At 42.3% G+C, this 122,841-nt stretch overlaps 7 protein-coding genes across 12 annotated transcripts; 4 read left to right on the top strand and 3 right to left on the bottom strand.

The window, feature by feature from the left end:
• The first annotated feature begins 4,125 nt into the window (after positions 1-4,125).
• On the top strand, positions 4,126-36,794 carry akt1 (v-akt murine thymoma viral oncogene homolog 1). Of its 3 annotated transcripts, none has more exons than XM_084381744.1 (14): positions 4,126-4,304; positions 9,738-9,914; positions 25,151-25,279; positions 26,997-27,108; positions 27,403-27,529; positions 28,735-28,866; positions 28,992-29,057; positions 29,571-29,639; positions 29,770-29,895; positions 31,126-31,254; positions 34,142-34,356; positions 34,533-34,620; positions 34,818-34,920; positions 36,585-36,794. In XM_084381744.1, the coding sequence occupies exons 2-14, from the start codon at positions 9,869-9,871 to the stop codon at positions 36,662-36,664; spliced, it is 1,422 nt and encodes a 473-aa protein (XP_084237870.1). In that variant the 5' UTR covers positions 4,126-4,304; positions 9,738-9,868; the 3' UTR covers positions 36,665-36,794. The 3 variants fall into 3 exon arrangements, with proteins under 3 accessions (XP_084237870.1, XP_084237871.1, XP_084237872.1); XM_084381745.1 differs by having other exon boundaries at positions 4,126-4,361; XM_084381746.1 differs by lacking the exon at positions 4,126-4,304 and adding an exon at positions 6,122-6,221.
• A 6,753-nt stretch (positions 36,795-43,547) lies between these two features.
• Positions 43,548-62,072, top strand: cep170ba (centrosomal protein 170Ba). 3 transcript variants are annotated; one of them, XM_084380540.1, is made up of 19 exons: positions 43,548-43,737; positions 44,448-44,585; positions 46,677-46,766; positions 47,621-47,701; positions 48,364-48,420; positions 49,293-49,446; positions 52,063-52,185; positions 52,962-53,456; positions 53,539-54,449; positions 54,619-54,738; positions 55,437-55,575; positions 55,695-57,335; positions 58,165-58,417; positions 58,567-58,699; positions 58,986-59,120; positions 59,219-59,307; positions 59,779-59,872; positions 59,952-60,003; positions 60,106-62,072. In XM_084380540.1, the coding sequence occupies exons 2-19, from the start codon at positions 44,481-44,483 to the stop codon at positions 60,306-60,308; spliced, it is 4,875 nt and encodes a 1,624-aa protein (XP_084236666.1). In that variant the 5' UTR covers positions 43,548-43,737; positions 44,448-44,480; the 3' UTR covers positions 60,309-62,072. The 3 variants fall into 3 exon arrangements, with proteins under 3 accessions (XP_084236666.1, XP_084236665.1, XP_084236667.1); XM_084380539.1 differs by having other exon boundaries at positions 54,619-54,777; XM_084380541.1 differs by lacking the exon at positions 54,619-54,738.
• A 125-nt stretch (positions 62,073-62,197) lies between these two features.
• On the top strand, positions 62,198-65,947 carry pld4 (phospholipase D family member 4). Of its 2 annotated transcripts, none has more exons than XM_084382104.1 (11): positions 62,198-62,284; positions 62,379-62,450; positions 62,553-62,713; positions 63,649-63,832; positions 63,916-64,036; positions 64,134-64,261; positions 64,349-64,549; positions 64,665-64,804; positions 64,892-65,057; positions 65,153-65,249; positions 65,386-65,947. In XM_084382104.1, the coding sequence occupies exons 2-11, from the start codon at positions 62,400-62,402 to the stop codon at positions 65,586-65,588; spliced, it is 1,452 nt and encodes a 483-aa protein (XP_084238230.1). In that variant the 5' UTR covers positions 62,198-62,284; positions 62,379-62,399; the 3' UTR covers positions 65,589-65,947. The 2 variants fall into 2 exon arrangements, with proteins under 2 accessions (XP_084238230.1, XP_084238229.1); XM_084382103.1 differs by having other exon boundaries at positions 63,913-64,036.
• A 284-nt stretch (positions 65,948-66,231) lies between these two features.
• srp14 (signal recognition particle 14) lies at positions 66,232-68,879 on the top strand. The gene is made up of 5 exons (XM_084381798.1): positions 66,232-66,364; positions 67,227-67,299; positions 67,409-67,521; positions 67,639-67,671; positions 67,809-68,879. Exons 1-5 carry the CDS (start codon positions 66,341-66,343, stop codon positions 67,896-67,898), a joined length of 333 nt encoding a protein of 110 aa, XP_084237924.1. The 5' UTR covers positions 66,232-66,340; the 3' UTR covers positions 67,899-68,879.
• A 93-nt stretch (positions 68,880-68,972) lies between these two features.
• Positions 68,973-76,051, bottom strand: xgb (x globin). Its single transcript, XM_084381797.1, has 5 exons — positions 75,711-76,051; positions 73,638-73,745; positions 70,921-71,041; positions 70,578-70,658; positions 68,973-69,164 (listed from the first exon to the last, which is right to left on the bottom strand). Exons 1-5 carry the CDS (start codon positions 75,884-75,886, stop codon positions 69,045-69,047), a joined length of 606 nt encoding a protein of 201 aa, XP_084237923.1. The 5' UTR covers positions 75,887-76,051; the 3' UTR covers positions 68,973-69,044.
• A 1,175-nt stretch (positions 76,052-77,226) lies between these two features.
• Positions 77,227-110,958, bottom strand: LOC311274018 (pleckstrin homology domain-containing family G member 3-like). The gene is made up of 18 exons (XM_084381413.1): positions 110,774-110,958; positions 103,851-103,918; positions 91,251-91,762; positions 88,495-88,595; positions 86,344-86,413; positions 86,204-86,250; positions 85,962-86,112; positions 85,571-85,702; positions 84,855-85,037; positions 84,565-84,657; positions 84,215-84,301; positions 84,103-84,133; positions 83,780-83,881; positions 83,612-83,648; positions 82,029-82,410; positions 81,185-81,295; positions 78,739-80,197; positions 77,227-78,623 (listed from the first exon to the last, which is right to left on the bottom strand). Exons 2-18 carry the CDS (start codon positions 103,897-103,899, stop codon positions 77,995-77,997), a joined length of 4,176 nt encoding a protein of 1,391 aa, XP_084237539.1. The 5' UTR covers positions 103,900-103,918; positions 110,774-110,958; the 3' UTR covers positions 77,227-77,994.
• Positions 110,959-113,039: 2,081 nt separating this feature from the next.
• Positions 113,040-121,654, bottom strand: spint1a (serine peptidase inhibitor, Kunitz type 1 a). Its single transcript, XM_084380508.1, has 10 exons — positions 120,890-121,654; positions 120,157-120,314; positions 119,851-119,992; positions 117,718-117,885; positions 116,951-116,998; positions 116,214-116,345; positions 116,027-116,077; positions 115,696-115,866; positions 114,484-114,543; positions 113,040-114,117 (listed from the first exon to the last, which is right to left on the bottom strand). Exons 1-10 carry the CDS (start codon positions 121,299-121,301, stop codon positions 113,936-113,938), a joined length of 1,524 nt encoding a protein of 507 aa, XP_084236634.1. The 5' UTR covers positions 121,302-121,654; the 3' UTR covers positions 113,040-113,935.
• Between the last annotated feature and the right edge of the window lie 1,187 nt (positions 121,655-122,841).

The raw sequence follows: 122,841 nt of genomic DNA, 5'->3' as shown, positions 1-122,841 counted from the left end.
GTAAGGTCTGTGTAATTTTTATATGTATTTATTGTTTCATTTATCGCAGTGTCCCTCCTCATTTTATGTTTCCCTCACATTAAGGCTTTTGTTCTCTGAATTAAGGATCTAAAAGGTTAGAGGCCAGCAGATTGAAAAGATTAGGATTATTTAAATAAAATTAACTTATCTTGACTTTTAAGTTGTCTTTAAGTATGGCCAACTTAGTGGACAGCTTGCTGCAAAATCCTTCACACAAAGGAGGGATGCTCTGTGCATCTGACATTAAATCTTTAAATCTTCGTCCCCATAGAGGCAGCGCTACATAACAGGTGGGTAAGACATCCTGGAAAATAATGTGACAGTTGGAGCAACATTGCACTGCAGTTGCCGGGGGAGATGCTGTATTGGTCAGACCCCCCACCTCTTCCTCCCTATTATGGCCCTGCTGCCCTTCTGTGTCTAATTGTTGCTACCACATGTTATCTATTCTCCTTCAACAGCCCATTAAGTTCTGTTCACTTCTGTTATATTCTGAAGAGATACTGCCAGTAGACAAGGGAGGAGATCAGATCAGTCTTTGACAGGCTGAGACATTATTAACTCACTTTGACTCTTTGATCTGGTTAATGTTGCTTTGAACCTGCAAAATAACAGGGTACGCATTCCCGTCACTGGACCAGAGACAGCCAAGGAGGAGGAGGAGGTAGAGGAGGAGGAGGAGGAGGAGGAGGAGGAGGGCAACGCTGAATAACAACAGCAGAAATTATGGGATACCCTCACTCAGCTCTGTTTGTATGACAGGAACAGCTTGGCAAGGCTGACACATAGTAGCAGCGAGGAACACATTACAGTGGAAGTGACAAAGAGGGGAAATGACAACAGAGGAGGCTGAGAGACAGAGGGCAGAGGCCAAGAAGTTTTTCATCACGGAGGGAACGCTGGCAGCTCTCCCCGCTATCCTGCTCCTGAAACATTACTCTTCAGTTATTGTGCAACCTTTCAAGATCATTGTCTTGCATTTTCATATCATACATGCAGCGATGGAAGAAGTATTCAGATCTGTTTTAGTAGAAGTACGAATACCATACTATGATAATATTCCACTACGAGTAAAAGCCCTGCATTCAAAATGCTATTTGAGTAAATGCACTACAGTATTATCAGCAAAATGTAGTATCATAAGTAAATACACATTGTGCAATGAAATGTTTCCTATTAGTGTTTTGCTATTATACCTGATGTTTTTTGGATCAATATTACTGTACAGTAGCATTAATATATTATATACATTACTGAATGTATGAATGGTACTTGATTAAAAGTCCTAAAGTCTTAAAATATCTAATATTAAGTGTGGTTAAGTATCAATAATTGTATTTGAAGTAAAAGTAAATTATACAGTTATATGTTTACTACGGGTCAACTGATTATTGGATCTGATATTCAGCATCACTCTGATTATCAGAATCAATGTTGTAATCTGATTGCAGATAAAGTAAGTTAATTTAAAAATGCTGATGCAGCATGTAATCTGCAAAGTAACTAGTAACTAAAGCTATCACATAAATGTTGTGGGATAAAAAGTACAATATTTGCTTCCAAAATGTAGTGGAATGGAAGTATAAAGTGGCAGAAAATTGAAAAACTCAAGTGAAGTACCTCAAACTTGTACATGACAGTGCTTGACAAAATGTACTTAGTTACGTTACATCATTGGGGACACTTTAGTTTATCACAAACATTCGAAATCACCAGATATAGAGATGCATGGTTTTCACGGGACAGGGCAGGTGTGAAATATTGTAATCTGAAAAGATGAAAGACGCAGTGCAGGATGTTACAAAGTTGCATAAAATGGAAATACTCAAGTATTAGTAGTAGTAAGTACAAGTACCTTGACTTTTAGGTACAATACCTGAGTAAATGTACTACGGTGTAACTCACTGCACTTGTACCTACTGTAGGCTGATACAGACAATTATGTTGTGCCGACAGATAAAAAGATAGTAAATGTAAGTGAGTAATTTAAGCATAAGAAATTCACAAATCTCACTGTAAGGTTTTAGGAATATTATAGAAATGTTATGAAGAGAATTTTTCAAAACATTTCATCTCTAAAAATATATTAGACACTTTGACCAGGAAGACCAAGTCATCTGAGCGTTTCATTTGATGCAGAGGATCCCTGCCTCCTTTAAGTCTGTCTGAGCCGGCCTGTCTGTACCTGTCCTAAACTGGTTTAACTCCTACCTCTCCAGCAGGGCGTTCTTTGTGGCTGTACATGACTGTTACAAGAATCTGGTAAAACAAAAAGGGTTATAATTTGATGTAATCTCACAGATAAATCTCAATGCTTTTGCAGTTTCATGACACACTTGCCATGTCCTCTCATATCCGTCCTGATGTTATGTAAATGTGTGTAGCTACATCTGATGCCATTTTAATAGCGAGTGAGTTCATTCTTGCTCCTAGAAATTATACTTTGACAAAACAATGCCAACTTGAAGTAAACTCTTTTATTTTTTCTTTTCGCTTTATCACACAGTCTTCATCGGTGGATGAAGTTCACTTGTTATCATGGAGATGGATCCAAAGATATGTAAGTTCAGTAGCTGTTATGTTTTCACTCCAATCCACTGATGACCATCATGTGATGCGGTTGAAAGCTCTCAAAAAAACTTGTTTACTTGCCGACCAGGAGGAAACTGATGTACTGAGGTGTCTAAAACTAGATTGTAAAAGTGCATTTAATAGGATTTACCAGTACCCACAAAGTAAGAAATCTAAAGGTTATGTTTGATTCTTAACTTTACTTCATGGCTCTTGTGCCTTTTATTGGAAATGTCAAAGGCCCATTTCCACCTCACAGCAACACAGAGAGAAATAATATATTTTTTTAGCATCGGCAGACTTGACTTCTGTAATGTTCTCCAATAAGATATAAATCAACTATGAGACGCTTGAAGGCTGACAAGCAACAGACGGACAGCATTATTACTGCTATCACTGCTTACAATAGTTACCTGTTAGTTTTTCCAATTGATTTTAATATGATTTCTGCAGCAGTGCACATTTAAGACAAAAACCTTTGCTCATGACCTTCTGCAACCCTCCTCTTTAAATCTGCCTGGTGTTTGTCTGTTACTTTCTATTTTCAATTGTTTCATCCTTTAAATTGAGTTTTAATCTTTATTTTTTTGTGATTTTTGGTCATTTATCTTTGAACAAACATTAGGTTTGAAGGCAGAGGACGCCAACATGACATTAAACAGTCTAGCCACAATTTATGTTGTAGCTTTCGGCAAATCTCTGGTGAATATCTGTATTTGTTGGTATTTAAATTAGTCATTCACTTATGAGTTTTAGACTGAAATCTGTAGGTTTTGGTACATTTTTGAGCTGTAATTTTTCACTGCCTGGTGTATTTCTACAGTGCTACTTATACATAGCTTAATTAAATTACATTTAAATGTTTTTTTGAAGTATTTTGTTGTGATATAATCTTAAGGAGTATCAAATATACAACTGTTTTCAGCCAAGAGCAGAATTGATCATTCCTATAATCAATTAGTCGTACAGCTATTAATTAAACTGTTAATATTTCCTTGTTTTCTGTCTTCTCTGATGGTAAACTGAAGTTGTTGCAGCCAATACAAATAGCAACTTGGGCCCAGGAAATTCAATTTGTCACCGTTTTCTTTCATTTAAAAAAAAATAAAAATCAGATTAATCAAGAAAGTGAATGAAATGAAAATAATGATTGGCTGCAACCACATTACATGCGTCTCACTGTACAGCATGTGGCAGGGTTGCCAAATGACATCACTTATCGTTGTGCACAGCTGTAACAAAAACATCAGTCTTGCACATTATCTCACGTGATTGCCAGGAAGTGGAAAACAGAGATACCCCTCATTGTACTGAGGGTCCCCCTGGAAAGCTTGCGGGGGCCTCTGCAGGTCCCAGGACCTCATATTGAAACCCACCGGCACAGATAAAACAACGGAGAGTTCAACAAGGCCACGCAGCCCCTAATAAGCCCCTATAGCAACACTGCGGGATTTTTTCAATGGGACGGCTGACGGCCTACTACCCCTCCTATGAGTGCGACTCATAAAAGCGGGTCGGCTTTAGGACCCGGGAGAGCAGGCTGCCACAGAGGCATTGCAGACAGCGCGTTTGGGAGGTGTAGTGGAAGAAAGGCAAAGAAACGGAGTAAATGAGAGCACTTTTGTCCAGATTGTTGAAGGACTTATCAACTTAATATACCGCCGAAACAGCTCACTATAATGAGACGGACACATTGTTGAATTCCTGCCCAGGTAAATGTCCGCGTTTCCTTCGCATGGTTAACTACAAGAGGTCGACAGCTAGACAGGGTAGGTCCCCATTGTACTTACATGGGATGCGGTTATTCTCACCCAAGCTGCCCTGCTAGGCCCCATATCCTTTCTATCGCTAAATGCAAACCTGAAAAGAGGTACTTTCCTGACTCCACTTCGCTGTAGAAGTTGTTTAGCGGCGAAGCCGAGGCGCTTATGAACGTCCCGTCGTGAATTATAACGCGTTGTTGCTTTTTCTTTTTCCAACAAAACAAGCGAGCCTCTCTTCAGATGTTAACCATTCATTTTTGACAATGACCACTTTTGAGACAGCCCTCGGGCCAAAATATCTGCAGTCATGCTACTTTGAACGCTTCACCTCCACGAGAAAGTTGTTTTCGCTCGCACTTTATGGCCCAGCAGGCAAATGAAAACAAATGAGCTCAACGAGAGAGCGGCTCATTCATTGTTATGAACTACCACTGCGTTTGTTTACTTGTTCGAGTGAGAAATGTATCGCCAGACTGTAATTTGACGGTAGCTTTGTCGCTGCTGCAGCACTGGTGCGTTCAAATGTAATCATACAAAAAAGTACAACATCTTTGTTGTTGACTTGCTGCCACCATGTAGTGCTTCTCAAAATGAGGCCCAGGGACCTTTTTATGTGTAAAGTTTAGACACCAGGGAAGTCATAAAGTAAAGGTATAATAGAGTTATATTCTTATTTTCCTCCCCTGTAATCAGTGTAATTGCAAAATGCATGTGTGTGACTGTTTTAGTTACTGTCCTCACTCATCCCACCTACAGTGTTGACAGCTATGCATTTCTGTACTAAGTCATAACTACAGGAATCTTGTCAAGAAGATTTATTGTTGAGTCAAAATGAAAAGGTTTCATTAACAGACATGCAAGATGCAAAGCTGAAGTGCCCTACTTGAGATAAACCTTGCTTTCTGTTTACGCATGCATGTGCAGCCTGCAAAGAGAACATTGTCCCTGGGCATGTTGCAACGCCTTTAGTGTCAAAATGTTTTTTTATCAGTCATGAGACTACGTCTGTCCAGTGTGTGTACGCAGGGAGACTTGCCATGTGACCCGGGGAAGACGCAACAAGCTGGCATAATGATGCAGCCGGTGACTGCTTGGCTCTCCCTGTTCTATTTAGAAAAAAACATTCCAGTCACCTCCCACCCAATCCCTTCACAGCCCCTTTGACGCAAATGTGCCACCAGTTGCACAGAATCTGAGGAATGTTGTTTGAAATTGTTGTCCCTGTACACAGGCGCACTTATTGTGCCCGTCCCCCATGCTTGTGCCACAGGAGTTTAGATGTATTATCACGGGGAGGATATGCTCTTAATGATGGTTAGCCCACCATCAGCATCACATGACGGCGCTCTTCTCGATCCGTGTCACGAAACTGAGAACACCACAGCCAAAAATACTTGTTTCATTCATCTTGTTTACTAGTCGTTAACAGCAGAGTCATTTGATTAGCAACAAACCAAACCGACGAACACTTTGAGCTCTTGTTCTGTGGAGGTTTTTTAAAGGACAGAATGAGTTTGACATGAGTGGTGTATAGTTGACTCCCACTTTGTGATCCATCTTTAATTTAGTGTATGGCTTGTCTGAACAGCATGAAAGTGAATATATTAATATGATTCATAAAGGGGTAGCTGTTCATGTCATCACATGATTAAAGCAGCAGTGAGTTTACTTGGCTTTGAAGGTTACTGTAGCTCTGGTTTCAGTATTGAGCTACACCTACCCCACAATATTCTTATCATTGGCGGTGTGTTTTCAGGGAACTTGAAAGAGGAACTTGGCACTGTGTAGTAGTTCACCCTCGTACTGCTTCCATTGTGGCATTTGAACAAAACAAGTGTCACATAAGGGACTGTTTTCCAGCACCAGGTGAGCGTATTTGATCATTCGCTTAATCATTCTAAATATTTGAGTGTAATGTTTTTGTAACCGTAACCCGGCTGCTGACGCTCTTGTTTACCCAAGAGGCAGCAGAAAATGGAGCAAAAACAGACTTGTATCTATCGATCTGTGATGAAGGAAGTAGTGTGGTGATGTCGGCCTGATTTTCTGCTTCCTGCTGTAAACACATGGGACTGTCCTCTGTGTCCCAGTGACAGGCTCGGTGTGTGGCATCTCTGCTGCTGCATGACACTGATTTGCATTGAATGGAGAGGCCCCCAGTGCTGGAGCCAGAAAGATGAATGATTGAAAGCTCCGCTGACAGCAGGGCAGGCAGGCAGGCAGGCAGGCAGGCAGGCAGGCAGGCGGTGGCCCAGAGGCCTGAGGACCATGTGACCGACTGTCAGGGTACTGGGTTCATTCAGTGGCTGCTGGCTGCAGCGCTGGCAGCAGCCCAGCTTTTCCACACAGGCCGCAGTAGCAACAGGTCGCTCCCATTAAAACAGCAGCGCTCTGTTGTGGCTCCAGAGCCGCTCTTGTGCATGTGTTGCTTTCTTGGCTGTGGTGTGTGTGTGTGAGTCGCTCAAGTTTGTTTGTGTGATGTATCCCAAATGTGTATATAATGTGTGCGTGCCTGTGTCGCAGAGTACACACTAAGATGCAGAAGGGATCCAACGGTTTGTGTGATCCTGAGTTTGAATAGCACTCAGTGTGCTTTTTCAAATCCCTCTCCGAGATCCCTTCCAACGTCGACTGTGTGACACAAGCACCACAACCCCAAGTGCAATAAACAAAAACAGGGAGCAAAAATAAACTGCTCTCATACACTCACTTTTGCTCATTGATGGAAGTGAGCAGCAAAAGGCGTGTTGATGGCGCGTTCAGTGACAGATGCATTAGAGCCTGGGGCTGTACTGATATGACTCGTAGTCTGTCAATAGTCACATCCACTTCCTGTTGTTGTCCCCGCCAGTGAGCTGGATGAGGCCACTCAGACAGAGCTCTCTTTTGATGGCCTTACTCTGACGGAGCAGCAGCAGGAAAATTGATTTCAGTCGATGGTCAGAGATTGCCTGGTGCAATATGTGACATTTGTGTGAACAAGTATGCCGATTGATCGTTCTTTTGCTTTTGCCCTGCATTCAAAGCTGTCTTTATATCATAAAGAAGTGCTGAATGACTCAAAAGGTCAAGTGTTTTAGTTATGATAGCCTGCAGGTTTTTCATAAGTGCCATTGACGATTAAGTCTATGGTGGAATTTAGCCCCATGTTGGTCTATCAGATGACTGTCAGCACTGTCTTCTTTAATATGTTTTGACTTGAGTTTGAACAGGTAAGACTATTGTTCACCCCTGTTTATCCGTCTTGATTGTTTTGGCATGACGTGCAGAGTTTTGCGAGCTTGGGGTGCTTAAACCATCAAAAAAATACATTTGAAAAACTGAACAGCGACATTCGTTTGTTGGGCGTAGTTTTCATGTTGGAGCTATTTTCTTTGTAACAAACTACACCTGTGAATCGTATCACCATGCAAAAGAAATTGTGTGTCTAATCGTGGACAAAGGGGCTCATGACAGCGTGGGATGTAAACATTAACGCCATACTCCGAACTAAGCTGTAACTCTGGCTAGCTTAGTTAACTAGCCTCTCTTCCATGCATGTTTCCTTCTGCACGGTGAATCGGAAAGAAAATAGTTCCTACATGAAACTGCTCACAACAAGGTCTGTGGATTATCGTGTATAACCAGATGATGATTTCTTGAAAGAGACATTGCTGTTGAGTTTTTCATATATATTGTTGGTGCTTTGAGCACCACAAGCCGAGTGTCATCTACTTACATTATTTTCAAGTTAATGCAGATATCTGCAAAACTCTGCAACTCACACCAAAACAATCTAGATGAATAAATAACAATACGGGTAAGAGGAAAAAAACGGTCCCTTTAACCCACATTCAATTTTTATGTGGCACTTAACTGACCCTTTCACACATTTACTATGTGACAGCGTTTTTTTTCATCTGTGTTTCATGTGTGAATAGGTTGTTGTTGAATTGTTCTGTAAACCTCATGCAGGCAGTGTGCCATAATACTTCCACCCCGAGTCAGGTGTGAATAAAAACAGCAACACTCACAGATGGAGAACAAATGTTGTCTATGTTCTCTGAAGCTTTTTAATCTATCCATCCTCACAGAGAACAAAGTGCCTTCACCCCACAACCTATTTATTTTGTCAACAGAAAAATGTCACCCCGAGGCCCATTTAGTGGCTGTTCTGGAGCTTTCAGTCATATCACATGATCTTCATCAGCAGATGAAGTTTGTGTAGTTGTCATGGAAATGTGGACAACAAAATATTTTTTTCAGGAGCCACTAAATATTTCTTACTCATGTGAAATTATATTTGAATCTCATCTGTAGTTAATCTGTATTGCAAGACAGCAAATCTATAATTGATTATACAAGTTACTATTTCTTACTCACAAGAAAATGAAAATGTAATCAGTCTTGATTACTGTCGTAACAAAATAATGTAAATGAATAACTTTCAAGCAATTGGAGACACAGAAACATTTATAGAACATTTTCTCTGCAGTGTTCATTGGCTGTGGTTGATTACCTTGACGTGTGTAGTTCCTAGGCTCGACATGTTCACTCTTAGGTAAAAGTTTAAAATGTATAATATATAAGCGTATGATTTTGTGAATTTAATTATTATTGCCTAATATTTTTTCAACGCATTTCAAAGTGCCTTCCACGTTCATGTTGAACTTCACAGTGGTATGCAATGGATCATGTGAGGGAAGGTTCTGTTCATAACAGAGCAATTGGAAAATCATTTTGTTTTCAGGCCCTATTTAGTCATCCAGTCCAAGTTTTAGCCAAAACGCAAATCTCCAAGTGGGATAATAGTCCCTGCTACCCCCCCCTCAGAAACTCACATCCTACAGTGTACTTCATGTGCAAACAAAAACAAGATCTCTTAAATTTTAAAGTCTGTTGTTACCTGCTAACAGGATAAAAACACAGTTAAAGGACAAGATTACAAAATCATATGTTTATGACACGGCAAAATAGGATCCAAAAACAAACCATCAGGATAAGCAGCCATGCAACTGCAAAATAAGTTTTAAAATCCCTCATTTAGACAGCCTGTTTTGTGCTACTACTTTCTAAGTCACTGCTATTCTGGTTATGTTTAGAAAAAACTATCAGGAATGGTTGTGTCGTGTGTGAACAGCATGGAATTTTCCAATATGGGGAGACTTCATTGTGAATGCCAAAAAACCACAGCCTTTCACAGATATTTGAACCTTGCAGTGTTGCAGGTTCCACATGTGAAAGGGACTAAATTGTGGTTTGAACATATCCTCCACTAACAGGGCCATAACAATTCCACTGCCTCTCTTCTGCTATGTTGACCTGAGGGTTAATATTCAGACAAGTGGAAAAAAATCTTTCACCTCAATATGGGGCTAATTTTTACTCCTTTTCGACTAATAGGTAACCACAATTGAGAAGGCGGCTGTAAACCCCAGGACCCCGTCTCCAGGCTCCTGCACAGGGCTGAGTGAAGGAAACAAAGCTGTGTCTCTCCCCGTGGGAAACCTGGATCCTCCACCCTGCCCACCAACATGACCAATGTGGTGATTGTCAAGGAGGGATGGCTGCATAAAAGAGGTAAATGCACTGTTAAAGTTTGCGCTGTATAGTTTGATTTCATACCAGTTGTAAAGAGTTAAATGTTTGATTGTTTCAACAGGAACTGCACTTTGCTGTGCCTGAAACCAAAGTCAAAAAAAGATTGATGTTTTTTTAAATCAAGATGTAGTATACTCATCATCACCTAATGTACTAGAAACCCCAACTGTGCAAACTGTGCAGCTTGACTTAGCAGGGTAAGAACACAAAATATGCAAAGACCCTAAAATATCTTTGTCATGCAAATATTTCAAAATCCCTTGTTGATACATCGGGGAGAAATGCATTTAAACTGCAAAGCAGGTACTACATGCACATGGCAGATTTTTATGAACTAAAAATGTACGTTTTTACTTGAATGGCTCAAATATTTGACAAATCTACCTCGCTGGGGTAATAAAAAAAAGTTTACTGCAGTTTGCGGTTCACAGATTTGTTTTCTAAATACTGCAGATAAGCCTGAACCGGATGACACGTGTGAGTTGATTGATCACCATATTTAAACAGGCTGTACAGCAGATCTAATGTTCAGAGCCATCCAGCTGCAGAGTCCCCAGTGGGCCCCATTTAGCTGCTCTGACAGCGCTGTGTGGCGTGGCGTGGCTCTGTGTCGGGCGTGAGTCCTGTTGTTTGGATGAAGAGGCATTCCTCACATACCTGCTGGCTTTGAGCAGCTTTATGTGTGCATACTAACTCTGCCTTCAAACTGCGGCTGCCTCACGGAGCCCACTCCACCACCACTGCCTCCTCCACTACCACCACTACCACCAGGGGCAAAATAGGATAAGGAACCTCTCCAAAACCAATGAAGGCTCCCGGGCCCAGTGCCAAGGAACCAGGCTTTTACTGGAAAAGGGGAAACCGAGACTCTGACTCAGGGTATAAGGTGATGGGAGCAGGTCACTAGGAGGGTTCCTGGGACTCTAGGGGGAACAGTGTGCCGCTGTGGTGCGTTAGCCCTCGCTCCCCCTCCTCAAGGCTTGGGCTAAGAGCATAACAGGCTGCTGTTGTAGGAAAGGGTCAGCCTGGTTCGGCTCAGTTGGTCTCAGGCGGACACACCCTGGTCCTTCCAGTGAGGTCCCTCCTATTAGTTTTGCATTTGCACAAGCCCTGTTGACTACAGAAGAATGCTGCAGAGTTAAAATATAGAGGTTTATCTAATCTACAATCTTTAATTTCCTACAGCTGTTCATTGAAATCTAAAAGCAAAATTTATGTAACTAATTAGATTACTGTCATGTGTCAGAGGCCTTAGAGGCGAACTGTGTTATTGTGTGGAGACGAGAATAGGAACATCCTTTCTTTTATAAGGGGACACATTAAATTGCATTTGTTAGGCTGACTTGTCATTCATTCTACATCTGTTTATAAGGGCTGCGACTAATGACTATTTTCATTGACCATCATTTTTCCTATTCATCATTTAGTCTATAAAATGTCAAAACGTTGTGACCAAATGCTCATCACAAATTCTTGGAGCCCAAAGTGAGCCTTCAAATTGCTTCTTTTGTCCAAACACAGTCCAAAGCTCAGAGACTCATTTACTTTCATAAATGACAAAGAAAAGCAGCAAATCCTGACATTTTAGAAACTGGAACCAGGAAACATTTGGCATTTCTACTTTAAAAATTACTTCAACGATTCATCAGTTTAATTGTCTTTTAATTGACTAATAATGGCATCTCTACTGTATAGTTGAATCCTTACAGTTCTTTCTGGTGTTTTCTTCTTTGTCTGTGTGTTTTTTTGCGCTACAAAACTGCGACGGGTCTATTTTTCCACACCTTCGGCAGTGCCGATAAGAATGGAAGATTCTGATAGGGAGCCAGTGTAAAATATAACTACAAGAGTAGTCAAATAGTGACTGGAAGAAAAACAGTCAAAGTAGTGTGGCAGTAGTGTACACACACACATGCACTCGCACACACACACAGTTCCAGCAGTGACACCCTTCTAGTTGTGACACACACTCATGCACACACTAAACAAACAACCCTTCAGGAATAGTGAGTTGGCATGCTGTCGCAGCCCAGCAGCTGTGCCCTGTGAAATGTCACCCAGAGTCTCTGTGTTTTGATTGGAGGGCGTCCACCTGCCTCCTTGACAGGAAGGCTTTTAGTGTCGCGTCACTGTCATGCAGTCTTTGCCCCAGAGCCACTGCACAGAAGGTGAACCTGCAGTAGCCCTGTCTCGCTGTCCATCACCTCAGCCAGGTAGCCCCCACGCAGCTATCATCCCATGTTGCACCTTTTAGTGGAGCTTTTTTGCGCGGTGGCGCCACCCAAGTGACTCACATCTCCGTGTGGGCGTAATAATAAATGGCTTATACCGCTTCCAAGTGTGTTCAGCATGCTCATTACTCCCATGTGTGCACTCAAAACACTAATTTAATGTTTTCAAAAGATAGCCCTCCATATTCCCATCAACATTTTGTGTGTGTTCCATGGACATGATCTAAAACCAAACTGCATTCGTATGGGAGTTAACAAAAGCGGGTACAGTCCTCCAGTAATACTCATTTAATGGTGGTACATGATGAATAGATGTCATGGTACAGCAGCTCTGGAACGTCAGCTGAAACTAACCCTGCCACTCACTCTCGCTCTTTGATTCCTGTCTGATTAGTCATGTTCAGTATGCACTGTGTGGAGGCTCCTGGAAGAAAGTAGAGCAAGCATTGTGCCTTAGTACCCTGTAACCCTCCAGTAGAGCTAATCTGTCATTAGGGCTGCAGATTCTCGGCCTTGGAGTGCTCCGTGCATTTGTTCCAGACAGGCTGCGCTCAGTGAAATGATCTCATTCTGAAGGACACACCTTCATACTTTCTCCTTAAGCCTCGTGCTGCAGTAATGTGTCTGGATTGTGGACACTGCCTTGGATGTGTTGTTGTGACTGTTATCTTGGTTGTCTGTTTTTGGAAGGACAGTTTTGGAATGCAAGACAAAGCAGCCGAGTAGGACGGGCGTTAGCGTGTGTGTACTTCTGGACATGCATATGCAAATGTGTAAGTGTATGGACAGTGTGAAGCATATTTATTCAGAAGTTACACTGCCAGCAGGACATTACCGAGTGCCCTTATGCACCGACCACATTGCAAGTACAGGCTTGCAAAAACACTGTAACTTTGTTGTTACTATCATAACCAGTTGTTATGCGTCCACAGATGATACTTCCCTTTTAGATCCTTCACAGAGCGCACCCACACACTTTGAATGTGCCTGCGGCCTCTAGTGGCCGCAGAGACCGAGCAGCATGTTATTTCTTTTTGCAAGTGTGTTTTTCCAAAGTTTCCATCAAAGCCAGAGCATCATCAGACATCAAAGAGGCAGATTGTGGGTTCCCTAGTTTCCAGGGAAGTGCCGCGGCCAAGAACCCAGTGAAGCTCAACAGAACAGCGCTCGCTTGTCCTCCCCTCTTCCCTGGCCCTTGTTTGTTTGACTCATTTGCTCCCTGACAAGTATAAAGAGCCGGCCCCTTCGTTAGGCTAACGAAGGCCGCAACAACTGTTGGATTTGGGTAGCACGCTCAGCTGGCTCCGACTCATGAGAGGAGGGGGTGGGGTGAGAGAGGGAGGGAGGGAGGGAGGGAAAGCAGAGGGCACACTAGTAGAGATAGCGAGGGAAAGATGAAGGGGCAGGCAGAGAGGGAGACAGAAGTTGAGCAGCGTCTTTGTGATGTTCCCAGAACATTGCTCAGTGACCCAGTCGGCCTCAGGAGAGCAGATGGATGTTATGTGCGACATGCCACAGAGACCCTCTCACGGTTCGGTTTGGAGCTCATCAGCTGATTGGCTCCTTTGCTGGTCATGCGGCTGAAGGACACCCATGAGCTGCTCCTCCAAGCAAGACCTTGTTGGTGGTCCAGGAAAGTGCATGAGACACACTGGGAATGGGGAGGGGAGAGAAGCATGCATGGGTTCTGGGACACAGTAGTCAATGTAGATGCAACTTTTTCTTAATCTTTTGAATATTTGTGCCTTCTGCATCTGGTGAACAGGCTTCCAATAATTCAGCCAGCATTCGTATTTGTTTTCGCTCTGTATTAGTGATCTCAGCATGGGGACGTTGTGTTTTCTGCACAGTTAAATGCTCTTCAAAGGAGCAGGCCCACCTGATTAAGAATGTCTCATGATGCTGCAATGCTGTCTCAGGATTTCAGGACTTTGACTGGCTGCCAGCTCTGCTGCAGGGCTCACCCAGGCTCCTACACATCCCCTCATTATGGCCGTCATGGGCCACACAATGCTGCAGCACACACATTGTGTAGTGCAGAACTGTTGCATCTACATTTAAGGCTGCAAATAACAATTATTTTCATTATCGATTAATCTCGCTTTTATTATCCGGATTAATCTTTTAGTCTATAAAATGACAAAAAAATGTAGAAAACGGTCATCACAATTTCCCAGAAGTGATGTCTTCAAATTGCTCAAATTGAACAGTCAAAAATCCAAAGTCTCTCCATTTCCAATCATAAATGAAAAAAGAAAAGCAGCAAATGTTTTTTCAATTAATTTTCTTTTGATTGGCTAGTTGATTAATAGTTGCAGCTCTTACTTTATTTTCAGGCTTTTTTACTCATAACAAGTAAGTCTCAAATTCACATAAAATGACTAAATCCAGTTGAGTGGATCCCAAAATGATTGTTGTCCTGAGGTGCATGGAGATGTCATAGTGATACAGTTACTTTAATCAGAAAACAAATAGATAGATGGCCACCATAACTGATGTCCAATTAGTGTCCAAAAGTAACAAACACAACTTAGGAAACTCTATTCAGCCAATTTGATGTCATTTTAAATATATATTTCAATGTAAAATAAAAGGAAGGAGACTTGCATCTTATATTTTCTATCGAGGCCATATTCTACATATGCATGAGCCCTTCACAAGATAAGTACAGCAGTGGAACAATTTGATGATCGATACAGTAATTCTCAATTTATAAACATAAGTTGTCATTAAAAGATATAGAATCAAGAACACATATTAATGTATTTTCATCTAAATATTCAGTTAACATCAGTTTGAGTCCAACAATAGCCAAATCAATTAATTGAAGAGATCAGGTTGAGGCATGTTGCAGATTTTTCATCGAATTTAGGAGTAGAGAAGTTGAAGCCTGAGTTTTCCTACAACATTTATTATAACCACCAGTGAACATCATGAGAGATTAAAGGGATTTTTGTGGAGGGAAATCTGTGAATAAACCGGAGGATATAATTATGTGATGATGGGTAATTTAGTAGTTTGCAAAAACTATATAAAAAGTTTCAGGCAAATAACTTCACAACAGATAATTCAAACTTTGATGATTAAATACCCAGACTCTACCCAGTTGATCACCAGCAGTGGAAGTTGAAGTGCCAGGCTGATCTGGGAAAGGAGCCCCTGTAGGCTGGGTCCAGCAGCAGAGGGTGTCACACCGGGATGCCAGCGCTCTGGCCGGGTGTCTGGCCGTCAGCGTGGACCCCCTGCCCTGGGTAATGGGAAGCAGTCTTCCTGTTAAATGTGGTGGAGAGAAGTAAATTACTGGGGTGCAGCTGTCGGCAGGCAGGCTGGCTGGCATGGGGGGGGGGAGAGACCAGGAGGCTGAGGGAGGTGGCACCTCCACCGCTCGCCTCCTCTCACGGCAAGCCTGCTGTGTGCTTACTTTGCTGTGCAGAGTCCGCCTGCTCACTGCAACTGTGGCGCTCGGCAGCGCTCTCCGTCTCTGTTCCTCTTTCTCTTTTTGTCTCTGTCGTTTCCTCTTGTTCTCTTCCATTCTTACTCCCACATTCTTCCTCTCCTCCTCGTCTCTATTAACTCCCCTCTTTCCTCTCTGCCTGCCCCCAACAACTCACCCCCCTTTCCCTCGGTCCTCCCCCCACTTCCAGCACACACTCCTCACCCACAGCCCCACCACCCTGTTGCTAGGATAATGACCCTGCTGACAACTCAGACCCATGGCGGAAGCGGCTATGGACCAGCGAAAAGCTCCCAGTCTCCGACATCAATCACATCACTGGCACCTCTCTCTAGTTTAGGAAGGGTAGGGGAGACAGAGAGATGGAGGGGATGCTCAGCTGTCTGCAGACTAAGAGTTGACTGTATGCTCCGATATGCTATGTCCTCCACATCAGCTTTTTGTCTTAATCAGAACATATTTCACAAGTTATTCAGAGGCCATACGCAGGGTATTGTCACACTTTTAGAGGGAAGCAACAGCTGGAGATGACTTGTCTCCAGGACCTGTCTCCTTGCTTGTTTGATGGGGTTGGATCTTACGCTGGTCATTGAGAGTTCATTGGCACTAATTTGCTCTAAATAATGTGTGTTTATTTGTTTGCCATGCAGTAACCCAGTTAACTAATCCATGGACTGCTTGTTTACCCAGGGAGAGGGGGCAAATCTCAGCCCCAGTGTGGCAGGGGGGAACTTCCCACAGTGTCTCTATGGTAATCAGCAGGTGTCACTCACCACGGAGAAGAAGTGAGGGCTTTCTTACAAGCGTGAGAAAGAGGGGCAGCCTCCATTGCACCCCCACCTCCCCCTTGCTTTTTTTTTTTCCTGTTGGGGTAGCAGCGGCAACCGCAGTGACAGAGAGAAAGAGCGAGGGATAAGGGGAAGAGACAGAGAGGGCTACATTGGAGGCCAGGGTGGCCCTTCCCCGCAACCTGTTGATGCTGCTGCCAAAGCCCTGGCAATGGAGTCCCCCCATCCAGCTGCATGGGAGAGAGAGGGGCCAACAAAAGAGGTTTGGTGAGGAGGGGGATGTCAGGAAGACATAAAGAGAGGAGGAATAAAATGAAGGAGCCCAAATTCCTGGACAGTTCAGGATGGCATGTGAGCCCGGTGTTGCCTTATATGGTCAAAGCGGAGAGGGGCAAATGGGTAGATGGGTGTCCGGGCAGCAAAAGAAGCCCAGCTTAGAGCTCTGTGGCTCAGAGCAAGGGATGGTGTGGGGCGGAGTTTGTGGTTGCTGGGGCTCAGTGGTGACCCCTGCATCAGGGAGCCCCCTCTCCTCTGGAGCGGGCGGCCCGTGGCTCATTGAGATGCAGGGCACAGGGTGGCAGGCCGCAGCTGCAGCCTACAGGCAGAACCCGGCAGAAAAGGGCCGAAGAGATGGCGGGGGCGGCTGAGGAAAAACCAACAAAAGACGCAGCCCGCTCCCCCCCTCCTCCCTCGCTTTGGAGTTCTAATTCCCTAATCCTCAACCTCCGCCTACCCCCCCTTGCCCCTTCTCATCCGATTCTCACCACTCAAACACACACACACACACACACACGCACAGTTCGTGCAGTTACCACTGGCTCCCTTCCTCTCATCCCCAAGCCATGAATGGCCAGACGGGGACAAAACCCAACAGCAGCCCCCTCAGGAAGTCCAACCACTGGGTGTGGGCACTGAGAGGCGCATTTTGTCTGACCCTCTCTTGGTTCCTCTCTCTCTCTCTCTCTCTCTCTCTGTGATTGTGTCGTGTGACTGTGTGTATGTGTGTTTGTAGCTTATCTAGTGCCAGATGACTAAGGTGGTCCTCTCTGTTTAATTTCTTGTTCCTGAAATTTTATTAAAATCCTTCAAAGTAAAAAGAGACGGGTGAGAAAGGGATGACGTGCAACAGAGCTGTTAGTTTGGACACATTGTTAGGCACTCTCCTTTTGGGGGCCCACGATGAATGCCGCATGATGTGTCTTATTAAAAGCCAACAAGCCACAGCAGCTGGGACCTCAACATTCCTGTCGTTGTCACGTAGAGACGGACAGAACAGGACGCTCCTCGGAAACAGCAACTAACCTCTGTCACTCTCTCTCTCCCCCTTCTGTCTAAAACCTTCCATTTTTTTCCTTTTATTTATTGACCCCTCAATGAGCCTGCCTGGCCGGTCCTTACTGTTGAGGCCTCTTAAGCCAAGTTGACTTGCAAATAGCTTCAGTGTTGAAAGAGAACATGAATGCTTATTTTAATCTCGCAAGTCCTGGAGGAATGTGGTGAAACCTTTTAGAACTTTAAACTTTCAGCATCTGAAATATAAGATGTCACTTTGATTCACTTTTAAAAAATGTTTGTGTTGTGTTCGTGTTCTCGTTGATAAAAATTCACCTGCGTTTAAAGGCTTTCAGATCACAAACCAGTAGACCTAGACATAAACTGTGTATGTTACACACGTGCATAAGCAAACAAGACGATGCTCCACCACGTACAGCTGTGTCCGAACCTGTTCTCTCCTCCTGTACCTTGTGTGTGTGCGTGTGTTTGTTTGGGGTATAGAGGGCGTGGTGGTGGCAGGCTGGAGCTGTCCGCAACACACAGACATGCAGCAGTTGGCAAATAAAGATGAATTCTGTTGTGTTTGGCAGCGGTTCTCCGTTCATTATTTTCCACTTTGCCCAGCGCGCATCCCAGACCTCAGCAGCTGCTTGTCATGTAAAGACACTCTATCAGGCCCTGACAGCTCCTCCCATGCACACACACACAGTATGCATGGCTCATACACACTCCACTTGCCCTCACACCCCCCACTCCCAGTCCTACATATGTGGGGAACATATGTAGTGATCTGTCTCACTACCACTCCACTCCTTGCACACTGCGTGGCTTTCTCATCCCCTCTAGTTCTCTCATCTCTCATCTGGTGTCACATCAGTCTCCCTATTCTTTTGTCCTTCCTCTAATTTGGTTGAGTTCAGCCACATGTCTGCTGTCACACTTGACTTTTATTAGAAAAGCTTTGATTCCGGGACGCAGATCCTTGAGTGGATTTCCTCGCAGCGAAGTGTGTCTCGGCAGTTACAGTCAGACCTGACACTTGAAGCAGGCCTCATCTTATCTAGGTTGTGGTCAGTTTGTCTGTTGGCCAGTTTCCTGTTTTGGAGAACACGTTGACATCAAAAGGGTTTAGTTTACATCAGTGATGATGAACTGACTTTAAAGCAGGAGGCTCTGCTGTGTTGTTATGAGGCCTATTGTCCTTTGTCAGCAGTCTGCACGGTGTTTCTTACTGTACACAGGATGTATTTGGGGTCTACTCTGCAAAGCATTAAAGTCAACTCTTATAAATTATTGAAGCAGGGCTAATATTTGTTCTTGATTTATTCTGTGGGTCTATATAACAGCAACTGTATGATGAAATGCACATTTTTCCACATTTTCTCTACTAACTGTATTTAAGTAAATAATTAAGAAAACAAAATGCACAGCTGTCAGTTTCACTTTCTCGTCATGTCAGTGCTCAAGAAAGGCCACAGTGTGGAAAGTAGAACTGAATAAAAGTAGAAGGGGAAATGGGTGCAAATAGGAAGCTGACAAGGGTCATCTTTGTTGTTTGTGCTCTGAGCGCAGACTGTTTGCGGGGGGTTACACTGCATAGACACACATAGACTACCGGATATAGCTGCTTCCACTGTTGTCATGTGACCTGGTTTGTGGTCACAGACGAGGAAGTTGCAGTGTCCTCCTGTCTAGAAAGAGCGTGTACTAAGTTAAGGATGTGCATTGCAGATGTCGAGTTACACAATATTTAGGTGCCGCATCTCTGAGACAGTCTTTGTAAAGGCTGTCTACCTTTTTTTCCCATCCACACGTGGAAAGTGTGACTTTTCCGTTTTTTGCAGTTTTAGTATCACTGTAGTTGTTTCAGTAATCTCAGGAGGAGTTTACACCTCGAGTGTCACATTCCTTGACGTGCTTGTTTACCACCATGTTTGTTTGTCTGGCCTCACCCCAGTGACCATACAGACCTGTCATAATATCCTTAAGTCCCCCTCCAGTCAAAAATGTGTTTTTCTTCTTGTTTCCACATTTGAATGTTTGACACTAGAAGGTTGTTTTCACATTTATCGCTCAAATTGTAAAGTTTCTCTGTGCTTACTGAAAATCGGATTTTAAAAGGTGGGTCTACGAGCATGATTTGTGACATCACAAACAGTTTAGAAGCCAATTCTGGTCAGACACAAGTGTGATGTATCATGCCTAAACACTGAGAATGGACAGTGAAGAAGGAGGCACCTTGTGTCCGGGAGTTAAACATGTGAAATAATAAATATTTACATGTTCTGGAATTTTTTAATGAGGGAGAAGGAGAAGGTGCCATTTTAAGGATTTTACTATGGTAATTATACTTTTTTTTTCTTGCAAAAAAACACGTTAGAAAGAGATGATGTTAATTAAATTTGTCGGTATGCCTTAATACATGTGTAGAGGTGATCTTTAATAACACAGTTTCATAACTCAAGCAAGTGACAGCTGTTTAAACACGTCTAGTGACTGAGAATGGTGAGCTGGCATTGTCATCATCCCCACAACCATGTGACCGAGGCCACCTCAGTGTGGGAGAATGTCGAGCTGATACACGCCATGCCACGCGCTGCTGCGTCACGTATGACCACCCATGCTACTTCTGGTGAGTGCTGTGCGTCAGCGGAGCTGGCAGGAAAAGCCCAGAGCCTTTCAAAGTGGATGTTGTTGTAGTCTGCGACACACAAAAACCTTTCGCTACCCAGAAGGCAGTGTACACACACAAATGTATTTACACACAAGCATACACATGCGTACACATAAACACCTGTCCGGGCTCATCGGAGCATCTGAACACTGTAATGTTCGAGAGGTCTGTACTCAGTCTGGAAGGGATTTGCTGCTTTGCTGCTGCCAAACCAAAACTTTTAAAATTGAAAGTTACAGGATTTCTCCTCTTGAAAGTTTGGAAAGTGCCGAAAGGTTAAGTTCACCCAAAAATAATAATTCAGTCATCATCTACTCATCCCCATCCCGATGGAAAGTCGGATGAAGTTTCATAGTCCTCAAACATTTCTGGAGCTTCACAGCAAAACAGTGTTGCAGCATTCTTCTAAAAAACTGAAGTGGATTGGGACTTGTTTTAAGACAAAAGCAAACCCAGCTGAAAACCAAACATAAAAGGCTCCATACAGCTCTTCTGTCATAATTCAAGTCTCCTGAAGTCTTGAGATCTTGCAATGATTTGAAAAGACGTTAATTTGAACTTTTATGTTTTCAACATTAGGAATATGCTTGAATTCAAACCTAAAAAATGCTTGATTTTCAACATGATTTGGTGTTTCATCTACACAACCACTCATGCAACCACAAATCTTTTAATCTTTTTAAAGCAATGATACAATCATATTTGTATGTTGTCTCCTGGTGCCAAATTTGACAAGTATTGAATGATTAAGATCAAAACAAATAAATAACCTAAGTTAATATGAACAGCTGGTAAAATAAACCAATTGACAGTATACATTGATATACATTTCTGCGTATATAACAGAATTCTTTAAACTTTATTTTTTCCAATTGCATTAATAGTAACAATTTAGATGTGATGATAACACTTCGAGAGCCTCAAAAGTTTCCGCTTTAGGTACCTTGAAAGTGCCTGAAACGAGCTGTACAAACCCTGAAGTTTAGTTTCCACCAGCGTACGTTGAGCCTTCGTCTGGTGTCACGGTGTCAGGTAGGGGGCTCATTATGCTGCCTCTGCATTGTGCACATACTGTCCTCACTGTGGGCTGGCATGAACTATAGCTGGGGGATATGGGTCAGCCAAAACCTGACCACAGAGCGAGGCACCAGCTGGGGCCCAGCTGAGGAAAACAAGGCTCGGTACGGTGGGCCCAGGAGACTTTCTGGCCGCAGTGTGAAAGATTATGGCAACTTATGTTTGTTTTGAACAGGCTTTTGGTTTCACTCTGAGCTCATACTTGTATGGCTACAAGTAATATTAAATAGCACCTCCTCTATGCTTAGATTTTATGCTGAAGTAAGAACGTCCAGTTCTCCTCAAGGCATGTGATAAATAACACTCTGCAGGGGGATTCTCTGGAGACCAGCGTGCATGTGTGGGTGACTGATGTGGATGGGTTGATTGGTGAGGCTTGTAGTTTAAAACAGACAAACGACTCATCAAAGTAATTGTGTTACATTGAAACAGGCATGAGGGAAATGCAGCAAACTGATTCCTGCCGCTGTGTATTTCAATTAGGCCGGCACGTGTCAGACGGCTGAATAAAGTCAAGCTAATTTCTAAATGAGCTATGTTTGGTGTGAAAACACTTACTCTGCAGAAAACGGGATGAAAAATCTCCTCCTGTGCCACAATGAAAAATGTAATAACATATTGGACATCTGCTGTGGATTGAAGACTAAAGTATCTTGTGTTCTGGGCCAGATGTTTCCTCTGGTGTTGTGATTGGTGCCACCACCTTGCCAGTCGCAGTAAATTTTTGCACTTGGGTGTTTGCTTTGGGTTTAATGACCTGATGCTCTGCTGGAAGGTGATGTACAGACAGCGTGTTTGACAAAGCCTTCTTCCTGCTGTATGTGGTCAACTTTATCTTTTAAGTGCTTTTCCCTTTCCTCCTCATCTTTTATCGTGACAGAGTAAAGCCATATGGAAAATATCCTATTATAGTTTGCCGCTCATGTCATTATTTTCTCAAAAAAATGTAGAAAAGAAGCGGGAAGAGGAAGTTCGTAATTTTGAGGTGTCAAAGTGACAAATCTTAAAATCTGACGTTCAGCCAGCGTTGTAAATTCTTGTCCTCTTCTTAAATATTTTAGAAGGATGTACACTGAAAAAAGAGGAGACATTACTGACTGATGAAACCAATAACCGATCAGCCAGTAATGTCTTGTGTGAGTGTGTGTGTGTGTGTGTGTGTTTTGAAGGAGGGTAACAGAAGCTCATATTGACAGATCTCCTACCTCTCCCCTGCAGACACACACACCCTCTCTCCCACACACACACACCACACTTCTGTGTTGGAGGAAATGGGGCAATTAAGGACAGCTTGCTACAGCTCTGCATGGGGTTAATATGCGGCTCCGTAATTAAAAATAAATTACACTTTTCCTGTATAAATATTCAAGTCCCTCTCCACTGTGTGCCACTGCCTTGTTATGGTATGTAAGCTGTTTTTTTCCCCCGTCTGCACAACATCTGGCGCAACATTTCCTGGAGCATCACCGGAATAAATTGAGTTTAGTCTGCCTACGAGAGATTCATTTGTGTGATGCTAGTGTGTCTAAGTGAATGGGATGGATATGCATGGCTTGAGGTTATGGGTGTTGTCTCGAAAATGGGAATTGTGGAAAGTTTTATTTGAAAATTGAATGCAGGCTTTGACAGACAAACGTCAAAGTGTTTTTGCAGTTCTTAGGGAGTGCTGCTGAATATGAAAGAATGGAGTATAAAGCCTTTGTTGGCTCCAGAGATAGCTGCACAAACACATGATAAATTGCCTCAAGTGAGGTACTTTGAGACAGTGTCTGTTTGGGCTGACGAATAGTATGAAAATGAAACAAATCTGTGAAAAAAAGTCCACTTACCTGACCTCTGTAGGACAGAAAACAGGGTTGCAGCAAAAAGTAGAAACGGAATCAACGCAACTCGATGTCACGCTGCAGTGGCCAGTCACACAAGTCGATTTTCAGACCGGCTGGTCTACAGTAGGGGTGTACGATGTGGATTTTTTTCAACCGATACAGATAACCAATAATTAACTGCTTTTCATGGCCGATACCGATAATATAACTGATAATTTCACATGTCTGTATGTTAAAAAGAAGTTCCGAACCTGCGGTTTATGCACGGCCGAAGGTAAAGAATAAGATGTGGTGATGATAAGATCATGATAAGATGAATGATTTAAGATCCCATATCACTACTGAGATTTTTTTAGAAGTCGTAGACTTTATCCCTCCCTTCTGAACCCCTATAGGACATGTTGTGTGTTTATTGGCAGATCACAAACCAACTGAAGTGTGTGTAGATGCTGTGTTTGTCCATGAAAGCATCTTGGTTTCATATTGTCATCTTTATTTATCAGCTATAATTTTATAGATACTGATAAATAGCTTATAATATAATAACAACAACAATAATAATAATAATAATAATAATAAAAATAAAAATAAATAAATAAATAAATAAATAAATAAATAATAATAATATCTTGGTTTTGTATAACGCCTTTCGCAAGATCCATGGACATTAGGGAGAGCACAGAAAAAAATTAATGAATTTCCCAATATCAGGGGGGATAATTTATCAGCCTGATATACTGTAGATTGTGCATCTCCAGTCAACAGTATCGTCATTTAAGCCATTAACTCATACTTCTACTCATCTATAAAATGACCCGATAAATATAGCCTACTACTTTAAAACTTTGAATACAGGAAAACACATGCTTTCATATGGGGCAAAAAATGCACAAACATTAACCAAATTGCTTTGAGTTTCTATTATTTTGCTCGGTGCATTAAAGAACATTGTCCTGTGAGTAGACGACACCAGCAGGGGCAAACACGTTGCAAATAGAAACCTTCTCTGGAATAGTTGTTGTTCCCAGGCACGGATCCAGAAACAATCATACTCTCTCAGTTGTGTCCCCTCACACCAACGCAAAACTGCACTAATCGCCACAACACTTAATTTGGTCTGAATACAGCCGAACGCTACAGAATTCTCCAACCGAACTTTCACAGGATATATACGCACATATTTGATAATGTAGGTGCCCAGTTTTGACATGGGAGAAGGATAAATGACTCTGCTTCTGCTGCATTGATTTTGATACTGTCCATCTTCCCTCCAGCAGTACTATAGAAGTGCAATGCTAAATCGGTGGCGTACTCTTTTTAAGTATACAGCATATTTACTGTAAGTTCGAACTCTTTTGAACTGAGCTTTTTCTTCCCTTCTGGTAGCATTCGTCAATTTGGTGTATTTTAACTAACCGGTTGATAGGAAAGGTAGAAGGATAGAAAAGTTTTTGGACAGTTTTAATGTTCCCTTTGAGTCTACATTTCAAGTGACTGCTGGAAAGAGGACAGACTGGTAGGGGAAAGGGTCCTGACTCCTACTAAAACCACCATTTGTCCTGCAGCTGACCTACACTAAAGGAAAGACGGTGACAAGATGGCCATTTTAGGGTGTATTAGTGAACAGCATAGTAATTAGACTGCAGGAAATGTGCTGCACCTCTGGGAATTAAAACAGAAAGACAAAGGACGACACTGTTTTGCCATTAATCATGAAGCCACAATGTAAACAAAATGGCCATGCGTCGGTCAGCATTTTGTGAATGTGTAAGCATGTGAAGTTTCTCAATTAATGTTTATGTGTGAGCAAAAACCCTCTGAAAATCTCTAAAACTTTAATTTGGTCTCCTATAACTCAGAAGTCCTCTTTCAATCTCTTTCTCATATCAGGAGAATACATCAAGACCTGGAGGCCAAGGTATTTTCTCCTGAAGAGTGATGGTACATTCATTGGCTACAAAGAGCGACCGCAAGATGTTGACCAGCTGGAAACCCCCTTAAATAACTTCTCTGTCGCACGTGAGTATCTGCTTCACAGAAACCACCGCATTTTTTCCCCTCTGTTTCTTGGCAGCTTGTTTCACGCTTTTTTTCTGTTTGCTGCCTTCTTGTTTTCACTTGCATTGTTGTAACAAATATGTTCCCATACTTGTTTTGGTTTTACATGCGTCTCACCTCTCTATACAGCCTGAAAAAGTAGTTTTAACAGGAAAAAACTGTTTATTAAATCATGCCTAGGAGGTAGAGTAAAGCGAGTCGTCTGTAATATTATGCCCAAGTTTCACTTTATCATTGTATGTCACTTTAAATGATCATGAAGAGAAACATTAGCAAATTGGCACTAGTATCGTCTCAACAGCATCACTGCAAGTTTCTTTCAATAGGGGCACTGCTCCAAGGCAAAGCTCTGTCACTGAATGTGCATGCAAGATGTCTGGCTCCCAACATTAATACATCAGCTGTCATTCCTCTTCTCTGTATGTGTCTTCTCCAAACTCTCTGTTTTTATATTGTGACAGAAAATATTAACAACAACAACAAAAAATATGCCCGGAGCAGCTCAGCCCACTCCATCTTCACATCAGAGAAAGTTGCTGTGATAAGCTGTGCAGATGACTGCACAGAGCAATTAGACAGCATACTGTTTGTTTAACAAAATGTTTCCTCTCCGACACTCTTGAGTTATCGTGGCTATTAGCTGCCTGATTTCGAGTATTTATCTGGGCTGCGCTCTAAGGCTCTGCCTCCATCAGCGCTGGCTTCGGTTTTTGTCACCACTGCGACCCCACCGCAGAGGACACATGGTGCGACGCTGCTGACGGGGCTGCTGCAGCTGGATTACATATTCACCCTGATGGAGCCATGTTGGATCTCAGTGGTGGTCCACTCCCCTGTCCTCCATCTATCAGACGCAGGCCGTTTTGTGTCACATTCTGACATATTTGCTGACATGTTTCATTTGGGAACAGATGTTAATGTGAAGGAGGTGCAGATGGAAATCTCTGCTCTCTAAATTCAGTTATTAGACTGTTGTGAGTAATTGTTTTGCGAAGTGCTTATAAGACAATTATTTGCTGCAAAAGTGTAAGAATAGAGAGAAACTGAGGGAAAGGATGTGATGATTTTGTTTTTAATAAATCTTTGATAAGAATAAGTGAAAGTTGTCCATGCCAACATGATAGGCCAAACATGTTCTGGTTTTGGCTTCTGTTTCGCTTTTTTGCTTTAAAATTAGAATCTTTTTTTTGTGAAATCTATAGACCATCGATTAACAGAGAAAGTAATTGGCCAATAAATCAATAATGAAAACGTGTATGCTAGAATGAGCTGTATCCTAGAAAGAAAAAAACCCCAAAAAGCAATATATTTGAAAAAAAACAAACCAAGTGTCAGTTGCAGAATTGCAAACTGGACTGTTCTAAATATATTTATATTTTATTAGGATTTCATTTACTATTTTTATTCACTCTAATGTTCTGTTTTTATGTAATACTGACAGACAGATTCCAAATCATAATCCAAACCCATATTTACCTAAGTTTTAAAGAGGCTGACAAGATCTGAGTTGTTTTCCTCCACCTAAGTGCACCTGTTCTTTTCCAAATTGGCCGACAGTGTCTGTTAGGTTGGCGATAAAGATAAATGGCTATAACTGTGGGTCTGTCTCTCTCCTCTGCTCCCCTACACATCGGCCCCTCTCGCCGTCTCCCTTCCCTTTCTCCCTGGCTGTGGTCAGAGTGCCAGCTGATGAAGACAGAACGGCCCAAGCCCAACACATTTATCATCCGCTGCCTGCAGTGGACCACTGTCATCGAGCGCACCTTCCACGTGGAGACCCCCGAGGAGAGGCAAGCGAGAAGCACACACCTCTCAGCTCGCAGAGCAGTAAAACACAAATCATTTACACGCTAGAAATCAGTTGAACAGTTTAAGACCTCTGTTTTATTAACATGTAGAAGCACGCACAAACATACACATTTAATCATCGTTATGCACTCGCACAAGGTCCACTGGCTATTGGCAGAGCTCACACTTGAAATTGCCTTCCTGTTGATAAGAAGACAATTACGTGATTGGGCTGCTGGGCTTGCATGATGGTAAATGGGCTGATGTAATCTTTCTGCTGCATGTGCCTCCCTCAGGGAAGAATGGACTAAAGCCATCCAAGCAGTGGCTGAAGGCCTGCAGAAACAAGAGGAGGAGATGATGGACTCCTCGCCGGACCCCATGGACATGGAGGTCTACCTGACCAAAATCAAACACAAAGTGGTACGGTCCATTTACACTCTGCTGTCTATCTTATCTCTACTTTCCCCACATTGACACATCTCATTGTCCATTACCATACATTTTTAAAGGTCCAGTTTGTAGTATGGGGGTTTAGGGGCAGAAATGGAATATAATATTCATAATTATGTTTTCATTAGTTTATAATCACCTGAAAGTAAGAATCTTTGTGTGTCTGGAACCTTAAAATGAGCCTTTTATATCTACTGTGGCAGCGGGTCATCTTTGCATTTTCCACATTTTAGCATTTTAACCTTTAACTCAACCACATTTATTCACCCCCACCCTGAGTATATACAAAACCACTTTAAAAAGCCTCTGTGATCAGCTCCCAGTAATTTTGTAGCTTCTTACTGAATCTTTGTGGTTTGAAGTTTAGTTTCTCTCCAGTGTCCCTGTGCATTCTGTCAGATATCTGCTGCTTTTTTACCATTTCATGTTTTGGGAGTCTTGTTAAGTTGCTGCTGGTGGAAAAGCCCAACATTTCCGGATTTTGTTGCTTCATAATAAAAGCTTTTTAAATAGCTAAATAACAAAGGACTTTTATTGTGAGCTTTTGTTAGCAACTATTTTTCAATGGTCTTGCGGGGAAGAAGAGTATTTATAGCCGCTCCGTTAACCACTACACAAGACAGGCACGTCATCAGACATGCCTTAAAGCAGGTAGCCCTGCTGTAACGAAAAAGCAAATCCCTGCCGCACTGTCAAAACCGAGTCAAGCCAGCACATGTGTACATAAAACCCCACTGGTCTTCCAAGTTGACCATTTCTCTTCCCCTCCGCCCTGCCTTACACACTACTTTACCCTATCTTCCTTTGCCTCTCCCCAGCCACTCTCTACTTTCTCAACATCAGCCGTGGGTGGCTTAGCACCAGATAGCATGTCCACCAGGTTTCACAACCCCCGCATGTGTCATGACTTAAAGGTCCAAGGCCACCGGATTGGATGTCCCCCACACAACCATTTTCAACATTCTCTTTAGCGCCAGGGTCAGAGGTTAACTGAGACACAACCACATATAGGCTAAACCATTAGAGGATTGGAAATTGCATGCTGGGTGAAATTGTGCCTTAAATGCTTCTGTGTTGTTGTCAGTGGGTTTGTGTGTCCTTGCTAGTTAGAGCATGCGTTTGTTAATGCTTCTGGTTGTAATCAGATGCCACTTTCCTCTCCTCCTGCTCTCTAGACTATGCACGACTTTGAATACCTCAAACTCCTGGGAAAAGGCACTTTTGGCAAAGTTATCCTGGTAAAGGAGAAGGCCACAGGACGCTACTACGCCATGAAGATCCTAAAGAAGGAGGTGATCGTAGCAAAAGTGAGTAGATGCCAAAGAGTGGGAGAAAGACACTTTGGGGGGAGGGCAGTGGAGCACATGACTGATACCTAAATGGTTAGCCATTGTGAGAGTTTCACAAACACTCTTTATGGCTTTTTTTCCAGGATGAAGTGGCGCACACACTCACAGAGAACAGAGTCCTCCAGAATTCAAAGCATCCCTTCTTGACAGTAAGGAGCCTCTTCGTATACCTAAACCAAACCTTTTTTTAACTCACAGAGATCCTCGGGAACCTCTTCAATCCAGCCCAGCAGCATCCATTCAGAAAAAAAGGGGGAGTTTTACCAGGAATGTTTTGAAGAGTTGTTCTTACAAAAGCTGCAGTCGAGCTGGGCCTTTTTATAGCAACACTGGACGTTCTTTTTTTTTTATCAGTTAACTCTTTCTTTCCATGGATGAGGTGGGCTGTAGTGAAAACCTCCTCCAAAACGTTAAAACTAAGTGGTGGGTGGAGTCAACACATAATGCAATGAATGGAACCAATGTTTGCCACACAACAGTAGTTAAAGAGCACACGGGATACATTATGCTGTTGTTTTTTTTTATTTATATGTTATTCTGTGTTTCAAAAATGTAGTTTAAAGGTCAAAGCAGCAGCTGTTACAATCAACTGTTTAAATGGCAGCTTCCTCTTGTATTAGCGAGAAAGTTCTGCTTTGAGCATTCTCGTTCTCTGTTTACAGGGACTGAAATACTCCTTCCAGACACATGACCGCTTGTGCTTTGTCATGGAGTATGCAAACGGCGGTGAGGTAAACCATTTTAACCACTACTAAATCTGCACCTTTACTTAAACAGAGCTACCGTTCCTGTTTCCTCTGGACTTATCTACTCCATCTTTCATCTGTCCTCTGCCTTCTCATCTCCCCTGTTTCCCCTCAGCTTTTCTTCCATCTGTCAAGGGACCGCGTGTTCTCAGAGGAGCGCGCACGGTTCTACGGTGCGGAGATAGTGTCAGCGCTGGACTACCTGCATGCCGAAAGAAATGTGGTCTATCGAGATCTAAAGGTAGGCGGAGAGACCCGTCCTCACTGTCTCTCATCCTCGCTGTCAGCCTCACTCGTCTGTCTTCTCCTTTCACCCCCCTTCCCTTCATTTCTCCCCTGGCAGGATATAAATAGGGTTTGCCTCCATCCAGAGCAGTGGCAGTGGCCAGCGCTTATTGATCTGCCTCCCCCAGATCAGTCTCCAGACCTCACTGCAGCTGGAGGGAGGCACTGTCCATACGCTTACTGCAGCTAGACAGAAATAACCACCAGTCCGCTTTGAACAGATCGCCACCGCCTCCCGTTATAGCGTTGCATACAGTGTTCTCAGTAGGTGATACTAGTGCTTGATTGACGTCATTTTATAAGCTGGCAGTACAGCACTATTAGTCGACAAACAGAAAAGATTCATCATCATTGTGAAGGTTTCAGCTGCTCCTTTTTTTAATCTTTGCTAAACAAAACCCTAAAGACGGCATCAGAGATGGATGTTGCAGACTGATAAGGACATGTTTCGGTTTAGGAGGACTGTAGGGGGGTTATCAGTGTTGCAGTGGGCATCTGTAGCCCTACTACTTCCAGCTGAGAAAACCAGTCAGGTCAGCACAGCACTCTCTCCCTCCCTCCCTCTCTCCCTTGGGTTTATGAGGCAGGCTCCCAGCCTGCTAGGGTTCTCCTGAAAATGCCAGGGTAGCAGGATTGGAGGATGTGCTGACTCTGGCCGGGCGCTGCTGGCCACGTGTGAGCTACAGCTGCCAGGTGACTTTAACTGAGAGGGAGAGACAGAGAGGGAGGACACAGTGATATTAAAAGGCCATGAAATCTCAGGTCATGATACTGAATGATGCACATCCTTAAGGCCTTTAGGTCAATTTGCCTGTGCATGTAATAACTAGGTTTCCATTCATCTGTGTGCAAGAGAATTTTCTATTTTTCAACCTTTGAAAATGGTTTTCATTCTTGGCTTTGGCAGAAACATATGATCAATTTGGGGGTTAAGTAGCAATCAAAGGTCACTGTCGCTTGAATGATTATGTTATGCCACATCCTCTCAAATGTTCATGATTGTAGCTCATGTAGACAGGCTGATTAAGACTTTATTCACTTGCCCACTAGTTTAATGGGAACATAACTAACACGGATTCCTGTATTTTTTACATTTATGAATGACTATTCACAATCCTCCCAGAATTATTGGCTTGAGTCCTTTTACAATGATGATAACATCTGTCTTCTTTCTGTTTCCCCTCAGCTGGAAAACCTCATGCTGGACAAAGACGGCCACATAAAGATCACAGATTTTGGCCTGTGTAAGGAGGGGATCAAAGATGGAGCCACCATGAAAACTTTCTGTGGGACACCAGAGTACCTAGCACCTGAGGTAAACACAACAGTGATTTAGTCTACCTGCTTCGCCAGCAAAGGCAGATGGATGACAAATGAAAGAAAGCAAACGTGAAGAAACACGTCGTGTGACCCTCTGTGCCCTCCATTCATTATGTTTCTTTACTTCCTTGTTTCCATTACTTAATAAACAAAAACAAAGTAAGATCATTTTTATTGGACTAGATAAAGAGTTAACATCATGTGGATCCCAGATATGAATGTTCGTCCCGTCACGCGTGACATGAGTAGATTCCAAAGAAAAATGCAGCGTGTGTTGTTTGACATCAGTGGATGAGAAGCATGTGGAGGAAAGGGCAGCTGTCCCAAAATGCCTTTCTAATCTCCAGCTGAAGTCTGTGAGTTAATGAGTGTGCTGTGTGCCCAGGGCAGGGCAGCCTGCTCTCATATTTGCTGTATGGGGAGGGGTGTGGCTACTCCGTATTGCGTGCAGGTATGACAAGTGTTGGAGTGGGCCGTGTAACCCGATAGCGCATTGTGAGTGTTAGCCATGGTGTGTGAGTAAGTGTTTGCGCTTGCCCCTCGCCTGTTGCCGTAAAAATGTTTTCCGGGAGAAGGGGCGTCCGTGTTGACACAGTTGCCGTATCGTTGTTTTTAGACTCCATTTGGAATTTTCTGGTAGGGGGAGGAGGAGGAGGGGTGATTGGATGGCAGCTCCTCAGGAAACGTGAGCTTCAGCCACTGGAAAAAAAAAAAAAAAAGACCACATTGGCTACAGCTGTTGTGTGGCACCAGGGGAGACACAGCCCCACTGCTGCCCTGGATGCCTTGCTTAACCTGAGCTGAGCCGGAGCAGTGATGCTATCCAACAGCGCTGCCTCAGCCTAACCTGTACCTGTTTTTTTTTAATCAGTCAGACAAAACCCGCCTCTAACCATCAGCACCAGGAACAACAGCATGGTAATATTTACTCCCTCACACCTGGACAAACGTAAAAAAAAAGTTCCCCACCTGTCCATCCTAAACTCTGTCCAGCCCACTTTGCTCCTCCGCTTTGTAGCACAGTCTATGACAGCTCCAGCCTCGGCAGCGCAGAGCACAGAGACATCAGGGGGCGTTACCATGGCAACAGGGTCGCTGGCGAGCGTCTCTATGGAGTGCGGGCCAGGCAGTGTTACAGGTTGTTCTGCAGTAAACAATGACCTTGTTGTGTGTGCTGCACAGGAATGCTGTAACGTCTGGGAATATTCCACCCAGAGCAGAGGGGGAGAGAGGGAGGGAGGGAGGGAGAGGGAGAGAGAGAGTACAGACCCAATCTGTAAAAGCCTCACCAGTTTGTCTCTGGAGTAAGGAAGGGGACAAATTCACTTTGTCACTTTTATTAAGTAGTTAGAAAGAGTATACCATCATTGGCTGAAGGAATTAGCTTTTAGTGAACATCTACAAAGAAAACTGCGGGCAGGTTTAATCTTATCTGTTGAAATTGATCAAGATTCATGAGTTTGGGAGATAAATGGCTGTCACTGCTGAACTTTGTGAGCAAGAAAGTGCAGTATACAGAGTAGAACTCCAGAGCAGCAGCAGCAAGTGTTTGTGCTTTTATGCGCCCTCTCCTCCCTCTCTCCTCCCCCTGTCTCCGCTCCTTTGGGGCAGTGTAACAGTATTAGTTTGGGGCTGAGGCCCAAGCAGGCAAGCAAGCAAGCAAGCAGTCCTGGTTACGTATATGAGGGATGAGCTTGGCTCCTGCGCTCCTGGCAGCTTCACAGCTGTGGCGCTCTTCTACATATATGGGGCAGCTGCGGGCCCAGCTGTCGCACGGTGTGAATCACACGACAGCAGCGCTGGAAATAGAGACGGCCCAGTAATCCTAGCCCCACACCGGCTTCACGTTACTCCCCCTGCCCTCCCAATCCTCCTCCTCCTCCTCGATGCTCACCACTCACCGCAGCGCCAGGCGGAGTGCCCACAGACACGCGCACGGCTCTGTGCACGTGCGCACACACAAAGTCGTTTTGTTCCTTTTACGGACACATCCGTCCATCCGTTTTCAGGACCCTCTCTTGGTCCGTGCACTGTTGTGTCCATATCTAATTCTGTTAATCCACCCACGTCTTTTTACCTTAGTGTCTATTCTTAGGTCTCCATTGCCGCGCATCTCACTGCTTGAGGTTTGAGAGAACAGACTGTTCTCATTGTCTTGATTTCACCTTCAACATCCGCCTGGCGAGGTAGAATCCAGTACACGTCCCCAGAGACCTTGGAACAACTCTGCTCAGCAGCACATTAGTCATGCAACAGGTTGCAGTGTTTTGTAAGCACAACACTGGAGGAGTTTGTCTCATTAAGAAGAAGTCATCCTATGGAAATAAAAAGACTAAATATTTCCCTCCCTGTGACTCTGGTTGAGTTCATCGAGCGGTTTGTTTGTAAGACTGGTCCATGTTTGTTGCCACACATTTGCTTATTTAAGCGACCCACACCTCTGCTGCTTGTTGATCTGTATGTGTGTTTGTGTGTGTGTGGAAGGCCCTGTGCTGATTAAATATGCAGGGCTCCAGGGGAAACTCTATCCTTGCTCCTAATGTGAGATGTGAGTCAGTGTTGGCTGAGGCGGCCTCAAAGGCCCGGACCAGGGGGGAGAGCAGGTGAAATTTGGTGGGGCTGGGGGTGGGGTGATGGGGATGACCAGTTGCTTTTGGGTTTGTATATTCAGCCTAAAGAGCTGCTGTCTCCACAGCCCTCAAGTTTTCTTTGGCTTGTTGTTTAAATATTCAGTGAAAAAAGGGGATCTCGATATATTTTTAAAATATAAAAATTGAGAGTTGTTGTGTAAAAACCTACACACTAGAATAGCTCAAAATAACTCATGTGCATCCCAACAGCTGCATTAAATAAACTTTTTTCCCCTCCTCCTCATCCCCAAGGTGCTAGAAGACAACGACTATGGCCGTGCTGTGGACTGGTGGGGTCTGGGGGTGGTGATGTACGAGATGATGTGCGGCAGACTGCCTTTCTACAACCAGGACCATGAGAAGCTGTTCGAGCTCATCCTCATGGAGGACATCCGCTTTCCTCGCACACTCGGCCCAGAGGCACGCTCGCTGCTCTCTGGCCTTCTCAAGAAAGACCCAATGCAAAGGTGAGGAGTCTATACTGTTTCCTTAACATTAGCGAATCTCAAAGTGGGACTCATCCCATTATTTATGGCTTACAGAGGTTATCTGATATGAACTTAAAGAAAAGTGGAAATAAAATAATTAGGAGTGGCAGCTTCCAGAAGACATCCTGATTCATCCTTTTGCACTTGTCTTCCAGGTTAGGTGGAGGGCCAGATGACGCCAAGGAAATCATGCAGCACAAGTTCTTCGCAGGAATTGAATGGCAAGATGTTTATGAGAAGAAGGTTGGTTTCTAAAATGCTGAATTTTCTTCTTATCAGATATACGTAATTTTTTTCCGCCCAGGGATCAATATCGTTACATCACTTGAAATGACACCATCTAGAAGCGATGTAGATTGTCATCAGGAAGACTGGTGTTATCGAACGGATTGACAGTGCTGATGTGCTGATATGTTTGTGTCTCTTCTGCCCTCCAACAGCTGGTGCCGCCGTTTAAGCCCCAAGTTACCTCGGAGACGGACACACGATATTTTGACGAGGAGTTCACAGCACAGACCATCACTATTACGCCACCCGGACAAGGTAGCACCAAACCATAAACACACTCACATACTGTATACTTGATATGACTTCAGTTAAGATCTTTATTTTGTGGAGCTATATGCTGTATGAATGTGACAGTAAGATGAGAGAAGATAAATCGCCACCTGACTCAATTATGATGATACATTTCACTCCACCTCCTGTGAGACTTCATTAAGATTGAGAAATTACACTGGAAAGCAGCAATTCAGGACCATGGCATTCGTTTTCATGTGAAAATCCTAAAATGATCATCACTGTTTTCTTTCAGTTTTAATATGATATATTGAATTGCAAGCTATCAGGCTCATAGAGAAACTTTAAAGCAGAACAGAATCCTTTAGTGAAAGTTCATCTTGAGTGTTTTCCTCAGTGCAGCATTCTTGGTATAAGACTTTGATGAGTAAAGGAACTGATCTATAGGCCTGTGAGGCTCCCTTGAGAGTAGTCCTCCCTCTCCTGGAGAGTGGGTGCAATTAAAACGGTATCACGCCACACAAAATCATCAAATGCATGTATATGCAAGGGATGACGCAGAAGAAGAAAAGTAAAATGGTAATAGATTGGTAATGTATTGGATTATTGGCACTGGGTGATATTGACAAAATCTAATAAAATTTGGTTTGATACAGGAAAAACGTGGATATGGTGGCCAGTCTGGTTCAGCGTTATCTGTTTATTTAACTCAGCAAAGTACAGAAGATTGTACCACATACTGTTGCTGTAATCTAACTTTTAAGACAAGGAAAAGTACAGATTTTACTGAATATTATGATAAGCAATCTCTAAGACAATACCTATCTGATATCACAATGCCACATTGTGTTACCCAGCTATAGGATTAATATTTAATATTTAATTAAAAATGAATATGCACTTCAGCTAGGTGTAACTGATATAGGGTCATTCCATGCCAACTTTTGAGTTATTGATTGATTTGATTACTATAAACATTCTGCAACAACTGTTTGAATAAATACATGTTGCAAATTATCCTTAGAGTTTTTGAGTCCCTTTTGAAGCCCTGATGAAGACCTAATGCTTTTTAATGTAGCACTTTTAATTGCCTCTGATTTGAAGTATACTGCAAATTTTTGGGGACTTTCAGGGCAAATTTCAACCCAATCCATCCAGTAAAAAATAAGCGAGAATCCACCTACAGACCACCACAAAATTCAGCTTTCCAGTTAAAAAATTCATCAACTAAAAAAGTATTTGGAGTACAGCTGTAGATCCTGACAGTTTAATGAATTCACATGAACTGAGAGGGCCGGGGTAAGTTGCTGTGGAATGACCCTATAGTTAAAATACTCTATATACTTCCACACTACTCTACTGTGTATGTAATTTCATATCCTATATCCCCAATATCAATATATGCTCTGATTGCAATTGTTCTGGAATATCAATTAGGAAACTGTTAATAGATCAAATAACCAGGCAAGAATTAATGTGTCTAACCCAAGTAAAAAAAAAATTCATTACATTATCCTAAAATTAAACTGAATCATAATTTAGCCATAAAACAATCCTGATCATTGATGTCTAATAAAAGTATGGTAAAATTTCTGTGAGTAGACAAACATACATTATAATGTATATTATCATATCACCCACCCCTAAGCTGTACAAGAGCTAAGCAGTTGTTTGCCCTCTGTCCTCAGATGACAGTATGGAGTCATTCGACAGCGAGCGGAGACCCCACTTCCCCCAGTTCTCCTACTCTGCCAGTGGGACGGCCTAAACGACTCTCATACATTCCCCCCTGGTCCCATCATCTCCCCTCACCCCACCCGACTGCACTCTCAGAAGACCGGGGGCCGCAGCCCCCTTCCTCCCAGCATTGTCTGCAGATGCCGTCGGTGGATGTAACATTTCCAATCTGCAAGTTGTGTTTTCCAGGAAGGAGGAAATTCAAGACAAAGCAAAGATAACTGTGGTTGTTCTGTGAGGCCTTTTGAAGACTGACCATGCAGAGAGAGAGTTAACACTACCCTGCATTTCCTGGTTGTTATGTTGTATACTGAGCAGGCATCCTTACACCATAATGAATGAGGAAATGTAGTTATGCACAAATTAGGCCACTGATATTTAGAAAAGGGCCATATTTGTATTAAAATATACAACTGAATATCAACCATTTCAAATAGAAACAGGCATCCTGTGGACCAAAACCATCATGTGAGCAGAGAGTATGTTGTTTGTTGAGTGGGTAATAAATCCAAGTTTTCCTCTCTTAAGACGTCTGAACAGTTCAAATTCAGACTTCGAAACATTTTTGGCTTCAAAAGTGAATGTACCGTATCAAATAAAGTCGATCTTTCTGCATACTTATGTGCTGACTCTCCTGCAACTGAAAGACCATCTTGTGGACAGGACTTCTATCACTTTTCTACTCCCCTGATGCAAAACTGACACCAATCGGTCTGTTGTATTATCACGCTACGCTGTGATGAGTCTGAATCATTTGTGCAGTACAGTCCGATGTGAGGAACACCAGACATGCAAAGAATGCAGAGTGATTAATCATTAAAAGCTGGCCTGCAATGGATTCCTCTTCACTGTCACTGAGAGACCCCCAGTTTCCTGTTCACGATCATAAATAGCTCCTCCAGCCCCCCTGAAGTAAGTGCTTATAGTTCCCGATGCCTTCTTATCTTGATGCTGTGCTGCCAACACCTCCTGGTTTCCCTCTGATCAGGGTCAGTCAGCGCTGACCCATCAGATCTTCTCTCCTCTGGGTTTTTCCTCCATGTACAGTACAGTATTGGGTGTTTTCCACCCAGTGCATTCACTGCAGCCTCAATGAGGTCACTTTAACATAATACACTTCTTTAGGATTACTTTGCAAACAAACTGGGCTTCAGGGGAAATGCAACACACAAAGTCATCTTTGATTTGCTACATTAGGGGACTTCTGCCCCTTCACGAGCTTCTGAGTTATTTATATGAGACCAGCATTGACTAAATCGAGTTTTACTGTGCCAATGATATGCACTTTGCTGCCCCAAAATGATTGTATTTGGACTCTTATTTGTACTTTATGGTTGGTAATGACTAAATTAGCTCCTTTTTATAATATAAATTCAAATGTTGCGGATACAAATAAAACAAGACTTGCTTGTTTTGAATGATTACTCCCCTTTCACAGACGGCTGAGGCTAAACGGAGACTCTCGGGAACTGAAACTCTTCTTTCAAAAGTGTACTGAGAAGTTTCCAAATAAAGTGCTTCAGAAATTTCGAGGTGACAGATAATCATTGTTCAAAAAAAGTGCATCATACGTTCTTGAATGTAATGGTTTTTATGATGTTTTCATTTCAATCGTTTGCAAACCTTTTTGTTCAGTTTTTGAATCTGATTGTTACTTATTCCTATGCACGCTCGCCCTTTGCTGTCACCTTCTGAAAATAGGGAAATTCATTTTATACTTTTTATTTTTTATTTCAACTTTTGTTTTGTACCTTGCCCTCCCGTATTCCTGAGACTGAGGACACCAGCTTTAGTAAACAAATAATATAAACTTTGTACACTGTTTTTACTTGTTTCTTTCAAAATTGATGAAATAAAAGGTCTTAACAATACGGTGTTTAGACTTGTCTTTTATTGTGAAATCTTAGAGCTCTGCCCTTGAAGACAAACAAATGAACTCAAGAGGTCAGAGCTAAAGAAATGATTAATCTTTGCTAAATGAACCGTATTGTGAAATACCACTGTTCATTTACAGGAATGACGAAGTTGAGAGGAATTTTTCTGAGAAGGAAAATAAAAGTTTACATCCTTTCCTGTCATGGTTATGAATTGTTTTTAACAAACGTCCGGCCCATTCTTGTAATTCACACTTGATCAACTTCCTGAGCTTTCATTTTTACTTTACTTGATGTCTTTAGCTCACACTTTTCACAACTTTTATGCCAAAATTAATGAAACTCTCTTTGCTGATTCATGAGTGAACGAACTAAATAAACAAACTGACCTTAAAGGACAACACAATTTCATACTGTTTTACTTTGTTTATATGTGGCGGACCCTGCCACCTTTCTAGCTTCAAACAGTGTTCTGAGGACTTACTTTCCTCTGAGAACAGCTTTTTTACTCCATTGTGGAAAAGCTTAATATTTCTGAGTTTGTATTATTACCTAATTGATATTATAAATGTTAAAACTCTGAGTTTTAATTTCTTTTCCAAAACTACATAGTGCCCCTCTAAGTTGCTACACCACTAGGCTGCCCCTTCACTCTGCCACTGAATCATAAAAGCTAAATCAATAGGAGCAGGAGGTTTGTTTATCTAAACCTCACAGTGATCACTCCCCACAGATAAAACACAGTTAAAGTGTGTGAGACTAATGTCCCAGCGCTCAGCGGCTCAGACTGTGTCTTGGCCGTGTTCTCTGCCTCTGCAGGACCGCTCAGGTCCACGTCTGGGGCTCTGCAGCTGGTCTGAGACGGCAGAGATGCTCCCCCCGGGGCCCCGGGCAGATGGTACAGTCTCTGGAGCAGATGTTGACAGCCAGGGCTCACAGTCTGTCTTTTGGCCAGCTGCAATACACAGCGCCACACTGCGAGACCGAGGCTTGGCCCAGTGTGGCGCTCACCTGACAACCATCCCTCACCTGACTCCAGCTGCACTGCCCAGAACACGCCGCAGAGCTGGGGCTGCAGCTCTGCCATAGGCCTCCCCTGGGTGATGTAGCACTGTGCTGTGTGGGGAACGTGTCACTCACACAGCCGGCAAGCCAGAGATCCTCTCTTCTTTGTACTAGAGAGGAAAATCTTCCCTGGTATACATATATATAGATAAATACGGGTGTTAAAGCTTTGGGACAGATATGCAAAAGCAGCTACAGCTCAAAATCAAGATAATTTGATGTCTGCTTTCTACTTTCAGTGTAAGACACAGTAGTAAAAAGTATTCTACCAAAACCTATTTTATAATTTACTACTAAAAAGAAATAATTCTTCATTTTTGTCCCTTTTGGTACAAGATCAGCTGCATAAAAACAGGCCTGGAGCTGGCTCGCTGTCTTGTTCGTGGACACTTCAGCAGGACAGGAGGCTGCCTCTCACAGTGCTTGCACTTGCATTCTCCGTACTGACTGCACTACCCTGCTGCCACTGCAGCAAGAGCATGCAACCATAACGAAACACATTTAACAAAAACACAGTGGGAGATAGTGAAAGCAAGAGGAGCACACAGGGCAAGATAAAACATGAACCGTTACCTGTATCCTGAACGCAGTTGGTGAAAATGCAGAGTTTTTCCACCTAAGGGTTGGGAGTTATAGTTTGACAGAGGTCGGGGCCTTTAGAAACCGGTTCAGCCTGTTAGCTACAAGACTCTTGGTGACACTAAAAGCAGGGGGGAAGTGGAGGGTAATCCCACCTGAGCTTAGTATAACGAAAGCCTTCAAATGGTTCAGAATGCTGTAGCTGCGATCTTATCTAAAACTAGAAGATTTGACTATATTACGGCAGTTTTAGCTTCTCTCCATTGGCTTCCTGTCCATGTCAGGTGCTTCTGACCCTTTGGGCCTGTAATACCTGGTCTTTTTACAGCAGACAGTCTATCCCTGCTGAGGCCTTTAAATCCAAACTCAAAAACCTGTCTATGAACTTTTGTTTGTTATTTATCCTTTGTTGACTTCCGGCCTTGCGCTTGTTACCTTCATCAATCAGGCGGGTCTGTCTCAGTCTCAGTCTCAGTCTCAATGAGTCTAATAGATCTAGCACTAAAGTTCATGTTTATCCTTTTTAAACTTTCTAAATACTGCGTCTTGTAGTTTGTATCTCTCCCTCTCTTCCTAGTCTCTTTCTGCTCATCCTCTTTTCACTCAGTCTTGTCTGTGCCTGACCATCAGCCGTCCTGGGACCTCTGTGTCTCTCTCCTGGCTGTCAGTGCCTCATCTCCAGATGTTTTGGATCTGGATCTACGTCCTCCAGGAGATTAAGCCTCTTTTCTTGTCTCACTCTCTCCGTCCCTTGCGAGTGTCGCCCTTGTCTCTTTTCTCACTCTGCATGTTTGTTTCTTTTCGTCTATCCGTGTGAATGGCACGCTTGAGCTTTGCCGCTGGTGTGTTTGTGTAGTTCTCTATGGTGGAGAGGAGTTGGAGTGGCTCAGATCTGTTTGGATTCAGTCTCCATACTGTCTATCCATAGTTTTGTCCCCCTGAGTGTTTACTATGTCTGTTCTGTACACAACACATGTATTCCAATTGTCCATCCCGGGAGAGGGATTTATTTTTGATAAAAGTGACTTGACTTTATCTCTTTATATCTGAAATAAACTGCATATCACTTTTTTTTGTGGCATAGTCAAATATTCATTGTTTACATTCTTTTATGTATAGTAAGAAACAAAAAACACATGTAATATGTGAGAAACACATTGTAGGGATGCTTTTTTCTCATATTGATACTTAATGTGGGTACCAGTGTTTGAAAGTAACTAAGTACATTTAATCAAGTACTGGTCTAAAGTACAATTTTGTGTTTCTCTATACCTTTTTTTTTTTTTTTTAATACTCTACTACATTTATTTGATATTTTGATTTTTGATAACAGTCAAAAGTAACTTTGCTGATCAGATAAATATACAAAATATAATCTAAATAAATTACCTGGCTGTATATATATTTATATATAAAAAATAAGCGCCACGTTTTCCAGCTGCAACATTAAAGTGGTGTACTTATTAATGCATCAATAATCATAATTAAATAATAACTGTTTTTTGTATATTTTAGTGAACTTGCCGCAAACATTCTGAAGTAATCTTCTGACACAAATCCAAGTGTTGAATACCAGCATGGTAGATTGAAGCTACAGCGCCATCTAGCGGGTGTTAGGCTTATGTAAAAAGTACCTTTGAATCGATTTTCCATATCCACACAAAACCACCAGCGGTTTAGTTTGATTAAAGTTGAGAGCAAATGATTATATACACTTAGATGGTACTGCCAAGCTGATTTAACTTGGAGTATGGTCTCCTATAGGTATATAATTACTGCTGTCTCGTGCGCTGCGGTACCTACACACTTTTTAACAACAATAAGTCAACATTATTTGGATCTATAGTCACAGGCAGTTTCAACACTATTTGAGCTCGTCGACGATTAATATAAATAATTTATTAGTAAATTATTAATGAATAATTTATTTCAATGTGATTATTTTCTGTCTCCATTGTCCGCCGGACCGTGCCAACGTGAGCACAGGATCAACAAAGTCCTACCACACCGTGAATACAGGCGAAGATCGTCTACAAAGACGATGAATTACTACATGGTTAGAAAGTCCAATTATCACCATACTTGCAATTGAATTATTGCCACTTTGCCATTAAAGCTGTTTTGTTACCATGTTATATTATTGTAAAATATATGTGTAATGAATGTATAATGTATCGCCATTAATCGTATCTCTATTACTCCTATTACAGTTCTAATTAAGTACATGTAGCCTACTCAATAACTGTATTTAAGACCAGTTTTGATGAACTTGAGCTTTAATTGCCTTAGTATTTACAATTCAGTGTATTCTTACATGCTTTGACATGTATAGTATAGTATAGTATAGCCTAACCAATTCTGGATTTTTGAGGCCAAGACTGATATTGATATATGGTAGTTTAACTCTTTGATAATACCAGCTGATAGTCTTTTGTTGTTGTTGTTGTTGTTGTTGTTGCTTTTTGTTTTGTTTATTTTTTGTTATTTAAGTCTTTATTTAGTTTTTCAATCAACATGAACATTAACACAAATGTACAAATATGGAGAAATTAAAAAGCAACAAAAAACAACAACAAAAAACAGCTGATAGTCATTTTTGAAAACTAATGTCATGTTACTTATCAGCCAACACACATACCAATACAGGTGTATCTGCAATAAGCTAATATTCAGCTGCATATCAGTGTGGCTGATTTATCGGTCAAATTCCACTATAAAGTAGTTAAAATTAGTTCTGATTAGATGATTACATGTTAATGCATCAATAATAACAATCAGGAAAAATGATATTTATAAAATTACACTCTGAAAAGGCCCTTTCTACATAATAAGTATTTATTTACAGTTTGTTTTCCTTTATTTATATTTTGTTGAAAAGACTTAAACTTAAGCAATAAATACGATGAATTGAATACAGTAACAAGGTATTAATGAAAGTTTTTATATTATTCACTGATTGGGATATTTATTATCGATAGTGTATTGCTACTTTTTTTTTACGTAGGTTAATGATATACATACTAATTCCATTACTTTTTACACACATGAAGCATAATTGCCAAAAACATAAGTAAAAGTAGCAAAAAAAACACACAAAAAAAACACAAAAACAACTTTTAAATGTAGTTAAATTGTCAATACACTATAATGCATACGATAAGTCTTACTCATGCGAAACAATACAAACACAATTACATATATTGGTGTTTTAGCTGTGCTACTGGTTTTTGTTCTTTTTGTTTTGTTTTGTTTTTTCCCCCACCTTGAGTTTTTCTGCACCCGGGACACAAACAGAGTGAGAGCTCTTACCTCGCTCCACCTCTCGGCTCAAACCCGTAAAGCGTCTGATGGGACTTGTCGGGCTACGTCACCGTGTCGGCAGGAGCAGAGGCGGTGGAGTGCAGGAGAGTTTCGCCCTGACTATCCGGTTGTCATTCCCTGAGGAAGAAGAAGAGGGTGTGTTCCGAAATTTACCTGTCCAGTGTTACCTGGCGCTGTCGTCGTACATGTCGGCCGTCGAATTTCAACTGGTTTAGGACGTGAAACACTGGCTTCACTTCGGAGTAAAACGGAGAAGGCATTAAAGGTACGTCCTTGTTGGGAGCAAATGGTTGGGAAAAAGCTTGTTGCGGTCCCAGCGGAGGCTCATGACTTTAGTTAAACAACGTCACTGTCACCGACAGACTCAAACAGTCCGCGGTGTAATTTAAAACAACATTAGTGCTGCCGTTACGAGACAATAAATAGATTGTATTAAAGATACAAGCAGCACTTCTGGCTGATATGAGCCAAGGTTACAGGAAGTAACAACACGGGCTGTGGAAGTTTAATGGAAGCAAACATTACTCACAGGCGCTGCTTTGGAACAGGTTTCCCAGCATGTGTCATGAAGAAACTCTTGAAAAAAGGCTTATATCTGCTTTATCTTTTATTAAATGAGGAGCTCTGCATGTATAAGTTGTGTTAGCACACTTAATATCCTCCACTGACTCATGGAAAGCTGTCTGGCGCACAAAATGTGTTCAGGGTGGTTGTTAAATTTCATTATTTCAGCACAGTAGTATCACAGCCGTGCTGTAATAGTTTGGAAAACAGGTCTGACTTAGGTGAGATGATGACTTCCCCTCACTAAGCTCCACACCAAAGCATTCTTTCATAACAGTAGCTTTTTTAAGACACTATTGTTCAGAGACACAGGTATTGAATTTTGATCAACCATTCAGGTGTCTTGAAATGTGGCTCAAATGCCCCCCCTGCTCATCTTGTCTTCTCTTTTTTGTTTTTGCCTCCTCCCAGGATGCTAAGAAGATCCTGACTCGTGGCCCCAACATGAGTGTGACATCATGGTTCCTGGTCAGCAGCTCTGGCACACGCCACCGGTTGCCAAGGGAGATGATCTTTGTTGGCCGGGATGACTGCGAGCTAATGCTGCAGGTGTGTGACCTTGTGTGTTTAAGAGCGAGACCAACGGAGACCAGCGGAGAACGCGTGAGCGCTCGCTTACGTGTCACATGAAACTTCTTCACCATAATGTGTCAAAAATGCTCACACGACAGGACAGCCTGTCACATGAATACGCGAAACACCAGTGGGAGGCTCGTTGCATGCCTTGTGTGTGTGTGTGTGTGTGTGTGTGTGTGTGTGTGTGTGTGTGTGTGTGTGTGTGTGTGTGTGTGTGTGTGTGTAACCTGGTGACGTTGCCACATTCACACAAAGTTGCCCCTGACAGCCTTTCGAACAATGACTTAAAACGTAGCTAAAGCATTCCACTGTGTTGTTTTTCCACTCAGCGCATGTCATAAACACAATTTCTTTGTGGTCGTTCTATAATACGATCCCTCCCATTTTCTCCTCACTCTGTATTTAGTCCGTTTAAAGAGGAATGTTGCCTCAGAAACAGTTGTTTATACTTTCCTCAGTCAGTGTGTTATACTCTGAAAAAACGTGCCAACCACAGAAGTCGGTTAGATTGAAAGTTGCTCTAGTCCACATTTAGGCGTCGCCGGATCAAGGAAAAAAAACCTCAGCTTCTCCCAGCCTGAAATGATGCAGACTTTTCTATTGCTCTGCTTAAGTGCTCAAGACAGCTTCCTGACTTGGCACACGGTCGGTTTTGGCTCCATGTAGCCTTTAACCCTTTAATCTTTCGTTTTTCTGTTTGTAGCTCAATGCATTTTTTCCCCATTCAAGCCACAGTCGAATTTCTGTAACATGAGAATCCTGTTTGGCGTGAAAAGCAGAGATTGAGTAGCATAGCTGAGGGCTGCAACTCAAATGTTTGGACTTTTCCATGACAACTGTTGTCTGATCAATGTCTGTAATTGGACCAAACGCGTCCTGCAATAACCGTGAATGCATGATGTCTAGTTCAGCAGTGTTGTGATTGCCACTGCTAACATTTTCTCTGAGGTAAAGGGGACAAAGTATTAGCAACGTGGTGCGTAGTTAACCTAATCAAGTAGGTAAACTGCTTGATAAATGTGTGCTTACAGACACAGTGCAGTATTTACAAGAAATTATTTGGAAGTCCACTGAGTGAATACGCCCACACACAGACAGTTGAAACAGCCCCTGAGCGCTGTTCATCCCAGTTAGGAGGTGATGTGGAAGAGTTTATGTCAACCCTTAGAGGACAATGATCATTAGGAGTTTGGCAGTCACCTTCAATCTGTGATTTTTGTGATGAGGAGGCCCAGAGTGCCTAATGAGCTGAGAAGAACGGGTGAGTCAGTCTGAATCACTTGTACAGTTTGGACTTAATTGATGAAAGCATATTCGAAGTAGCCACATTTTTCCTCTGGTGACTGGCAGGTAGACCATGTATACAAGGACTTACTCAAGCCATGCAAGCAGAGTTTAATAGATGAGGACTGTTAGTGTCATATTAAGGCTCGTTTGTTGTGAATGCACAGGAAGGTCTGTCTAACTGTGCTCAAATGATCACTTTTTATCCACATGCCCTAATCTAGGGTCAAGACTTTTAGGGCTGCAACGAATGATTATTTTCTTTGTCAGTTAATCTGCTGATTATTTTCTCGATTAATTGATTGGTTGTTTTTCATCTATAAAATGTCAGAAAATGATGAAAAATCCTTATATGATGTCCTCATATGCCTTTTTTTGTTGACGACCCAAAGATAGTCAGTTTACTGTCTTAAAGGAGTAAAGACACCAGAAAATATTCCTGTTAATGAAGCTGGATCAGAGAATTATGACTCTTTCATCTGAAGAATTACTCAAACTGATTAAATGATTATCAAAAAAAGTTGGCGATTAATTTGATAGTTGACGATTATTGGATTAGGGTTAGTTATACAGTTTTCCCGAATCCAAGGTGATGTCTTCTGATGTCTGTTTGTCTGACCGAGAGACCAAAACCAAAGGATATTCAGTTTGCAATGACGAAAGAAGATAAAATTAGTAAATTCCCACATTGGAGATACAGAATTCCTGTTGTTTTTGCTTGAAAAAATTACTTGCACTCGACATGCAGTTTTAACGACTTCTGCTTTGCTTTTGTCGCAGTCTCGCAGTGTGGACAAACAGCACGCTGTGATCAACTACGACACAAACACAGACGAGCACATGGTGAAGGACCTGGGCAGCTTGAACGGGGTGAGTGGGTCCATCTCTAGTGTCGGGCTACCTGCCTCAGCCCACAGTGATAAAGCCAGCCACTGACTGACTGGGCTCCCTGAGGACTCCAGTCTCCACAACAATTCCCAGAGCACAAAATACCTCTCTGTTTGCCAGAGACGGGGACGGTTGGTAGAACAGTGGTAATCTGGAGACTTTTCCCGCTGGCCTGGACCCCCTTTTTTTTTTCTTCCCATTCTTTCTATTTCTCCCTCCCTCCTTTCACTGCTCTGTTGCCACTTCATTGCACCATTATCCCAATGAAATCCAGAGTTGAGCAGTGGGAGAAAACCATTCATTGTTCTCAGAGAGTGTTTCTTTGGGCCATGGTAGCTGTAGCCAAACTAATCAGAGCAGAACGGTAACTGAAATCCAACATGGCTCCTTTTTTTTCTCCCCCCAATTATCTTTATTTAGTCTGTATAGTATAAGACCTGCTCCTCTGCACATTTCCAGCAGTATCTTTCTTTATGTTTAGCGATCTGATGAGAAACTCTGGAACGTTGGTCTCACTTACTGTTAGTTTAGGCAGGAGATAGACTAATCGATCAACAAACTAAGCAGCATTGCGTGTATACACCTCCACCTGGCCATTAAGCATTCCACAAAAGCCGAGACGGAGGTTGCATAACAACATAATCTCATCAGAGTTTTAATGTGCCGGTGGATTAACTTTCAATGGGAAAAGGACCAATTGCAAAGCACCTTACAGTATCTGGGTGCATGCCATGAGGAATTAGAGAGCCTGTCACCTGTGAGTCAACCCATTTGCTCCATTAATGACCTGTGAAAATGATTTGATGTTATTTTTCTCTTTTCTCTTTGTCTTGCAGACATTTGTGAACGACCTAAGAATCCCAGACCAGACCTACATCACCCTCAAGCTCTCTGACGTCATTCGCTTTGGCTATGATATCCTTTTCTCAAAATTTTTGTCACATATTTGTCTTAACTTTGGTTGTGTGACTCATGTAATACAGGCTTTCTGTTCTTCAGTTGGAACAGTTTAAGTTGGTGAAACACACAGTGAAACTCATTTTTTTTTTTCCCTCTCTGTGGTCTTTGGCTCCATCGGCATGTTAATCCCCTCTGGTTTTTCAGTCAGGGGTTTTAGATTATGGTCAACAGAAAATCTCCTGCACCCTTTGACCCCCAGAACAGAAATCTCATGAATGGTGAAACTTACTTAAGATAACAGTGAGGGAGAAAGCTGTCTGGAGTACAGAGACATTTGGGAATGTTTGTTACCAGTATGTAGCATGTGATTTTTGCACATTTGAGGGAGTGAGTCGCTGAAGATATGAGCTTGTTTGAATTGCAACAGGTCTCTGCTGCTTATCTGTTTTCCTCCCTCTTGCAAGCAGTAGAAGAAGGTACTTTTGACCTCCTTAGAAGAGAGTACTAACTGCAAATTTACCATTCATCAGGTAGCAATTTGTATTCCCTGTTTGTCCTCCATGTCTCTGTGCCAACAAACATCTGGAGATGTGTCCCTAAGACTGAACTGTGATTATAAATAAATAGATGTATTACAAAAATGATGGCATGTATGTGTACTTTAACTCCTCCTGCACATGCTCATGTATATATCCTGGAGAAGAGTCAACACAAGGTCCCAGAGGAGGCTCTTAAAGTAAGTAATACTGACAGTGTGTGCTTCTTTCCGGCTAGGGAGAAATACTTACAACGGATCTTTGTCTCTGATGCTAAAACGACAGTGCTCTTCTATTATTTTCATATAGCTTCATCAGCTGATTATTTTTTTCAAGTATCACTTAGCCCATGAAATATCAGAAATAATATCAATTGCTCATTGCCAGTTACTTGAGATCATCATCATGATTGCTAACTTTCATTTAAAAATTTTCATTTTGACAAAAGTTCAAATAAGACGAAGGCTTTAGTTTTACAAGGAACAAACGGAATGATGTGATGTAACTCGTGTGACCTTACCTGGTCTGAATCCCGTGCCAACTGTTGTCACAAATCATTATGAGCTCTGTGCTTTGAAACACATTGGATAACTATCGTCTGAATGTTGGAACAATATTTTCAATATTTTAATGCTTAGCTTTTGTCCCTCCTCTGTGTCACCTGTAATTCTTCCATGTGCAGCCTCCAGCCTCGCCTTAATAACCACAGCTCACCTAACTGTCAGCTACAGCTAGAGCAAATGATAGAGGCCCCAAAATGTTGCATAGTGTTTAAAGGCCCATTCAATACAAACAAAACAGTTTAGTCACCTACACACAGGTTCAATGAGGGCAAAAATGTTTACAGTATAATTGCTGAAAGAAAAGATTACGAGAAATTGTTACTTTAAAGTGTAAACACTCATTTTTGTTAATTATTTCATGTGTTTTGTAAAGAGTATCCATTCTTAACAGTAAGAAAGCAGATGTCCCTGGTGGATATTCTTCCGTCGACTCTGTAGATAGTCACATCTGTACTCATTGTTGACATTAGGCTTCTCACATCCTGCTTCCCTCCTGTCTCTTTGCGTAGCATGAGAAGTACACAAGCCAGTTGCAGCTTACTATCAAAGCCCTGGAGGCCAAGGCGAAGGAAAAACAGCAGCAGCTCCTAAGCCCAGACAAGAGCAAAGGCTCCAATGTGAAAGTGCAGGACAGGGCTGAGCGAAGAGCCCACTCACTCACAGGTAAGCAACTCTCCCTACACACACTCCATCAGAGCAGACATTAGCAGGAAGGCAACAGCTTTTATGATAACAGAAGCAGGTCAAGAGGAACTGTTCTAACTGAAGTGGATTTGAATATGTTTGCGCACACACACGAGGAAGAGGAAGTCTTATCGTCACCATGTGCTGTCTGGCTTTGAAGATCACTTGATAAAGTGGTTGTGGCTTCTTTTATTAAGAGCTTCCCTGTTGTGAGATTAGGCTGCCATGTGAGAGGCCAAAGCTCAAATCCTATGGTGTCAGTAAAGAAATAGAGATTGACATCCCGGAGTTGGCAGAATAAGTATACATAAGTAAGAGCGAGCCAGACGAGCTGAGGGGTGAAGAGTTAAGGACACGCAGTCTTATCTCTGTCAGCCACGCCTGACTGCCGACAAGAGGCGCTGCCAAACACGCCGATGATTGTTCAGCACGTGTCATGGAAGAATTAGAAAGGTATCGAGGCTTTTTTTGGTGCCAAGTTGGCACTTCTGTTCACGTGGCTCGTGGTGGATTTATTGCTGCTTATATTTCCAGTGGCTGTCATGCCCTCTCGGCCCTAAGCCGTACTGAATAAGTCCTGTTGTACAGTACAAGCAGCAGTGGAACAGTCAGAGAATTGTTAGTTCAAGAGAAGCACTTTGTGAATGGAGCTCATTCAAATCGACAAAAACCTATTCCAGCTGCTGTTGATTTAGCAATTTCTGTGCTTTCTGCTCCATAATCGCCCCCGTGAGCTTAGAGGAAAAACTACAACCGGTGCTTAAAATAGGACCTCTCCAGCACTGGGCTCATATCCCTCTGCGTGCCTCACAAATAAGTCATTCAACTGCAGCACTTTGGAAAACAGGGGAAGAAGTCTCTCACTTGCATGGGAGTGTGGTTGTATCACCTGCAGCTATATGCTAACCACAGCAGATCATGTAAACCTGTGACTGCACACAGCTCTTTGGAGCCCATGCACGCTGAGGCCATGTTTACTGCCTGCAGTGTGACAGCAGCCTTGCCCTGTGTTGCCGTGACCCAGTCCACCAGCAAGATAACTGAACCAGCCTCCACGGTCTCACTAAATGTGCAGCCACAAGAAGATAAGGACTGTGTTTCATAGTATGTTACAGAAAATAAAGCTTCACTTGTGCTACACATACAGACGTCTACTGCTGTTGTCTTCACAGAGGAGATGGGCCTGAATATCTATGTTGACTTCATGCAAATTGATTCTCTGTAGCTGAATTCGTGTGACTGGAGGCCTTGATAAAGTGTTTTTTTTGTTTTGTTTTGTTTACCCAGTATTGGATGTTTCATATTGGTTTTGGTGTGTTTTCCTTAATCCTTCTAATCGTGTACAATTCTGTCACTTGTAGAGTGCTGAGAAAGCTGTGTATATCTCTTTCTGAGTGCTCTTGCTTGTTTTTCCCTGCAGCTGCACAGGATGTGGAGTGTGTCCAATCCTCCAGCTGTCTGCAGGGCAGGACACTCCAGTTGTACAGTGTGTGACTCAGTCAGACCTACTTTACTCAGCCAGGACCCGAGGCTATTTAACATGTTCTAAAGTGGCATGAAATGGATCGTTCACATGTTCCCTGATACTGTACACATCGGCACTACATGATTGGGTCTTTAGTTGATAAGATGACCCAAAAGAATTAACTTAACCAGCCAACCAACAAAATTAGTTAAAATGTTTTGAATCTAATAGCAGAATCCAAGAGTATAAACTTTTCTTGAGGCCACATATTCAAGACTGCTCTCAGTCCACTTTATTTGGGACTCTCGCCCATGTTTTCTTTAGCTAAAAGGAGAGGATTGGGTAAGAGGAAAGGAATTAGTAACATGTCCCTCTGTTTCTCCCGTCACTGTGTTGATGTCTTATTGTGTGTGTCCAAGGCAACAGCGATGAAGTGCTGTTGATGCTTAGGATTGTGAAGCCTTCACATTAAAATCCAGAGAGCTCGTTTAGCCCATGTATCAGTCCGACAAGCAGCATCTGGATTATCTGATTAGTGCCATATAGGCTGGCTGGCATGTGAGGACTGACTGCGGAATCGGTGGCTAAACACCAGTTCAGAAACGGCTCAGGGAAATAACCATCATTGCACCTGTATTGAGTGTAAATACAGAGGTCAGTGTGCGAACAACGAGTAGACGAGGCCTCACTTTAGATGCAGTTCCTATATGCTATGTTATGGTTTTTTCTTTGTAGATTAGGATTAACTTTGTCCTGATTCACACAAGAAGGATTATGTTTTGGTGGCTTGTGTGATACAGTTTGGCCCGTACTACTCTCTCTTTGTCATGGGAATGTGTTGAAATTATATAAAGCCCAAAGACCATGGGTATTGTAACACTATGTCTTTATGAGATCCGGTGTATTGCAACATTTTTGTTGTTGCAAGACTAAACCCAGACACAGCATTGTGTTATCATGTGACTAACACAAACGTATAGCCTAATAAATACCACAGTCTGTATAAATTCAGTTCTTTGTTTGGCTCTTTCGTCTTTCCTGCCATCCGTCTCTGTGCCTGAGTGTATCCATGTACCTAATGGTGTGTGTTTGTCTGTGTCTGTGCTTGTGTTTGTGCGTTTGTCTGTTAGCTGCCACAGATTCTCCGATATCCAAGCCTACTCCTCTCTATGGCCAACCGTCCTGGTGGGGAGAGGATGAGGATGCAGCCAACAAAAAGCGGAACAGAGGTGGAAAGTCGCCAGAGTCTCCAGGTCAGAGAATGTGTCTTAGATTCTTACTAAGCAACAGACTTAATGATGGTGTTCATGCAAAATGTATGTTTGTACTGCTATTCTACTAGATCTTCCCACGTCTGTGAATTAGACCCTAATTTGTAATGACATGTTTTTCTGTGCCATTGCTATCTGATGCCCTTTTGTGGGTCACTGAGAGATGGATGGTGTCGACCCTAAGGCAGGTCTCTGGCTGCCAGTTGTGGACTGTTAGCCAGGCCATAGCATGCCAAGTCAGTGGGCAGTGCCTGTCTGCCTCGTGATGGATTATGACCCTCAAAGCTGTTGTAGGGGGGAGGAGGGGTGATTGTTTGCCTCATGTTGCCCGGACTGAAACAGATTATTCCCGCTCAGCTACCCTCCGCTGGACTCTGAGCTCCTAAAGTGATATTTGGCCACATCCAACTGGCACCCAAAGACCAACTGGTGAATTTGTTTTCTCAGTGTAACAGCTGGAAACTTGGGATTTGTTACTCCCATTTTCAGGATTGTGCAGTTGACACCGCAATCATCTCTAGGGCTACAACAAATGATTCTTTTTTATTATTATTGATTAATCTGCAGATTATTTTCATGATTAATCAATTAATCATTTTGACTTTTGAATTTCAAGAGTTCTCATCACAATTTCCTAGTCTTCAAAGTAAACGATTAATCATTCATAATGAAAATAATCGAAAGACACATAGCAAGAATTACTGATGGTTTAACAACTGTGTGTTTACTCTCTCCTCCCCGCTCTATAATTCTGACAGAGCCTGCTAAAGATGTGTCCAGATATGAGGTCAATGGTTCTCTATCCGACACTCAGGTCAAGTCCATCTTCTCCTACCGCCGGGAGCCCAGCTACTTTGAGATACCAACAAAAGAATCCCCACCACGGCCTGACAAGAGGCCTGAGTCACAGGTTCAAGAGGTTCCCACCAAGGACACTCCAGATCCCTCTCAGTCCGTCCCCTCTACCCCTACACCTCCTGTAGTCCAAAGCCACGCCTCCTTCACCATCGAATTCGATGAATGTACGCCAGGTAAAATGAAAATCAAGGACCACGTTACGAAGTTTTCTTTCCGCCAGCAGCGCAAGCAATCTTCCACAGAGGCGGCCACCGCACTCAGTGAGGTGATGTCCGCAGAAAGCAAAGTTGCAGATTGGCTGGTCCAAAGCAATGCTAGCATGATGAGAAGGAGGTCGCACGCTGAAGACTTGTATAGCACAAACAGTGATCCATCACTTCTGAAGACCACCAGAGGTGAGTCATGTATATAAAGGCGGTTTATGTTTGGTTGATGTAATGTGCTAGCTCTCAAGCTAACTTGTCTTTCCATCATCAGGAAACCACCGTGAAGATGGCACCCACAGTGATTCAGGGGATCCTTCAATCAATGGAAATGATTTCCTCCAATCAGAACCTCAGATTGGACCCCTCAGAGCCTCCCCACCTCAACGCTTCGCCTCCCCTGACTCTGAGGAACCCTTGTCCTCCTCTCCACCAGAGCCCCAGTCCTTACCCAATCTTGGCAAGGCTGAGCCTCATCAGGCCTTTGTCATTGAATTCTTTGACGATAACCCAAGAAAGAAGCGTTCCCAGTCCTTCACCAATAACACATCCCCACCTGAGCCCTCAGCTTTAAGGGTCCAGCTGGAGAATGCGAGGAAGAGCTCAAGCCCGAATGGTGAGAGACGAGTCCCATCTCCAGCCTCTACCACACCCCCAACGCAACGATACACCATCCCCCTGAAGGGCCCTGCTTCCACAGGCCACCAGAGAGCTGGCTCTCTACGAAGGGAGAAGACAGAGGACCGAATCAGCACCAGCTTCTCCTCTCGCTCTACATCATCTGTGTCTGTTAGGCCCTTTAGCAGCGTAGGCCGGAGATCCAAACTCGCCCAGGAATTTACTGCTGAATTCCTCAGACAAGCCAAGCAGTCCTCTTCTGCCAGCTGGGAGAAAAACACATCGAGCCTCGCTACAGCAGCAAAAACAGAGACAGTGGTAGCGTCCCAGACTAGTCATCCTCCATCTAATGCTCCTTACCAGCCACAGACTTCTTCTCCTATCCACCAGCCTGTTCCCCTCAAGGCCCCTGTGATGCCCCCGGTCTCTCAGAGTGCAGTGGTGAACAGCCCCCGTGTTGGCCCCAAAAATGAAGAGGAGGATAGTCTGAGCGACGCAGGAACCTACACCATTGAAACAGATATCCCAGATAAAGAGCTAGAAGAGGCACGAAGCAAGATTGACCAGGCAAGGCTTTTCTCCATTTAATATACACAAAGTTTCTATGGCTAAAAATAGCAACATGTTACTTGGGGAAGGGAGGAAATAAGTGGGCTCAGTATGAGCCACGGGCATTGGCAGTCCCACCTTTCCTCATTCCTGCACTTATCCACTTGCACTGCTTTGTTCCTGACAGGTGTTTGGCGTTTTTGAGAGCCCAGAGCGAACCAACCAGAGCGAAGCAGAAACATCGTCAGCGTTTAGGCCTGGTGTTGTTCAGAGCAGGGATCAGCATAGGCAGAATAGCTGTGGGGAGGTGAGGCCAGCTCCAGAACAGGGACAGAGTCTGGTAAAAGTAAACCTTCCTGCTCTGGGTTTGATCAGAATAATAATTTTATCATCAATTAATCAATGTGCTTGGTCAGTAAACCATGAAAGTAAATACGCACAAATCAGTTGGATTGCTGTCTTGATTTGTTTTCTCTGGGTTTCTTTTCTTTCTTTTTTGGTGAATCTCTCTAAATTTGTAGATTTGCTTCATCTTTCCTCACAGGTTCTGGGTTCTTCATTGTTTTGGTTTTCTTTCTAACCAAATATAAGAAAAAAGATAGATGTTTTTACAACAAATGTACTAAAGAATTAATCATAAAACTAGAGCCCGACTGATATATACGCCTATCACAGCCAACACAGCCTATCACAGATATATTGTTATCGGCGTATGAGTTGTTGGATATGCACCAATAAGCAAAGTTTTATCTTTATAAGATTATTGCAAAAAAAGTATGTGTTTTGGCTGATAAATTAATATCTAAATTTTAAACTTTCTAATATCAGTATCATCCCCAAAAAATCTAGTATCAGTCGGACTTTACTTGAAACAGATTGATGTCTTGTATCTTCTGTTGTTTGTCATTTTAATGGTGTTCCCAACTAAAGAAATAATAAAATAAGGATCTGCTTTCTTCTTTCTTTTTTAAAGATAATAAATAAGTTGTATGTTGTCTCATGCAGGTTCAGCCAGCAGGTGCAGTGATACAGGGTGCTCCTAAGTGGATGTCTTGCTGGGCCAGCTTGGCAGACAGCTACACAGAATCTGGCCCTTCGTCTGGCCTCTTTGACATTCCTCCCCAGATGGAGCTGTCGGGAGGGGGTAAGCCACCTGACGAGACACGAGTCTATTTGAAATGATAATGAGACGCCCTGATGAATATGAATGATATTCAGCTTCAGCATGTGTGGTTAATATGCATTAAAACTGTTTCACTTCAGCACGAGGCACCATCATCCATAAGGCCACGATCAGCCGACAACCCGACAACGTTGACTCGGATGGTTCAAGAACTCGGCGTGTCCTGCCGCAGGTACCGCTGGGGGAGAAGAGTGACATCTCAACTCCCAGCATTCATGTTCATTATGACCTGCAGTCAACGTTTGATGTAGAAGGGAAGAGCTCTGTGGACCCCGGCTCTCAGGATGGCTTTGACAGGTTGTCGGTGCAGGACGACGTAGAGCCAGACAGCCTGAGTGACGCCAGCAAGTCGGACGATGGTTCCGTCCTAGAGCAAAGGAGGCGACCGCTGTCAGACACAGAAGAGAAGAAGAAAAATGAGGACAAACTCGGTCTCCCAGCCAAGCCTACATCCTTTTACATTGGGTCAGAGGAGGCTTTGTCCAAATCTGAACGTGAATGCTCAAAACCCAGCACTCCTAAAACTGAACAAAAACATGGCAAAACTTTCTCAACAGCCACCCTGACCAAACCGAGAAGTAACCAAGATTCTGGAAAAGTCAAGTCTAGTGTGTCAGCTCCTAGCCTGGGCCAGGGGACACAGAGTCCAGAGTCCAGAGAGGGCAGAGTATCCCCATTAATCAGACAAGAGAGCTTCACCAAGGAGCGGCCTAGCAACGCCAGATTGCCCAACATCTCTAGCCAGCCTGTTCAGAGAGACACAGACCCTGAATTATTCCAGGGGTCCTGCAATCATGACACCCATTCTTTTCTCAAAGAGACGGAGGATGTTCTTGCTGTTCTGGAGGCCAAACTCCAAGCAGGGCAATCAGGTCCAACACCTTCTCCCATAGCGGACTCTCTTTCTGGGGAGTCTGATGTGGACACCTCCAGCACAGTCAGCCAACACAGCAGTAAGACCAGGCCAAACACAGTGACTAAAAAGCCCTCTGTTAGTGGCCTCCATAGGGAGCGTTCTTCAGCCAGTATAGCCAGTCAGGACTCAGTTCACCTGTCCAGTACATCAGAAAAGCGGCGCTATCAAGGGGCAGACAGCAACAATAAGACCGAGTCTCTCAGGAGGCCAGTTGGACTGAGACGTAGTGTCGGGAAATGTGGTTCCATGGACCTAAGTGATGACCCTCAGAGCTTACCTTATTCTGATCAGGAGTCCAACAACCACCAAACCCGCAAAAAATACACAGTGCCCCTTCAGAAGGAGGACGGCAAGACCACCAGAGTATCCCAGGCCCTGAGTCGTGCCAACAGCTTGTCTGCCCCGAGACCCACCAGAGCGTCCATGCTGCGCCGGGCTCGTCTAGGAGAAGCTTCGGACAACGAGGGCACGGAGACGGATAGGCTGGCCCAGGAGGCAGGTAATGCCCCAGCTAAGCAGCCTCAGGAACCCAAGAAACTCTCCAGGCTGGATATGCTGGCGATGCCTCGTAAGCGGACAAGCTCGTTCAACACACCCAGCGACACAGAGGCCTCCTCCGCCCCACAGTGTACAGGCAGGAGCACAGGGTTCTCCAACCGCAGCACCGAGTCTGGTAGCAGCTCAGTTCGAAGGGCCTCTGCTCCGGGGCCGAAGCCCGTAGAAAGGCCCCAGAAAGCAGCGCTCAACAGGACACCAGTCACTCGTGGACGTTCGAGCAGTGCCAAATACGCCAGCAGCACTGCAAGTGAGTATGATACATACACTCACACATACCTGTTTCATTGAGTGTAAACTTGACTGGTATGACAATTTACTCCAGTGTGTTGAAAAAAAGTGACTTTGTGCCTGGATTGGAAGCATTACAACCAACCACAGTGGTGAATTGGTTTGATACATTCATAGTTTTTATACTGTACATTTCAGGAAATAACAACTGGGCTCTGTACTGTCATAATAAGTGTCATTTGGGAAGGGGATTTATTCTGGACTTTCACTCACATCAATAACACTAACATCAGGGCTGTATATTCGTGGCAGTGCAACGACCAGCGCAAGCAGTGCTCTTATAGTGGTTGTTGGCATTTTCCCCCCTGTGTGGTATTTTGGTGCTCAGAGAAAAAAGGATGTACACGAGAGATGAGTTATGTATACGAAAACTCCTTCATCTGCAAATAGTTTGCAGTTTATGGTCATTTATGAGGATTCTGTGTCTATGATGAAGATTATAATACTAACCATGTGCAAAATGCTCTTTGCTACACAACACGGTCTTCTCTATATGGAGTTTGTCTGGTACTCAGCTGTGGAAGGCACGTCTCATTTCAGTTTGTAAATTATTTTGAATCTCAAAAAACAAAAACCTTTGTTGCCAAGTTTTATTGTAAAAAATGAGCTCTTCCACTGCAACTTTTCTGTCTCTGGTTCTGGGGAGGATTTTGGTGACAGCATCTAAAGTACTTGGTGGTGTTTTTTTCCTCTCCTGTATTCTGTGATGGCATCTTTTCTTTTCTCCTGTTGTTTCCCGTCTTCTCTATCCTCACCCTCCGTAACTCAAACCAATTCACGCTGCCAAGGCTCGAGAAGACGACAGAAAGGCTCTGACTATACCTCTACCTCAGATGAGGAGTACGACTCAAACCAGAGCACTCCTAAACACAAACGCTCCCAACCTTCCTCAGCTTCCAACAACTCACGTGATCAGTCTCGCTCTCGGCCTCAGCCGGTGGTCGCCCTGCGTCCTAAATCCCGCAACAGAGAGTCTGAGGAGGAGAACCAAGAGGGAGAGGCTGTGCATAGTTGGTCCAACCACAGTGCTGAGATTGCACGGTAAGGAATAGTACCAACTAAGTTTTTTCCTTGTGTAATATGATTTCTTAGAGTTAAATTGATGTCCCTTGGAGCCAATACCAGATTAAATTAGTGACGGCAATTTGGTTGCTCAGCCATCCTTCTAACATGTGTTCCCTCCCTGTTAGATTGAGTCAAGACCTGGCTAAAGACCTGGCTATCCTGGCCAGAGAGATCCATGATGTGGCAGGCGATGGTGATCCACAGAACCCTGGAGTGGAGAGCAGTGCACCCGTCTCCACTGTGACTGCTCATGAACAGGTACATCAAACATTACCCTGGAAAGCTGTTGCCCTTGGTAACTACACCCTTGAAAGAGGAAGTATCTCAAGTGCTTTTATTGCTTTTATTTATTCTTGTATAGCATCATCCTGATCTGCAATGCATGTATGTAACATGGTGCTCTAAGTAGTTAATTGTGGTTGGTATAAAACCTTTCGAGCGATCTCTTTGCCTTGTTTAACACATCGTCCACAGAAAACTACCTGTCTCTCTGTCTGTTTTATAACGTAACTCTTATTTCTCTGACTGTCTGATTGTGTTGCAGCTGGTTCATCATATTCCAGAGGCTGGATTAAACTACCAGAGAATCCCGCCAATTTCCGCATCTACAAAGGAGCCAGACCAGAGCTGGAGCGACCATGACCAGACCTCCAGGCAGAGAGCTCGGCGCAAAGATGAGGTCTGATGTGGCTTCACATCATTTTTAAAGCCCCTGTTTCTGTCATGTCAGCACTGAGGGATCAGGATATAATAATATGATTTGTTTTTCGTCTCCAGGTCGTTGTGGACAATCTGATGCTGAATCCTGTGTCTCAGGTCATCGTGGCCATCAGAGAAAACACTGAGCAGCTCGCTGACAAAATAAAGTAAGATGTGAAGAAAACACACAACAAGCAAACTCAAATAAACATCCTTTGTTCCCATGCTTAATCTGGTTTGATGGAAAACTTTATTGATCCTGTCTGACAACCAGACGGCACTGAGCCTGTAATCCTATTAAAGTAGTGTGGCGGAGTGAGTCAGCACACAGATGTATAGTCTAACTGACAATATGGGACTGAGATGATGTCTTCACAATAGATTAGCTACAGATAAAATTCTTAATCTTTCAAAGTTGCCATTGTGAGATGTAGCCACAGTTTGCTCTTTTTTTCCAACTTTTATATAATAGAAACAACAAGATATCAAAAAAGAAAAATAGGTTTTTGTATACCGTGATTGGATTTATTTCACCAGATTAAAAAGCTTAATGAGAGTCTACATTTCTGACTAAATCAACAATGTTTTGGGCACAACAATGAACACTTTCTAACTGAATGTTCACATTATGTACACAGGGTACTGTTCCAGGACAGGATGGATATCTGGCAAGAAATCGAGGCCAAGGTTAATACTGACAATGATGTTCCCATTGTCAAAACCTCCAACAAGGTGGGTGACTCATTTTTCAAGTTCAGTTAATGCCAATTAATGCAGTTTGTTTGAGCTAATATGAACATCTGTATTTCAGGAAATCACGTCCATCTTGAAAGAACTCAGGAGAGTTCAACGACAACTTGAGGGTGAGCGACCCTGAGCTTTTACAAACGATATACAAATCATTAATGATTTCTATAGTGCTTAAATCATCAGCTAAACCTACCATTTTCTTTTTTTCCCACCAGTCATTAACACAGTCATGGAGCCCAGTGGGCAGCCTGAACCATCCAAGGCCTCATCTGGAGCTCGGCCCTCCAGAACTTCCTCCTCCCGAGACTTTAGAACGGTCCACTCTGCCTCCAAGCGTGGCGGTGGCCCGAGGCCCAGCGAGGGTGTCAGGAGAGCTGCGGTGACACCGGATGATCTCAGAGAGGGATATTTGGTGTGAGACGTGACTCTCACAATTCTGCCCTAACCCCACAAACCCAGGTGTCACACCATTGTGCGCACAATGAAACCAAGAAGGGGGAAGTGATACAGATACAAGTACACTCTGAGCACCTATACAGTGAAGCCTGCACTAAATGCCCTTTAAACACTCTCAGTGGGAGCTCTACACATGAGGTGATGATTTAAGGAAGTACTACAATACTTAAATAACTGCACCTCTGACAGGCCTCATAATATCTATACTTGATTCTTTGCGACATCTTTATTTGCCAATGATACGACCAACATTGCTGATTTTAAAAGCTCATTGTAATTATTTGCCTGAGCAGAACAATCTCAGGGAAATCCACTAATATATATTGTGTGTATGTTTAGCAATTTTGAGGAAAAGTTTGTGAATTGATGTTTGTTTTGGGTAGAAAGAGCTGAAGCAACACCTTGCAGATGTTCATGCACTGTTTACTGTGTATCCTCAGTAAGCGCCTTGCATTTCCTTATTTTGTGGACCAGATTTATGTAAGAATGTAAAAAGTATTTATTAGGGCTCTTTTGTGAGACACTGTAACCGAGACAAAATGACTTTGGGAGAGTTAGTAGACTCAAGTGCCAGACGGATTAATGTTTTACTACATGGTTACTACCAGTCCATTTCTTTTGTATTTATCTGGTAACATTTCCCAGTGGAGCGACTCTGTCCAGGCCCTCCTCAGTAGATGGACAGTGGATGCACATTTTGTCCAAGTGGAGATGAAAATCCTTCAGGAATGTGTGTCCGAACAGTAGGAGGGACTCCAAGTTTAGTCACCTGGCAACCACACACTCAAGTGGCGGTAAAACAGGAGCTTTCAAGCTTTCCTCTGTATCCGCTGAAAGTGTGTTTTTATTTATTACAGTTAGAGGCTTGAAACTTGTTTCCACGTCTGACCAGCACAGTCAGCTCCGAGGTTTTGGCCAAAGACAATCATAGATCGACTGACAGTTTGTACTTAGCTCACCACACCAAACCTCTATATGCTTAATATCTATCAGAGCACTGTGTAAGATTTGATATTTAAGTATCTTGAGTCACAAGCTCACTTCTGATCTTTACATGACAGAAAAAGAAATGTAATTTTAGCATTAAAGTTGAGTCAGTGGTGTGAAACTGTAAATCTGATTGTTAGTTTGTGGCATTCTGTCGTTCTGTGTGTAAATATCTAAAGATATCTGTATGTCCTACAAAAAATTACCTCTCAATCTTGTCTTTTGCACTAATGTAGTACGACATTATCCCCTCAACCTGATAATGCTGCATATTGAAAGCCTCTCCTCTCCTGCAAACATTTGATGCTGTCGTTGGTTGAAGCAGGAGAGAAGATGACTCAGTACACCAGCAAGTTTCCCTCCTCCCAGTCCAGATTGGACACGTGATTGTAATTGGGAAGTACCTTCAAGTGCCACAGTGCCGTGTGGGATGATGTTCCAGTGGTTGTTTACAAACCGCTCAAAGCGTTGCTGCTATTCTTCTAACATGGGATAGTTATTTCCCTGATGCTTTACTTCATTTAAGTCCAAGCTTCAGCAGGTTTGAGAGCTGAAACGTAACTCTCATTTGTCAAATGTGTGCCCCTTTTTTTTTTTTATATTCAACTTGTGTTTCCTCTCCTTTCACTCAGAATGATTTGGATGTAATCAGACTGTCTTGTTAGTCGGTATTTATGTTCTGTTTTTTGTGTAATTTCTTAGCTGATGATTTTTCAAATAAAGGAACTTGATTAGCAAAGTTGTTTTGTTTTCTTTCACACCCTGCACTTTTTTTTTTTTTTTTTTTCCTGAGCAGCGGCATGTTCCAAAAACCTGAAATGAAAGTTAAAACAGGAAGTGTGGGTGAGTTATATTCAATAGCAGAGCTATCACTTCAGTTCTGTTTCGGGGGAAAGCCAGAGGGGAAGAAGCAAGTGTTTTGTGAGCTAAAAGTATCTTCAGCTGCTTCGTGTGAGTTGCTTTTGCTTTCAATACTTTGAAAAACAGACTTCTTTTGAGATTTAATCTGTAAACATTCTGAGTTTGGCTGCTTTTACTTTAATAGGAGGAGCAGCTGAAGGGAAAAATGACCTCTATTTACAGAAGTCTTCATGACAGTTATGTGTCAAACAAAGCGGTGAGACTTAATCACATATTTGCCGAGTTATTCACTGTTATTTTGTGTGACTCATCGTTCTTATTCTCTGTGTTGTTATTCTACCAAACTTCATGCTCTCAGAGAACGACCAGCTGTCTGACATTAGCTGTAGTTTTGGGCTGCCTGACGATCCTGGGGATCCTGCTTGCCATCGCCGTGCTCGAAAGACCACCGCCCCCCAAAGATCATGGGACACTTCCAGGGGAAGCTTGTGGGAGCGACTTCTCTACAGACCAGTGCAGGTAATGATCTCACTGTCTGTAAACACTGATGTGCCTGTCAAAGCCCACTAGGGATAGATAGGCTGGGAAGGTTTATCAGTTGTTATGGTGCAATAAAACTGAGCAGTTTGATGATGTAACTGTTGAAAATAAGTTGTTTTAAATAGTTGTGGTCACTTAAAGCAACACTATATAACTTTTTTTACCTAAAAATAACAGCTTCAAAATCATTTTGATGGTACAGTGTCTTGTTATAGGGTGAATGGTGTCTCTGTCTCAGCCACTCTGCCCCCCTATCACTTGTTTCTGCATTATGTAACTTCAGGGAGAGGGTAGGGTCACAGTGTTACATACATGTTTACTTAAAGATTTCAAGTTTTCAACACATAATGTTATGTGTTGTGTTATTTATCTATCTATCTATCTATCTATCTAAATTATTTAAATTATTTTTAGGATTTTTAGGCAGGTTTTGTTGTTGTTGTCTTTCATTCGGATTTTGAGGAATAAATCTTTTCTTCATTATAATGTTTTTATGTTAAATTCAACTTTTGTGGCATATCTTTTCTCATCCACCTGTCTTATACATTTGTAAGTTATTATTATTGCTGCAGATTGTGTTGAAAAAGAGACATTCAAAAAACACTACAGCAGAAGAGACAACATAGACAAAACACAACATACTTCAGATCCATCACTTAAGTTGGGAAAAAAATACAAACACATAATTTGCCTCCATGCTTGTGCATATAGGCTTACATTATAGATATTATAGATAACAAATAAATATGTTTAAATTGGCCGATTTATCAATATTGGACATTTTTGTCTTCTGATATTGGTATCGGCATCAGCCTGAAAAACTGACTATGAGTCCCACTCGACTCTGAATTATAACTTTCTCTAGTTCAGTTTGCAGAGAATTCCCTCAGCACATGTCTTTGTTTATCTCCTAGCATGGTCCTGGTGGAGAGCATCCCTCAGCATATGAAGTATAAAGCCAACGTAACATTTGGGCTCCCCCTGGAAAAAGCCTGGAAAGATCTCCTCTCCATGGCTACAGACCAAGTGGAGGTGTCCTCTTTCTACTGGACTTTAACTGGGGACGACATCAACATCAACTCTTCCTCAGACATACCTGTGAGTTATCAACTGAAATACTAAGAATCATGGATTTGTTGTTGTATTTGTGAAAAAGGCCTTTAAAGCTTTGTCCTCAGCAGGGCCAGGACATCCTGAGAGCACTTGAAGAGCTGCCCTCCAGGAACGTAACTGTCCGAGTGGTGACCAGTGTTCCCAGCGTTAGAACAAACTCCACAGATTTAGAGAACTTAAAACAGAAAGGTGACTCCCATGTTCATGTTCATGTTCTCCACATTCACTGCAGTGTGTTTTGACTTGCAATGCTACCTTCCTTTGTCTGATCTCCCTCTGCCTAAAGGAGTTCATGTGAGGAAGGTGAACTTTGGGCGCCTGACGAGGGGCGTCCTCCACAGCAAGTTCTGGATTGTTGACAAAAAACATGTGTTTATTGGAAGTGCCAACATGGACTGGAGGGCTCTTACGCAGGTATCACCAAACATCTACAGTTAAAGATGCTTATTTGTAAACATTAAAACTCTGCCTGACAGTTTTATAACTCTCTTCTGCCTGTAGGTGAAAGAACTGGGAGTGGTTGTGTACAACTGCTCCAGCCTGGCAAAGGACCTGCTTAAGATTTTCCAGTCCTACTGGGTGATGGGACAGTCCAACAGCTCCCTGCCACAACCCTGGCCTGCGAAGTATGACACTGACATCAACCAACATCACCCCCTGCTGGTGAAAACGGATAACGTCTCCAGCAAGCTTTACCTCACAGTGAGTTCCTACAGTTTTAGTTCCTGTTTACAGCAAAAAGGGCCGCTGTCCCTATTTCCAGAGAAGTTTGTGCGTTTTTGTGGGATTATCATTGTGTACTTGTGCTTCACCCCAGGGTTCTCCACCATCATTCTGCCCTCCATCGAGGACTCAGGACCTGGAGGCCATTCTCTCCAGCATCTCAGAGGCCCAACACTACCTTGATGTTGCCGTCATGGAGTACTTCCCCACCACACGCTTTGAATATCCACGAAGGTGAACCAGACCCCCACAAACAACACACATGAATCTATTTGCCTCTTTTTGCTTCATTTCTTCACTTTGGATGCTTTCATTCAACAGATACTGGCCAGTCATTGATGATGCCATTAGGACGGCTGCGTTCGAGACGAAGGTGAAGGTCCGGATGCTGATCAGCTGTGGGAAGGACTCGGATCCAGCCATGCTGCCCTTCCTTAAGTCTCTAGCTTCAATGGACAGCCCTGACCAGGGAATCAGCATCCAGATAGTAAGACACATGAAACATGAAATAAACGAATCCTCTGTAAACATGTATCTTCACCACTAAATGTTCTCTCTTTTGTTTCGCACATCTCTTTTTAGAAATTGTACATCGTGCCTGTGGGAAACCAGTCTCATATTCCATATTCCAGAGTCAACCACAATAAATACATGGTGACTGATAAAGTAGCCTACATCGGTGAGTATCTGCAGGATTATTATTTCCATTTATTATTGAGTTTAAACCTCCTTTAATTCTTGCGCATTCGCGTGTTGAGCAGTCAGTTTCCTGCATGTGAATTGGTTAATTATTGACCAGTCGTGTTGTTCCTCAGGTACTTCTAACTGGTCAGGGGACTACTTTACGACCACAGCTGGAGTGGGTCTGGTGATTTCCCAGCATGCCCCTCACTCTGTGTGGAAGACCGAAGCCCTGCAGAGCCAACTCAAGGCGGTCTTTGACAGAGACTGGAACTCAGAGTTCGCTGTGCACCTTGATGAGCTGGGGCATAACCCTGACTGTAAACTATCAAGATGACAGAGACCTTTTTATTTAAGTAACACATAAATGTATTTTATTACCAATAGCTCATAACAGTGATGTACGTTGCTGTTGTTATGGTATCTGTGTCAAAATCAGCAGTTTTGGTAGATTTTTTATGTCATGAATGTTAAAGACAAGATGAATTATATTCTTTAAAGTGAGGATAAAGTGGACATTTTTATAAAAATCAAACCCTGCCATCAAAAGTTTGAAGGAAACAAGCTGTCTCATCCTCAGTTGCTTCACTATATTAAGTAATGCACCTGTACGTATAAATGTTGTAATGTACAAATGTTTCTAAAAAATGCAACAGTTGAATACATGGTTACCGAATATACTGTATAATTATAATAAATATATCTTAACAGTACAATACAATTGGTTATTGCTTTTTGCCCATGGCCCACCATTATTTTTCAGCTTTTTCCCCAATGCAGCCAAATCCACTATCATTATCATGTTAGACGGTTATTTCAAGTCTCAGTATTTCTCAGTACATGTTTATTATTTTTAAGTTAGCTGTCTAAATCACTGGAAAGGATCAATAAAGTATTTATTGCTGCACAGCCGTCTGAACAGATCTCCACATGATATTTCCCTCCCTGACGCTAGAGGGCGCTGTGATTAGGTCGCTGTCCCCACAGTGCGGGCGCAGGGCGGGGCTCCGGCTTGTGTAGTACGTGTGCTTTACAGCAGTTAGCTTGCAGCCAGTAAGCTAACACTACAGCTGAGTTGACGTCGGAACCATGGTGCTGCTTGAAAATGACTCGGTAAGAACAACGCGCTCATTGTAAATAATATCATCTGTTGACTTAATTGATTTTGAACTAGAAATGGACACTGTCTGCTATAGCGGTCTCACAGCTAGCAAGCTAGCTACTAGCCTCAACGTTAGACAAGCTAGTCGTCAAACTGATTCATTAGCCAGCTTGCTAATGCTGGGCTCGAGCTAAGACTGGCTTTGCGTTTTTGACAAATAACATTACGTAACATAGATGAGCTTTTGTACTTTTCAGGATACTAAGAGTCATAAACTGCTTTTGTAACGTAAGAACTGATTTTTAAGTGGTCTTGTTTAATGCTACAGCTACAATTTAGTACATGGGCACTAATGCAGTCAAAATGCAGGCTGTAAGGTAGCGCTTGAGCTAGTAACTTAGTCGAAGACGGAGCTAACTTGAATTACTAGAAAGTAGGTAAACAATATGTTGTGGCTTTCTAATTTAATGTCTTGTATACTGTTCTTAAAAGTTACCTACCAGACCTTATAGTCTGCTCACTTATTAGTGTATTAGGCAGTGTAACAAACAGTTAGCTTATAGTAAAGCAGTTTAATATGAGGGACTGAAACATTTTACTCTTCCTGTTTATGAACGCCAACACAAACGTTCAAAATGAGAAAACGACTCTAACTCATCTGAACCCCACGAAGTTTTTTCTTTTGCAAGGGTGTTGTATAAAGATTGCATCAGTTTAGACTGGGTGTACCTATTGAATTTGAAGTCTGAGCCTGTGGGAAGTTTCTTTATGATACATCTGTTCTTTGTGCTGAGATCAACTATAGCCCCAAACATCACTGATCAATCAGAGAGGATTGATCAACTATAATCATGTCTTTGCTCTGTTGTCTAGTTCCTCACAGAGCTCACACGGCTGTTCCAGAAGTGCAGATCATCTGGCAGTGTTGTCATCACGCTAAAGAAATGTAAGTACCTCCTTCCTGAGTTTTGATAACTTTAACTCCAGCACAATCAGGAAGTAAAACCGTGAGTCACATCTAAGCAAGTAAAACGGTATGTGTTTCTTCTTTCCAGATGACGGGAGGACCAAGCCAATGCCCCGAAAGGGTCACGCGGAGTCCTTTGAACCAGCAGACAACAAATGTCTCATCAGAGCGTCTGATGGCAAGAAGAAAATTAGCACAGTGGTGAGCTTACTGTGTTTCATTTGTTTATTTCATGTTTGATATTCTTGATTGTTTTCTTCTCTTTTTTTGTTTGTATTTTTTTGCTGTTAATGCTGAATTCTTGTTTTTGAATTTCAGGTCAGCACCAAAGAAGTAATCAAGTTTCAGATGGTAGGTTGAGCTACTTTCAGTCTCAGTGTTGTTTGGAAGCCTTTTCCCCATTTTTGTGATTAGATCTTCTTGATGTTATTCTGTGTGTTTCTAAACATCATCTTCTGTTAATCATAAACCTAAACTTCTCTTTCCAGGCATATTCCAACCTCCTTAGAGCTCACATGGATGGACTAAAGAAGAAAGATAAGAAAAGCAAAAGCAAGAAAACCAAAGCCACCCAATGAGCAACAGACTCTTAAACATAACCATGGGTACCTAAACTGGCCTGTACTATCTGAGGGAATGGGAAAGACCTCCCCCTGGTCTGTCGCCCCCACCCGGCTTTCTCCCCGTTCACCCAAGGCCTCAGAATCACTGTTCATCCACCCGGTGACCGCTTTGATATTATGCCATTGTTTGCATGGAAACGTCTCATCCCTGGCTGATCAGTGCCATCGGTGATGTGGAACAGAAAAACCTGAGGATTTCTAACCACTCATACAGGACGAAGCAGGTCAACTTTATTGAATCTCCACCAGGAATCAGGTCATCAACAGCTGTGTCACATCTGGAACCCAATGATTAGTTGCCTTTCATACTATTTAATTGTTAGAGTCCCTATTTATGTTATATTTACGGCTAATCTGTGAGCTGTGCTGCCATGTTTTAATTTGACTGTGTCTGGAGAGGAATGTTTAATATTTCAATCATTGGAATTTTTTTTTTATAATTAGAAATCATTGAAATTACAGTTAAGTTGGCTGAAAATGCAGAACTAAATCGATTTTGATGTATTTTTAACCAACTTATCTGTATTAAATCTTTTTTTTTTAATGTTTTTAGTTAACCTTTTTTGAAGTACAATGAATATCATTTTGCCCTCTTGTCACAGTACCAAACCAAGCTGTCAAAGCTGGATGTCTTAAATCGTCAAACACCATAAAATATACTGTATGGCTGCAGGCAATGCGGTTAATTGAAATGTGAACAAGATGCCGTTTCTGACTGAGTTAAAAGGTGTCAATTTACTGAAAGGCAGTGAGTTTGAGTTATGAACACAGAGACAAAGTATCGGCTGCAATTCTAATGTCATTTCTGTTAACCACAACTACAAGCAGGTTTAACTACAGCCAGTATATTTCGTCAACCATTTGTATTGTCTCATCGTGCTCCTGAGTCCTGCAGCAGAATTTAAGTTCAGAAATAAAGTGCTTTGTTAAAAGTCACTATTTTTTTTTCTTCTTTTGTCCTTTGTGATAAAGTAGCAAACAATGACAGCGGTATACATGAGCGATGTACAAAAAGAGACAGTAAATACACTATATACATAAACGCATCTCTGTGCTGAATCGATAAAAACAGTCTGAGTGGTGGTCGACAGCAGAAGCGTCTCATAGTGCCGTGTTCCTCTTGTCCGGCCTTTCCTTCGGGGAGAGTGCTAGCTGGCGCTGGCGGTTGCTCTCCTCCAGATACCCCTGCTTCATGAGGGTGGTCACATACTGGAACAAGGTCTGAAACAGAACAAAACAAATTAATAACTTGCTATCTGATAGTGATCACATAAATTGAACTATTCAGATTTTTGTTTTCTAAACCTGGACCCTATACTGATGAGCAAATGGGCCCTATTTAATGTCATTTTTCTTGCTTATTATTGATTACCAATGATTTTCATGATTATTTCCATGAAATGTCTAGCCTATAAAAAGGTTTTTTTTTTAATTCTCAATTTCCCACAGCTCAATGTGATCATCTTCAAATTGCTTTTTTTGTCAAACAGTCCAAAAGACTCCTCATTTAATATCATAAAAACAGAGAAATCGTACATTGAAGAAGCTGGAATCAGCAAATGTTCTGCAAATTTTTGCTTGAAAAATCATTTCAGCCATTAATTGAATATCAAAATCGATGTTGCAGCTCTAGATATGAATTTTCAATCATACAAAGCTGGAGTGTGGGATATGGAATAGGAAAGAGCTCAGTGTTGTTTCATTTCATCCTTTTTATTGGGGACTGCTCAACACTGGTTAGTGAAACAAAATTGAGTTTTTAAAAATGGGCGTGGCACAAAGATTGAGTTGGCTCTTGACATGTGAAACAAAAGCCTGAGAGATGAGAAAAAATGTTCTTAATAAACAAACTTCAGGCCTAACAATTCATTTTGGTACACAATCTGTGAGAAATATAACATACATAATATACACATAGTTTTGGTTATGGGTTTTTTTTTAGTTTTGGATTTGGATGTGTTGTATTTTGGGGATTTTTGATAAATACTTGAGTCCTGTAACCCAAAGTGATGACACAGAAATAAAAAACAAACTATTTTGCACCACTAGAGGGCAGTGTAGGCCATTCATTGAAGCAGAATTGAAACCTTTCATTTAAACGTAGAACATTTTCTCCTTATTATTGAAATATGAGGTGAGGCTCAAAAGATGCTGTCTGTGGCACAGTGTTCATATAATTGCACATCAAAATGTATTTTCTTTAAAAAGGGGTTTTGCCACATGTAAATAATGTCTAAAAACCCACTTATTTTCTCCATTTCTAGACAGCTGTACACTAAAACTAAATTCACCGAAGAAAGAAGCAACAGCGGTATCCGAGCGTCTCTGTATCAATGACACCAGGGACCTTGAAGTGACATAACATGAAGTGACAGAGCGGTGCTCCATGTTCTCACTAGGCTCATGTATGGTTCAGTGAGATGTACGTTTCACATCAGTCAAGCTTGTGTTGCGCTGGTTTCCATCTTGACATGTTACACAACAGCTCTGACACAAACCGCCGAGCTGCTGCTGCTGCTGGTTGCACACATCAAGCCTATTTCACAAGGCGTTTACCCAGAACAAGTCGCTGTGAAGGTCCCTGATTAACACCCACAAAGGGAGACACACATGAGACACAGTGAGGCTCCTTACCTTCCATGCCTCCTCCAGCTCAGGCGTCCACCTCTCCTTCAGGATGGGCTGCACGGCACAGATGAATTCTGCACCGACGTACTGGAAAATAATTGTGTGAGACGGTTACTGTTTGTGCTTTTGTAACTAGGGCCATTATCCAGTTGTTGTGTCCCTTTATTGTTATTACATACAAGGGTAGGTGTGTGTGTGTGTGCTTGTCAGTTCATTCAGCTGTTGTGATTTTAAGGGTGTCAGTATAATGGAGAGCCTGATAAACAGTTTCACATGAAATCAGAATATGTGCACTCGTCTATACACAAAGCAGCATCACACAAACAGACTGGGATCACTGGGGTCTTACACTGTAGTACTTAGGTGGGGCGTTGTAATGATAATGGCTTTTTCCCAGCTCCAGAGCCAGAGCTTCCAGTCTCTCCAGCTGGTCCAGTCTAGCCACGCTTTTCTCGATGAAAGACATCACCCTGGAAAGGAAAAAAAACACGAGACTGATTATGAACCTCCCAGCCTGATTGATCCACCACTTAATCGTGAATTAGCAGCAGGCGACAGTCAGCTGATACTGTGGCGCTCTCCTGTGTTGAAAGGCTGCACGGTGACATTTCACAAACTCAAATGCCAAGAAAGATAAACACAAATGATTGCCTGTCTATCAGTCTAAGTCTCACTTGAGGTAAAAGCAACTGATTGCCCAATACTTAATTACCCCCCGAAAACATATTTTTCACTGTGCAAAACACCACAGGATCAATTTCCTTTGTCGCTTGCAGAGTGTGTGCGTGACAGTTTTGAAGATGAATATGGAACAAAGGGTGAGAGTTGGTTTAGCTCTCTGTTCTCTCTGTCTCGCAGTGGACATTTGTACTAATGTCCCCGGGTGTGTGTCTGAAGGGCCATTTGGCTGGGACGTGTAACAAATTTTGTCTGCGATGCCGCCACGGCCTCTGTACCTTCAGGTCCTCAGGCAGTAATTGGCTGCTTTGGCCTCGTGTGTAGAGGAACACAGAGAGGCCTAAAGCACCCTGGGAAACAACAGACAAGTGGCTGTGATGGATGCTACAAGCTCTGTCTGCAGCAGAGCAGTAAGCAACGCTGTAATTATATGACTACCTGAGGTGTTTTGCTCTGCACTTATCTTACAATATGTGTATTCCACTGTACCGTGTGTGCAACATGGCTTTACCGTGTATCATTGTTAAAGAAGCTTAAACGAAAGGCTGGGGAAAAAATCATGACCTTAAAAGATTAGTCCAATAATAAATATTGCCTGTAGCTAAAAGCCAGAGAAGTATCCATATAGTTTGTTTATGCAGAAAATACAATTAGGATTAAAATTGTAAATTGGAGTTAGTCTCACAATTAAAAAATCAGCCCACACAGTAGCATCAACACCTCCAGGATCAATGTCTTGCACGTAACAAGATCTACGTTTATACAATTACTATCGATAATATCGATAACTAACATCCCGTTTAAAAATGGATTCAAATTTCACATTTGGAATATGACAGGTTGTGTCTCGAGCTCATTTAATATGGCTGGAGGAGGGTGGGATGCACTGCACAAGCGCACCGAATGTGTATTAATCCGCATTTGAAAATAGTCCCCGAAAAAAAGCACAGCTTACTGCTAAAAAAAACTGGAGAAATTAAAAAAAAAATTGCATTCATGATTTAAGAGTCCACCAGCACAATACCAGTCTTTGAGAAAGTCATCCATTGACCCACTCTAGGGATCCCACTCGGCAACTAAAGAAAAGTCCAAATATATAAATAAAAGAGAGAGCTCGTCCTTACGCCATAATAATTAAGTCAAAGACAGACATGCACCTGAAGGCAAATACATTCCTCCAAATTATAATGTCAGGCTCCTGTGACATGTCTCCTTTAATAAAAGACAAAAACCTGTTCCAGACAAGCTGATATGACTTTTTATGGTTGTGTAGGTTAGCTAACATTAACTTCATTAAAGTCATTAACTTAACCCAATCTCTATATTCCAGTCTGACTTGACTTTTCCAATGAGGCAGCTGAAATAAAGCCTGTTAGAGCTAGGGCAAATGTTGGCTTGGATATTGTGGGTGAATGCGACCTGCCCCCCAGGAGGCAACGTTGAATTGATCCAGGCACAGGTGTGCCCAGCCACTCCTGTATGGCTTTAATTATTTCCCTCCAGAAGGGCAGAACCAGAGGGCAGGCCCACATAGATAAAGGTGCCTACCTGCCCAAACTATTTTCTAGTAAACAGATTTTATGAAGCCGGACAGGTGTAAAGTAATAACGTCGAAGTATCTTATAGTGTATAAATTTGCCTCTGGCTTCTCTTGTGAACCAGCCTGCACTGGAAATTATCTTTGCCCACAAGTCCTCGTATTATTTAGTTATGTTGGTATTATTGTTACTGTGAGTGTTATTGTTGTTGTCTTACTTTTTTTATGCTTTATTTGATCGCATCTATACTTGTATACTTGCTGTATACTTGCTCTTAAACGATGTTTAATGATAACTATTTGTATTGTTCTCTAAAGACATGATTTTTAGTAGAACATTTTTTAATTAATTAAAAAAAAAATTAAAAGCTGAATATTTGAGGTAATAACAGGCCGAGCCAATAATCAGTGGACAGTGTGTATACAGTTTATGCATACATGTAAATATATGTATGATTCACTTTTACTTGTACGTTTTATATTTTGATTATTGCCAGGTATTAACTTTTGATACTTAAGTGCATTTAATATCAGATACTTTAAGATTATTTGTATTTGGGACAAACAAGAGTAATATTTTAACACAGTATCTTTATTCTACTCCAGTATGACTTTTATGACTTTTTGCTGACAAAAGAAAATATATAAATACGTCAGCCTCGTCCTTTTGTGCATAGGAACAGGGACGGTCATCACTGTGACAGAAGCCGGTGAATTACTTTGAACACATTGTCCTTTTCCGGTGCTGGGTATCAATATGCTCTCCTGGCAGTACTGTACTGCCCTCTCATTGGCTGGTTTGTTTGGTTTTGTTCAGCATCATGTGGATGTGTCATGAGTTGGTGACTGACCGTAGGCCGTGTGCCCTGAGCTCCCGGCTGCTCCTCAACCTCTCCAGGTCCTCCACGTCTCGGAACAGGAAGAAGACGTCTTTGCATTCGGGATGGGTCTCAAACAACCTGTTACCAAGACAACGACAGTACACGCAGCCATCCGTGAGCCTCAGAGAGCCGTTCATGTAGAGCAGCCTGTCATATTCATTCTGAATTCCCCACCAAGATGACATAAAAAATGAAGAGTTTAGTGCAGCCCATCAACATTGTGAATAGAGATCTGATTGTGCCTTTCTGATCTCATTCCACTTCTTCATATCATCACTATCCTCTGCTCTGGGTTTTATACCCGAACAGCAGCAATCAGCAGCAGGCCACGGTGGATCTGTGAGGTTTTTTTAAACCACCTGGAGCTGTGATGAGCCGCCCTGCCCTGTCAAGACGCGGGGGACGGAGTCTCAGACTAATGGAGCCGCTGCTCCTGCTCGAGTCTTTTCCTTTTATCTGGTTTAACCTCAATCAGTTTCCTTAAGCATGCTGCCATCCAATCAGAGAGCCTCCCAGTCTCCAGCTGAGGTACCTGTGATTAGTCATGCTACCAGAATACACAGTGGCTTCCTCTCAATGTGAGTTCGCAATGAGATGCGAGGCTTATTGTAAGTCTCGGAGGGGAAATGAGAGGGGAAAAACAGGAGAATGATAGTGTCTTCATGTTTTAAATTGATTTAAACGGGGACTCTTAATTGCTCAGCAACACAGAGCGAGGCATTGAAAATAAATCAGGATTGAAAACAGTTGTGGGTGTGGCAGGCCCAACAGAAGCTTATTCCATTTTCTGTGCTCTCAGAGTCCTCTTGAATAAATGCAACAGATGCCTCTAACATAACATGTGCACCCTTTTGTAGATAGATAGATGAATAGAGGTGCAGGAAGAGGTGTTAGAGATGTGATGGCCGCTGCGCCACAGAAAAACAGGAAATTGGCTGCTGTTTATTCGTCCGTCAACAACACATCAAGAGCTGCTTATTTCTGACCCATTGTGCCTACTTGTTGTGGACGTTGGTGTGGATGCAAGCATGCGACACATATGCAGATAATGCAGCACTATACAGCTCACGTGGAATTTTAATTGCCGTTGGCACTCATGAATAAATCCCACAAGCACAGCAATCGCACTAAAAAAACGAGATTCCCATTCGCTGTTCTACTGTAACAATGGCTGTTCAGTGATGGGATACAAGCCCTGACAGCCTGGGGGCCCTGGGGTGGCCCTGACCCACAAGAGGTCTATGCATTTCCAGGCCAACACGTTAAGGTCAATCTCTTCAACCACTGAGGTCACCCTGGGGACACATGCCGTTAATTGGGCTGCTAGCCATGTTGCCTGGTCATCTTTTCAGTAGATCCAGCAGCTGCAGCCTGAATGTTGTTTTATTCCACCGCCAAAGGCCAAACATGGTTTTTCCCGGACGCTGGCCGTCATCATCATCATAATTGATAAAATGCATTTATTTTCCTGATGGCCTTAAATTGTATAGTGGACCTGGAGCTGTGTGTTATTATGTAATCTTGTCAAGATGTGATGTGAAGTGATAAGATGGGAGGAGGGGTGCTGTGCTCCGAGCTGTCAGTGGAAAGCTGTGGGTCAGGAGGCAGAGCAGGAAGAGGATGTGCTGGAGGTGGGTGAGGTGGAGGGATGCTGGATGTTCAGTTACTGGCTGTATGAAAAGGTCAGCGTCGCAATGTCTCGAAAGACTCTCTGCAGACCTCTCTGTCTTGGGCCAGGAGTCAACACTTGCTCCTTGCTGCCATTTTGTGTCCTGGGTTTCATTCGACTGCAATATTTAGGCAAACTACTGCTAAACAACTTGTTTTGCATCCACAGAATCATGTCCTGAAGCTTAAAAAACAATTTCAACATTTCTGCAGGGAATCACAGTATTTATAAAAGCTACTCAGTGTGACCTGATGACACTTAAAACAGTCCTTATCCTATGTTTTTACATTACCTCTACCCTTTCTAGGTGAAATATCTCTTTAATTAAGAGTTTTCTCACTGGAAAATGTACAGAACATGTTTGATCATCTTACCTGACAAACATAATAATCCCAACTTTGGCAATATCGTCCCGGATAACTTTCCACGACTCTTTAATCATCTGGATCTGATCCTCTGTGGGATGCGCAGCAGCAGCAGCAGCAGCATCCTCTGTGGTCCTCTCTCCAAACTCAGCTTTTGCCGCCAGACCTGATATTGCGCAGCCCATTCTTCATTAGAAACAAAAATAATACACGTTGATGTTTTTTTTTCTTTTCTTTTTGTCTTTTGCGGCGATCCAGGAGTGGGGAATAAACGAGGGTTATTTGATTTCGTGCCGGAGGAAATTTGTTGTTGCTGGCATGTGGTCCAAGTGCGCGACTCCTCCGATTGCGTTTTTGAACTCCACTCCTGTGGCTGGTGTCACGAATCAGAGTCAAGTCAAGTCAGTACGCAGACAGACAGGATGCAAGAGCTGGTCATTGGTACAAAAATAAAAACCCTAGCTGATGAGGACATACTAAGCAGGGATTATGCTTTTAAGTTGAAGGATTGCCACGTGGACTTCCGGTGTGTATTTGTGGCTCACTTGACGCAGCTTGAGAGGGCAAGGACGGTCCAAGAGCAACCTGAGGCGCCGAGGATGGTCCTTTTAAATCAAATGAAGCTCATAGAAATTAATAATAATAATAATAATAATAATAATAATAATAATAATAGCTAAAACAACCATTCCCCCCATTACTTCTGACCTGAATCAAACCGAATTATGTACAAAAGTAAGAAATGTTAAAGAAAAGAGCATAACACAATGTTATTAACCAAGTGAGGACATTTTTAAAGGTGCAATATGTAAGAATTTTAGTTGCAACCATTCAAATATTAAAACCATCATCAGTATGTGAAGAAATGCAACTACACCTATGGCAATGTCAATATGGTACTAAACCTATGGCGTGTGAAAATGTTAATGTATCTGGTCGGCAGCGACATAAACTGCCCGAGTTATTTCCAGGCAAAGGGTTTTTTATTTTTGTTCCATTGTTTATTCGAATGTTATTTTTGGTCACAGATGCTTTAACAACTTCAGACCATCAGGTTCTCACAGGTCTTTGAATGTTTGTGAATTTGATGCGGGAAATCGAAAGTTTTTGAGAATAGACGAGAAATAAACATAGGTTATTAAATTGTTTGAATTTATACTACATTCTGCTGTCTGCACGTGTCTGGCACTTTTCTGCCATCACTGTAACACAGCACACACATTAAAGCCTCTCTCTTTTTAATTGTTGTCTTTGAGCATCCGTATAACCTGCTCGTTCTCATCATAAAAACTCTGTGTTGCAACATTAATTAACCTTGATCTGTGTCTCAAACTATACTGTGTTGGGTCCATGAATTTGAGGGAATTGGGCCTGGAAAGTCCTTAAATTGGATGTTTGAGAAGGTATGGGAGCCCTGGACAATGTCATATCATCCTTAGTTTAGTGTGGCCGCTTGGCCACAGAACAGATGAATATACTGTACAGCATTTGAGATGCATGATAGGGTAAAGAGGAGACCAATACGGACACTTAACCATTTCTGTTTTTATTGAAAATATGGGAAACTTCAAGTATGAAACAATATATTTTCTGGAATGGAAAAGTAAAAAGGGTCGCTACTTGTCAGTATTTACATGAGGCCAATCTCTCCCAAATATACAGCTTCATAAATAACATTAAAGAAAATATACAACTTGCCGAGAAAAATAAAGCTCCAGTGATACAGTATGTGAAAACAGTTTAAGAAGCAGCGACCGTAGACGTGGAACCAAATTATTGCTGTGACCACAAGCATTAAAAGTCAACAAATGTTAAAAGGAAACCCTCTTTGGTGCACGCTCAGAGACTTCTCTCTTGTCAATGAGACTTTAGCTCCTTTTTGCTTTCCCCTGAAACTCCAGCTGACAGCTTACATGGTTAAATGATAATAAAGTGAGTACAGCAAGAACCACCACCTGAGGGAGGGAACCAAGTAGGTGCATATAATCATAAAGTAGAACCTAATCTTCAGTTGATACAGAGAACTACATACATATTTTTACATAAACGTGTATCTTACAGTGCAGAAAAATACCAAATGTACAAATGAATACAACTTTTCAAAAGCAATATGCTGTCCCCCCGTGACCCTCACCAACAACCTGTGACATCCCTTTCATGGTGTAACTGTGTCATTCTGTTAAAAACAATGTGCAGGCAACAAGTTGCATTCTTTTGAGGGTAAAACAGAAAATGGGAGGTAACTGGCAGATGTTTCCATGTGATAGTCCCTGATAATAAAAATGTACATGCTTCATGAGCTCGTGCTTAAGCTCTGGAACTTCTCCCGTAAGCTTTTCACGAGATTACTTTCTGTCATCTTCAGAGAAGTAGACTTTGCAGCACAGTCTGAGCCCTCCTGGAAAACTTTGTCCTCGTCTTGTAGTTTGCTAGTTTCTCTTGTTATCAGAGACACCTGACTGCCTGTGTAGAAGGTCCTCACAGGTTCCTGAAGGTTCTGCACCTCATGGAGGGATAGAGACCCAAGCATGTGGTCCAAGGAGCTCCACCTGCACAGCAGGGGCTGTAGTCGGGTCTGAGTTTCTGGCCAGTCCTTGTCCGTTTCAGACTGTGTCGTAGGAGAGTCTGCCAGAGCTTTGTGAAGGTCAGAGGAGCTATTATACTTGTGAGAGCAGCCGTTACACCTGTTTGCACAGCACTCCAGCGTCCCGTTTGGGACTGTGCAGCTCAGGGAACGGGAGGTGTATTTGGTGCGTAGCTCCTGTACATCAGGCCAGTGGAAAGTGTCTGACTGTGGGCTTTGTGGACAGGTGAGGGTGCTCTGGGAGCTGGCTCCAGAGCTGGGGGTCTGGACTGGGCTTGGAGAACGCTCCTCATGGATGACTGTCTGTTCGTTCAAGGGCAATCTCAGGTTGGGTTTACCTGCATACATACACAGAAAACAGACAAAACATTGCAACAAATGCTTCTGAGTTTTCTGAAAAAAGGTAGGCTACTGCAAAAGAAAGCAACATTGCATCATTTGCATCCTATTTACCCTTTTTCCTCTGTTGCGTGTTCTCCTCCTGGACAGGTGGCATGTTCTTGAAGCCCTGTTGGTTTGCTGTTTCTCGGTTCCTCTGCCAGGCTAGGGGTCTGTTATTTTTGATGCGCTGACTATACTGACGTGCCAGCTGGAACACCTTGTTTTTCATCTTTCCCATGTCTTGCAGAATCTGGTCCTCCTCCATACTTGCTCGGAAGTTAATAATCTTGGGTAGATGTGCGTTGCTGAAATGGTTCTTCTCTGGAGACGTGGGGGTCTTAGAGTCCTGACTGGATCCCCCCTCCACTGCTGGAATGGTTGTGGTTGGTGATGAGATGGAGGAACCATCTGAGGTGTTGTTCGTCTCAGAGTCTTTAACAGTTTGAGTCGTTTGCTCACTGATATTAACATCCAAAGTGTCTGAGCTGATATCCTGTATCGCTTCTAATCTTGAGTCATTAAGCTTCCCCTCTGCAGTCTGCTGGACCTCCTGGCTCTCCTCTTCCATTTCCATGTCTTGCCAAACCTTAAGCATGTCTGCTGAGGGTCTGAACTCTTCTTCTGTAGCAGAGGCTTCCAAGAGGCTCTTCGATCTCGCCTTGGCTTCCACCGGTCTCTGGGGTTCCGTTTTGTGATGAGCATCAGTGTTTCGACTCTTTTCTAAGCCAGGAAGGTCAAACACAGCCCAGGATGTGGGCCGGTTCCGAGAGAGGCCTTTCCTGTGGACCGAGACAGCCTGCTCCTGAGGACCACTGTTGAGTTGTCGGCTCAGGTGCCGGACCAGACCAGCTGGGATATAAGAGAGACTTTCTCTGCGCTTGATGCTGAAGTTAGCATCCTGGTCCTCTGCATGCTCGTAGTATCTTCTGATCTTGTGGATGAGGAGGCGATCTTGTTTGGACAGAGTGGACCTGCGTTCCCCTTCAATGAGAGCGCTCAGTGTAGGTTCATTAGCAGGCGTTGAGAGGTTCGCTGAGGTCACCTGCGGCTCTGGGGAAGAACTGACCAACATTTGGCCCTGTTTCTCCAAGTCCATGCAAGCTGAGGGGCTTTTAAAGACGTCATTATCTATGGAGGGTGAGGGGCAGGCGACAGAACCCAAGTCCTCGGAAACCAGACTGCTCCGTCTGGACAGGCTGCTGATGAAGCGCTCAGCTATCACACTCGCCTGGTCCAATACAGAGGAAGGTAGGATGCTTTTACTGCCTGAAAGGACCTCCTCTTCCTCCTCCGAGAACTCCCCATTTGTCAGTACACTCGTCTCCTCCACTAGGAGACCAGAGGAATCACTCTCCCCTTCTTCTTCTTCTCCAGTTTCTCTTGAGGTATCCAGAGGTTCTGGTGTGTCGTCTTCTTGTTGCACAGGGGAGATGGGTGGCTCGGAGCATCGGGTGTCATCCCCCTCCAGTTGATCGCTCTTCTTTTTGAGTTGGGGGACACAGTCTGGAGGGCACAGCTCCTCCTCATTGACCTGAAACATGACAGCAGTGTAGCAAAGTGGGATGTAATGAGTAAAAGGGATATTACAATGTCAAGCATCCTCCATCCACCATTGCCTTAATGGACCTTTTGAAAGTCAACTAGGCAGTTTAATTTAAAGCATTCACAGTTTATGACGCATGGCTTTTATTTCATGAGTGCTCCAGTTTTATTACACTGACCTATTTCTGTATAAAATATCAAAGTGTGGTATAAACTAAGGCGACATTGTACATTTGCAGCTTGCCTGCTAACGACTTCCCTTAGCGAGTAAAACGGTGAACATCACCCTGTCAGCTGCACTAACAGTGTGCATAGTGCTGATGTCACCCTAGTTGGCCATTATCTAAATCTGTTTCCAGGTGGTGCCTGCTCTTTTGGAGTGCCTGCAATTGCAAAAAACTGCAGCTTGAAGCTGTGTGGTGGAGATAAGGTTAGAGAGAATAACAAGCAGCACTCTCACAGGAGCTGTTTCGCAAAGTTACCATGAGAATCAGGTGGGGACAGCACCTGGCTCCGAAATCAATGTTGCCTTTCTCAGTGGGAGTGCTGACCACAGAACAGCAGTTTGTGTTTGTGTGTGTTTGTGTGTGTGTGTGTGTGTGTGCATGTGTGCGTGTGAGGCATTTTAATTTCAAGGCAATAATACAGCTCCAGGCATGATTCAAAATTGGCCTCAGAGAAATTCTGTGCTCATGGCAAAGGGCACCTATTACAGTAGATAGGAACCTACATAAAATAAATGTAGCATTGAGTACATTGGCTATCTAATTAGAACAAATGCACAGAAAAGGGTGTCATTCAAACTGTACAATGGTTAAAAAATAGGCTCAACAACAAACTAAGTGATATTAAGGGCATGAGGTTAGGTAGACATTCTTTGACACAGTGAATAAATGTTATACTGTATGTGGCCTCGGACATGAGTGTGGAAATGAATGGATGCGAGCATCAATGTGTTCAAAGCTTTATTGAGTACCTGTGTCGTAAGAGTTTGTTTCACATCCACATGTTTTTCCTCCTGGCTGTGAGTTTCTACCTCCTCTGCCTGTGTTGTTTTCAGTTCAGCCGGATCTCCGTTCTGATCATCCTGAAAGAGCGAAACGCAAGAGTTTGTACTCTAAATTGTCCCACAGACGCTGAGGAGGCATGAAGCAGAAGAATCTGTCACAGTGAACAAACACTCACACAGTCTTCCAGTTCAAATGACATTAATCTATATTCATAAAACAATACTGGTAGAACAATTAACCTTGACAAAAGGTTATTGACAAAAGGAAATACGATTATCAAAGCGCAAAGCTCTTGCTATTATAATGATAATTTTACTAGATGGCTGCATTAACCTTTGAAGTCAAACAACATTTAACAGGGCACATTAAGCCCCTGGTTCGAATGCAAATGCAGGCATGGTTTCAACAGCGTAAGCTTCAACATCAATCATGTCCCACAGTTACGAAAAACACACTCACAGATGAGGAAAACATGCAATCATGCACAGTGGGATCACCTTCAACCCCCAAAACAAAGCAATGCAGGCAAACACATGCACCAAGTCTGACTTTAAAGTTGTTTTAGAGTTGGCTGAAAGTGGTCTGGAAAAACTTCAGTCAATGCAGACTTCAATAGCATGAATTCAACCTGAGGCATTCAATGTGCACAGTGCAAACGGTAGAAGGTGTTAGTTGGTTCTATTTATGAAATTAGAAAAAAAAAAGAGGGATAGACGAGAGCCAGCGTGGGAGAAAGAGTGGCAGAGAGTATTGGAAAGCTTGCGGAATGGAGCAGGAAATGGGGAACCCGTGGGTGGCAGAAACCCTCACCGTTGTGAAGTGAGTAGAAAGCAAAGCCCTGGCTTTATAGTGCCAGCAGGAGATGGCTGCCAGCACTGAGCTGGCAAAGTCGGCTACCTGGTCGTCTCCCATCAGTACATCTTCCTTGTAACTCTCCCCCTCCTCCTCATCCTCCTCCTCTTTTGCCTCCTCCAGCTCCAGTCCCCCCTCACTGGGTGAAGAGCCCAGTTTTAGGTCACTGTCAGGAGGACTTAGCTGCTCCAGAGAGTCCCTTCTGGGAATTAGATCGTCCACACATGGCCTCTCAGCCTGGGGCTCGCCTAGACTGGAAGTCAGCGTACTGACACTAGTGGCTGGCTGAAGGGAGCACCTCTCCCCCAGCAGTGCACCCTCACTGTCTGCATGCTGTAGCGTGAAGTCATAGACATGTGGTTTGTTATTGCAAGGCCAGTGCTAGAGCCATGTTGTGATTGCAAGGCTGTAAATGGGATGAAATCACCATAAAGCTGCTTGAGCTTTGGGTGAGATATGATTTAAGTCAAAGTATGTTCTGGGAAGATTAGGTTTGCACTTTCCCTTTTTTGGGTTCGAGTTCTTTTGCAATTATAACAGAAAACTTTGAACTGCCGAGTGAAAACTGGATAAATCATATCTCACCAGTGCACACTGACCTAAAAAAAGTACTTTCATATGACAGAATGAAAAAGCCAATCAAGGTTTAATAAAAGACTACAGACGCTTACCTTCAAAACAGCTGTGTGGAGAACAAACATAAAGAGGAGGAGGAGAGATAAACAAATGAGAACGTCAATAAGGCTGAAAAAAGCAAGCTCCAGTCAAATATTACATGGCAAAACAACCGAATTACCACATGCATCTCATAATTATGGTCGCGACACAATCTCTGCCTCCATAAGCAGAGACTGGGGGAGGCAGTAGTTAGTCTGGGCCAGACTTAAGGGAGGCCTTGTGATTAGATAAATACCAATTAGAAACATCTTCCTCTCAGAGGCTCAAACTGGACATGATGCAATTAGCCAGGATGTGATGACCTACTCCCTCACCGAGATGGGAAGGTTGACACGAAAATTGCTTCTTCATTACATTGGTTCGAAAAATTGATCTGGACTGGGAGCAAAGGCGAACTGGGGACAAGAATACAGAGGTTTTCTCTTTCATAATGGCCAATTAGAATAGATCAGAGCAGGAAGAAGCGCAGATCTGAAGGCGAGGCTGAATTTGACTATTGAAAAGAGCTTGCCTATGACAAAGCCTTTGACCGATGTGGCATATAATTAAATTCATTATGTCTTTTGATCTGTTTTGCAGGTGTCTTTGAAGAAGAACAAAGCACAGGAGCCACTGAGATGTGGACAGCTCTTACTCAAAAGACCCTAAATAATGTCAGTAGGGGTGCTGTGAGGCTGCTGGGCCACATCTCTCAGAATTTGGACCAACATTTTCACAAATCTTCCTTTCTGGCTGTCAAAACCTTACTGATCATACACTGATGTAAACAAACAGGAACATTCTATAAGAACATCATTAATAAATGGCAATTTTACAGTTAATCAACCATTTACTAATGATGAATAAATAACCCTAAACTGTACCAACCTTTTGTGCTCCTTATGATTTGTTTTGCAGGCTCTGAAAAGACAGAATTGAAAAATATATAACTTACTCATGGTGTAAGTAACAATTGATCATCGGCAATATTTTTCAATTATTGATATTTCAGGTACATAATAGATAGATTGATGGAGAAAGGGGTCTTGAACCTGATCTCCTTCTCCCGTTTCGCCCTCCAAGATGGAAGTCGTCGGTATTGTAGCACTCTGCTTTCTTGAGCCTCTCAGGACTGTAGTGGTACTTCCCTGGATCTGAGCAGCAGAAGGATCCGTCATTACACTCAGAGCCGCAATTACAAAAACAATTTTCTCCACATAGATAGATGGATTATGGGCTACGTCTTTCCTGGTAAATTAAACAGCCATCCATATTTTCCACTGAAAATTAACTACCCTCATCTTTTGTGAGCAGCACAGGCTTTGTGAGCATCTTTGGTTGCTGTGGAAACAGTCGCTCTATTTGTAACACTTACAGTTGGAATTGTCCAGGATGGCCTCTTTTGCCTTTGAAGAACAAAAAGACAGCGTGTTGAAATAGGATTTTGAGAAGCCGAGAAAAGAGAAGTGAAGAACGATGCTGTTTACCTTCTGTGGGACGATGGTGTTGTGGTTCTCAAGGATGAGCCTCTTAATGTGCTGGGCCCAGAGACGCTTCTCTTCTACCGACTTGGCCTGGAACAACAAGTACTTGTCGTTTAGAAGGAGTCATTGACATTAATAAAGATATGCCATATAAACTCATGCATACGGGAATAGAGACATGGTAGAGTGGCTCTTAAGTGTGTGAGAAAACACAGAAAATAGGTTATTAGAAAAAAAGAAGAATCAAATACTTGTATTTTCCTCAGTAATGTTATTAAGACCTAAAGAGTACAGAACATAGTATAGCAATATAAGGTGTTGAAAAGGTCACAGTCAACGGTGTTCATATTTACCTGCACTGTATGGGGTTGCTTGGGGTGCTTGAAATGGATGACACTGAAGAGCAGGGGATCTTTTGCGCTGTCAAGTAGCATCAGAGTGGAGCACTGCAACCACAATGAATGTAGTGATGTAGCTGTAGCTTCACCCAGTTCAGTTTTTTACCTGTTTCATTTAACTGGAAATAGCATCTTATTCCCTTTTCTATTATACACCAACATCCTCAGTCTCCTCCCCCTCCCCCTCCTCTTCATCCTTTAACCATTAAATCACTAATCAAGTCAAAAATGTCAAAAATCCATACCGAGATGTGGATCTTGTAGACATAGTGTTCCCCTCTTTTCTTGGTAATGAGGAGCATCCGTTCGAAGAGGAACAGTGTACGGGTGTTCTTTGCCCGCAGGACATGAAAGGTGCCCTCCAACACCAGCTCTCCATAGGTGGTCAGGTCAGGACCCTTCCAGTTGATCAGAAGAGACTGTATCTCCTGCGGATGCACAGTAAAGAAATCACCCCCCACACATTCTCAGTCGTGTTCCTTTGACATGAAGGGAAGTAAAAATGTCAACCGCGTGTCAGCTTTTATTTGGAATACGCATTAAATATCCGTACAAAGAAAGGTAGGAGGGTGAAGCTGCCACTGAGTCAGTGACTCAAACTAAGGAACTCATTAAAAAGCTGTAGCCCTCTTTTTAACACTCAACTAGCCTTGAGAAAAGGCGTGTAGGTCAATACTGATATTGAGAAGGTTAACACATTTGCCTTGGACAATATCTGCTGGAAATGGATGAAAAAAATACTTTGTGCCCTCCAGAAGAGCATTAAACGCAACAGTAGCACTGGACAACAGATGTACATGAGAAAATCAGAAGGTGTCTGCAGAGAGGGGGAAAAATGCACCTTGACTGAGTATGTGCTGTCTGTAAGGACTACATGGTTATGATATAAATACACCTTTAAAAAAGAAAAAAAAGGCACCAGGGTGGATGTTAGCACACATGCATGGTTATTCCATCTCACCTGCACTCTGACAGCGTGTTCGTGTTTCCTCTTCATGTCATTGATGTACCAGGCCACTCCGGTCATGGTGTCTATGGCCTCCTGAATGACCTCATAGCCCTCCTCATCTGGGTCAAAGTGCTTTGCAATTTCCTTTAAAAAGATTAGGGACAAATTCACACAAAGTCACTAGTGAAATCCTTCCACAAAGAAAGATGCGTCCTCCAGAACCTTAATAATCAATCAAATCGAAGAACCAAAGATGATAAAATCATTCTTTAGTTGAATTGTTGACATTAACTACTCGTTAATAACTGATAAATGACAGAACCATGAATCTGCCAATGCCTGCAGGGTCACTTGAGGGGAAAACTCGTCTTGACACGAAATGACCACTGAGGACATTCTGTACCTGAAGCAGCAGATGATATTTCAGGATCCTCTGGACCGGCTTCAGCAGATAGGAGCCCAAAGGGAGGGAGCGCTTCAGAGCAGCCTGCCGATCCCTGAAGAACTTGGCCAAAGTTTTACTCCTCATGCAGTCGGTCAGTGCTGCCACTGAGCTGGAGGACAGCAGAAGATCATAGTAATCGTGTCAAATTTTACTCTCAAAGATAAAGTCTAAATATAATGAAAACAATTTCAGCTACTTACTTGGGGTAGTTGGTGCAATACTGAGTGTATATTTCAAAGTATTCACTCTGGGGAAACACAAGTCAGACAGTCATTCATGTTTAATCTTGTGACAATCTGATATCACTGTACATGTGTTTGAGGAGGATGGTTCCTCTCACCTTATATACAAAGCATCGAGCGATGGCCACAGGGTCGTTCTCACACATGTCTAAGGACTGCAGCAGCTCACTGAAATGCAGAACAAAACAACAGAGAGGAAGTTAATGAACTTTGTAAGCTTATTTATTTGTCCAGGCTAAACAGAAGGAAGGAATAATGATGAGTGGTGAAGATCTGGAAATCAATAAATACTTTTCTGTGTCCTCTATTTCTGCCTCGAGTGAGATGTGACCCCTGTTAAGAAATATCCCCACTAGAGGGCAGCATACACTGTTAAACCCAAGAGCCTTGTGGCATGTTCAGACAGAGCGTGAAAGAACATGCATTTGACTTGGATTTCTCCATGCCCACAGTCCCATCAAGTACAAGCTTTATTCAGAGCTTGGGAAACCAAAACCTGAGAGTTGTAAGGTATTCTCCAGCTTTACACGGTGTGTCATGACCTCAATACAATGTGCATGACTGAAAAAGGAGACATGATGGGAAGGGTGACTGTGGAAAAAAACAACTGTACAAACATAAACATCACAAATCACCACATGTACTCTGCATGAAAGCTGTTCAGTTAACATAAATATCAAACACAATACATCATACAGCATGCCATACCTTAGATTGAATACACTGAGGCTTTACTGAAACCAACTACAAGCCAATATGTGAACATGTACGTGGTACAATGAGAAAACCTTGGTGTCGAAATTTGTTTCGGTTAATATTTGTTCATATCGCGTCATTGCTTTGTCAACATTACGTAACGCTATTCTGGAAATGGGTCAAGTGAAACAAAGAAATAGAAATTCCTGGATAAAAGAAAGGCTGTTTATCATTAATCAACTAATGTTCACGTCAAATGAGAGTTAATGACTAAGTTTACAGAGACCTCTTGAGTCAGTGAAGCCAGCAGTTAGTAAACTGTTATCAAGACTTCTACTGTACATACTGTACAGTACAGTATGTCCTTTTGGGTGAAACTTTATTTGAAGTAATGTGCATATGATACCGTCATGACCACGAGTCTTTCTTTATGACTGTTTATGACTTGTCGTTAAGTGTCATTCAGTTAATTATGGCACGGTTAATGCAAAGCTGACATTTATACCTTCGCCAAGGAGATTATGTTTTCGCCAGTGTCTGTTTGGTTGGTTGGTTTGTCAGTAGGGTTACACAAAAACTACTGAACAGTTTCCATGAAACTGATCTCTCTTGCAACACAAATGGCACATCTCTGTTTCAGTTTATAAATGGGGCACCTGTTTAAAGGGTTAAACAAGTATTTCTCCACCTAAACAATACTTGTGTGTAATGTAAATGTGTGTATTTATTTCTTTCTGTTCATATTGTTCATAGTATATTATCTTAGCTTATTCATAAAATACCCTTCACTGTTTTTTCTGCACTTGCATCAGTACTTGTACTATGTGCAATGACAATAATGTTGAATCTAATCCATCTAATAAAAGACAGTATCACTGCCTTCATTACTAACCTAAAAAAAAAAAACACCTTCCTATGACAAGAAGAAAAGCCTGATCTCTTAGAAAAGAGCAATATATGGCCAACTGGAGCCAAAATCTGTCAAAATCTCTCCTTTACAGCTGGTTAGAATTTCGTTAGGAGGTAATAAGAATCAAATCATCCCCATTTGCGGTTGAGAGCTGTACGATAGCCTTGGCATCAGCAGGGAGGCTCCTAGCTGTGCGAGGAGAGAGGAATGTTAATGTGTGTTTTGGCAAGCAGCGTGGTCAGCAATGAGCACTTGCTGACATAAGATGATTAAATGTAAAGCTCGCTCCACCGCCATTTCCTCGGCTTTCAGATGTTTGCGAAAGTGTGTTTACTGCAGAGTGCGTCGCCCCTTTGGTTCTCATTGCATCTGTTTTATGTCAGAAAATATCAACAGGGAGTCTTGAAATCTTACCATTCCTCATTCTTGCATTGTCTATAGTATTATATAATTATGAAAGTATATAAACACAAATTCAGCAATTAGTGTCTTTTCAGTGATTTGTAGTTTTGACCATTGTGGCCATTTTCAGTAAGATACACTTTACAAGAAATTGGATGGGGATTATAGCTGTGCTTAACCTTTAATCTAAAATATATACATATATCTTCTCAGTTTGTTTGCATTTGTGGTTGTAACTAACCTGTTGAACTCATAGATGTCCTCTATGTTTCCAAACAGGGCACACACTTGCTCTGGCCGGATGGGGAGGTTGCTCATATCAATGATGTGGGCCAAGTAGTCCTGGAAAACAGATGAGAGTGAGTTACACATAAAATAATTACATAAAGAGGTCTTGTCAATATTCGGTGACATACTGAGTCAAGTGTCATACAAGCATTTCCAAATTCTTACCAGTAGAGGGAGCATAAATATAGAAAAACAATTTGTGTTCCTGTTTTATCCTCTGTGATGTACATTTGACCAAGTGATCCCTACAGTGTATGACATGCCACCTAATGTTAATAAATGTAAAAGTGTTGCATCATGATTTTGAGGCTTTTCTGTTTCAAAAAAGAAGGATCCCTACATGAATTCACACTCAGTAAATGTGGTCTTTCAAGGATCCTTTTAAGGATTTGTTCCACTGACTAGAAGCCAGTGTGACTGTCTGGTAGAGGATCTGTGGTACCCAGACCATAAACATCAGCACAGCCTGTTCCCCTTCAAGGACCCCGACTCCCCCTGGACCTCAGGAGTATTCAGAAGTAGATAAAAATATTTTTAAAAGCCCCACAGTGGCCAAATATGCCAACATCTGGATGATTGCCCTCCTTCTTGGTCAATTACACACTCATGTGGCACACAAACAACTCCAAACAAGTAGAGGAGCAAGTTGACGTGGGACAAACACGCACACACGCAGCGACTATATAAAGAGCATACCAGTAAACAGCTTGCACACACACACCAAGCCTCCCAGACGATGTGGTGCAAATACAGACACACACACTCTGCAGTCCAGATTAAGAGTGGAGTCATCACATCGCTTCCCTGAATGAACTGCAGCCGCTCATGGATGTGAGAATTCCAGTGCAGTGAGAGCAACGCTGACATGCAGTCAGCAGGGCGTCTCATAGTCTCCTATAGAAAAACTCCCCATGTGACCTTCAGCATACTGTTAAAGATTTCATGCTATGTACTATATGTAGCCTGGTGTTTTTACAGTGCTTCAAGCTGTGCTATATTTAAGAATAAGCAGGAATGTTTTATTCTGTTTTAGGTCAAATTAAAAAGTTTTAAACAAAAAGTATACTGAATCATACGTTCTGAATCTGTCAGCACTGACCACATTCTTTTCACAACAATGTTGAGTATGATTATTATGGGTGTGTTCAGGCCAGGTGTTGGGGATGTATTTAGACATGCGAGACCAGCTGAGTCAAACAGCTGCTCTCAAATCTTTATGCAATGGATAGACAGTTGAAGAGTGAGATTTGATAGATCAGATCTAAAGGCCGACTGGACGTAGCTTCAACAGCTGCTCCTGACTTCAGTGTGAATATCAATTGGAAGCTTCGGATTAGTTTGCTGGAAAAACAATGCCAGAGTGAGGAAGGAGTTCACACGTCTCTGTGAGATTCAAGGCTTGGCGTGAAATAAAATGAGCTGCTTGAGATCAGTTTCATGGAAGCCATACTCTAATCATAAAAGGACATAAGATACATCTGCACTAGACGGTGTTCCCACACTGCAGCCTATGGAAAAAACAATCGGTATCCTTTCATCTGTGTTATTTTTCCAATTGGTGCAAAGACGGAGGTGTTTGTGTTGGCTTGGAGGGCCCGAGAGCTGAGGCTAGGCTGGGCCCGTGCGAGCGAGGCCAGACCAGGCTCGGCTGCTGCTCCCGTCAACTGAAATAGCTAGAAGTGTTTGTCAGGCACAAGTCGTTACTCAAGCCGCGACACGGGCAGCGCTCCCTCCCACAGCAACTGCCAGACGCCAGCACAGTCGGAGACAAGGTGAGGAGAGGTGCTAGCTGGTTTACTGCCAGACGATCTCAGAAATGCCTCACGTGTTTAAGACATTACCATCAGTGCAGTGGGGACTGTTTGACAGCAGGAAAGACTGAGGGGCCACAGAGGTTTCTTGGTCTCAGAGTTGTTTCCAGACTACAAAAGGTAGACCATGTGATAAGATGTACAGTAAGTGCTCTGTTGAGTGGTAAAATCATCCCTGGCCCATTTTCAATGCTTCACATCTGTGAGATGAGGTTTAAACAATCTTTGACCAAGATCAGAAAGCCCAAGAATTTGACCATGAAAGACCTGCACTGTGGCCCAGTTTGATTGTGTGTTTGAACTCCAGATATGAGCGGCGTCCATAATTCCAGGCTGTTAACTTTCACTGCACTGTAAATACACAGAGTGGTTTATATACAACACAATGACCAGATCATAAACAGCTCAACAGCCTTCATCTGAATAAACTAGAAATCTATAAACAAAGCACATGATTGCCAGATGTCAGGTATGCATTGTTGTCAATTGACTGATTAGTTTAGAAAGCAGGAAATCAGAAATGGATCCTTTTAATGAAAAGAAAATGAAAAATCAAGTGGACTATTTAACAAATAACAGACTCATTTGTGGCCACAAACAGCTGCTTGGAACACAGTAGACATTATTTTCTCTCAACAGCCATTAAGTCCAATTCCCCTATGTCGGCTCTTGCTGGCCAATACAGTAAATCACCTCCAAAGAGGGCTACAGACATGAAGTCATAGCTGTATATTAATCCAAGTCAAACATGTGCTTTAAATACACAGAATACTGATGATTTACTTTCTATAACATCAGATGGCTGGCTCACAGTGAATACTTGGCTGCAAGTGAAAAACACCAACTGTAACGGAAAATTCAATTCGAGTCAGTCAGCATAACCCTGACATTCACTCACCTCCACGATGCTGCGCAGGTCTTTGACGTACATGCGCTCTGTCTCAATGATCTCCATGACAACACGGTCCACATAGGTCAGCTTTGGATTTGGCGCCATGGCGTCCGTGACAACAGGCGAGGCGGTGATGTGAGGTATTTCACCACTTGCCTTCCTGTTGGAGGTGGCGTTGTTGTTGTTCCGCTCCTGCCAGCGGCCCCTGGAGCCTGTGAGGGTGGGACTCCGGTCCCCTGCCTGCTCTCCTGTGCCTTCGGCTGGGCTTAGCTCCAGGTCTATGTCCTCCTCGCTCGGTATGGGTGGGGTGTTGGAGGAAGGAAGGGCTACGGTGCTCCCAAAGAGGCTATGGCTATCGCGGGATGAACCAGAGGACAGGGTGGACACCAGGCTCACTGGACGGTCACCCTCTCCGTCCAGTGGCTCCACACATAGCCGGTTGTAACAATCTGGGCCCAAGACGCCGTTTGTCTGGTCATGTTCACTGGTGGAAAGGGGCGAGGACAGCTGAGGAGATTCTGGGATAGGTAAAAGGGACACAGGCAGATGGTAGGTGTCAGGATATGAGAGACGGACAGTAAAACAGAGTATTTTATGGCAGTATGGTCAACATACTTGGTTATCCATCTCACTTTGACAATGAAACCACAAAACTTATATTGACCACCTTTCAAGCCCTAAAAGGTTAATTGTTTCAAAAGATACATTTTGGTTTGAGTATCACTTTAACACAACTGTTGTTTCATGGGTATAATTTCATTACATTTTATAGCGGGAAACTCACTGCCCTTGCTCTTTTATTTCCACAGCCACCCTGTAACCAGTCTTACTGGTGGCTTCTGTACAGCTGCATTAAGGGTTTGAATCTAAAGCTGCTCTGATTAATTGTTTGGTTGTCAACCAATACGTTAATCTCCAACTGTTTTAATAATAAATTAATCTATTTTTGCTTTTTTTTTTTGAGTAAAAATGATCTGATTCCATCTTAAATACGAATATTTTACTCGTTTATGGCAGGAAACTGAATATAGGTTTGGGTTGTGCGCAATACAAGACATTTGAGGACTTTGAGAAACACTGATCTGATAATTACGACAATTCTGACTTTTTACAGACCATACAACTAATTGTTTAATCAAAAAAATAACTGACATATTAATCAAAAATTAAAGTAATCGTTAGTTGCATCCATCCCTGAGGAGCAGAGGGAAGCCACTGTGCCCCTCGGTCAAGGGCCCTGAAAGTTAACATTAAGAATATAAGGCTGTTACAAACCAGATGCACTCTCATATTGTCTTGTGATGACATCTCTTGCCATGTGAATAAATAACACCAATGAAAACTTCTTTAAACACTGTCCAGGGACATAGTCAGATAAATATAATTTGAGCTACACTGAACAGACTACTATCCAGAAATCAATAAAAGACACCTGGGAGCTCTGTTTCTAAGCCTGGACTGAGACACACGGGAGTGGTTTACTGGAAAAGGCCTTGCTCAAATCATTACTGACATGGCCTAAATTATAACACTGCATATTCTGTGGAAAACCCAGCTATTTCCTCTTGTTCTCCTGACTGCTGAAGGCTGAACTTTGGAAAAACAGAGAGGGGGGAGAACTGATGAGAACAGAAAAATGGGGGAGGGGGCCAGGAGCTTTGTTTATATGTCTTTATTGCACTAAGTTTGAATTTAAGAGAAATGGAAGCCATATCCACTTTCACATCCTTCCTGCCAAATGGGGAATTTTCCTCATGAACGTTTCCTAAATATATGAAGTCATGGCGGTGTGAGAACGGAGCACTGAGCCACCACTGTGCAGAGAGCTCCATTTCCTTAAATATTCACAGGTCAGAGGGGTCAAAAGCATTTAGACCAGCTTAAGAAATGAAGCTTTGTCCAGTAATTTTACTTCAGACTAATAACTGGAAATCTGCGAGGCAGGAAGCATCATTAAGCAAAAACACTAAGTGAAATGACTCAAGCAGGTGATATTGCCAAGTGGGGATGGAGAGCATAATTTGGTGTTGATGGCCCACAGATGTAGTTTATGTCATGAGCCTGAAATACCCACTCTTTCACCAGTGTGTTGACAGGCTTTTAACCTAAATATGTTCATCATTAGATGTGCTTCATTGGTCAGCAGCCTACAGCTGATAACACGAACCTGATGTTGTCAGGAAAAAGGTATTTCATCATTCTGCAACCAAACTGACCCCTCACTTGACTTATCTCCCATGTACAGTTTTATAGAGAACATTCTTTGAAGGCTCTCCTTGCAATAAATCATGTTAAACATGACAAATATTTCATATGGGAGCATGGGAAGTGTTCAGAGTGAGTGATTTATGAGGTCTTGAAAAAAGGTGACATGCAGCTGGAGGATGGACAAAATGAAACTGCTTTTCACTTTATTCACGCACACACACACGCGCATGCGCACGCGCACACACACACGGACACACACACGGACACACACACACACACACACACACACACAGACACACACACACCTTCTGGCATCATGAAACTTTCCATGAGTCAGTACTGAGCTCATGAGAGTCTCGTTTACGCTGCACAACTTGCTCCACAATCCACACCAAGTTCCCATGCAAAACCTCAGTGGGAGAAACGGATGAGCTGGTAAGCAGCAGCCGACCACGAGAGAAAACTCTGTTTACGCTCCGTGACAAATCACAGGGTTGATGGTGTAAAGGGAGTGTAGCGGTGAGCTATTACCCTCACTACACCACTATGAATTAGAACAAGGTTTCCTCCGCTTCCTTTGCCGCTTCTGTCTTTACATTTGGTTTTGAGATTTGGCGTGTCTGGCATGTGAAACTCCCTTCCTCCTTCCTTCTCTTCCTCACAGCCAACATCCCTCTATAATAAAAGCTGCTGTGCTGCAGACTGGAGTCAGAGCCAAGTTAAAGGGAGGGGGAGGAACAGCACAAATCAACACCATGTTTGCACAGTTTCCACACTGAGACTCTGCTAGTTAATATATAATCGCTCGGAGTCATGACATAAATCTCCTTATGCACATCTTTAGTGCCAAAATGAGAAAAGTATGACTGAACTGACAGTTGTGGTGAAGGAATACAATCTGACTTATCTAAGGACTTGAGCACACTTGACTTCATCACCGGCTCAGCTCCTACCCCAGCTTTGATTGACCACTTCAGATACTGACTCTACAAGCAGTCATTATCTGTGGCTGATACCACACACCACATGTTTATGGGGAAAACAGCGCTAGGGGACCACTCGCTGACTTTGTAAGAACAAGCCATGCAGAGGAATGCAAATGACCTGGTCAACATGCAGGTCTAAGATAAGCCGAAGTCCTGTGCGATGTAGTGCAAAGTGTTTCCATTCTGCCTGCCGCTCTGGACAAACATGACTCGTGATCCCTCCACTTCATCAAGCATGCACAGACAGGGAAGAATATGCCTTTGTCCTTTATTTACCAGTTATGATGCTTTCTAAATATACTGAGTAATAAGCAGCCATTATCATTCAGACAGTGTAAAAGCAGAGTGTCGGTTATTGCTCGGTGCCACAGAGTCTCTTAAGCATCTGCAGACATTTATAACTAATCTCTGAGGGATCTGCAGCCACAGTCATGCCCGTTGCTGTGCCACACAGTCAGATGTGGGGGACTGTTAAGTGTCTGGTATCACATTTAGCCTTTTAAAAGACACATACAAGATTTCACTTAAATCTACTATAGGGAGTTTTAAAACAGTCTCAATTTAATAGTGATACTTCTATACGACCTGCATAAAATTCTAAATGCGTGCCACTGGGAAGGATTACGAAATTGAAACTATTTTTTATTGTGAGTGCTGAGGAGGAGTCCAGGAGTCAGATGGCCTGAGGTAGAAGCTGCTCTGTAGGATATTTCGGTATTGCCAAACGCAGCAGAACAACTGGCTTATAACATCACATGCTGGCCTTGCCACCAAGCTTTATCTTGCTGGTGGCTTATTATTGCGAAGACATAACACGATGATGGGATGTTGATGACTCAAGCTTCTCAACCAAATTTCTGTCACTGAGCAACCCAATCTTTTAGCTATAGGATTACTTTACTTTGTTTCACCATCATAATATTACAGTTATTAATCTTATCTTATCTCAGCGACAAATATATAAATTTCCTCATTGTTATAAATCCTGTAAAGCTATGTTTAAAAAGAAAAATATTAATGAAAAATATGTTGTGACTTTCTTTCAGTCACAACCAAAACAAATGCACGAGCTAGCCAGATCAAGATCTTTTAGACAGGGGGTGGTGGTGCTTGTATCGCTTTTGTCCACAGGGGCCGCCAGAATCAACAAAAAATAAAAATTCCTTGTAGCTGCTTTAAAGAAAGCAATTATTAGGCTGTTTTTATGCGTTTGTCTTTATACAAGTATTTGCGTTCTCTCTTGCAGTCGTCTTATTTTGTGTCAGGGTTGGTTTGCATCTGTTGGTTGTACAATTGTTGATGCCTTTGCAGTGTCAGCAGTCATTGTCTTGATGGTTAACAAGGGGAAAAATAACAGGCATGCACATAACTTAAATAAATGTCTTGTCACATTCAAGCAATTTTCCTTTCAGCAACTGAGGCTGATCAAAGATAAGGGCAGCTTTCTGACTGCTTTAATGTGTTAACTTTATTGGGGGGGGGCATAGTTCTTGGAATTTATCCTTTAAGGCCAAAATGACGTTTTGGCAATCACTGCAGGGAAAGATCTATAAAAAGAAACCACCGTAACAGCAAGCAGCGCATACTAGTTCAAACCATCTGTTTTCTACAGAATTGGCGAAGGCAGTCACATCTGCACTCAAACACACACTTTTGAGCACTCAACTCACCCGTTAGCGTTAAATTACTGCTAGTATCAGTGACAACTGTTCTTTAACCACTTGAAGGAGGAGCAGCACCCTGATCACAGTAACTACAGCAGCTAAAATGAATAATACAGGGAATCTTTAACGAGATGCAACACGTGCAAGTTAAAGTCAGATTCAGCAGACGAAGACTTCACGTTGTTCACATAGGTCACATGTGAGGGATTGGTTGCCTCACATCTCAATAATTTGAACTCCATTTTATAACTTTGAAGCAGCATATTTGTCTTCATTCACAAAAAATTCCTACCACTTCTTTTCAACAGCTCAGTGGACAGACCTGTTAAATCATAACGTGCACAGAGAGGTTGCACAGCTAAATATAGGGTCCAGAACAAAGTTTCCATTTTAGCCAAGCCATGGATTTCCACATTCACACACCTCAATTTTCACAAAGTATACTACCTCAACAAAACACAACATTCTCCTTTGTTTCAGCTCTGCATCAATACAGTTGTTAACTCACAGACATAACCATTAACCAAGTCAAGGCTACAGAGATAGTATAGTATTTGGACTACATTTTTAGACAACCACAATGATTCACTGCAGTTCCATTTCAGTCTCAACAAAGTCAACATCAAGAAAGTTAACTAAGTCTGTAGTGTGATCCTTAATGGATTACATGATATCAACTTCCTGTGTGTGAACAGATTACTAATGTTGTTGCTGAAGGAAAAATGATTGGAATTCCAGAAAAAAACCCTCCCAAACCCCTCATTGTAATTCTTTGAATTCTAGTTTCCTGGCTGTTAAGCCGAGGTTAACATTTACAGACAAAGGTGTGTTAATGCTACAAGCATGACCTTCCCTTCTCTTTTGTAACTTCAGTGAATCCAAATCCCCTGGACAGTGGTGCACTTCGATACAATGCTGGCGGACACTAAAACAACCTGTACCCAAATAGTTCCAAAATGATGTTAAACGTGAAACACATACACATTTCAGCATTCATAGGTTTAAAAACAACGAGACCTATGTTATATATATTGTTGAGTTGTGTTTCCAACAATGTTCAAACCCAGAGAAATATCTGTAATGCTATTTAATGTAGCATGTTTACATTTTACTTTCAAGGAAACATCAGATAATAGAGGGTGAAGAACGAAGACGGCAAGCAAGACTAAACATGACATGAATAAAACTACAAAATACATTACCTCGTCTGGAAGAATGTCAGACAGATTTTTTTAATCAATGATCCCACCCTACTTCACAATGTCATCAAACTACGTCCATTGTTTTCATTCTTTTGATTAGGAGACCGCCAGCGGGAGACATTAGATATTGTTTGTCTAAGAAAAAGTCAAATGAAATAGCTTCCTATTCTGAGACCCTCTACTTGATGATAAAACCAGTGCATGTGAGGGTTGTGAATGATAAAGAAATAGGCGCTGGGCGTACAACAGGTGATTTGCTTCAGTCTGTTTCATCGCTGAAAGCAGACAGGACACTCACTCACTGAGGGGCTCCGTGACTAATCAGTCTAGAACTAAAAATGTGAAAACCACACTTGTTTCCATTTCAGCTTATCATGCAGTTAACAATGCAGACAGTTCATACACTCGTCCGCCTCTGACATCATGGCTGTGTGACTGACAGGCAGTGCCTAATAAGGCATTGTGGAGGTGAATAGAAACACTGAAATGAATACCACAGCGCCTGGTTATTAACTTTTTTAAGGAGCCTACAGACACGTATACGACAGAGATGATCTGTATCCGTCTGAAGTTTCTGGTGTACTGCGAACAAAGCATTCCTTTATAAAGAATATTCTCTGGCGTGTGTGCTTTCCAACTAAAATATTATGACCTTCTCTGAGAACAAGATAAGTCACAACATGCAGCTATGACGTTACTCGTTGGTTGCAAAACCCTATGATGATGTGACTCGCATTTCTACATCAGTTGATGCAAACCAGCCTCCATGCAAATTATACCCCGAACAAGTCTTCTTTTCTCCGACATCTCAAACTGCCCTGTCCACATATCCATCTTCTGTTTACTGTTTTGCATTCATGACAGGCTGACATAACACAATGTCTACTTGACGTATGGCTTAAGGAAACAAACTAGACACAAACAAGGGTAATAACAGCGTTAGTTGAAAAATTACAGTGCACAATGGAAAATGTTATAAGCGTCTACAAAAATAGCAACAGATAATAATAATCCCTGTCAAGTTGAACTGATTGTATATTTTAATTTTTTTTTTAGAGCAAAAGTATGTATAAATGGCCTAATTATTGTAATTTATACGTGTTATGTAATGTGTCAATCCTTGCATGACCTCAGATACAGCAGTAATGAGATCCATCCACCAAAGCAAGAAGCCAGAAAGAAAAGGGTGTTAAAGTCCTCGATGACTTCTAAATCATCATCTCCAATCCCTCCAACTCCTGTGAGCAGACTTTTGATATGATGAATGATGAGTGAGCACTTCACAGTTAAAGAGCAGCTGTCTCCGAGAAAGACACACCTTAATGACTGTTTCAGGTGAAATTAGTAGGCCCCCAAGACAAAATTCATTGTCAATTTGCCCTACGAGACTCCAAAAATAACCCAGAGTTTGTGGTCTGTTCCTGTTTCACGTAGACTATTTTGTCTGGCTTGTGGCCTTTTGTTTTCTAACCAAATCAGGGGCAAAGAAACAGGAACAACACAGCCAATATCCATGTTCAGCATGCAAATATATATCCTAAAGCTGCAGGAGCTATTAGCATTAGAAAACAGACTCTCTCTCTCTCTCTTCACTGGAAAACTGATGGCAGATTACAGGCGCCACACTGAAGCACCTTGACTCCTCTTAACACTCTGCCGCCTGTAGCAAGTCTGTCATTTGCATCTTTGTTAGGCATTAGGAAACAAACAATAAGGATAAGAGTGACAGCGCTGTGGACAGAACATCTCACTGAAAGATACAAGCCCCTGCCTGCTCTGTTAGTAACGCTTGACACAGCCGCTCCTCCTGCTTGATTCACACTGACTCACGTGCAAACAGTGACGAATCTGAACCCAGTGCTCGATGAATCACATCTGAATCCACCTTGTGAGATTCCTCATAACAGTAACTTGACTACACCTGCAACTGCATGATCGATAACTGTAAAACTGTGCAATATTGGTCATTTCAGTGGTTTCGTCACATCTGGGAGGTTTGTTTCCTGGGTGCCTAGCACTGTCTTGGCAACATCATACATTACTTCAATCCCCTTAGGACAAAGAGTTTTCTTTTTACAAGTTCTGGTAATATGTGATGCATCTACACGTCACATTTACAACTTGTCTTACAACATACCCTTATCTTCCTTGAGAAAACCATACTTTGAAGCACATTCTTGCTGTCTTTTCAATTGTTTTTCTTCAGCGTGTTAGCACAGAGTTACTTTTTTTGGCAATTCCCACTGGCCATAAAGAGGACTTTTACCTCCGACATTAAAGCATGTGGAAAAGAGGAAAATCCTGGTTCCTAATTGGTTGATTAGGATGTTCACTCACAAGAAAGAAAAAAAACAACAACTTCAAACTGGCTCTTAAGGAGACTGCTAATCTGCTAGGTCTTTCAGAGCCAAGTGCACAGTGTGTGACCCTGTTTCCCTCGGGGGGATAAAGAGGGAATCATGTTTTGCAATACATCTTAATAAAGCCCTTCCGCCCCTCGAGATCCACTCTGAACTTCCATCTTCAACACCCGTCCACAACCTCTGCTACTCAACTCCTCCCCAGTCGCTGTTGGGAGACAGGGAGGGTAGTCTTGCTCTGATCCCCTTGGGAAAAACTCCTCCCCACCTGGCAACGGTGAATGGCTGCCCCTCAGGAGGGCAGGAGGCACAAGTATAAGGGGTGCCTCCGGGATTAGGCCCCTGAGTCTTCAGAGACCATTATCAAACAGCATGAGTCAGAACACTGGAGATTAGACACCAAGACCAATGGCCTGGATTGATTTCTTATCCCTTGATAGAGGCAAGAATTTAGGTCACTTCAGAGGTTTTCTGCTTCATAACCAGTTCTTCATATGTCCAAGATAGTTTGATTTACACCTGTCTTTGGCCTCACAAGGAGCTTTTAATGCTGCGTTAATCATTAGCCTGAAGGTTGGTCAATAAACTGCAGCGGACAACAGAGGCTGAGCACACACGCTCACAAACTGAACCTGCATTCCACACCGACAGTCAAGGTCAAAACGTTACGCTGGGAAGTTCTGGGGGAATTCTGGTGTTTAAAAATGAAACTAAGAGTGCTTTGTGCAGTCTACAAATTTCACTCATTTACTGTAAACATCAGGCTGCTTTTGTTAGATTTTTGAGATTCCTGAAATGCTTGTTTGAGAGAAATGTACTCTTGTATTAGACAACCATCTTAGTAAAAAAAGGCTCCTCAAAATTGTACCTAAGTACAGTACTGGAGTAAAGTGTACTTGCTTAGCATCCATCACTGGTTATTCTAATTTCTAACAATAAGATTTTTTATCATTACTGCCAATGTATATGACTTCACCAGCATGTAAGTTTGATATGTTTCAGAGATGCTGGATTCTCAAAGTAGCAGAAGGACAAAACTCAAAAACTCAAATTTAATCCCATAAACCTTCCCTAAACTCGGCTGTGGCTCTTAAAGGATCCAGCTGTGCCAGCTGACCTCAGTGCATAAGCATGTGATGATCCACTTAGGAAACTCCTCTATCAACAAGCCCCCCCTCTAAGAGCCCTTCAGGCACCAGCACACAACACAGCTTTGGATCTATTCAAAACTAACATTTCCTCTGGACATCACACACCATCTGGGCCCGGAGGTGTGAGTCTATTGTAAACTTTACCACCAATTTGATAGTCTACAACCAAACTGCTGTCCTGTTAGCGCCTCTCTGCAGAGTCTGGTGGCAGGACAGCTGTGTGAAGTGTGGCAGGGAGAAGACAGTTAATTTACTTCACATCAAGCTGTTTATCACAAGCAGTGTCATAAAGGGTGTGATGTCGTTTATCCTCTAGTGTAGGCCTTATTAACACTTACTGTATACAGCAGTCAAATGAGGAATTTGACAGTTTGGTACTTCCGTAATTGTCTTTTGTGTACTTTACAAAACACAGAAGTGTTTTGTCACGCTACAATAAATTACCAGAAACAGCATTCATTTCATGAACTTTTACAATAACATATAATTACCATTATTATTAAGCCATGATTGTGTTTCCTGTCATGTCTTCCATGTCACTAAAGTATTATGCGCTGCATGCCTGATTACAAAACACCAACTGAATGTTGAGTGTTTTTGGAGGAAGCTGATAAAGAGTTTTATTGATTCAAATGAGTTTCTAAGAGGCCATCTAACAGGAACACTCGAAGCAGGGAGCCTGTAACTAATGTGTGTAATCCAGCGGAAGAACTCTATAGGAGGAATGCCATTGTGGGAGGCTGTAAAATAATTTACATTGAAATAAATTCTTTTGTGAGGAGCACGGGAGTCTGAGCCAAACAATGAAATGAAATACAGTGGATGAGGAATTCTATTACAACAGTACCCATGTTATGTAATGACATAAACAAACTTGTGCAACACTAGTGAGACATTTTGGACAGATAGGATGTGAAGAAACTGGAATTGCTGCAGGCTCACCTGAGGCTGCCTGTGATTGATGCTACAGGCAATTAAGCAGAAAAAGATTTCCAGTCCAGGAGCTCCATTGATCAGCCCACTCAGAGACGCGGCCATCCCTGCCATCATATATCTATGTCCACAACCCTATGCCCAGTGGTCTGGAAAAGCTGCAGTGAATGGAGATGATCCGTCTGTCCCCCCCAAAACCCCTTTAAAGCTGTACATTCTGCCCACACAGCTACATTCCTGCCTGGGGTTAAGTAGGTCAGAGGGAACTCTTATCTTTGAAAGAGATGCTTCATGCTGCCTCAGGTCTGCGGAAACCTGGCTGCGCCACTGTCAATGGATTGACAGGCTATACGTGTATAAGCTTTTTTAACCTGATATCTTTAAAATGTGGGATATGAGGATTATAATCATGCTTGTCCACGTTCCACCATGGAGATGGAAGCTTAGCTTAGATGGAAATAGAATAATAAGGGGTCTTATATAGGTTCCCGTCATCCAATTCCTCTGGATCAGTGAATTCAAAGTGCAGAACAACAAAAATGTTCAACAGCTGGAAAGAACATCTGGGTACATCTTGGAGCAGAGGCGAAGGTCAACAAGGGGGACACATTTTGTTCATTTTGCTAACAAGGGGGATGATGTTCCCCCTCAAAACTACGAAGGGTGCCACTGAAAGCCTGCTAGTCGGGCTGCAACAAACAATTATTTTCATTATCAACTAACCTGGCGATTGTTTTCACGATTTATCGATTAATTAATTGTGAAACATTCTCATCACAATTTTCCAGAGCCCAAAGGGACGTCTTCAACTTGATTATTTTGTCCAACTGACCGTCCAAAACCCAAAGAATCTTTATTTACTATCATAAATGAGAAAGAAAAGCAGCAAATCCTTACATTTAAGAGGCTATTTGTTAGAAAAACGACTGAATGATTATAAAAATAGTTAAAAATGTGTATTCTTTTGAGAAACTAATCAACAAATCGACTAATCATTGCAGCTCTACCTGCGATATACACTTCTTTTCACTTCAAAACTCTTCAACCATCAAGATGATTCGCAGCTGGATCGTCGCCACAACCTTGTTATCGTTTACCTTGACCAGATGGGGGGCTTCCTTTCACCATGAGCATTCCTCCTGCCTGTTAACCACATCCAATCACCATCTCACACAGATTACCAGCAGCCCTGCCCCTTAATTACCATCCATCCATCCACAGCAGGAGAGCTAAGCCAGTCACACTTTAACTCAAACTGGCCCGCAAACAAAACCAGTCTGAAAATGTTTCAACTGCAAGTGGGTGTTCTGTCATGCCAAGGTGATTTCACACTGGACATCTGAGCTGCAAAATGAGCTGTGGGAGCATGTAGTCAGTGCAGCCTGGCCTTTTGAGGAAATAGAGACACAAATTTTCATGAGGGCGGCACACGTCTCACCCAGCCAAAAGCCTCCTCTGGCCAAAGCTGAACCAAAAGGACAGGCGCAGAGGAAAAAGGGAACCATTGACATGCTGGTATTCTTCAGCCAAAGAGGAAGCCCAGTGCCAAATGTGTTCAGTGGAGACGAGAGGAGGCGTGGGGGCGGGTTGAGGGACAGAACAGGCAAACAGATACAAAGAGGCCCTGTGTCAATGCTGTGGCTCTGTGACTGAAGATAATGAACACTAAAATAATATGTAATTTGAGTTGCCCCCCCAAGCATACAAGGTCAGCACCGCTGGCTGCACCAACCGTCTTGGCTGTCTGTGATTCTGACACATTCTGGTTTGATGTGCGAGTGTTCAGGGGTTTCGGCTGTTTGAAAGGGGCTTGGCCGAGCTCCACAGCCACACAAAGAGCCTCTCTGCCGGTCTGGACTGTAGGAGGGAAGTTCATTACTCTCTCAGCTCTGCCTCTACATTTCCTCTATTCTTCCATTTCAAGCATTTTTCCATTCACCTCTGCTGTACTGCACTGCACTTTGTTATGCTAGCACACTGTCCTGGGTAACAAGATACACCATAAGGAATACACCAACGTATTAAAACTCCATGTTTTAAGAGTGGTCAATTCATAGGCAGCAATTACAGGAGCAAACTGAATATGATTGCATTGATATTACCTTCCCCCATTGGGCCCTGGTGGAGAGCAGAATGGGACCCCTCTGGCATGGCACTCAGGCCTCTGGAGCTGACAAAACAAAACATGAAGGCTCAGACATAATAAAGGTACTTCATGTTAGAGCTTACAGTAGACACAGTTGGGTTCGCAAATAACAATTACCTTCATTATTATTTAATCTGCTGGTTATTTTCATGACAAAATCGATTGTAGTGTCAAAAATTGTGAAAAACTCTCATCATAGTTTCACAGAGCCCTAAACTGGCATCTTTAAATTGCTTCTTTTGTCCAATCAACAGTCCTAAACCAAAAAACTCTTCATTTAGTATCATAAATAACAAAGAAAATCAGCTAATTATAATGACTGAAAGGGATCATCAATCATCAAAAAAGTTTGCACAGCATGGGAATATTTATCATTCTTGGTGGGTTCTCATTAAAAAAACAAAACGTTTTAACTTTTATTCCTTTGTCAAGCGAGCCATGCCTTTTCTACTGGCCTCACCACTGAAAGCAAACCAGCTTCGGTCTATTCAGGTCTTAGATATAAAAGGAAATTCTTCCCATTCCCCTGCTCACTGGTCTGCGCTTGCTCATGCCACTGGCTAATATAGTATAGCAAGGCTGGGGCTGAGGTATGCACAGTGGAGGAAACTGTGATATGAAGTAATCGGTAGAGAGAGGGCAGGAGGGGGTTGGAATGATAACAGTCGAGCTAAACATGAATGTACACGCAAGAGATTTAGCAGCTACAAAGTAAATGTGGTGGATCTGACATTTACAAACCTCTCTGATAAGGCTGCAACAAAGAATTACTTCCATTTTGGTTAATGTGTTGATCATTTTCTTGATAAATCAATTAGTTGTTTGTTGTTGAAATGTTGAAATAATTTTGTAAAAAATGTTGATCACTATTTTTTAAGGCCCAAGGTGATGTCCTCAAATGTCTTGTTTTGTCCACAGTTTACTGTCATGAAGGAGTTTTACAAAAAAAAGAAAGTATTCACATTTGAGTGGCTGCAATCAGAAATTTGTTTCTTTAAAAATTACCCAAAAACAATTAATCAATGATCAAAATATAAGGCTATTCATTTAATAGTTGACAACCAATCAATTAAATGGACTGTAGCAGCAACACATGCAATTTGAGCGGTATAAGTATCAATTATGCATCTTTAATTGATGTGTAACATTTTTGAAATTGCTTTACAAAAAGAAATATCACTACCATAACTATGAATGCCTGCTGCGCGCTCATTCAAAAAGTGGGTAGGTAGGTACATTTTATATTATCCAGTCCTGTCAGTATACATTTGTTTTATAATTGTTACAAATGGATCAATGATGCATCAAAACAAGTTATTAGTGTAACTGTCCCGTGAGACTACAGGTTCGACCCTGGCATGTATTTTTCTAATCCCTCATGCCAGGCAGCGGTGCTGTTAATGATGAGGTGTGTCGCCTCTGAGCCACTGTGCTGCCAGTTTCTCACATCACTGCCCCTCTGGCTCCTTACAACAAATTAACATGGAAGACTGTGCATGAGAACTCGTCTCCCTGTGATTCCTGGTGAGCCTCCGGCCTTTTAAACATCACATTCTTGGGCCATCTAGATCAGAGGAGCGGGAATTCTTCAGGGATTAGGATGGGCATTGTTCCCAGTGCGTTGCTGTCCACTGTGCCGAGCTGACAGCCAGGCCAGCCGAGGCCAACAGAACCCACTGCCAGGAGGTTCACCAATTAAGATGTGCAGGAATGCAAGGAGGAAAATCACAGAGCTGGATCCACACATTAGGATCACTGCTTCACTGTAGGGACCCTGCAGCTGCAGCCTGGACTCAAGTAGAGCATGTTTACTGGACAAGAAGGTCAGCCGCTATAAAACTGTTATTATTTTGTTTTCATCTTCCAGCAAAGCACAACAAGCGAGTGGGGGAAAAAATCTTTTTCATCCTTTAAAAATGAAATGTGGGTTCTTTGTAGAGCTCATTTATTTAAAAGATCCCCTGTGGAGTTTTTCTAACCATTTTCAGGAACACATTTGTTTGTATCTCACAATGACATACAGCACAAAGTAAAAGTAACAGTTACGCACCTAATAACCTTGTATGCACCAACAAAGGCAAGGATGAAGATGACTGTTAGCTAGCAAACAGATGTAAACAATGCAAGTCTTAAACATTCTATAAAACTATTTGCAATTGGTGAGAAAGACTTAATGTAAACATACATTTTCATTATTTACAACATACAATATTACAAAATATAACTATAAAATAGAATAGAAAATATTTCAACATCGCCATTTTTAATCTGACTGAAATCAATAACCTTGTTGCATCTTTGAATGCAAAACTTATAACAAATGCTGTAAAAACAAGCAGATTTATGCTCAGTCTTGGCAGCGCTGCTTCAATGACATTCTTCAAGACTGAAGCCTCCTCAAACAGCTTTTGACCAAGCTCGACCAATTGATTTTCAAGTAGCGGGTTCGTGTAACCTGCAGTAGTAGTATTCATGTCGAGGGGCAGGTTTTGAACTTGTCTCTGAACTCCGAACTAATAAAATCCTCTCATAATCCCACCTACCATGACCTATGAGCTAACCCTGCTTAATGGCCAGACCAAAACTATGCTAATCTGTCTTTGGTCAATGAGAGGCTAGACTAGGAATAATAGGCTCAAACCTATACACACTGGAAAAACATTTCTAAGAACCAGATGTACAATGTCTTATCCAAGGCTGTCAGTGGATGTAGAAAATGTTTTGGGTGGAGAAAGTCAAAATGTTTGATAATCTCTAGCAGGACATGGTAAAGCGATGTTACCGACACATCTGGACAGAATTCAACAATAGTAACTCATTAACTTTCCCCTCCTGTTTGCTGACATATGGCAATTCCAAGTCCTTGTTTTCCTAAGGAGGGGGCACGGCCAAATTTCAAATCCTAAAGAAAACACTACATACAAGCCAACATTCATGCCAAGCTGGCCACCTGTGCTTGAACTAGCTGCCATTTCACACAAATGGAGAGCATTTGGTTCCCACAGCTGATGACAGAATTACCCGCAGCATGAACCTCCCGCATGGGAATCTGCAACTTGCCCCTTAATTGAAGACAGATGCTACCAGAGCCAATCTGATGGTTATTAAAAGAAAGACCTGCAATGGATCGCTTCTTCAGATGGGCTGATAAACTTCCTTGTTCCTCTAATCGCCAGGCTTTACACTGATCCGGGCAGTCAAAGCCTGAATTCCTTTCTTTAAAACACAACAAACATGATAATTAACGGGGACAGATGCTGGCAAGACACAGCACTTGTGCAAATAAAGAGAAAATTTGTCCTGAGTCATCACCATAAATGTGTTAAAAGCCTCACTCTGAGATAATATGCACAGACAAACATATACCTTGAACCGAGACCTCAGGCCTAACATGTAAAAGGAAAAAGGGTCCTCGGGGGGTGATGACTATCTGGAGCATTTTTCACCACTGACAGCCCATCAAGGTTATGAGAGAAGTGAAACCACTGAATGTGTCTACAGGGGAAGCCGAAGGAAAACAAGACTTCTGCTCTCGGGGAGACATGCCACTTTCTCTGTCTCTTCAGGAAGGGTTACAGAGGGCACAGACAAGTCACTGAGGATGTGGTCATACAGTACTAGGGCTGCAACTAACAATTATTATTCAGTTGTCTATCTGTCTATCTGCAGATTATTTTCATGATTAATCGTTTAGTCTTAAATAATTTGAAAAATGCTCATCACAATTTCCAAAAACACAAAGATGCATCATCAAGATGCATTATACCCTAAAAATTAAACAAAAATGCTGAAAAATGCCCTATTTCACAATGTTAAAGAAAGGGAGGACAAATTCCTGGATCTGGACCAAAAGTTAATGAGGTCTATTCTGGGGCAAGACTTATACTCCATCCAAGTTTGTGGAAATCCTTCAAATAGTTTTTGTGTAATCCTGTTGACAAACCAACCAACCAAGCGACAAACAGAAGCAGGTGAAAATATAACCGCCTTCACAGATGTGATGAAGAAATGCAGCACATCCTGACATTTAAGAGGCTGAACCCAGAAAAAGCTTGACATTTTTGCCTGAAAAATGACTGTAAAAATTTACCAATTAACAAAATAGTTTGAGATTAATTTCCTGTCAATTAACTTCTATAATCATAAATAATCATCTAATTGTTGGAGCTCTAGTTCGTACATGACCAAAAATGTTTTTTCGGATGTCACGACTGCTGCCAATTAAACAGGCTGCGTTTACATTTAAAACCTGGCTCGTTTTTCTAACTGTGGAGGAAAACTCCCATCCATCGACTGTGCTACTATCAATTGATGATGCTCACAACAGATTACATAAAAGTTGGATCCAGCATCTGAATTCAAGAGGACTCAATCAGCCTTTTGTGCAACAATTAACTGCACTAATTGCATTTTCCTGCGGAACAAGTTGATGGGAGGAGAAGCTAAAATTAGTCCAGAGAATTCCTGCTGCGTTTCTCTCTCACAGTCAGAAGACCTACCGCCTCACGCTGCGTTCATCGAATCTGGAAGTATGACATAAGCCCCCTGGGATGCCTCTAGTCAGACACTGTGGTGCGGGTCCCTATAAGACACCATCAGTCAGGACGGATGTTTACGGTCAGAACAAATAAAAATCAAACCTGGAACAGCATGCAGAGGTCCAAGGTCCTACAGGCTAACAGAGACAGAAGAGTCTTTATTATTTCAGCACTGGTCGCATGTTTATCTTGCAAGACCTCTCTCTCACCCTCTAACCCCGTCTACTCCGGCAGAAAATACCCCCTGAAAAACAGCCTTTCTGTGAGTGCCCTCTTTCCCACATTACTCCTGCAGTTTGTCCCCTGACACACAGGCCCTGAGAGACTAACAGCTTTTCATTCACTGGGGAAAACAATCAACCCTCACGCTGTTGCTTCATCTCAATCAAATCCACAGCTTCCACAAAAGCGTTGCCAAAACCTGTGGATTCCCACAGACACACACACACAACATATGAGCCTTTTATTTTAGTCCACTGCATTTTGGAGCACGCTGCTTAGATGTGGCGATAAGTGATCCATCCAAACGAACACCCACAGGGCACTGTGAAGAGTTTCGACCATATGGTGATCCCATACCCAGGCCAAAATAGCCCTTAATGGCAGAATAATCATTCCCTGCTGTGCTGAAACAGGAGAAACAGCTATTTTCACCTCCCCATAAATTACCTTTATCCACAGAATGCATACCTGGCAAGTGAGGTTGCAAGTGCCATCTTAAATGGAGACTGACAAGCGAAGACTTCCGTTCTTTTAACATTATAAATAATAGACAAGTTGTCCATTTAGTATTCCTCCAATCAATGGGGTCTGGAGGGGAGAGCGGAGGGCTGCTGGTTAAAATTAGATGTCTAGCTTTCAAATAGAACTGGAGTGTGCTCATTTTAAGGTGCATTACACCCCATCTGAAAGCAAACAGCTCCCTTGTGCTTCATGGGGGCTTGTCAACATCATAACAGCGAAAATGCAGCGCCAGACCTCCCTTGGGTGTCTGTAATGCTAAATCACTGATGCGCACGCTCTCACTTTAAAACAAAAACAAAGTTGACAGGTCCCGTTTGGAGTCGACCTTTAACTCTCACAGTGTAATCCTAGCTACAGCTTTCAAAAGCGTCATAGTCTCATGAGATCCAAGTCTACCCTAAGCAGCATCAAGTAAGCATTGAACCACTAAATAATAAAGAAAGTGGCTGATGGAAAGCCCAGACGCTGGTTTTAAAAGTTATATGGTCTCCTCAGATGAAACCTCCCTTGCATTCTGCAGCTCTGGTGATTTTATCACAGCTGCAGCATACCAAGACTCGGGAAGAAGGAATAAAGAGCCAAGTCTGAGGTCCAAGATACACTCGGGCAGTTTCCTGTCTGGACCACCTGGAAGAAGGCGCTGTTTATCGCATCGAGGCAACATTTATCTGAAATCAATTTGAGACGTTATTGTCTGAAAGGTCAAGTGAGGTCAAAAGGAGAAGAAAATAGAACTTTTCACTGGTAACTGATTGATTTTGTCCCATTCTTCGTCAACAGCTGGTGGGGAAAGTCACTGACCTATGAACAGCCGGCATTTAAAGCCTGAATGTGTCTCACTGGGGTGCTCATTAGACAAGAAACAATTAGGTTTGCTGGGGGCCAAGTATGGGCACCATAGGGGGTGGGAATGGGATGCAGGGAAAGAGGAAATGGCAAATGATTCAACTCCAGCATGGAGGTTAGTTGTCTCACAAGTCTGACGTGAATGCATGAGTGGAAAAACCTCATCTTCAACAAAGAAAGGGGAGAACCAGCTGATCAAAGTTCATTCAACTGAAAGTGTTTGGGTCCAAAGACAAACATTTCTTATCTGACTGAAACTCCAGCACCCTGCGGGGCTCACAGCTTAGAGGTTGTGAAATTACACAGTATGAAGCAAAAAATGCCCTTAAAGTATGCAGTATCTGTAGGTAATGCAACTTTGAAGGCGATGGAGCTCATCATAATGTGTAATAAGTGATGTGTTGAAGTAATACATGAGAGACAGAGCTCTAAAGCGGACTCTGAGTGTGAATTCATAAGCAAAAAGACACGCATGCAGATATTTTGGTACTTTTAATGAACTTTTGGGTGGTTTGTTTTTGGTGAAAATGAGCAATATAACGTTAAACAGCTACATTTTAGCCCTTTTAACGACAGCCCGAAACGCGCCTGACAAAAGCTAATAAAACGTGCAGTGTTTCTCAAAAACACAACATCAGTATCGACAGAGTTGGAGAAACCCTCCTGACATGTTGAAGTGAACTCAACCTGCATCACAGCTAACGCGGAGTTAGCTCAGGTTTGGTAAAGTTGTCAAAAACACTTCACGTACCGAACTCGCCAACTTCTTTCCGTCGGACGACTTCTGCCCTCAGTAAAACTGCTCTCCGTAGTTTCTTGACGAAAAATCTTAAAGTTACTCCGTTGGTTATATTCTTCTTTTCACATGTTAAAAGCCGCTCAGACACACACGCACGCACATCCCACCGCAGGTCATCTGCTCACACTGAGCACAACACCCGAGCACTGCTGCATCTTTGAAGAGCTGGGAAGAACTGATGCTGCGTTCACGACCTGTCGGAAATATACTACCTGTTAGTGAACGCAAGGGACCGCAACAAGAATGCGAATCTCTTCTGATTCTCGGTGATCAAGATAGAAAATGGTTTTAAAAACACAACAACAACAAAAAAAACCTGTGTATTGTTCGGCCCATTTATCATTACGTGGTCTTTTAAGTAAATTAATAATGTTGGATGGATGTATTTTGTTGTTTTGTCACATCCCAATAAAAATAGGTACCTGGAAGTAGATCAATAACATTTAAGTCGTTTTTATCATTTTAAAAAAAGTTTGTTGGTAAAAATCCCATGAGTCTGAAGAGTCTCTAATCTACGAGGAGCAAGTGAATGTAACAGACGACCGCCTGTTTTTGACAGGCCAGTGTCTGTTTGGTGAGAGGTGTTCCCACATCAGAACATCTGGCCTGCAGAGTTGTGCAGTTTCTACCAGTATGACGTCGTTTAAAATGTGGTAAACAAGCAATATGTTTTTTCCCATCCAAGTATTTTTACTTCACTCATGAGATATATGCAAACCAGTGACAGGCTTGAGAAAGAACATAATAAATTGTAACCCTTCCAATTACTTTTATGACGCTTAGGTCAGTGGACTGGGGGTGACCTACAAAGGATGCTTCAGTGAATCAATTGGATGGGTGCTAATTTATGGTTGGCTGATTAAATAGAGAGGGGCGCTTTTTGCATTGGAGCAACCCCCCTCTCTGCCTCCATAGGGGTGTGAAGGAAACAATATGCTGGATGACTTAAGAAAAGTCCTCGAGCATACTGTGAATGTCAGAATCAAGCTTGTGTTGTTATATCTACAGAGTTCTTACAGAATTAACTTGCTTGAATATGTTATATGTAAACATGAATTACATAGCAAGAGGTGCACTATGATAATGATTCTAAATAAGACAAAGATGTATGAAGCAAATAAATAGTTAGTGCAGCCCATTTTAATTAATTTTAATTGCACAAGGCTGCTGAGTTAAATCTAATGAAGCAATATCGCCATCTGCTGGCAGTAAAGGACAGTGCCGCTGTCTTAACAGTTGGTGTATGCCTGAAACTTGAATGATCCAGTGAAAGACAATTTTTATATTTATCCGATTGATATTTGCAAATATTTCACTAACTGTGAACCCTTAAGCAACGCCAGAATCCCGAGAATGACTGGAAGAAGGAGACAAGTATCACATATTATTTTAATGTAGGAATGCAAACATAATGAGTAAGAGGTAAGGCTACTTGCCCAGGCACTGCTTGAAACATCATCTATTGATGGATATGATAGAGATATAAAAACTTTACTTTTCATAAAAAAAATGTACGAGACGATTAAAGGAAATGATCATCCACATCTACTTAAGTTGTTTAGGAGAATGCTGCAGCATTGTCTTGCTGTGAAGCTCCAGAAATGTTTTGGGAACTATGAAACTTCCCCCGACTTTACACCTTAAGGGGTCGAGTAGATAATGACTAAATTGTAATTTTTGGGTGGACTTATCCTTTAAGATATGAAAAATATTACTGTTCCCACACAGGGAAACTTAAGAGTCAGAACACCAGAAGTAAGTCAAAGAATATGTGCATATTCTTGATAATCAATCCCTAAAAACTAAACAAAAAAAACTTAGTTACACAAGAACATGTGAACATGTTTGTAACACGATGATCCTACCCTCTCACTGAAGTTACATAGTGATGGGGGGGGTGGAGAGGCTCTGGCAGAGACATCATTTGCCCTATTACAAGACACTATACCATCAAAATGATACTGAAGCAGTTATTCTGAGGTAACAGAGTTACATAGTGAACTGAAATTACACTTGAGAGAATGGAATCGTGTGGATAGCTGTGTCTTTTTTCTGCAGAGCAGTGTTAGCAGCACGACATACAGTGATTTCACTAAGCAGCAAAAAACAAAATATAAAATTCACACTGCATGTAGACAGCAGAGCAGTCAATCACACCCAGGTCAACACACATGTTGGCAAGATCTTTGGTAAGATAAAACACACTTGCAAATAGCTGTGGAGTTAATTATTTTATTTGGTATAAACATCACGATACTGCCAAAGTTACAAAAACCTATATCAGGTCATATGTACAAAGTTTAAATTGTTGAATATTCAACAACAAGGCTGCTTTATAAGGTATCAATAATAATTATTTCATGTGTGCACTATGCTTGCTCTAAAAATACTCTTGTAAAATCATTGCAGAATAACCTTATGTAAAATATCACTCTCTAAAAATTCTAAGATTATGTACATTAAGCATGTTTATGTAATTCAATGTAACAATGGTGTATGAACAAGATAAAACCAAATCTGACAGAGAGAAGAAGCTGGTGTGGCAGGAGTTCAGGAAGTTAAAGGGATCACCATATGACATTACACATCCACAAAAATTACCAGAGCTCGTTTTTAAGAACATGCAATCTAGACTCTTACTTTACTCTAGACCAATGTGGACTTATGGGTCCGACATTAAAACGCTTTATTTTAAAAAGAGCTGTTCACTAACAAATATCAGATCATTTAGGCAAGTACAACAAAGTAGGAAATATTAATGATATTTACCTGGTCTCATGGTAATCTACCTTTGCACTAATGAAAATCCTTCCCTTTTAACCTGAGCACAAACTGACAACATTTTAACAGGTCAATGCATTAAAACATCACATGCATTAAGTCAAATCATTAGACATCACATTTCATCACTGCAGAAGACATTCTGCCTTCTGTATACATCACCCTTACAAAATACATCCATATCAGAACAAACTAAAAACAGATCCCCTCCAAACTTAGTCAGCGGACATTGTTCCCTCTTTCATCAATCTGAGTCTGTTCAGTGGGACGACAAAGCTCCGACAAGCAGAGTCATTACCACCAGGAGGGGGGTCACAGGTGAGGACTGAGTGATCAGATGGGCTTGGTGGTGGTGTTGTAGACTAGACGATCTCTGTCCTCATAGGAGACCGGAGGGGGGTTGACGAGCACACGTTGGTGTGAGGACTTCTTCCTTCCCTTCACGATGCAGTACACCAAGACGCCCAGCAGGATGAAGATGGCTAGTCCCAGGAGGGCAGCTATCACCAAAGGAACTGTTAAACGAATGAATAAACATAATCAAAAAACTGCACTTCCTCAATTGATCACTTCAGGCTGGCTCAAAAACAGAAATAAACATGTATACTGTCTGGTACTATAACTGATTGGGGTTTCTACTGCTAATTTCCCCATTCATGACGACTGTACAGGGGCTCGCCTCAGCCCCACCAAGATCAACCTCTTTGCCCATTTTTGGATAAGCCATGAGTTAGGCAGAGTCAGGCACTGCCATGATGGCGATGGCCGAAGCACATGGCTTCACAATGCCTCTTCAGTGACTTATGGGTGATGTCATGGAGACCATGTCTGTATTTGATTCACTCTATGGTGTAGTGTGAAAAAAATGAAGCGTGACATACCCATGTTCTTGTTATCCACATTGGCCGCATGTGTCCCAGTTCTTACGAACACGTCCTTTGCTGAAATGAACAAAAGAGACATGATATAGTAAGAATTTTTCATAACCGTATACAAAACATAAAATCTAGACTATTCTGGGAAGGAAAATTAAACCTGCAAAAACTTTTTTTGGCCATTTGGGGGCAACGGAAACAAGCTATGAAGAACACCGACACCACCTCTTTCAAAAAATACTCTACTTTTCTATTACATTGTTGGACTTAGGATGTGATCTGATGTGTTGTGAAAATGATCAGAACCAATGCAGCAGAAACAAAGAGTTTTATTCCTTAAACAATTATTTTATTCTCCTTTTCAAAACCTGCTGCCTACATTACCCACAATGCAACACCGCCATCAATAGCTTGCTCAGCGAACTGACCCCATAATGCTTTTAGTGGCTAGTGAATGCTGCAATCCTTTGTGCTCGGGACTCATAAAAAGACTACCTCTGATACAGAAAGTGCACTTACGTCACAGCGACATGGTGGTGCAAAGAGGAAACAGTGAACAGAATTACCTTTCAGTACATTTTTACTTTATGTAGTTTTGTATTGTGAAATGTGTTATAACCACTTTGTAGTTACTGGTTCCATTTTCATTCGGTTGGTTTTTCTGCTTGATAGAAGTCTTTGTGAGCATGCTGTACTAGCCTCCTGTCTCTTTTCTCAGGACAAGCAACTCCCATCCCATTACATGTTGTCATTCATTAATTCAACATTGATTGACGCAGTTCAAGTATTAGTTTCTCATTGTATCTTCTAGTTTTATATGAGTTTTGAACACTAACAAAGAAGCGCAACTTCCTGATAAATGAGTGATTCAGAGTTAACATTTGCACTTCACCCTGTTCACAGAGTTTCCAGCTGCTCCCCCATGGGCAACCACAGGTGATAGTTGGTGAAAAAACAGCCTGAGGCAGTAGAAAGTGCAGCACCAGGTAGAGAGCAGTAGACGAGAAGGGCGACCCAAACAATAACATTGCATCAACAAAATATCATAAAAAAATTCAGGTGGACTGGTGTGACAATGAGTACTGGGAAAATTATACTTTCGTCATGTATCTAAGGTGAGGCCTCTCCGTGTATCTTTATTCTAGGTGTATGCATTGCATGTTAATTTACCAGGATGCATTTATACATAATGCTCACTTTGTGTTAATAACAACCCACCTGTTACCCCACGGCAAAACTTCATACAGGCCTCCCGAGTGTCAAATCTGTTCTCATTTCCTGAGCATCCGCCATAGTTGAAGCGTGAGCAGACCGTCTGAAAGGGGTCGTAGTACCACTTGGTGAAGCTGTCTCTGCAGTTTCCTGTGTCAGGTAGCTCTGTGCAGCGCACTGTGAACCACAGTAAGGGGCAGGTGGGGTGAGATTATGGGAAGAACAGTTTTAACAGATGGCAAGAGTTTTTCTATTTTTACAGTATGAACACATTGTAAAAATGAAAAATGATAGGCACAAATCAACAATAAGAAAAAGACTAAAGTTCAAATATCACCTTTTTGTTCGTTCACTGGAATCTGCAGCAGAATACGAAACTTTTTGTCCACTATTGGGCACACAGAACATAATTCAAGTTAGTATGTCTTTTGAGGAAACATTGTATCGGTGTCATATCGTGTCTGCAGGTAGAACTCCATGAGCCAGTATGAAAATGAAGCCTAATTTGCATAGTCGCTGCTTACAGTCCTGGCATTTCTGCTCATCGGAGCCGTCGCTACATTGTGGTGTTGAGTCACACTCCAGGCCTGGATCCAAACAGCAGCCATTATCACAGGTGAACTGCTCTGTTGTACAGGGAGCACCGCATTTTTCTCCTGTGGCACACAAACACAGAGGACTTTGTCACTTAATATTGCAACAGAACTGTTGCTTTAAAGCAGCTGTGTTGATATTTTCGTAATATCAACATGTGAAAAAAAAAAGTGACAATGTGAAAGGGGTTGTTCTACTGATGAACCTCCAAATAAATATCACCTAAAGCAGCTACCCTCAGCTTTATTGAGCTTTATAGCAAGTTCAGCTCATCTACTAGCTGGTGAACATTACTGGAGCAATTAGCAGATTTAGCAGCTTGAGAGCCAGATATGTCCCTGAGGTGTTGGTAAAGATCCGAAACAATAAATGACTTAAATAATTTCTGTGAAATAAAATCACAGAATGACGAAACGATATAAGAATTTACAAAATCTGGAAATGCACGTGTTGCTTTTGCTCTTTGCCTTCCTCGTATGCCAACAGTAGGTAGCATATACCGTAAACTGGCAGGACAGGAATGTTCTGTTGACCTGACGTCACCCACAGAAGGGATCATTTGCATTTTCATTATTAACTTTCTACTTGCTGAAGAAAAGATATGATTGAGATAAATCTTTTAACAATGGAGTAAAATGAATTGTGTTAGAAAGTAGAATTCACCTACCTTGAGCCCCAGGAATAGGAAGACCTCTGCCTGATTTACCACCCTTGTCTGAAAGACAAAACAACAAAATAATATTACTATCAAATCATTTTGTCAATAATAACATGTTTAAAGGGCAAACATATTGTTTGCCATGAAACTAATGTGAAACCAAGTGAAGAGGTAGTCCTGCACTGTGTCCCCCCTGATTCGAGTCTCTAGGATATGCTAAGCTAATGGTCTCCTAGCTATAGCATCATATTTACTGCAGCTGTGAGAGTGGTAAAGATATGTTCATCAAATCTCTTTAAGACTTATGCTTTTATAACATTTCAAGAATGTAAAACTATTCCTATAACTACTGGTCGATTTTAGTGTTGCCATTCCAGCTAACGTTGAGTGGCAACTTTTATTTTCACTCAATAAGCGTTAGATGACCTATATTAAAACCACCATGAGTTGGTCTGGAAATGTTCTGACATTTGCAACCTGCAGCAGTAGTATCGAAAAATAGCAGTATCGTGCATGCTACTACACCACTGATAAAATGCTAAAAGCAGCACACTGTTGTTACCATGGTTGCCCCATTAATAAACAAACAAGCATTCATAATTTTATTTTTATGTTACTACTAGATTAGGTTTACATGCTTTAATGCTCAAAAAAACAGTTTTTTCATACTGTCCAGTGCTGCAGCACTATATTCCCCCTCTGTCTGAAATGCTCTGCTCCCGTCTCTTTGATCACCATCGAAAAAATCCATGTGTATAAGCACAGAGCGCAGATACCTGAGCCGGCGCAGGCGTTGGTGCACTCATCCTTGGTGAGATAGTTGTTGAGGTTCTCCCTGCAGCCCCCAAACATGAACTCCTCACACGTCTCTGAGGCAGCATTGTAATGCCAGCGAGGGAAGGAGCCACGACACGGCCCAATCTTCTTCGGAGCCATACAGTGGTCTGGTGGGACACAAAACAAAGGATTAGACTTGATCCACAATAAATAACTGAAGGCTATCCTGGAAATCTGTGGTTATTTCATGCCAGTATTATACATACTAAATCTCACTGGTAATGCTATCACATTTGAAAAAACTGTTGCGTCCCAATGGCAGGAATCTCTTCATTTTTGGGAGAATCCACCACTGTGAGAAGTCCAAGTTTGAGAGTTAATGATGTAATTGTGAACCCACACTGTGATTTCATGTACATGGTTTAATTAGTGCAGCGACAATGTGAGAAATAGCACTCTCATTGAGGCTTATTGATGGTACGATTGAGTTATAAATCATCAAAGATGTCTTGCGTACTCAACAAACAATCTCCCTCAGAAGTCATCTCTCCATAGCCTGGAATAGCCATCTAATGTGTCTGAGATGATCTCACCAGGCAGACACAATGTAACACTTGTCCTTTCGCTTCTATAATCCAGTTCAACTAACCATTAATAGTTTTGTCTTATATGTCACACCACATGTGGTGGGATTCCTTTTGTCCTTTGTCCTTACTTCCTACTTTTGGTGTCTGTCTTGTAAGTAGACACATGTATAAGGACACATGAGGTTTTCCTGTCTAGAGAAACGCGACAGAAAACCAGATGTGGTGAGTTTCAATAGACAGTGAGGTTGGCGAAGAAAGGAAATCGTGTGAATCAGCAACACTTGTCTCTCACGTACAGCGCTGCTATTTCAAGTCACAGAAACTGTAAGCTACACTTTCATTACCAAGTTTTAGTGTGATCACATCACAATGGCTTTAACTGCTCCTCAATCCATTCATTATTGTGGTGTAAATGTGGCAGCATTGACATGTAGAGTCACTGTCATGCCTACTCCACTCCGCTGAAGCACATTCCTAACACTATCCAGGACACGAGCTGTTAATAAGTAACTGAGCCGCAGAATGGTTAAAAGTCTTTTTCTTGTCCTTTAATCGACAACCAACCAACAACCTTCAAATACAGCCACGAGGAAAAGAAAGGACTTTGAAACGATAACACCTAAATCACTTTTGATCAAGAGGATCACAGAGTGTTTGTGTTACTCAAGCTGAAACCAGACTGACAGGTTTCGTTGAGTCGGGGGTGGAGGGAGTGGGATGGGAGCAGGGGAGCTGTTAGAACCAAACCGGCTGCAGTCACTTCCGTTTACAAGGAAAAACTCCAAACATGTTGCGCCAGGAGAGCCTGACTTGAGCTTTTTGTGTTTTGTTTCCAGAGAAGAAGCACGGATACGTCATGTGACGCCAGGGATAACTTTTAACCAACCCACGTTGCAACAGAAAGAAACAACTTGTTCCATATTTCAGGACTACTAAGACCGATAATGTGAGCTTTTATCTCTCTATCTTCATGCTGTTTCGTCATTCAGTCTCCAGGAATTAGGCGGGCATGCCATGACAGGTTTGATTGCAACTAACAGAGAGTGGCTTCTTCTGTGACAAATGCCAAACAATGAGTCGAGTTCCTTGGAAGCCCCCCCGGAAAAACATAAAAGACAACTGTGCAATGCACAACATCATAACACACAAGTCACACCTTGTTCAGAAACTGATAGGCCTATTTCGAGCTTTAAATTCAGAAAATGAAAAACATCAACTATTTGAATAGAAGGAATATAGACCAGTAAAAAAAAGGCACTGTGCTCTTTTTGCTGTGTCCCAACATTAAAACACACGGCAGGTGAGTCTGAATAAGCCAAAGGAAATGTCAACAAATACGGTGACACATGACTCATGTGTACCGATGAAACTCAACCACTTCTCATGCCAAATGCCCCCCATGAGTCTCTATTTGCAGAGAAACTAACGAAACAGAGGCACCCAGTTCTGAGATTCAATTTACAAGCTCAGATTTTGTGCAACTCTTGGCCTACATGATGAAAAATATAAATCCTGTAGATCACGCTGGGGCTTCCCCATACTCACGCTCAGACTGCTCAGGGGTAAGAACCAGGACGGTGACCTTGGTGGAGTCTGACTGGCCACTGTTGTCTGTGACGGACAGCTGGAACTTGTACATTCCAGATGTCAGATTGGAAACCATAATCTGGTCGTCAAAGTTGGTTTTCTACAATGCAAAGGAAAGACAGTGGTTTCTTGATGGCAGATATTCAACAAAGCAACAGGCTCAGATACACAAGTGGACATTTTGAGATGCAAGATTATTGATAGTTCAAGTATTTTTTTTCTAATCTTCCCAAGAACTGGACTCTCAGAAGTCTCTCTACTCACCTCTATGACAGCGTGAGGATACACGGTGAGCATATTCCACTGGTAGGACACAATCTTCTGGTCATCCGTGCTTGTGATGCCGTTCAGTGTCACAATCTCCCCAGGCTGGACCACCAGGTCCTGGCCTCCATTGGCAGTAGGTGGACGGTCAGATTCATCTGGAGAGAGACCATGACATCAGTGTTTATCACATGCAGACAAATGTTTGAGCAAATTGTGCTTAGGTGAGCTAATATTACAGATCCAGCTGGAACACCTGAAGAAGCAGAGGTGGAAACAGAAACCTGAACCGCGGGTCTTGACGGCCTGACGTGTGTCAACACGCTGAAATGAAGGTTTCTGCCCTAATTATGTGGCCTCACATAAACCACTGAAAGCCATTAGCCTACTTAAGCACACAAATTTTGATTTCTCCTGATTTAATTGATTTACTTAGCTGGTATGTTCACATACAACCATGGTTTTAAAAGGGTGGTCCTGTGGAGGGGAAAATGCATTTATCTTACCAGAAGAATGTAGGTTATAATGGCTATTTTTATCATATGATACCTTTTCATAAATCTGTATCTACAAAACATGACGACTGGATGATCCTGTGATCCTACAGATAAAGGGGCCAATCCTGAGAGTCTTATCAACAGAGGATCCAGACTGTGATATGCATCTCTGCTGGAGCAATCTGATCAAATGCAAATATCTTTCTCAGGATTCGTTATTAGAGTTCAGCTCTTACCTGGGGTGACATCCACCTGAAGATAACCGTCATAGACGGAGTCCAGAAAGTAACTCATGTATCCCTTCTGCTTGACGAAGCGGCACGCGTATGTCTTCTTGTACAGACAGTCAAACAGAAAGCAGGATTTGACCGAGCCTTCCTCGTCTCCTTTCTCCATGACGGCGACGTTGCACTTCGGCTCCTTGCAGCAGGCGCTCACACAGTCCCTGTATCGATCCAGTTTCGGCGACGAGATGAACGTCGCTCCGTCTTTCACGGACTCATCGGCATCGAGAATGAAATCATCCCGACCTTTCTTGAACTGGTTGAAGCACTCCTCACCGACCGCCTGGCCACAAGCGCAGTCCAGAAGACACACCAGGAGCAGGAGCGCACACGCTCCCAATTGTCCTTTAAGCAATGGATTCATATTTTATAAAGTCCTGGAAATAGTTTAAATAAAGCCAGATCACCTATAACGCCGGGGAAGTCAATAGAGAACACAAAATAACGCTTATTATTTCAAAAAGGCAACTTCTTCCAGGAGTGTTTAGGCCGCAGAGTGGAGAAACTACCTCCTCACAGGTCAAGCTTCAGTTCAATAAAAGAAGTAAAGCTCCTGACTTCCTGTCGTGCATCAAGAAACGCTTCAATACGTCCTCTTCAGCCGGGTCCGATCCTTCACAGGCCCGAAACTTTCACAAGAGATGCGCCTGTTTGATGTCGAGAGAAGCCTGAGCGATCGACGACATCGGCCAGGTGACTCACCTGAGAGATACAGGAAGTGAAATTCCACCCCCGAGACGCCACTCCCTTCTGGCTGTTATGTGACTGGGGCTCTAAACAAAACAAGGACCGGGTTTTTGTGTTTGTGTGTGTAAGGAATCATTGTCTAAACTTGCAGACATGTGTAATGTTGGAGTGGTCTAACTGTGACAGGGGATGTGGCCTTTTATAGACAGTAAGCAGCTTTCAGAAACCTTTCCTTCCTCTTTTTAAATTCAGAACATAGACCAGAGTATGCATGCTGCTGTTGTTCTTCTTCTGTGGTATGAACTTACATCCTTTCACTTCTAATAGTGAAGATCCCTGGGTTTGAAGTTCTTGAATGAAGGCTTAACTTTAAGATTATTTTATTTATCAGTTCAAAAGAAATGATTATACCAATATTTTGTATTTTGTCCATATTTGTGCTGGTGTATCATGTGCAACTTTTGAGAGAACACTCACTAATTATGTCTAAAACGTTGACTTTAAAGGAGCTCTGTGGAAACAGTCCAGCAGCATTAAATAACTTAATAACAAATTGTCTTAAGGTTTTTATGGGCAACTAAGAGAGACGGGGAAGATCTATTTTTTCACATCCCGCTACAATCCGCTCACACATGGCCAATAATAAAGTGATTAATGTAAATTGCTATAAATTATTACATAGAGCCCCTTTAAATATTTAAATTACATGTAAAATGGCCATCAACTTTATTACGAGTTGAATGTAAAGTGTCACATTTAATGCAAAGTCTTTCTATGATGCAGTGATAATAAATACATTTGATAACTTTAGTTACTTTTCAGATTGCAGACTGAGTTATTCTATCAGCAATTAGAAGAAAAAAAATAATTCCGATAATCAGAAAAATACTGAAGTGAATATGAGATCGGATAGTTGGTCAGGCTGTAAATTGGTCGACCCATATTATACAGTATTGTAGCTACGTACTTACTTTACTTTAACAAAGTACTGTATGGTTGACTTTTGCAACACTGGTATCGTGTTGAGTCAATGTGAATGAATTTTCTAGTCTGGTTAAATTAGATTAATGCAAATTTATACAAGAACTGTGTGTTTATTCAATGATTGCATATAAAGTTAAGGGGAATTTCTCCACAAACATAAATGTGTTTTTCAAGCGCTTCCTCTTCAACTATTAAACATAAAAGTAGTGCTGTTTTCTATTTCCTGTAATTAA

Source organism: Pagrus pagrus (assembly GCF_965226575.1).
Source record: "Pagrus pagrus genome assembly, chromosome: 18".
Taxonomy (NCBI): domain Eukaryota; kingdom Metazoa; phylum Chordata; class Actinopteri; order Spariformes; family Sparidae; genus Pagrus; species Pagrus pagrus.
Note: the sequence above shows the minus strand (reverse complement) of the source record. Positions and strands in the feature narration are given on the sequence as shown.

What these genes read in the sequence shown, in the direction of transcription:
- akt1 (XM_084381744.1), top strand. Translation starts at nt 9,869, where the DNA reads ATGACCAATGTGGTGATTGTCAAGGAGGGATGGCTGCATAAAAGAG. An exon ending in AGTATGCAAACGGCGGTGAG is followed by an intron (nt 29,640 to 29,769) that starts GTAAACCATTTT and finishes GTTTCCCCTCAG; the next exon opens with CTTTTCTTCCATCTGTCAAG. An exon ending in TGGTCTATCGAGATCTAAAG is followed by an intron (nt 29,896 to 31,125) that starts GTAGGCGGAGAG and finishes GTTTCCCCTCAG; the next exon opens with CTGGAAAACCTCATGCTGGA.
- cep170ba (XM_084380539.1), top strand. Translation starts at nt 44,481, where the DNA reads ATGAGTGTGACATCATGGTTCCTGGTCAGCAGCTCTGGCACACGCCAC. An exon ending in AAGAGCCCACTCACTCACAG is followed by an intron (nt 49,447 to 52,062) that starts GTAAGCAACTCT and finishes TTTGTCTGTTAG; the next exon opens with CTGCCACAGATTCTCCGATA. An exon ending in GATGGAGCTGTCGGGAGGGG is followed by an intron (nt 55,576 to 55,694) that starts GTAAGCCACCTG and finishes GTTTCACTTCAG; the next exon opens with CACGAGGCACCATCATCCAT.
- pld4 (XM_084382103.1), top strand. Translation starts at nt 62,400, where the DNA reads ATGACCTCTATTTACAGAAGTCTTCATGACAGTTATGTGTCAAACAAA. An exon ending in CCAGCAAGCTTTACCTCACA is followed by an intron (nt 64,550 to 64,664) that starts GTGAGTTCCTAC and finishes GCTTCACCCCAG; the next exon opens with GGTTCTCCACCATCATTCTG. An exon ending in TGATAAAGTAGCCTACATCG is followed by an intron (nt 65,250 to 65,385) that starts GTGAGTATCTGC and finishes GTTGTTCCTCAG; the next exon opens with GTACTTCTAACTGGTCAGGG.
- srp14 (XM_084381798.1), top strand. Translation starts at nt 66,341, where the DNA reads ATGGTGCTGCTTGAAAATGACTCG. An exon ending in TGCTGCTTGAAAATGACTCG is followed by an intron (nt 66,365 to 67,226) that starts GTAAGAACAACG and finishes TCTGTTGTCTAG; the next exon opens with TTCCTCACAGAGCTCACACG. An exon ending in TGTCATCACGCTAAAGAAAT is followed by an intron (nt 67,300 to 67,408) that starts GTAAGTACCTCC and finishes TCTTCTTTCCAG; the next exon opens with ATGACGGGAGGACCAAGCCA.
- xgb (XM_084381797.1), bottom strand. Translation starts at nt 75,886, where the DNA reads ATGGGCTGCGCAATATCAGGTCTGGCGGCAAAAGCTGAGTTTGGAGAG. An exon ending in CTCAGGGCACACGGCCTACG is followed by an intron (nt 71,042 to 73,637) that starts GTCAGTCACCAA and finishes TTTCCTTTCCAG; the next exon opens with GGTGATGTCTTTCATCGAGA. An exon ending in CCCCACCTAAGTACTACAGT is followed by an intron (nt 70,659 to 70,920) that starts GTAAGACCCCAG and finishes ATTATTTTCCAG; the next exon opens with TACGTCGGTGCAGAATTCAT.
- LOC311274018 (XM_084381413.1), bottom strand. Translation starts at nt 103,899, where the DNA reads ATGCCAGAGGGGTCCCATTCTGCTCTCCACCAGGGCCCAATGGGGGAA. An exon ending in TATTGCACCAACTACCCCAA is followed by an intron (nt 86,113 to 86,203) that starts GTAAGTAGCTGA and finishes GCTGTCCTCCAG; the next exon opens with CTCAGTGGCAGCACTGACCG. An exon ending in TTTCTACTCACTTCACAACG is followed by an intron (nt 81,296 to 82,028) that starts GTGAGGGTTTCT and finishes TCGCTCTTTCAG; the next exon opens with GATGATCAGAACGGAGATCC.
- spint1a (XM_084380508.1), bottom strand. Translation starts at nt 121,301, where the DNA reads ATGAATCCATTGCTTAAAGGACAATTGGGAGCGTGTGCGCTCCTGCTC. An exon ending in CAACGCCTGCGCCGGCTCAG is followed by an intron (nt 116,999 to 117,717) that starts GTATCTGCGCTC and finishes TTTGTCTTTCAG; the next exon opens with ACAAGGGTGGTAAATCAGGC. An exon ending in GTTTTGCCGTGGGGTAACAG is followed by an intron (nt 114,544 to 115,695) that starts GTGGGTTGTTAT and finishes TGTTCATTTCAG; the next exon opens with CAAAGGACGTGTTCGTAAGA.